Source organism: Myotis yumanensis, unplaced genomic scaffold, assembly GCF_028538775.1.
Source record: "Myotis yumanensis isolate MYYU_CA2020_CCGP unplaced genomic scaffold, mMyoYum1.0.hap1 SCAF_3, whole genome shotgun sequence".
Lineage (NCBI taxonomy): Eukaryota > Metazoa > Chordata > Mammalia > Chiroptera > Vespertilionidae > Myotis > Myotis yumanensis.
The window spans coordinates 174,799,836-174,944,014 of NW_027223754.1; the positions used below are offsets into that span (position 1 = coordinate 174,799,836).

General features: G+C 41.7%; 1 protein-coding gene across 1 annotated transcript; it reads left to right on the top strand.

Annotated features, from left to right (window-relative positions):
• The first annotated feature begins 28,312 nt into the window (after window positions 1-28,312).
• On the top strand, window positions 28,313-111,604 carry PKP2 (plakophilin 2). Its single transcript, XM_070410453.1, has 13 exons — window positions 28,313-28,552; window positions 44,010-44,122; window positions 44,483-45,180; window positions 54,930-55,065; window positions 67,632-67,839; window positions 75,368-75,545; window positions 91,183-91,300; window positions 92,373-92,537; window positions 93,576-93,749; window positions 99,297-99,450; window positions 103,736-103,925; window positions 109,912-109,999; window positions 110,150-111,604. The coding sequence occupies exons 1-13, from the start codon at window positions 28,330-28,332 to the stop codon at window positions 110,216-110,218; spliced, it is 2,514 nt and encodes an 837-aa protein (XP_070266554.1). The 5' UTR covers window positions 28,313-28,329; the 3' UTR covers window positions 110,219-111,604.
• The last annotated feature ends 32,575 nt before the right edge of the window (window positions 111,605-144,179 follow it).

Sequence of the window (144,179 nt, forward strand, 5' to 3'; positions counted from 1 at the left end):
TACTTTCTATGTTACCTCAGATGACAATGTTGTTAAACTTTCTGCCACTACTCAAGGATCCCTGCATCCAGTTTTCAAAAGCATTTTCCTCAAATTTTCTTTAAGTTCTCACTGGCAACCTTCTGAAAGGCCAGCAGGCTTCTACTAACAGTCTCCTCAGGACACCTTAGGCTTTCACTTACACTCTCCTCAAAATCCTGCCAGTTTCTGCCCCCTGCCAGGTCCCAAAGCCACTCCCACATTTTTAAGTTTTGTTATGACAGCACTCTAGACTTAGATATCAAAATATGTAATAGTTGTCTACTGCTGCGTAAAAAATTATTCCAGGACTTAGCAACTTAAAATAACAACCAACAATTATTATCTCCTACAGTTTCCACAGGTCAGGAAACTGGAAATGCTTGCTAGATGGTCCTGGCTCACCTTGTATGCTTTTCTCCAGTTAATTTCTCAGTTTACTTTTCAGACCCAAGCAGGGACCTAAGAGGTCAAGGAAAACTTTTTCCTCTCCTACTAGAGCCACATAGAATTAGAACTCCAGAGATCTGTAGGACTCCCTTAAGTCTTGGTCTGAGTTCTAATCAGCATTTGCTTATAAGGAAACTCCTGAGCTCCAGGGGAAAAACCAACAACCAGAAATGAGCAGAGGGAACAGTCTTCACAGCTCACACTAGGCTGGAAAATTTTCCTCTTCCCACTCAACAGAGTGCTCAAAAGGCCTCAGTATAGGGCCAAACGAGCCCTAGACTGCTCTGGTCCTGCAACAAAAGCTAAAAACAAGGCTCAAAATTAAAATGTTCCAAATAACTGTATCCCAGGATAATGCTCAGGAATATTAATAGAAAATGCAAAATACCCAGCACTGAACAGGTAAAATCCACAATATCTAGCATCCAATAAAAATTAGCAGACATGCAAAGAAGCAGGAAAATGGCTCCAATAATAAGATAGAAAGGCTCAGAAAGATACAGGTGTTAGAATTAGTTGACAAGGGCATTAAAACATATATATATGCTATATATTATTACTCCTTATATTCAGGGATGTAGAGAAAGACTGAGCACATTAGGTAGAGCAATACAGTGTCTTAAGTAAAAAAAATATATTGGTTAGGATGAAGAGCAGATTAGACCCTGCCAAAAACAACATTAGTAAACTTGAGGCATAACAATAGAAACTATCCAAAAAGCCATAAAAATAGAAAAGACTGAAAAACATTGGAACAGCACATCAATGAGCTGCAGGACAACTTCAAAGGGGCCTAATATACATATAATTGAAGTTTTCAAAGTAAGGGGATGTCCAGAAAAATTCTTTAAGTAATGGCTAAGATTTTTCCAAATCTGCTGAAATCTTTAAGCCTATACATCCAAGAAACTCAACAAATCCCAAGAATAAAGAAACATGAAGGAGAAACCAAGATGGCGGCATAGGTAAACACCAGAGTTTGCTGCCTCGAACAACCACTTCAAAAATACAACTAAAAGACGGAACGGACATCACCCAGAACCACAGGAAGGCTGGCTGAGGAGAGACTCTTCAACTAGAAGGAAAAACAACAGCATTACGAGGCTTAGAGGAGGCGCAGTGTGGAAAATTTAAAGGTACGGTGGTGCGGCGGTGCGCGGGCAAAGCGGGCTGGTGGCTGAGGGCGCGGTTGTCGTTTTCAATCAGGAGTGAGTCTCAGACTCTGGGCTACAGATCCGGGCGAGTCTCTAGGGACCCAGACTCAAACGGGAGAAGCGGGACTGTCTGGCTACGGTCCCTCCGAGGTTTGCAGCGGTTGTGGGGACAGAGAGGCAGAGCCCCTGGAGACGGACTGAGAGCAGCCATAGCTGCTCCCTCCCCCCGCCCTGTTGAGCCCGCCCCGCCCAAGCCCTGCGCAGAGCCATTTGCCGATCGCCTCAGGCAAAGGCTGGACTAGCGCCTCCCCAGAGGACTGAAGTTTTCCACACAGCTGATTCCTACAGCCAGTCGGCCTGGTGGTCAAATCCCTCTAGTGTTAACTACAACAATTAAGGCTTGGCTAGAACAAGACTGCACACAAAGACCATAAGGGGGTGCACCAAGAAAGCATAAAAGATGCGGAGACAAAAAAACATGACAGAAATGGAGGATATGGAGCTAAAAATCGCAATTTTGAGGGCTTGCTATAAACTTGAGCAGAGCCTCACGAAAACTAATGAGACCCTCGATGCTACGATAAAGAAATTAGAAAGTAAGCATACACGGACTGAAATAAAGAATATTATACCCAATAGCAGACCAGAGGAGCACAAGAATCAAACCAAAGATTCGACAAAAAACACCCAACTGGAAAAGCAAAATGAAAAAAGAATCCGAAAGTGTGAAGATAGTGTAAGGAGCCTCTGGGACAGTTTCAAGCGGAATAATATCAGAATTATTGGGGTGCCAGAAAATGAGAGACAGCAAGATATTGAAAACCTATTTCAAGAAATAATGGCAGAAAACTTCCCCACCTGGTGAAAGAAATGGACTTACAGGTCCAAGAAGCGCAGAGAACCCCAAACAAAAGGAATCCAAAGAGGACCACACCAAGACACATCATAGTTAAAATGCCAAGAGCAAAAGACAAAGAGAGAATCTTAAAAGCAGCAAGAGAAAGAGACTCAATTACCTACAAGGGAATACCCATACGACTGTCAGCTGATTTCTCAACAGAAACTTTGCAGGCCAGAAGGGAATGGCAAGAAATATTCAAAGTGCTGAATACCAAGAACCTACAACCAAGATTACTTTATCCAGCAAAGCTATCATTCAGAATTGAAGGTCAGATAAAGAGCTTCACAGATAAGGAAAAGCTAAAGGAGTTCATCACCACTAAACCAGTATTATACGAAATACTGAAAGGTATCCTTTAAGAACAGGAAGAAGAAAAAGGTAAAGATACAAATTGTGAACAACAAACATGCATCTATCAACAAGTGAATCTAAGAATCAAGTGAATAAATAATCTGATGTACAGAATGAACTGGTGATTATAATGAATCAGGGACATAGAAAGGGAATGGACTGACTATTCTTGGGGGGGAAAGGGGAATGGGAGATTCGGGAAGAGACTGGACAAAAATCGTGCACCTATGGATGAGGACAGTGGGTGGGGAGTGAGGGCGGAGGGTGGGGCGGGAACTGGAAGGAGGGGAGTTATGGGGGGGGGGAGAGGAACAAATGTAATCTGAACAATAAAAATTTAATAAAAAAAAAAAAAAGAAAAAAAAAAGAAACATGAAGAAAATTATACCAAAGCACCACATAATGCTTGAAATTAAAAAAGCAACTCTGGAGCCCTAGTCTGTTTGGCTCAATGGATAGAGTATTGGGCTGTGGACCAAAGGGTCCCAGATTTGATTCTGGTCAAGGGCACATGCCCGGGTTGCCAACTCCATCCCCAGTAGGGGGTGTGCAGGTGGCAGCCGATCCATGATTCTCTCTCAACACTGATGTTTCTATCTCTCTCTCCCTCTCTCTCTCTCTCCCTCTCTCTCTTCTTCTCTCTCTGAAATCAATAAAAACACTTCTTTAAAAAATGTTAACAATTGATGCATTCAATTTTTTTAAAGGTATCCCTGGAACTCCCTATCTCTTACCCTGCTGTATTTTCTTCTTAAAATCAAATTTTAGTTATTTTTATAGTTATTGGATTACTATTTCTTTCACACCCTTAAAAGATGAACTTTATAACAGCAAGAAATTTCTCTTATTTGTATGTATATATTTCAATATAGCCAACAAAATCATGCCTAACACACAGTAAACACTTAATAAATATATGTTTAATATTGATTCAGAAGTGAGTTTAATTATTGTTGACCCAATTATTTATCATACTTAAGGAAACAGAGTTTAGACTGCTTCATCTGCTATATTCACTTATTCTGTTCCATGCGACATGATACTGGCCACTGGGCTAGTTTTATAAGTGATTTTTACCAATTCTCTCAAAAAGTTTAAGCATTAACAGTAGGCATTTTTTTAAAAAAGGATAAGAGACAACTCAATAAACAAACAAAAAACATTAAAAATGGGCAAAGGACTTGAATAGACATTTCTCCAAAGTAGATACATAAATGATCAACAAAGCACATGAAAAGGTCCTCAACATCACTAATCATTAGGGAAAATGAAAAATCAAGACTATGATGAGATTCCACTTCACACCCACTGGGAAGACTACTGTAAAAAAATAAAATAGGAGTTCGGCGAGTGCAGCAGTGAGGGGAAGGCAGGAGGAGGGAGCGCGGATGCAGGGGGCGGGGAAACAAAAATTAATTAATTAATTAATTAATTAATTAGAAAATAACAGGATGTAGAGAAACTGGAACCCTGTCAAGGATGTGAAGGAATTGGAACCCTGGTGTACTGTTGGTGAAAACAGAAAATGTTACAGCCTCTATAGAAAACAGTACAGCAGTTCTTTAAAAAATTAAAAATAGAATAATTATATTATTGAGCAATTCTATTTCTGGATATAAATACAGAAGAATTGAAAGCAGAGTCTTGAAGAGATATTTGAATATCCATATTCATAGGAGCATTATTCACAAAAGCCAAAAGGTGAAAGCAATCCAAGTGTCCATCAGTAGGTAAACGAATAAACAAAATGTGGTGTGTATTTATTATCCAGCCATTAAAAAAAAAAATCTGCCCTGACCGGTTTGGCTCAGTGGATAGAGCGTCGGCCTGTGGACTGAAAGGTCCCAGGTTCGATCCTGGTCAAGGGCATGTACATGGGTTGCAGGCACTTCCCCAGTGGGGGGTGTGCAGGAGGCAGCTGATCAATGTTTCTCTCTCATTGATGTTTCTGACTATCCCTCTCCGTTCCTCTCTGTAAAAAAAATCAGTAATATATATATATATATATATATATAAAAATCTGCCCTAGCGGGTTTGGCTCAGTGAATAAAGCACCGCCTGCAGACCAAAGGGTCCAGGGTTCGATTCTGGTCAAGGGCAACAACCTCGGTTGCAGGCTCCTCCCCGGCCCAGGCCCTGGTCAGGACGCGTGCAGGAGGCAACCGATCTATGTGTTTCTCTCACATCAATATTTCTGTCTTTCCCTCTTTCTTCCACTCTCTAAAAATCAATGGAAAAATATTCTCAGATGAGGATAAAAAAGAAAAAAAGAAGAAAATTCTGACACAGTGATACAACATGGATGAACCTTGAGGACATTATGCTAAATGAAATAAACCAGTCACAAAAAAGACAAATATTATGTGATTTCACTTATATGAAGTACCTAGAGTAGTCAAAGACAGAAAGTAGTCAAAGGCAGGTGATTCCTCAGGGTTGGGGTTAGTGGGAAGTTGTTGTTTAATGGGTATAGAGTTTTAGTTTTATAAGATAAAAAGAGTTCTGGAGATTGGTTATACAATGTACTTAATGCCACTAAACTGTACACTTAAAAAAGGTTAAGATGGTAAGTTTAATGTCTTTTGTATTTTATCACAATTAAAAAATAAAAAACTAAATTAAAACAAATAACCTAAACATTTTTTTAAGAAAAAAAAAATTTTTTTAACAAAAAAAGAAGTTATTTTGAGTGAATGTACAAAAGGAAAAGAGAGAAATGGCACCCTATCACCCATCCCCCATTGTCACCAAACCTGATTCCATGTCTTGCTCCTCTTGTTACTTTGGCTGACCCTCCCCCTACATCCATAAATCCAACCCTGTCTTTCCAAATCTAGCTCAAATGTCACCACTCTTACTTTACTGATTCATCCAAATAAATATTTTTCCACCTTTGAATTTCTGCAGTACTTTATTGATCTTCTAGAATTCATTATACGTATATGCATGTCTTATCTCCCCTAAAAGATTAGGGATTCTTTGAGTGTCTAACACTATAAATGGTTATTTTAATATCCTCTCCCTTCCCCAAACTTCACATCACAGTTCACATAAACCTAATCCGCAGCTATTTTTCCTGCCCTATTTCCTTTTTTTCCTTTTTTTTCCTTTTTTTATTTAAATCTATTGGTGTAACTTTGGTTAATAATATTATATACATTTTAGGTGTACAACTTTATAATACAACATCTGTATATTCCATTCTATGCTCACCACCCAAAGTCTAGTCTCCTTCTGTCACCATATATTTGACTCCCTTTATCCTATTCATCCTTCCTCCAGCCCCTTCCTCTCTGCTAATCACCATACTGTTGTCTGTGTCTGTGAGTTTCTTTTTTTGTTGCTGTTTTATATCCCACATATGAGTAAAATCATATGGTTCTTTTCCTTTTCCATCTGACTTATTTCACTTAGCATAATATTCTTAAGATCTATCCATGCTGTCACAAATGGCAGTATTTCATCCTTTTTATGGCTGAGTAGCATTCCATTGTATATATGTATCACATCTTCTTTATTCAATCATCCGTCAAAGGACACTTCAGTTGTTTCCAGACCCGCCTCTGTGCCCACCACAATCTCTCAGCCCACAATTCCTTTCAAGGTGCACAAATTCATGCACAGGGCCCCTATCTACACTAATAAAAGAGAAACATGGTAATTAGCCGTACATCCGCTACCCTTCCCATTGGCTAATCAGCATATCCTTATGCAAATTAACTGTCAGCCAAGATGGCGGCTGGCAGCCATGCACTGAAGCAAACAGGGAGGCTTGCTTGCTCCAGTGACGGCGGACTCCAATGTTCCCCACCTGAGTTGCCGGCCTCTCAGCTGCAACTCTAAGCAACTATGTACTATGTTGCAAATAAGAAACTAAACAAAACCCCAGAAACCAGCTTTCAGTCAGCCAGGTTCAGCCAGCTGGACCGCAACATTGTATCAAATACAGAAAGAAAAACAAAGGCCAGAAACCGGCTTTCAGCAGCCGAGGCCTCAGAGCTAAAGCTGGCCCAGAATAAAAAAAAAGAAAAGAAAAAAAGGAGCAGTTGGGAGCTTTAGTCACCCGCCAGCCGGAAAACGGCCCTCAGCCCCTCAGCCAGGCTGGCCAGGCACCCCAGTGGGGACCCCCACCCTGATCCAGGACACCCTTCAGGGCAAACCAGCCAGCCCCCACCCGTGCACCAGGCCTCTATTCTATATAGTAAAAGGGTAATATGCCTCCTGGCACTGGGATCAGCGTGACAGGGGGCAGCGCCCAAAACCCTGATCGTCCTGCGGCTCTGTGTGTGACAGGGGGGAGCTCCCCAAACCCCTGATCGGCCCTGCTCTGTGGGTGATAGAGGGTGGCACCCCAACCCCCCTCCACAGGCCTTGCTCTGTGTGTGACAGGGTAGAGCCATAACCTCCCCATTGGCCCTGCCCTGAGTGTGACAGGGTGCAGCGCCCCAACCCCCTGATCTGCCCTGCTCTGTGTGTGACAGGGGGCAGTGCCCCAACTCCCCTATCGGCCCTGCTCTGTGCATGACAGGGGGGAGCTCCTCAACCCCCTGATGGGCCCTGCTCTGTGAGTGACAGGGTACGGAGCCCCAATCCCCCTGATGGGCCCTGCTCTGTGCATGACAGGGGGTGGCGCCCCAACTCCCCAATCAGCCCTGCTCTGAGCCCCACCAGGGGCTGCACTTAGGGATTGGGCCTGCCCTCTGCCACCCGGGAGCAGGCCTAAGCCAGCAGGTCGTTATGTCCCGAGGGGTCCCAGACTGCGAGAGGGCACAGGCTGGGCTGGGGGACCCCCCTCCCCTCCCGAGTGCACAAATTTTTGTGCACCGGGTCTCTAGTTTATGAATAATGCTGCAGTGAACATAGAGGCACATGTATCTCTATTTTAGGGATGGGGGGAGAGAGAGATTGAGAGAGAAACATCAATTTTTGTTGTTCCGCTTATTTATGCATTCATTAGTTGATTCTTGTATCAGTCCTGACTGGGGATCGAATCCACAACCTTGGCATATCGGGAGGACACTAGTCTAACCAACTGAGCTACCCAGTCAGGGAGGGCTACATATATCTTTACAAATAAGTGTTTTCAAATATTTTAGGTAAATACCCATAAGGGGGGTTACTGGATATATAGTAGCTTTATTCTTAATTGTTTTAGGAACTTCCATATTGTTTTCCATAGTGTCTGCAGCAATTTACATTCCCACCAGCAGCGTGCAAGGATTCCCTTTCCTCTACTTCCTCTCCAACAGTTACTACTTGTGTTATTGATAATAGCCATTCTAACAGGTATAAGGTGGTATCTCATTTTGTTTTTGATTTGCATATTCATTACAGCTAGTGAAGTTGACCATCTTTTCATATGTCAGCCATCTGTATGTCTTCTTGGGAAATGTGTCTGTTTGGGTCCTTTGCCAATTTAAATTAGATTACTTGGGGTTTGGTGGTTTTTGTTTGGTTTTTGTCATTGAATTGTATTATTTCTTTATATATATATTTTATATCAGCCCCTTATTCTCCCATTCCTGACCTAGTTCTTGCTTGACAAGAATAGAAAAGTAAATGCTTTTGGAAGTTACGTAGTCTAAAACCCATCTCTTCTCCTCCTGCTCATCTACCCAAGACATGGAACCTTATTCTAGTCCTATGATACTCAGAGACCCTTCCTCTGGATAAAAGAGATACTGGAAGATATTCTGAGTTTTCCTCTAAAAACACAAACAAACAAACAAACAAACTGTAGCTGATCTTGGTATATCCCATGCTGTCAATAATGTTCTTTATTCCCCAGGGTCAGTTTTGCTTATCAGAATTCAGCCCATTAGGCTTTCACATTCCCTAAATTGAAGTGATGAGGAAAGCTTATTAGCTCAGAACATTCTTTATGGAAACCAATAATAAGGAAAAAAGAATACAAGACAAAAGCCTAGGACCAAAAGAAATGTAGAGTATTAGATAGTGCTCCTCAATACTGGGAAAATCCCTCAAATTCTTGGGTCTTAGTTTTTCCACTTGGAAAAAAAAAAGGGAGAGTTAAAAGATCTCTGTAGGACTTTTTTTTTTTTTAGCCCAAATGGTTTATAATTTTATGAAACTTCTTTCTCAAAATAATCACCAAAGACCGTTTTAATTCTTACACACAGTGTTTGTTAGTCTTTTCTCATTTTCCTTTGCCTCTGCAGCATTTTTCACTCTTGACTACATTTTCTTCTTTCACTTGATTTAAATAAAAAGTTGTGATTTCCTTAGGAGCAGGTAACACGTAAGACGCGTATGGTTATGTAGGATGGGCATTGCCAACACACCACATCCAAAGGGCAGTATTTCCATCAAATACATCATACCTATCTATTTCCTCAACAATGACCAGCATGTATTCAAACAAAGTTATTTTTTAGCATTTACTCTTTTTTAATGAGAGAAAAAGAGAAGTTCACATAAACTGACCCATTAATTCTATGCTCCTTTCCATTTTCCAGCCACAGTATCTGCCAGTCTCCCTACCTTTGGTCTCATCCTCCACCAATATGTCTTACACAACACTACCAGTTATGTCTTCCCAAGACACAGGCATGGTCATCTCTTTTGTTTTCTTGACAACATCCATTTATTGCTGAAGAAAATATGAGTCATCCATGTTCTGGCCCCAGTCTACTCTTCTGGCTTATCTCCCGATTACTAAGTATTACACACTCATGGGTGGGGGAGGTGTAATAGAATGAGTTGGCAAAAGCGCAATTATTATTGGCTATAATATAAGTGCTTATACTATGTCTGTGTCCAAGTAGACACAGTTGTTTTCAATCTGTTTTAACATCTGATTGGGTAAAATATAAGTGAAAATTCTATCCTCTTATTTGGGGCCTTGAGATAATTTCATAGGGACTTATAAAGTTCCCAGTATTTCAATCCAGGGACACTTTCCATTTAAGATAAAGCAAAGCATTCTTCTCATCTTGGAATGATTCATTACTCAGAAGCTAAAGAAAAGTACTCATTAATCCCTCTCTATTATTCACATATGAATGTGACATGCAGAGGGGTGTCTCATCACTTAGTCATTCACAAGTTTTAGGACATTTAGCTCAAAAATAGATGATAACTCATAAAAGTTCTCTCCCCGTTTATTGTTTCTGGTCATTCCATTGTCTACGGCAGGAAGTCCATGACATACCATTATCAGCTGACTGCTGTTTTTAGTTTTTATATAAATGTTCCTCCTGTGAAGTTTCTAAATGGATAAGCCTTCTACCTGAGATGTAAAATGAGAAAGCATCAAAGAGCTAAACTGAGGGCCTATTCTTTCCCCCACTTAGAAGGTGGCTAAATCTAGAATTTTAAAATGAAACATATTTCCTTTTAGTTTCAGATTTTAGGAACATAAGATAGACATATTGAAAAAAAAATAAGAAAATGAGATTTGAGAAACACAGGTGCAAAAGTAAAGAGGACTTTCTGTGAATTGGTGACTTGGCTCTACAGTTCTTGCACTAGCATAGGCAGCTTGGGACTAGTGGCTTATCTAGTTGCACTTGCGGGATCTTGCACAAATCTTTGGTTCCATATACAAAATGATGGTCCCTGCGATCAAGAGTAATCCCACTTCCTTTTTTGTTTTTCTTTTTTTTTTTTTTTTTAATAATTCAGGGTTCTTCTTCTGCCAGTGTTTTGAAGTGCCACAGTCCAGAGTAACTAAACGTCTACATGCCAATTAATTGCCCAACTTCCTCTCTTTCTTTTATTTGTAATTTGGGTGTGTCTTACCCTGATCAGCAATTGTATTTCTTTAAACTGTGTATATCAAATATTTATAAACTTAGTCATATTATAAATATACTGTGAGATCACCGTTTAAAGGAAATCTTTGATGAATGTTATTATAGGTAAAAATAGAGAACCACCTCTTAATTTCTCTCCTATAAAATCAGGGATTTTTTTATGATTTCTTTAGCATTGTTATATTTTGGGTACCTGAATTTTAGCTCACTAGGCATGGTTACAAAAGGAGCTTTGACCTTTGTCATAAACTCATTGAATTTTCTTGGCATCAGCCCGAAGTATTCTCATTTTAGTCAAGTTCATAGTGCTCTCTCCTTGATGAGTCATATTGTTTTAAAACCACTGACAGTTTCATCAACATTATCATGGTTTTTGCATGTACAGTTTAGCTTAGGCTTTCTTTCACTTCACTGAAACCACCTGGTTCTAGAAACAACTAACAAAGGTGTTTATATTGGAGAGCACTCAAAGGATCCCATGTCAGGGTCAAATTTTTGTTGTTGTTTTTCTATTCTTTTAGCATTTTTTGGTGAGTAAAGTGTGCATAAACTAAAGAATACATCCTGAAACTGATGGGGGAGGGGAGAACAATACCCTATTTAAGTTAATTCATTTAAATATCAAAGTCCCAAATAAAAAGGAAAATACCCTATAACAACCACTTGATGTCACTGCTGTAGCTCCTCTCCAGCTTTAGAGAAGCAGGGAAGTTGGCTACTTCTTAAGGCACCAGCAAAGAGAAGACAAATATAGTTTTAATATTTTCTCATGGACATTTTTTTAAAAGTAATTATTGCTTCTGTTTTAAACTGGGTTATTCCACCATGTGTCTTTTACTTGCTCTGCAAAGAGAAGGGAATTGCGTGAAGGAACTGAGCAGATACTACTAGACAAACGCAAATATTTCATTCCCATGTTTGCAGTTCTCAAATGTAGCCATGTATCAAAATTTATCTGGAGATGTTTTTAAAAACACAGATCACTGGGCTCTACCCTAGAACTACAGAATCAGAATCTCTGGGGTGGGGCATGGACATTTATGTTTTACAAGTTTTTCAGAGTGATTCTGAATATCAGTAAGGTTTGAAAATCCCTGTTTCACTTTGTCCTACACCTCTCCTAATTTATAATGATAGAGAATGTAAGCTGACTTGATATCCTATCTAATAAAGAGGGAATATGCTAATTGACCCTCACACCATCACAAAGATGGCAGCACCCACAGCCAATAAGGAGGGGATATGCTAATTGACTGTCCCACCTTCAAAGATGGTGGCACCCACAGCCACAAGATGGCAGCGCCCAGTCGCCTCAGCCCCGCTGCGTGACTGCCTCTGGAGTCCCCCAGACCCTTCAGTCCCCCAGCCGCCCAGGACTGGCCCAAGGCTCAGGCAAGCCTTGGATGTTGGCTGCCCAGCCGCCTAGGGCCGCCCGAGGCTTGCGCTGCTGGCAGTGGCAGCAGCAGAGGTGTGATGGGGCATTGCCTTCCCCTGATTGCCAGGTCACCTCCCACCCCTGAGGGCTCCCAGACTGTGAGAGGCAGCAGGCTGGGCTGAGGGAGCCCCCTCCAGTGCATGAATTTTCATACACCAGGCCTTTAGTTCTATATAACTGAATAATTATACATTTTTATATCTTCATATGCCACTCAAAATGAACTTTTATCCCTCATTCAGCCCTTCTTTCTTTCATCTCCTTTCCTTCATGGAACTTCTTTATTTTTCTCTTCTTTAAATATTACACAGTATACATATCTTTAATAGTAATAACTACATATTTTGCTTGACTTATATATCTATTTTTTCAATTGTAGGAAAGCTGAGCTAATTCCACCTCTCTTTGCTGCTTAGTCTTTTCTTTTATGACAAGCACAATTTTAGTTTCAGCATTTTCCTAATAATAAAAACAAACTCCCTTATTAAATTTATACAATGTTATAGGTAAAATACATATGTGTTTTAAAATAATTCCCTTTACCGGCCAATTACATGCCTGATCCTATTTCGTATAAGTGCCTACATTCTCTCACAAAATCCTACGGGAAGTATACCATTAATGTATCTTTACAAATGAAACTGAAGCCAGAATATTGCCTCCTTCACCCCCACACTCTAATCTTAAAGTCAGAAATTCTAACACAAATACCTTTGCAGGTTTCAGATGCTGCTTTGTCCTTGTCGGAAATATGATCACCTTGCTACAGACCAATTTATTAAGTGTCCACTGTGCAGACTGCAAGTTAGATATGAAGAGCCTTACATAAAGTCATAGCAGGCAATCTTCTTGATGTGTTATATTGTTTCTGGTTACCAGGGAAAAGAAGCTAATGGCAAACCCCAGATCAGTGAGCCCCCTGCTCTATCAGAATCCAGCACACTTGGAACACTTGCCAAACTTTTGCTAAGTAAGGGACAGAAGAATCTATGCCTTGGAAAAAGAATCTAACGAGTAGCCCCACCTTTGGCTGATAAATTGAAGGTTATAATGTCTTCTTGGTTTTTGTTTTGTTTTTCAACAACACTCAGTGCATTTCAGCTCTTTTGTAGAAAATATCAACAATCTCAAGTTTCTTGCTTGCTTTTAGACTTGCTTTTAAAGGGGATTTATGACCAGAAACACATTCACCCAACCAATCATTTATGTAAGAAAGACTGATTCAATTTTAGCATACTGCCTAATTCTGCCTTCTTCCTAACACAACAACTGGGAAGAATATCAAAGCAAAAATTGCATACTGAAGTCTGATAATAGCCAAAATAATGATTATGCGAGCACCAGATACTTGAAAAACTGCCAACAGAAAAAAAAAAAAAATACCATTCATTTTGTCTGAGTAAAATTGAAAAAGAAATTCAGGTATTTTTTAAAAAAAATAAATGAAGTAAGCACATTACTCAAGTCTGAATAAAAATATTTTGTCAGTCTCTACAAGCAAAAAATATCTCAGGACAAAAGGGGACTAGTTTCACTCACATCTCAAACAGTTGCACAAATGCTTTTCCTCAAAACAATCTTCACACTTCTGTAGCAGCAGAAGTTCTTTACAAGTGTTCCCAAATTTGTCATTTGGGATTTCTAAAAGACACACACTCAAAGATCAAAGTTTAATAAAATGAATGATTGTTACCGCTCCATCAAGGATCCTCCTGAGTGAAAGCAGATCGTCTTCTTTAGCAAGTGTGTGCCAGTGAAGCCTACAATGACTCCTCGTGCAGTGCAGGGACACTGTCCGGCCAGCAGTTTTACCCACCACTGTTTTCCACCCGACTCGACTTTCAGCTGCTATCCACAGACCCCGGTAAACATTAGACTCAAAGAAGAAACGTTAAAAATCATACAGATTCTTGGGCTCCATTGCTCCATAAATCAGAATCTCAGAGGTAGTGTTGGGAATCTGTGCAAATGTCAACATGGTGGAAAAGAAAGATAAAGTTTTACTAGTATTATTATGAAAACAGTTTTACTATGGAGAACTCTATGAAAGGATCTCAGGGAACTCTAAGGGTATGAACACTATGCTTTAAAAACTATTGCTTTAAACTTAGAAGCCAACCAGAGAAGTTATACAGGAATTTTTTTTTAAGGCAGGACTAGAAATTTGAGATTCCCAAGCAAATCAGTAGAAAATGTGTCCCAAGAGTTGCTTGTGTTGAGAGCCAGAGGAGACAGAGGAAAGAAAAGAAGCAGTCTTAACCTCCTAAACAACCAAACTTCTTCATGGTCTTTTGAATAGTGCTGAACATCCTTTCCACATCAACAATGTTTCTGCTACTATTCCTTCCTCTGGCTGAGAAAAATACATACTCTAGAGCCCTATTTCCCCTTACGACCCCGATAACCGCTGCATTACCTCTATGGCAGTAGTTTTCAACCTTCCTAATGCCGTGACCCTTTAATACAGTTCCTCATGTTGTGGTGACCCCCAACCATAAAATTATTTTCGTTGCTACTTCATAACTGTAATTTTGCTACTGTTATGAATCATAATGTAAATATCTGATATGCAGGATGTATTTTCATTGTTACAAATTGAACATAATTAAAGCATAGTGATTAATCACAAAAACAATATGTAATTATATATGTGTTTTCTGATGGTCTTAGGCGACCCCTGTGAAAGGGTCGTTCGACCCCCAAAGGGGTCGCAACCCACAGGTTGAGAACTGCTGCTCTATGGGATCTCCTAAATGGAGATCAACTCGTCTCTACTTTCTTTTCTCTTCCAGGCCATTCTAGAGACTATAAGTAAGTAGATGAGTATCTTAGATCCATACCTCAAAGCACTGTCACTCCTCCAAAACTTTCTATGACTCTCCATTGACTAATTGCAGGTTTTTCGTAGAGTTGCCAGAGACATTTTCCCTATTAAAAAGTATCCATACATTACTAAAGTTTGAGAAGTACTTTTGTATACAGTACAAAACCTACTCTTAACATTCAAGACCTTGGAGTTTGGACCTCAGCTAAATTTCTTGCATTATAGCCCACTAATCCTTTTTTACCTGTGGATCCCAAACCTGCCTGTTCATCAGAATCACATTGAAAGTGTTTTCAAGCTACAGATTCCCAACACTACCTCTGAGATTCTGATTTATGGAGCAATGGAGCCCAAGAATCTGTATGATTTTAATGTTTCTTCTTTGAATCTAATGTTCACCTGGGTCTGGGAATAACAGTCAGAAGTACTCTAGTCAGACTAGGTTCTTATCAACTTTCCAACTATCACACGTTTCTTCTACCTCCGCACTTCTGCTGCCCACTTTCTTATACCCTCTACCCACTTGCCACTTAACCAATTCCCACTCTAAAGATGTATCTCAATTAATACCCAACCACAGTCCCTACAAATATCCTCTGTGATTGCACCAAGAGGAAAGCTATCTCTTATTCCTGGGACTTTAGGGATACTGTTTATCTTTTCAGTTTATTCAGCACATCACCCCAGAACACTCCCTTCACTGTTGAATGATTTTTGATATGCTATTGTTATTTAACCTTTACATGTTTTGTTTTATCTCCCTATCTACAATCCACAATGGAAAGGCCTCCGGGACAACAATGTGCCTTACCCTTTTGGATACCAAGCTCCTAACTACTGTCTTGCACATTGCTGGCTTTTCAAACAATCTGTTACTTTGATGACACATATCTAAAAATTCTAAAATATGCAAGGTAACATTTAACATTCACATAGCACTTTATGACTTATGAAAAATGTTTCTACCTATTATTTTACTTGTGATGTTATTTCTATTAAATGTGGTAGTATTTACTGCCCCCATTATTAAGGCAGAACTAAGGCTTAGGGAAGTCTAACAACCTGACCAAGGTTAAATAACTATTAAGCAGCAGAGTAGGGAAAATAATTCAGGTTCATCTAATTCCATATTATATTTCTTTATATACCATACCTTATTATTCATTTTTTAGCCCCTAATTTTTCATTTTAAGTATCTTATAAACAAGCAAACATAAAATGAGCCTCTTTATTCAGGACTCTAGGCTAAGCTCCTAAAAAATGTCATCTCATTTAATTCTCAGGAACAAAACCAAATGATACTAAGGAGTCTGTGGGTGGGGCAAAGAGAAAAAATGAGGACAGACGATGTCGGCCTTGCTAAGGAGAGGAAGCATGAACTGGACCTTAAGAGATGGGTAGAAATAAACCAGGCAGCCACTGAAAGGAAGAGGAAATGAGCACCAGTAATTTAGGAGATGACAAGAATTTTAGCCTGGCCACTTCAGAATCTTTGTGCTAGAGAGTTTCATATTGTAAAATAAAGTAATCTTGCTAGGTGAGGCTGATGGGCAAGATCTTACAATGCCAGGATAACTAATACTGTCTTGATCCCTTAGGCAACTGACTGTTACCAAGGTCATTTCCTCACTTAAATACTTTCCAGATAATATCTTTGAAATTTTATTTATTGAGTCAATATACTAATATCGATATTTCTGCTGAAATCTAGAACATTGAAATATGAGCAGGGTCAATCAAAATACCCAGCACATCATTCTGAATCTTTTCTTTAGAAGCTGTTGCCACAGTCACAACTTCAGAGGGACTTCTTTCTTACCTTTTCTTTTTTTTGTCACAGAGAAACCACTAGGATTCCTATTTGACTTCGGTTCTATGGTCAGAATTTTTTCTTCAAAAGATTTCCTGCTTTCTGAGATACACAATTTTAAGCTTTAAAAGAGCAGACCTGAACAGGCTCTAATCGGAACTTGTTTGGTTCACTGCAATAGTGATATTGAAGAATTTCAGAAAACTTGGGCTGTAAAGATAATACAAGAAGGCTCAGGAATGCAGAGTTATGTGTCCTGTTTAGACCTATCCCTGAAACCATGAAAATCGGAGCTTCTCAAAAGGTCTTTGCCCTTTAGAAGATTTGGGTCACAACTCTGGGAGATTTGCCAGAAGTCAGCAGTAAGCTGGGTTTCAGGTTCTAGGATCTACTACAAATTGTGAAAACAGGCAATTGCTCAACCTTACTTTCATTTAACACATTGTTACTCAGAGCATTAAGTTTCAAAATAAAAAATAATGAAATAAAATAAGTAAACAAATGTCAGAATCCCATCTCTAATTATAAACCATATATATAAAAAAAAAAAACACTAAAAGATTTATCCCCAAATTGACACTCTATTTAAAAAGAGAGGACTAAAATTAAGGTGTTTTTCTATTATGCGTTCATTTAACAAGTCCTGTGAGCTTACTAAATGTATAGATTCTAAGAACTACAGATGACTTGGTGAGCAAGAAAAAGTTTCTGCTTGCATGGGTCTTACATTCTAGTTGGGAAATAATACATACGAACATATATACCTCTGTACATAAGAAAACTATCAGGCCATGGTAAGTGCTTTGTGGAGAGTGACAGGATAGCTACTTAAGACTAGTTGATCAGGGAAATTCTTTCTGAGGAGGAGATACTTAAATAAATCTGAATGTCAGAAAAAAAGCCAATCCCTTGAAAATGCAGGAAAGCATCTTCCAGGAAGAGGAAAGAATAATGCACAGGTGTATTTTATAAAGAAATAAAAAAGAATACTATGCCCCCCTCACACACCCAACCTCACCTGGACAATTTTTAAATTGGGGTTTATGCTGCAGACCTAATAAAAGAGAATAAAACATAGTTGCTATGGTCTGAATGCTTGTGTCCCAAAAATTCATATATTGAAACCTAATGCCCACTGTGATGGTTAGAGAGGTGGGGCCTTTGGGAGGTACTTAAGTCAGGGATGGGGTTGGGGGATGTGGAGGAGAAGATAGAGCCCTCATGAATGGGAGTAGTGCTTTATAAACGAGACCCCAGAAAGTATGGACACAGCAAAAATGTGCCTTCTGTGATCCAGGAAGGGTCCTCACCAAATCTGCTAGTGTCTGGATCTTGGACTTCCCAGCCTCCAGAACTTAAGAAATAAATATTTATTGTTATTAAGACAGCCAGTTTATGGTATTTTATATAGCAGCCTGAACAAACTAAGACAATAATGGAATGACAATGTAAAATAATGGGGTTGGACTGACAATTGGTCTATCTTCTCTCATTCTCATCACTCTTTACAATTGTTATTCTTTTGAACTATAGCAACTATATTCTAAGTGAATAGTATACTTTCCTTCTTACTATTATAAAGGTATCATGTATTTTTCCCTTATCATTATAAATAGGGATGCCACAATAAAATTGTATGACATTGATCACTTTTGAGGTTCAATTTTTTTCATTTTTATTCATTTTTTAAATTTATTAATGAGTATACGCTGAATAAAATTCAAGATTATGATTGTTCAAGCACCAGTGACCTCACTGAGATGGTGAACAAACTGGAACTCCATTCACTTTTAAACCAGTAGAGGACAGACAGTGAATCCTTCGCATCCAGTGAAACACATCTGGATTAACTGCACTTGATTTGTAAAGATACCCAAGGTTCCTCTGAATAGAGTTTGCACTTCACTGATAGGACAGGCAGAGAGCTATTTGTATCCACTAATCTTGGGTAAATCCAGATTGCTTTTCTTTGGCTTTGTTCCTCCATCCATCAAAAGGTAATAGCAATTCTGCCAAATTCTGAGAGATATGCCAATTCTAAATAATAATAATGATGATGATGATAATAATAATAGCAACTACCATATATAGAGCAGTAAGGGTGTTATATGGCTTGTAAAGATGGTCACAATATCTCCTCCCATCCCTGCATGCACATCCCTTGGAATAAAACTTTGTGGTCTCTCCTTTAAGAAGTGGCATCTTTTTCTCTACCCCTTGAATCTGTGCTAGTCTTGTGACTTGCTTTAGCCAGAAGGATATATGGTGTCCCCCCAAAATGTATACACACACTTTAAATAATTATAAAGGCAGTGTTTATTAAAATACATTTCATTTTCCATGGGCACAGACAATGGTGTGGTGAGGGCCTGGGGAGGGGGCAGGGGCACGCTAGAAGGGGTCAATGAGGAAAAAAGGGGACATCTGTAATTCTTTCAACAATAAAGATAAATTTAAAAAATAATAATAAAATACATTTTATTTTCAAGATTGAGCTATCAACTGTTAAAGTGTAGATGCATTTTTGGGGGACACCCTGTATATGGTCAAAATGACATTAAGCAAGTGCCAGAGCCTGGGCCTAAAAAGACCTATTGCTTCTGCTCTTGCTCTTAGAATGCTACTGAAGCCGTCCCTGTAAAGAAGCCCCAACTAGCCTCCTGGAGGATGGAAGGCCACATGGACAGAAAGGCTCAACCATCCCAGCTGTTCCAGCCATCCCAGTTGAGGCACGGGACTCGTGAGAATGGCTGTCTCAGACCATCCAGCCCAGCCCAGTCACCAGCTAACCTCAGCCACATGAGTGAGCCCAGGCCAGACCCATAGAAGTATTGTGGAGTCAACCACAAAACCATGAGAAGGAAATCTTTCTTGTTTTAAGCTCTTAAATATTGGGGTGAGTTTTTTGCAATTATAGATTATTGATATGCTAAATATTGACTAGAACTAAGGACTTTATATTTAGTATCTATATGAATCTTCTTAATCCTGTAAGGTCAATACTATTAATGACACCATATTACAAATGAAGAACTTAAAGCTCCGTGAATTTAAGTAATTTGTCCAAGTCACACAGTAAAGAAACAAATCAAACACAGCTCTGGCTTCAAGCACACATTTATATCAACCTACTATTCTATATGATGTTTGAGGGAGGGGGAGGGGTTGGTGAGGCTTTTAAAATCTGACTCAGATTATTAGTATTATTTTTCTATATGGAATATAATGATTCTGTTTGGGGAATTTTAAGAAAATAGTAATGTGGTGTCCCAGAAAATAGTAATGTGGACCCAGCAGGTCCAGGGTTTCCCCAAGGTGTGGACAGAGTCCGAGAAGAAGGAATGACAGGGAGGCAGCGTTCAGGTGATCATCATAGCCAGGTTCCTCTTTTTATTGTCCTCTTACATCTGTATTTATACTATTTGATCTTAATCCCATCCATTCTATTCCAAAGGTTAGGGCGCTTCTTATCTCTATTCCAAGGTTACTCTATTGTTCTATTAAGCTACAAGGAAGTAACTGAAGGAGGTTATTCTAAGTAAAGATTATGTAGCTTAAGCGTGATTGTTCATAGTTAACTAAGCATAGCCTGGCACTTAGTTAAGGGGTTTTACTGATAAAAATCCTCACCTGGGGAAACAACCTTTCTCAGAGAGGTGGTCCTGTTTAAAACACATAGTGTTAAGAGGGGGAGCAAACATATTAAGAACAGTATGCCATATATGCCAGGTCCCTTGAAACATAAGCTGTGCAGATGTTTCTTCCCTGCAGCGACTGCATCAAGCAGCAAGGGTGGATCGGCTTCCAGCAATATATCAATTGATAACATATATATCAATCAATATCTTATGTTCAAGTAACTTCCAAGTAAATAAAAAAAAATATAGTGCAATAATTTTAATAATTTAAACAACATATGACACTGACATCTTAGATCCTCTGTAAAGTTATATATAAACTAGAGGCCCGGTGCACAAAAATTTGTGCACTTGGGGGTGGGGGGAGAGGGGGTCCCTCAGCCCATCCTGTGCCCTCTCGCAGTCTGGGACCCCTCAGGAGATAATGACCTGCTGGCTTAGGCCTGCTCCTGGTGGCAGAGGGCAGGCCCAATCCCTAGGTGCAGCTCCTGGTCGGGATCAGAGCAGGGCTAATTGGGGAGTTTGGGCGCTGCCCCCTATCATGCACAGAGCAGGGCGGATTGGGAGGTTGTGATGCCACCCCTAGTCACGCTCAGGGTAGGGCCGATTGGAGGGTTGGGGCACCGCCCCCTGTCACACTCAAGGCAGGGTCGATAGGGAAGTTGAGGCGCCACCCCATCACCCACAGAGCAGGGCTGATCAGGGGGTTGGGGTGTTGCCCTCCGTCATGCACAGAGCAGGGCCCATCAGGGGGGTTGGGGCTCCGTACCTTGTCACACACAGAGCAGGGCCGATCAGGGGGTTGAGGAGCTCCCCCCTGTCATGCACAGAGCAGGGCCCATCAGGGGTTTGAGGAGCTCCCTCCTGTCACTCACAGAGTAGGGCCAATAGGGGAGTTGGAGCACCGCCCCCTGTCACTCACAGAGTAGGGCCGATAGGGGAGTTGGGGCACTGCCCCCTGTCACGCACAGAGCAGGGCGGATCAGGGGCTAGGGGAACCGCCTTCTATCACCCACAGAGCAGGGCCGATCAGGGGGTTGGGGCGCCGCCACTGTCACACACAGAGCAGGGCCCGTGGGGGGGGGAGTGGGAATTGGGGCGCCGCACCCTGTCACACACAGAGCAGGGCCGATCAGGGGGTTGGGGCGCTGCCACTGTCACACTTAGGGCAGGGCTGATGGGGAGGTTATGGCTCTACCCCGTCACACACAGAGCAGGGCCCGTGGTGGGGGGGGGAGTTGGGGCGCCACATCCTGTCACACACAGAGCAGGGCCGATCAGGGGGTTGGGGTGCCGCCACTGTCACACTCAGGGCAGGGCCCATCAGGGGGTTGGGGCACCTTCCCCTGTCACGAACAGAGCAGGGCGGATAGGGAGGTTGTGGCCTCGCCCCCTGTCACACACAGAGCCGCAGGGTGATCAGGGGGTTTGGGCGCTGCCCCCTGTCATGCTGATCCCGGTGCCGGGAGGCCTCGTGGCTCCGCTGATCCCGGTGCCGGGAGGCATATTACCCTTTTACTATATGGAATAGAGGCCTGGTACACGGGTGGGGTCTGGCTGGTTTGCCCTGAAGGGTGTCCTGGATCAGGATGGGGGTCCCCACTGGGGTGCCTGGCCAGTCTGGCTGAGGGGCTGAGGGCCGTTTTCAGGCTGGCGGGTGACTGAAGCTCCCAACTGCTCCTTTTTTTCTTTTTTTTTTTTATTCTAGGCCAGCTTTAGCTCTGAGGCCTCGGCTGCTGAAAGCAGGTTTCTGGCCTTCGTTTACCTTCTGTATTTGATACAATGTTGCGGTCCGGCTGGCTGAAGCCCGGCTGACTAAAGCCAGTTTCTGGGGTTTTGTTTAGCTTCTATATTTGCAACATAGTTGCTTAGAGTTGCAGCTGAGAGGCTGGCAAGTCAGGGGGGAAGCTTGGCTTCCTCCGTCACTGGAGCAAGCCAACCTCCCTGTTCGCTTCAGTGCATGGCTGCCAGCCGCCATCTTGGCTGGCAGTTAATTTGCATATCGCCCTGATTAGCCAATGGGAAGGGTAGCGGATGTACGGCTAATTACCATGTTTGTCTTTTATTAGATAGGATAATCAATTCTACTGAATTTCTCTGCTACTTTCATAAGGTTAAAAATCACTAAACGGTGTTCTCCTCTGGGTACTCAAGTCACTTTGATGTTTTGTTTCAGGCCAAGTCACCTCTTCAGAATCCTTTCGTTAAGCTGCATCAAAATGCCTATAGGTGAGAGGTTACACTCATTATTTATTAAGCACCCGATAGTTTCTCATTGCAAGATTCAGGGTGGAGACCAAGAGGTGAGGATCATGGTCTCTAATGTGGACAAGAATATGTGATAGAAATCAACCAAATTGTCCCCTCCCTTCAGCCTCTCTGGCCTTCAGATGAGAGATCTGACAACCATTAATGTAGTCACCCACCCAGAAGGTAATCATTTTAACTCATCTACCAAGCTCATATGTGCCATGAGTCATGATTAAAGGAGCTGTCTTGAAAGCTTCAGTAACAAGGAACAAATTGTGCATTGCCAGCCCTAGTGGTTGCCCACCTGGTTTCCACCTCCCCCACCACTTAGGGGTCTTTTAAAAAGAATAATTTTCAGACCTACACACTCACAATATAGCCAAAATAGCAGACAACATGAACATCTGCATTAAAGACAAACACCTTAACCCTCACTGCTATTGAGAGTCCCCATTGGAGATGTGTTCCGTGCCTCCTTGTTCAGAGCGTCCTTTTCCAGTCCTGATCCACTTTCGTTATATGTGGCTAATGTAAAACTGCGACCCATTGCCTTGGCAACACGTCCATGGGCTAAAAAAGGAAATGAAACCTGAGGTTTATTTTAAATTTTCTACCTGCCAGAAATACTAATTTAAGAAATACTTTTTAAAAGCAATAGAAAATAATAGCCTATTAATAGTAACAGGAAAATAGTTCATGAGAGAAGACATTCATGAAAATGTATTAAGAGTTTATCTCTTAAATATGAATCAAAGAGTTTTGATGCTGTTCATGTTATTTAAAGTTCTCCATTAAAATAATATTTCCACTCTATAATTTATACTATATTTAGTCTTTTAGGAACTTCCTGAATGTTTTGCATATTGAAATTTCCCATAATGGAATTTATATATGGCTAAAGCAGTGGTTCTCAACCTTCCTAATGCCGCAACCCTTTAATACAGTTCCTCATGTTGTGGTGACCCCCAACCATAAAATTATTTTCGTTACTACTTCATAACTGTAATTTTGCTACTGTTATGAATCGCAATGTAAATATCTGATATGCAGGATGTATTTTCATTGTTACAAATTGAACATAATTAAAGCATAGTGATTAACCACAAAAACAATATGTAATTATATATGTGTTTTCCGATGGTCTTAGGCGACCCCTGTGAAAGGGTTGTTTGACACCCAAAGGGGTCTTGACCCACAGGTTGAGAACTGCTGGGCTAAAGGAAGTAAAATTACTCTGAGGAAGTCCTAACTGTAGATTTGAAAACAGTAAAACATTACTGCTTTAAAGATGGAGTGTGTAAATCAAAGAAAAATGCAAGTGTAAAGTTCAAGAATTTCTGAATCATTATTTTAAGTTCCCAGCAGAAGGAACTGTAGCCTCATAATTAAGTTATCTGTTATTTATGTTCCACTTCTACATTCCTGTGGTTCAAACTTTTTATTTTGTTTTTATCAAATTTGGTTGGTAAATGAAAAATCCTATCTAATAAGGAGGGGATATGCTAATTGACCCTCACACCGTCACAAAGATGGCAGCACCCACAGACACAAGATGTCCGGCAGGGGAGGGCAGTTGGGGGGGACCAGGCCTTCAGGGGAGGGTAGTTAGGGGCGACCAGGCCAGCAGGGGAGGGCAGTTGGGGGGGACTAGGCCAGCAGGGGAGGGCAATTGGGGGCAATCGGGCCGGAAGGGGAGCAGATAGGCATCAATCAGGCTGGCAGGGGAGTGGTTAGGGGGTGATCAGGCTGGCAGGCAGAAGCGGTTAGGGGCAATCAGGCAGGCAGGCGGGCAGGTGAGCAGTTGGGAGCCAGCAGTCTTGGATTGTGGAATCGGGCCTAAACAGGCAGTCGGACATCCCCCGAGGGGTCTCAGATTGGAGAGGGTGCAGGCTGGACTGAGGGACACCCTCCACCCTGCACGAATTTTGTGCACTGGGCCTATAGTAAAAGAAATAAAAGAGTTTTCAAAACTGGGCCTAAAGCCGAAACCGGTTTGGCTCAGTGGATAGAGCGTCGGCCTGCGGACTCAAGGGTCCCGGGTTCGATTCCGGTCAAGGGCATGTACCTGGGTTGCGGGCACATCCCCAGTAGGAGATGTGCAGGAGGCAGCTGATCGATGTTTCTCTCATCGATGTTTCTAACTCTCTATCTCTCTCCCTTCCTCTCTGTAAAAAATCAATAAAATATAAAAAAAAAACAAAACTGGGCCTAAATATTAAAAAGTAGCAGATTGTAGAGCAGCCAAACACCACAAAGGTCCTCAGAGCATTTTATTTCCACACTTCAACCTGTTGGCTGGAAGCTACTGTCTGCTGTCATCTCAGGGCTTGCTCACAATTTAGGAAGCTGGCTAGGCAGTTTTCCCAGGAAACAGGGCAGGGCCTGCATTTTGTTGGAATAGAAGCATAGCTAGACTACGTTTTGGGGCACAATGCCAGTCTGCATACTTCCTCACCTGGTAATTAACAGTTGCTATTACAACAGGATTCTTATCTCCAAAGGGAGCCATTTAATGAGTTTATATTATTTTCAAAAGGATTATTTTCTTGAATTATTGAATTCTGAAACTATTTAAAATTTATGTCAGTATAATTTTTTATTTATAGGGATTATTACATAACTATTAATTGAATACCTAGAGTACATAGGATATCTATCTGACTTTTAAAAAAATAAGTTACAGGCCCTGACTGGGTAGCTCAGTTGGTTAGAGTGTCATCCCATACGTCAAGGTCTTGGGTTCCATCCCCAGTCAGGGCGCATACAAGAATCAACCAATGAATGCATAAATAAGTGGAACAACAAGTTTATGTTTCTCTCTCATATGCATTTTCTCCAAAATCAATAAATTACCAAAAAAATAAATTAACAAGAGAGTATGGAAGCCTAAATAAGTACTATGAACAGTTGTTGTAGCAATTATTATGTACCATGTAACAAACTAAGTGCCTTTATGCATCATTCATTCACTCAACATATACCTATTATCTACTATGTGCACTGTTCCAGGACCTGGAGATCAGCAGTGAACAAAACAAAATCCTTGCTTTCATGGAGCTTATTCTACAGTAAGGAAACAATAATTAAATGACCAAAGTGTAAAGCACGTGTAATGAAAATAAGAGCTATGGAAAATGTGTATTTGAATAAGCGTCTCATTCAAATGATAAGTTGACATGAGCAGAGACCAAAGGAAGTAAAAAAATCCAAAACTGGATCTCAGGAGGATGTCTGTTAAAGATCATTGAACAATTATTTATTAAGGATTTCTTGTAACCACTTACCATTCAATCCTTACAGCAGCACTTCATGGTAGGTGTCTTATTGCTCCCATTTTGCAGGTCAGAGAACTGAGGCTTAAAAATGTGAGGAAACTTTCTTAAAGCCACACTATTTACAAAGGACAAGCTAAGATTTAACCCATATCTGCCTCAGTCACAAGCTGTGCTTTTGACCATCTTCCTTCTGTCAAATCACCCAACTACCCAAAAATCAAGATTTTTACATGCTCAATATTGGTGCTTATTTAATAGGATTAGTCAATGACAATATCACACTTAAAGAGAAAAATAAATAAATTTTGGGGGAAGGGAGTAAATGAGGTTTGGCTCAAATAAATAAATAAATAAATAAATGCTCTCCACTCCCCTCTTGAGGGATCTAGACCAGGGGTGGGCAAACTTTTTGACTCGAGGGCCACAATGGGTTCTTAAACTGGACCGGAGGGCCGGAACAAAAGCATGGATGGAGTGTTTGTGTGAACTAATATAAATTCAAAGTAAACATCATTACATAAAAGGGTACAGTCTTTTTTTTTTTTTTAGTTTTATTCATTTCAAACGGGCCGAATCCGGCCCGCGGGCCGTAGTTTGCCCACAGCTGATCTAGATGGAGGCAGAGCAGACCTTGTTAACTTATGGCTCTCCAGGCACACACACAAGGACTCCCTCGCTGGCCCTGTAGAGGCATGTCCTGAAATCGTCTTCCAAAGCAGCACTCTCAGAGCTGCCCAAAGAGGCCATGAGTAAGGAGAGGGAGAGAGAAAGAAGAGGCTAGGAAGGAGTTTGTTGTGGGAAATCTCTATCACCACTTCCCCTTCTGTTCACCCCTCTCTTTTCAACTGAATCTCAGCATCAGGGTTGGATATTTTCATTTGGCTACCTCACTGAGCTCTTCATAAGGTACAATCTACCTCAAGACTAGTCCTGCTGGGATGGAAGGAATTGCTTCCAAGACCTACCATCCCACATGACTTCCTTAAACACTAGTTCCACAAGGACTTAGCCATGTGGTTGGCTGAGAAAGGGTGGCAGAACTATCACCATTTCCTTATTCAGGATTGGAGCCCCTTGATTTCCCCTGACTCCCTGACAGCTCGTGTGGCTTTGCATTAAGGGTTTATGTAAAGATAAAGGGGCATGCATAGGAAAATGGAGAAGGGGAAAGCAGTGTTCTCTAGCCACTCCAGATCTGAATGAGTGGAGCTTTACAGTAATTGAGTGGCTTGAGGAAAAGCGAACACAGGAACCCAAGCAATCAAAGGAAGACTATCTTACTTAATACCTGGGATAGATGTTTTTCTTTCTGCCTCTCAAGTCCAAAGAGGAAAATCAGGATGAGTGGCTTAGGTTGTAAACTTTAAGGTCAAGGACCCTCTGTTGAGCTTAGCTTTCAAGTTCTCAGTAGTCAAGTATGTGTGAAACATATTTAATAGCGCGATAAATACAAGTTGTGGAAGATGAGATTAAAAGTCAGAGGTCCCTTCCATGGGTCCCCTACAGAGCCTGTCGTAAAGAGGACACAATCAACATTAGCAGGGCTGTTAAAAAGTATCACCTATTAAAAGTGTGCTCTTCCCTAGGGCCTCTAACTGGAGTTTCTCTGTGTGGGTGTGTTCCTAAGAGAGGAGTCGTGTGCAGAGAGTGTACTGGGTACAATGTGTATTTATTTGTAAGAGGAAACAGAAGATCTCAATGAGGAAGAACATATGTTTCTGAGACTGCATCTGTGCAAAAAGTACATAGTCCCTGAAGTTGTACTAAAGGAAAAAAACAACTACCGTATCATAAAAAAAACAAAATCTTTTATTTCACGCAAGTCCTCTTGGCACAATTCCCTCCTCCTGCTTTTTCTGCCTGACCAAATAATTCTTTCTCACCCTCAGGTCCAGGAAAACCACGAAATGTTTCGCACAGTTTGGCATAGCCTGACTAGCCAGGTTAGTAATCACGTGGGGATCCCAGAGGCAAACCTTAGCCCTAGAAGAGACGTGACTCTTCAGGGATCACCTGCCCGGGGCGCTACGCAATGGAGCTGAAATCATCCTTTGAGGGCTGGGCAGAGGCCCAGCAAGGAAACTAAAGTTGGGCGCGGCCCTGGCAGGTAGCAGCCTAGGTGATCTGGGGCGTGCGCGACCACCAGGTGTCCAACTCGCCAGGTGTCCGGGCTGGCCGCCGGCTCCGCCCCCGCCCCCGGGCTCAGTGCGCCTGTCTGGCGGGAGCCGCGCCACCTCGCCCTGGGAGGTTGGGCTCCAGGGCTCCCTTGGCCTTGGTCCCCTCCGGCCTCCCACCGGCGCTGGGGGCGGGGCCGAGCCGGCGGGGCGGGGGCGGGGGCGGGGCCGGGGCGGCGGGGCGGGGCTCGCACCAATGCCCCCGGCTCGTCGGCAGCTGCTTCACCCGCAGATCTCGCAGCAGGCGAGCGGCTCGGTCCCCTCCCGCGGTCCCATGGCAGACCCCGGCTCCGCCGCGGAATGCGGCTACATCCGGACGGTCCTGGGCCAGCAGATCCTGGGGCAGCTGGACAGCTCCAGCCTGGCTCTGCCCTCCGAGGCCAAGCTGAAGCTGGCGGGGAGCAGCGGCCGCGGCGGCCAGGCGGCCAAGAGCCTGCGGATCCAGGAGCAGGTGCAGCAGACCCTGGCCCGGAAGGGCCGCAGCTTCGTGGGCAACGGTGAGTGGAGCCCGCCACCCCCCTGCATCGCCCGACCCTCCTCCTTCTCCCCCTTCCCCCCCTCACCCCGTTTGCTTCGACTCCCTGCTTCCTGGGGGTGCGGGACCTGGTATCCTGCCCACCTGTTGCTCGCGGTCCCTTTGTACGAGCCGCCGCGCCTCGCGACTCAGACCGGCTTGCTTGGGGAAAACAGTCTTTTCTAAAATAACCTCCCACTCAGCTTTGTCCTGTATATATCAACGTATATTAAATGCACGTCTATATCTATGTGAAAGAATTCAGTCTAAGATTTTTACTCCTTCCTTAACCGGCTCCCCTCGCCGTCCTCCTCCCGCCCCGCCCCCCCTCGCCCCCCCCCCCCCCCCCAGGGGTCTTAATGGGGAGGCTCCGGGAGTCTGTAAACACTTTGAAATGCTGTGCTATGCAGAAAGTCGATAGGATCATTTTCCTAGGGGGAAGCGCCCCTCGGTTTTATTCGTTTTTTTAAAGAGTCTAAGGCCCCAATGAATATTTTGAAAAAGAAAACCTGAAAGTACTGGCGCTCCTACAAACTGTAAATTGGGATGGCGGTGCCTCGCCCAGGTACTTCGGGGCGCTCCACCCAGTGTACCGCGCCAGTGGTTGATCTAGGAAGTGAAAAAATTGGGAAGGAGGCTTTGGGCCAGGAACAGTCAGTGCCCCGCGGGGGGAGATGGGGGAGAGGAAGGGGACTTTGGCCGGGCCAGCCGCAGCACCCACACCCACACCCCCTCGGCCTCTCAGAGGCGAAAGGGGTTTTTATAAAGTAAAACATGTGTATCAGTAATTGATAGTCGGGGGAGAGGGAAGGTGAAGAAGATGGCAAACTAGTTCTACAAATTAGAAAACATGAAATATTTTCTCCCCTGCTAAAATCAGGTGATCGAAGCTACACAGTCCCATTTTTATTAGTTTTTTTTTTTCATTATAAAAGTATTGAAGGGTTATAGAAAAGAGAACAGGAAAGAAATCGAACAATGAATTAAGTTGGGATATCAGTTTGTTTCCTGCAATGTTGCACTGTTTCTCTAGGAAATAATTCGGCAATGGCAAATGGAGAACACATTAGGAAAAAGAAAAACGCTTGCAGGTCGGACTAGAAATTTAAAATAGCAGACCCTGGGAGGCCATATAGTTTTCAATTCGTGTAAAAGAATCCTAAAGGATCAGGCAGTCAATATTTACATATTTGAAAGGTAAACAGATGTTTGATGATTATAGTTAATGTAACTGAGTGTCTACTATGTGTCAAGAATTGGACTACATGGTTTATGTTCATTGTGTTATTTATGCCCCCCACTCCCCCAAAAAAGAAAATCTGTTAGGTAAACCCTTTAATCCCCATTGTACAGATGAAGACACTAAGCAGTTAGGTAAGACTCAGGTTCCCACAGATAGTAAGTAGCAGAACTGATATTTAACTTTCCAAGCCTGAATTTTTTAACTACTCATCAGTTATATTAAGCTTTTTGGTTATTAATACTAAGTAGGATCTTTATCAGACACTAAGTTCCCTCCCATTTTTTCCTTAAATAAAATTGAGGTGGTTCTGAGAGAGTGGGAGGTGTAGATAACACAGAATTGCCACAGTGCATGGAAAAAAACCTAAATTTATGTCTAGGAGGCTGACTAATGGTTTCAGGATAGCTGAAGTCAATTGTTGACCAATGGAGTCACTGCACCCCTTTAGTCTGTGCAGGTCCAGTGCTACACTAGAACCGAACTAGCTTCTGCTTGGAGACACAGGGATGCGCATTAGATCATCTTCCGTACCCTCTGAGGGTGGCTAGCCAGAAATAACAGGACGCCAGCTACGCAATAAATCTGAGGAATAGAGAAGGAAAAGGGAGCATTGCTGAGCATCGAGTATGTGCCTAACCCTATTTAAAAATATGTTTGCATTTTATTATATCCTTAAAACAATTATATGAGATAGACATGAGGAGTCATTTCACGTATGTAGAATGTGTTGGTCTCTCCACATTTATTGGACGCTTAGTCTCAAACCCACACATGATCTGTCTGTCCTCTCTACAGCATGATAAATTCATGTTGTTTCGTGAATTCAAGAACTATCAAATGAGTCTGTTCTTCATGAACGGCATTGAATTAAACATAGACTCTGCTTGCTTTAAAGCAAAGAGTTTAAGGTCTGAAGAAGGAAACCTACCTCTAAAAAAATGTATAAAATAAAACATGGTAAGTGACAGTAAAAAAGAACAGCTAATACATTATGGAGTTTAGAAGGATGAATTAGACCACTGACTGAAGGGACTTTGAGGAGCTGCTTGGAGGAATTGGGATTTCAGATTCCCCCAAGATTCAGTGGGATTGGACATAGAGAGGTTGCTGGAGAGAACACTTTAGGCGGGAATAGCAGGAATGTGTCATAGTTCACAGAATTGATATGATAGAGCAAAGTGCACTGTCATGATACTTCTGCTCTAATGCTAAGGGCAACTGGCTGAGTGGCTCTTCAAACTAAGGAACAAAGTGTTTGAAATACTTTGTTTGCAATGGGAGCTTCCCAAGCTGAAATGCACTCAGCAGCCTACACAGAAATGCAAGTCAGGCAGAGAGATAAGGCAGCAAACACCTACTTACTTTAAAGCCTCAGCTTTCTGAGACTCAAAAAAGTAATCCACTTGAAAGGAATTTAACATGAACGTGCCATGAACAATTACCAGAGGTGGTTCAAGTATGTTGTTTAATCCAAGTTCTTTGAAAAGGTCTGGGGGCTCTTGATGGTTGTATTGCATTTATTATTTCCGTATTACTGTCATGTCTCTAAAGTTGAAACAGACAAGCAATTGTTGAAACAGTGCTGGTCTGGAAAGAATCCTGTAGCAACACAAGAAATTCTGGGAAGAAATGACCCTGGTGTTGACTGTTTTTAGTTCCATGGGCCCTAGAGAATTCTGAATTGTTGACATACCTGTAAGATTGAGTCAGCAGATAAGCTGCTGAAAAACATGAGCTATATGGGGCTGATCTGCAAGGATCTTTAACCCGGTCAGTTTCTCTCTAGTGCCTTAATATTGGTGGGTGGTTTTCACTGTAAATCACTCTAACTCGTGTTGTTATTGTAAACTGTGCTGAACACTTTTAAAGTTACCTGTAACTCATGGGGGTGGAGGCAGAGGGGCAGAGGTGTACAGCAGCATTGTGAAATGAGTCTGTATTGTAGGGAGTTTTTAAAATTCTTTTGTAAAAGTCACAGAGAAGACATTTAAGGATTGCAAGTATTAGCAAAGGGAAAAATTTTAAATATCCATATCCTAGTTATTACACTTTGGGAATACTACCACTTTACATATTACACTGTCCCCCCCTGGGTGCCCATGTAGGAAGAAAGTCATGTTTTAAAGTGTTGTCTATAATACTTATAAAACACAATGAACAACAGTATCTTAATAAAATTTGCAACTTCTTTCAAATTTTACCTTAAAAACTTGAGGCATGCCATTTACTGAAATGGTTTCCTTGGCCAATATCTTTTGAATATCTGGCATCAGGGGGAATTCTGGAGAAAGGACTGAGAACTGGCTAAGGCAGCAAAAAGGCAATTGATAGGTATTACTGGGGAGAGGGAGTTAGACACTGTTCAAATCCTGTATGAATTCTTTTATTGCCAAAAAGGAATTCCAGGAATGAAGCAATTCTGGAAGCGAAGTGACTAGTCATTCTGAAGGTAGGAGAGATTAGGAGAGGGGAGGAAAAAAAAGAGTTCAATGATGAGGTGGTAAGGTCATGGCCATGCTGCACTGAATGAAAAGTGTTGGTAGTGCCACCTGATTTAATATTCCATGTCTGCCTAATATTGCCCAGGGTGACCTTTTGTCCAGTGTCTAGCAAATTGCTTGCAGAGAATTTTTAAAAAAAGTCTTTTGGTTTTTTTTTCAGAAATTCTTCTGATTATAATTAGTAGAAGGAAATAGAATGTTAAGACAATGCTGATTACAAAAAAATGAGCTCTTCACCCCTAGAAATGGTGAGAACACATCTTTTGTGGGTAAGGCAGGGTCTGGTAGAGAGGTTTCAGAATCAATGGAACAGTGTGTGATTGTAAATGTTCCTTGCCTATGTGTCACAGATAAGATACAGGAAATTACCTTAAGGAGAAGAAGACTGTTCACTCTGGCCTTTTAAAAGGCTCCATTAATGTTATCTATGCCCTGTGCTACTGGTTCCAATCATAGGAACACAGGGTAGCACACTTGAATTAGATATTCTAGGTATTTGTTGTTCACATTAGCTCATTCTCCTAAAGTGTTTTGGATATCAACTGTAAATGGCTTTCCCATATAATAAATTAAGGCTACACATATTTATATTATTTTCTCTTCAAATAGTTAACATTGATTTTACACTCAAATTGAATTTCTGGTCTGATCAATAAAAATTATTTTCTGAGAGGACACATATTATTGGCAACTTATCAATGATAATAATGAAATGTAATAACAAAATGTTGCTAAGACCTCTGGTATTTAAAAATCAGACTTGATTAATGTGACTTATAATAATACGAGAAGCCCGTTGCAGGAAGATAGCTCCTGTCTCTGCCCCTCCTACCCCTCCCTTCTCTGCCGCTTCTCTCCCGCCTGTCTCCACTACCTCGGCTCTGTTGCTTGGCTTCCTTCTACAGTGTCTTCAGTCTTTGCTCCCAGCTGGTATATGCAAATTAGCTGCCATATTTGTTGGCAGTTAATTTGCATATTGCTCTGATTAGCCAATGGTGGGTGTAGCGGAGGTATGGTCAATTTGCATCTTTGTCTATTATTAGATAGGATAATTTAGTTCTATCTCAGGTGACATTCAGGAATTTTAAGTTATACAATTCTGAGATTAATGTTTTCCAGCTATTTTGCATGTACACAAATATGTGAAGACAGAAGCACCATACTTCTCCTGGGGAAATAAACAGTAAAAGGCAGTACAAGTGGGATATACAAAATTAGAAAAAAACTTAATCTTTGTATTAGAATGAGCCATCTCACTCCCCTGCCTTATTAGGGTAAGAATAATAATAGAATTTCAGGTCCTCTTCCAATGGAAATATTAAGAAATCTATTGTGTATCTCTGTGTAATGCAGTTAATGATGATTGGATGATTGAATATGGGACATAAAAACAGTTGTTATGTTCTTAATAACTTAAAGATGAGCTAGGGAACCCAATATGTAGCCTTAGAGAAAAATGCATATTTACAAAAAAGAAAACACAATCACCACTACCATTAAAATAATTCACATATTTATATTCTTGGAATAATCAGCTTTAGGCTTTAACAATATTAATTGGCCAAAGCATGATAACCAGATTTCAGCCATTCCTTTATTTTCAGAAGAAAATATTGCTCATTAGAAGTTTAGTAAATTGTTCCCACTAAATCTTAAATCTCAGTAATACAACCATGGGATGGGGTTGAGAAGGATCACATCAGAATTATTGTATCTTGATTACCTTTTTTTCTTTGAAGGAAACAAACAGGAACTTTTCTTGACAGATAATCGGAAGTTATTATAGACCACCAAAATATTACAGATAAATAAACAAGCCACACAGAGAAGAGAATGAGAGTAAATATATATTAACCAAATGTCTAACTAATCTTGCCAAAATGAGCATAGTCAGCTTTCTTAGTCACTCAGGAAGAAAGTCTGCCTACATTTGGGAGAAATTTTTCTTCCCTATATGTTTCCAGAATGACAGAGAAACAGTAGAAAATATTTGAGTATCTTACATGTACTCCAAGGCAAAAACACACAAGCAACCACTTTCCTCACATTTTGGCTCCATGGTGGCAAGCCACAGGATACATGTCGACCTGAAGCATTAAGTGTCAACTGAATTGTGTGACTAGCAGATTTTGAATGGACAAGGAAATATGACTCATCAACAATTAACGTGTCAACTGCTAATGCAGGACTGTACTAGACATGGAAGTAAAGGATGTGAGTCTTCATGTTGAGGAGGTAAAAATTTACTGGAAAGATAAGGTAACCTCTTCCTGTTTCAGTCTGGCCTCACTCCAATCCATTCTCCCTATAGCTACTAGAGTAAATTTTCTGAAGTCTCATCAAACCATCTTCTGATTTATTATCCTTCTGATTCATTTTCTTGCTGTTATCTGCAAGAGTAAAATCCTCATTCAACATGGCATTCCAAAGTCTTCATGATCTAATGCCTGCAACTCCTCAACTGTCATCCTATCACCACTACTCCCACGGCCCACCAAACAAACATGTGCATTTATCTTACATGGTGTTCTTACGCCTACCCCTACCCCACTCCTCCCTCCCTTTTCTGGGCCTGGTTAACTCTTGCAAGCCCCTCAAAACGCAGTTCAGTTGTGTCCTCCATGGGCAGCCTTCCCTCACCCCTCCTCCACCTCACAGTATAGAAGGAGATCTTAATACAAGTTAAAGATTCGGTCATTATGAGTCACAGAAGATGTTTCAGCAGAGGAGAAACATGGAAAATGCAAAGGTTTTCTGAAACCACACTTGGCAGATTTGGTGGATTTAAAAGAGAAGGGATAGAAGTTGTGAAAATCAGTTGGAAGGAAAAAGGTTAGCCCTGGCAATTGAGAAGCTATAGAAATATGATGACTTAAGACTATTACAAAACCTGTAGTGAGTTTTATAAAGGAAAAAAAAATAAATTTGTGAGTTCTAAAAATTCATCTTTTTGACTGTTGCATCACTGTGAGAGTATAATGTGATACTTGTCATTACAATTCTAAAGTAATCATTATGGGGATATCTCAGCAAGTGAATTGGTAGGAACGCCAAAGGAGACAAATTATACGAATTAAGAGATTTAGCCATTTCCAGGCTGTAGCAATGTAGTGCTTAGCCAGTGCTAAGTTACCAGTTTATAATGACAAATTCTATAATCACATATTCTGGCTCCTCAAACAAAATACATTTATAGCCACCAGCACTATGAGAGGGACTTTTTAATCTGTATTTTTTTTGTAGTTATCTATTGCAGTAATTTGAAATTGGCCCCAAAATGCCATAAACTGATACATCAATTTGATAACCTCAAATTGCTTAGGGGGCTCCTGAAAAGTAAGGATTTTTGGTGGCTGGTTGGTATATCCATTGACTAGTCACAGAGTGGCACATGGAGCATGTGGCCCATTCTCCCAAGAGAGCTGGTCTGTCCCTGGCATAGTCAACTTTGTTGGGAGGCAGCTATGCTCACTACTATGCCACCAATGCCAACGGCTGGTATATTCAACTTAGTAAGAAATCATAGGCAGTACTATCCCGGCGTACCCCTGCTACACTGAATTGTTTCTTAGGGTTGATTATGTGAGCTGTGTTAACTGTAATAAGAATTACACAATAATCACTACTGCACACATTTTGTTAATTTCTCAATAATGTGAAACATCATTAGACTTTGATGTGCTTTAAAACATCTTTTCACCATTGTTTTTGAAACCAACAACTTCTACTCGTTTGCCAGCCTGAGCAAGTACCTACCTGGCTGGGTTCTATGCAATGTGTGAAATTGTTGCATATCTGGTCATTTTTCTTATAAAGCAATAAAAGAAGATAAAGGAAGTTTGCTTTTTTAATGTAAGTCTGGGGAAAAGAATCCTGTATTATATGCCTCACAGACAAACAAAAATGTGTCACCAACTCGGAGAGTCCTGATAATATGGTTCTTGATGGGTCCTAACATATTTCATATTCTCTTTTAAGTTACTGGTAAATAACTCTAAGGAGCCACAGAAATATGAATTGCTATACAGATTTCTTCTAGTAAGTTTCAAGATGCCATGTCTTACTTGTAATGGCATGCCCCCAATTTTTCTCTAATGGAAGAAGTGAAATATTTGTAAGGTATGCAGAGAAAGAGTGCTATTATTACCTAAAGGTTCCTGTAGAAAGACCAAGTACCAGAGATGATAGTGTTTAGACCTCCAAGTTCTCTTTCCACCAAAAAGACCATTGTGAATCCACACTGTGAAGGCAACTGCATTTGAGCACAGTTAAATGTAGCATTTATTATTTTATTTTACATTTTTATTGATTTCAGAGAAAAAGAAAGTGGGAGAGAGAGATGGAAACATCAATGATGAAAGAGAATCATTGATCAGCTGCCTCCTATAGGCACCACATTGGGGATCAAGCCCACAACCAGGGCATGTGCCCTGACCGGGAATCAAACCATGACCTCCTGGTTCATAGGTAGATGCTTAACCACTGAGCCATGCCAGCCATTAATTTAAGTGTAGCATTTAAATTAATACCAGCAGTGAATGCTGACTGATTTCTATGCATACATATTTCCCCCCAAATCAATACATGGCCTTTATTGCATCTTTAAAAATCAAGGTAAGGCTGAGGAATCACCTGACATCTTGTTGTTTCTATAGCTGGACAATGTAGATCTCATTTATCAGCCTGCTGACCTGTTCCTTTTTCAGAAACAGAGATACCATCCAAATATTTTCTGATATCCTTCTTTTTAAAGTTGTGGCTTGTTGAATCAAAGCAGCTGAATTTTATACAAGTTCAATGTCAGCTCCTTAAAAAATGTATTCATCTTTCTGGGCTTGAGATACTGAACAAGCAATGCCTGACCTCACCCGAACCCTGCAGATGTATTTTTCACCCAAGAAATTGTGGGTTTCAACCAAAGAACCATTCTCCTAAATAACAATGTTGGTGGGGAGTTGAGCGTACACAGACCTCATATTGTAACGGAAACCTGGTGTAACACCCTTGTTCTGTACAGGACAGCAGATAGTGCAAATGGTAGCTCATTTGTCAACCCAGAACCTATTTTTTTTTCCCAAGGAAACTAAGTTCTACATTTATGTGATTGAAGTCCCTCCACGGGGTGCCTTTGGGTTCCTTCACAATAACTGTGGGTCCCTTCCAAGTGATGTTGACTTTTTCTGGAATGTCGACAGTCTGATTGCAGAGAATGGTCTTCATCTACTCAATAGAGGTGGCAAAATCTGTGGCATACACTTAACAATACCTGTTTCCTAAGAATTCCTTGTCCCTCCATCTCTGTACATTCTCCTTTTAGAGCTCAGTGTGAACCAAGCAAATTAGTTTTTAACCAGGCTCAGAGGGTGCTAGATGCTTGAAAGAAAAGATGCTGTGCTGACTATGAATGCTATTCTCTTCTCTAATAGAAGGTTATCTAAAGGTTTTGTTTCCTTGTTTGTTTAGCAATTCCCTGTCATCTACTTACTTTAAGGCAGTGGTTCTCAACCTTCCTAATGCCGAGACCCTTTAATACAGTTCCTCATGTTGTAGTGACCCACAGCCATAAAATTATTTTCATTGCTACTTCATAACTGTAATTTTGCTACTGTTATGAATCGTAGTGTAAATATCTGATATGCAGGATGTATTTTTGTTGTTACAAATTGAACATAATTAAAGCATAGTGATTAATCACAAAAACAATATGTGTTTTCCAATGGTCTTAGGTGACCCCTGTGAAAGGGTCGTTCGACCCCCAAAGGGGTCGCGACCCACAGGTTGGCAACCCACAGGTTGAGAACTACTGCCTTAAGGGAAGCTGTAGTTGATTTTTTAAATGTGCCCAATATAAGTAATGGTGTCAAAATAGAGGCTTCTCATTGTGGTTTCATAAATGTATTTGATTTATCCAATTAGGAAATAAAACTGCTCACAAAACCTACAAAGAAAAAACTGATTATGGAAATCAACTTATTTTTTTAACTCTAAAATAATCCATTATTTTGGATAATGCATAGGTGAACAGAAATCAAGATATTTTCCTACAAGCTGTTTGGGTATAGTATATCCCTCAGATTAATATTCAGACTAGGAAAGAAAGAGAATTACATTGTCCTGTAAGGTCTACTACACCTCTGCCATCTTCTGAGCAATTTGTAATACTTCCTTCCATCAAAACCAGTCCCCTTTAGCCTACTCCTCCAGCCCCAGCCCCACCCCTACAATTGCTTTGACCAGAATTGCTTCCTATTTGGGGAGGGTGGAGTTTAAAGTTGTTCTGTAACTGCTTCTTTTATTTCCTTTAAAGTGGGTTCCATAAAATGTCCATGGTGTTCTCAGAAGAAAAGGTTTGGATAATTTTTCCTGAGTTAATATTAATTTGAAATATTCCCTATAGGTCATTACCTCCTTTTTGGAAACACCAAAAATACATAATGCATGATGCAAGTGAAATGAATGGCAAAAAAACCCCACTATAATGTTATTCTGATCCTCAGTGGCCCGGTCAATCAAAAATATCCTATTTGACTTTGTGTGGTGGACACACAATGCAATATACAAATCATGTATCATAGAGATATACAATTGAAACCTATGATCCTATTAATCAGTATAACCCAATAAATTTAATAAGAAAAAATAAAAAAAAATACCAGAAAAAAAATCAAATTCAATATCACTGGTAAAGTTACGAGAATAAAAGCTCTGAGGCACAACACAATGTAAAGCTTGCATACTAGCTTATTTCTCCTTCTAGAATAGATTAATTCAAGAAAAAGTGTGAAATATAAATTTTTTGTGATCCAAATTCTGTTGTAAAAACCATACCTCATTTTTGCATGTTGCTTTACATTTTAAAGCATTTGAATGAGTGCTTTCTCAGATAAACCTCTTTCTCAGCAACTCTGTTAGTAGCTGGAATTGAGGGAAACTGAGGCAGCTCAGTGATTTGACCAGACACATAGAATGCAGTAGAGTGGAGGCTCCAGACCAAGTCCACAGATTTCTTTGGTTTAGGGAAGATGCCCACCTCCTTTTGTGAAGCAAATGAATCCTTTGAAATATAGCCACACGCTCGTTTTCCATGTTAGAAAATGTGAGTTTCCATGTTGGATATATTTAAAGCAGGGTGCGCTTGTATGTATAGTATGTTTTTGTTTGCTCTCATTTCTATTTTTGGAGAATAATTCATGGCTGAATTATTTCATCTGTCCCATAGTCATTATTATGGTATATAATATTTTATCCTCTGACCGAACAGAAAATAATGACTTGCCTTAAAGAGATTAGTTTCCATCCTGATTAATACTTACCTTTTAAGAAAAAATTCCACCTTGTTCAAAATTTCTTTAAAATCTTAGAACACGGTTGCTAATTCACCTTTAATCCGCTATACTGATCTCAAACGCATGACTGTCTAGGCAAATTAATCTGCATTATTTGTCATTTGAGATTGGCCTTTTAACCAGAGAAACCATCCTTTGTACCAGCCTGCAGGTTGAATATCAGGAATCACAACTTCTCTGGAAAAGGAAGAGAGTTTGTGGTTTAAAGATCCAATCTTATTTTATTCCTGTTACCAACCCCGTTGTAGATACTTTGGGAACCAGTAAACCGGTTTCAATTCATACATCTGAAAATGCAAGGAGAAGCTTCCTTATAAGGACTTGTGTCAGCAAGTAGAGAACTAATATTTGCAGAGTATTTTGAGTTGCTCAGGCAAAGGTTCTAGAGCAGGATTGGGGAATGTCTGGCCCAAGGGCCTTATAAGGTCTGACCCTGCCAAGGAATTAGGGGGGGAGTTAATTAAATGTTTGACCAAATATAGCAGGCTAATTTTTAAGTTGATAATTTTGTATGGCCCGTGAATGATGTTATCAATATCCAAATGGCCCTTAGCAGAAAAAAGGTTCCCCACCCCTGTTCTAGAGGAAGGAGAATGATCGTTTTTTGGTCTTTATATCAAAAACTATGATGATAATCTCTTCAAGGTTTCATATTTGACAATTCCAGAAAAGTCGCCATGCACTTAAACAACAGAGACCAGTGGAAAGGAGGAACCCAGAGTTCAAACCTGATATTAAATCTCTTTGCAATTTAAAGCAGGTAATTTGTTTCCCTATTTATCAAGGGAAATGATAATAGCTGGCTCTGCATCACAGAATATTGAAAAGAAATACGTAAAATAATTTGAGCTCCTGAAAGAAAAGTAATATTGGAATGTAAGGAGTTCATATAAATTGCTTTAAAAAGCCTTACAGCCCCCAGCAACAACGTGAGTTAAACTTCTTACTTCAACAGGCCCGCTTATAAAGTTCAATGATTAGCTATTTTGATAGACTACACTGTTTCCCTGGGTCCTGATCAAAGATTCTTACACATTTTTAAAAATATATTTTATTGATTTTTTACAGAGAGGAAGGGAGAGGGATAGAGAGTTAGAAACATCGATGAGCGAGAAACATCGATCAGCTGCCTCCTGCACACCCCCTACTGGGGATGTGCCCGAAACCAAGGTACATGCCCTTGACCGGAATCGAACCTGGGACCCTTTGGTCTGCAGGCCAACGCTCTATCCACTGAGCCAAACTGGTCAGGGCGATTCTTACACATTTTAAAAATCCTTGCAGGAATCTTAGTTTGAAGATGCAAATAGCCCTCTAAACCCACCCCCACCCCCACACCCCCAAGCCCCCCACCCCCAATAACTGTTTATGAATATCTACTTGTTCCTGGACACTGCAGGGACGCCAGGCTAGAGGGACCCATTGAAGAAATGTTGAATTCCTAAATTCCTTTCATCATCTGCCATTTTAGTATAGAGTAACAGGAATTAATCGTTCTGGCAGCCATCCATATATGCCATTAGGATTTTCCCATTCTGGATTGTCCCTGCCTTTCATATATTTAGTTTTCATATAGTCTAAAATTCTGAACATGGATAACCTTGAACTACTTTTTTTTTCTTTATTGATTAAGGTATTACATATGTGTCCTTATCGCCCCATTGCCCCACCCCCACCTCCCCCACTCATGCCCTCACCACCCTGGTGTCTGTGTCCATTGATTAGACTTATATGCATCCATACAAGTCCTTTGGTTGATCTCTCCCCCTTACCCCCACCCTCCACTACCTTCCCTCTGAGGTTTGACAGTCTGATTGATGCTTCTCTGTCTCTGAATCTGTTTTTGTTCATCAGTTTGTGTTGTTCATTATGTTCCATAAGTGAGTGAGATCATGTGGTATTTATCTTTCTCTGACTGGCTTATTTCGCTTAGCATAATGCTCTCCAGTTCCATCCATGCTGTTGCAAATGGTAAGAATTCCTTCTTTTTTACAGCAGTGTAGTATTCCATTGTGTAGATGTGCCAGTTTTTTAATCCACTCATCTACTGATGGGCACTTAGGCTGTTTCCAAATCTTAGCTATGAACTAATGAGCTAATGTGCCACTATGAACATAGGGGTGCATATATCCTTTCTGATTGGTGTTTCTGGTTTCTTGGGATATATTCCTAGAAGTGGGACGACTGGGTCAAATGGGAGTTCCATTTTTAGTTTTTTGAGGAAACTCCATACTGTTCTCCACAGTGGCTGCACCAGTCAGCATTCCCACCCAGTAAACTAAACTACTTTTTATTAAAGTAATAAATTTAGTTTCTTATATATCAACTGACCAATAATTTTCTTCCTCACCATAACCTCTGTAGAATAGGCTTCTGTTTTATTGGAGGGGGGCAGAGTTTAAGCACTCCCCTGCCACTGCTAACCCCCTCACCACACCCCACTGCTGAGGACTCCCTGGTTCCCAGGCCTTTCAGAATTAGAGCCAGCATATTCCCTGGACCTGCTCAGTTAGCCTCCTTTCCCATACCAGCAGGACCTTTGCAGCCCTGCCACCCTGAAAGTCTGGGATGGATTTGGGGTGGGAGTGGAGGACAGAGGGAATGGTGAGTGGGGGCAGAGTTAGGGACTTCGGGCAGCCTGAGCAGGAGCTGGAGGTAGGCATTGAGAGCTCAGCCCTAAGGCCACTCACAACCTTTGCTCTGGGGTCTTAGAGAAGATTCCTTTCCCCCATTCATTGTCCCAGTTTTAGGCATTTTCTGTCATTGAGGTTAAAAGTTAAGGGGCTACTTGACCTTTTACCATCCCTTGTGGAGAAATCAGCCCCCTAGAAATCAGGCCTGGCTTACCTCAACTTCTCTAGTCTTTAGAGTGACATTTACAAACCTGCACTGCCTCCCCCAGGACCCCTCCAGGCCTAAAACTTGTTTACCAGCCAGATTGTTTAGCTCCAGGAAATAAGACACATGTACAGGCACATTTTGGGATGGATTCATTCTTCTTAGTGCTCTCACACAACAGCAATCTCCATTCCCTCCTCTCTCAAAATAACTTGTGAATCTATCTTTGAAACATTGACTTTATAACAATGTATTGAGAAAATATGTTGGTGTGTTCCAATTGTATTGGAAAGAAAAATCTAGACTAAAATTAGGGAATCAGAAATTTCCTAGGTTTTAGAGATCTTTGATTATTTTGACCAGCTTGTGTGTGTGTGTGTGTGTGTGAGAGAGAGAGAGAGAGAGAGAGAGAGAGAGAGAGAGAGAGAGAGAGAGAAAGAAGGCAGTGGGAGATTATAAAGGAACAAATAACAAGATGGGAGAAGGATCAAGTTGTAAAAGATGGTGACAACACTGTCTTCCACCACCTGCTCCTCAGAGGAGTGCTTTAAGAGACACACACATCAGCTGAGAGTCCCTGTGGGCCCCCAGGACTGAGCAGGAAAGGCTGTGTTCACAGCAGAGTGGGCTGGCTGTTAGATCACCAAACTAAGAATGAGCCAACCCAGCTCATTCCAAAAATGTACTCATTTGTAGGGCAGAGGCCTCGCTCTCAGACTGCCAAATACCTCCCTGCCCCTCCCCCCCACCCCCGGCCCCAGGCTTGGTCTTTGGAAGCTAAGTGGTCCTTGTTTACTTTGACCACACTGAGCCACCTTGTTGTTTATACAAGCTATCTTATCTAGTATTGTTGAGTCACCCTTGTATTTATTGCCTACACCTACTGCCTTCTCTGGTAGCTTCTGGGATCCTGCCCTGGGAATAGAGTTCTCTGACTTAAGAAGCTGAACTTTTTTTATTTTTTGAAGTCTATTTTTATTGATTTCAGAGAGGAAGGGAGAGGGAGAGAAACATCAATGATGAGAATCATTGATCAGCTGCCTCCTGCACACCCCCTACTGGGGATCAAGTACACAACTCGGGCATGTGCCCTGACTGGGAATGGAACTGTGACCTCCTGACTCATAGGCCCAGGCTCAACCACTGAGCCACACCAGCCAGGCCAAGAAGCTGAATTTTTATAGTATAGACCCACCTAAGCTAATCAGTGATTCCCAGATTTCTCAGCATATTTTATATTTGTAAAAATTTCCTCTCCCCTTTCTTCGCTTTCCTTTAAAATATTTAATTATATATTTTACTTTTAATTCAACTTTTATTTCGAAAAGCTTGTAGATAATGCTGTGATAACAACCTTTCATCCTTTGCTACATCCAAGGATAATGTTACACCAGCACGTAAAAACACCAATATAAATCTAATACTTGCTTTTGGCCTTAATACTTACACTTAAAATATGCTACTGATATACAGTGTTTACTACATTATTTTAATGTACGTGCTTGATTGCAGGAAATCTTCACCGAGCCAGCAGTGTTCCTGAGTATGTCTACAACCTGCACTTGGTGGAAAATGACTTTGTTGGCGGGCATTCCCCGGCTCCTAAAACCTATGACAGGCGAAAGGTAGGATGCCAAAGAACGCGACACTAGTTATCAGAAACATTTTCCATCTCCCACAGATTGGTTTTTAATGCTGCCTCTCCGAAATACTGCTACTTCCTAAATGAATTATGGGAAGATTGATTTTGTGTGGACACTGTAGAAAACTGGACATTGAAACAGCCTCAAATCCTGGTGCCAATAACGCGTCAAACCAGGTTAACCACGTCTTGTGTAGAAACAGATTTTCCCCAGAAAGGGCCCAGCTTCTCCAGGTGATTCAGAGAAAGGGACCCCTTGTGTAAGAGTCCCGGGATAGTGAGTCTTCAACAGAGATGGAGACTGACTGAGGCCTCATTTCACCTTTCTCTCTCCCTCGTGCAGTCAGGCATAACCACGGCGTACGAAGGTCGCTGGGGGAGAGGCACCGCGCAGTACAGCTCCCAGAAGTCCGTGGAAGACAGGTCCCTGAGGCAGCCTCTGCGGAGACTGGAGATCTCCCCCGACAGCAGCCCCGAGCGGGTCCGTTACTCGCACAGCGAGTACCAGTACAGCCAGCGGAGCCAGGCGGCGCACACGCTGCGGCACCGCGACAGCCTGCGGTCCACCCTCCTGCTGCCGCCCAGGTACGCCCGCTCCGAAATCCTGGGCTTCACGTCGGGGGCCGCGAGCCGCCAGCGCTACTACGACACTTACCACAGGCAGGTCCAGTACGGCTCCGTGAACGACTCCGTGTTCGACGGCGCCCCGCCCAACCCCGTGGCGCGGGCGTACCCCCGGCCCGGGACCAGCCACAGCATGAGCAACCTCCTGGAGAAAGAGAACTACCTGACGGCGGGCACGGCGCTCGGGCAGGTCAGGCCGCTGCTGCCCCTGCAGCCCGCCGCGCACAGCAGGGCCGCCCGGGCCTCCTGGCATCAGAGCTCCTTCCACAGCACGCGCACGGCGAGGGAGAGGGACGCGGGGCCCAGTGTCGCCGTGGATGCAGGCGGGAGGAGGACGCACCTGACCGCGGGCCAGGTGGCTGCAGGAAGCGGGGCCGTGCTGGCGGAGAGAGCCGTTTTCACCGACGCCCAGCTCAGGTGAGGCCCCTTCTCAGTCTGCAGTTCCCACGGCTCCCCCCAGGCCGAGCTGGCACTTCTGAGGCTGCAGAGAAAGGTGTTCAGAGATAAGTGTTCCAGGAACGCCTTTGCGGGCAGCTGCGAAATTGACAGGTTAGCCTATTTACCTCGGGGACAGAGGCCAGGCCGCCTGCTCAGAAGGCAGCCTTGGAGGGAAATGTGACAATCAGTCCATCTGTTACACTTCCAAATTCGATGCTGGCTGAAGGGTTGTGGCTCCCTCTCGGCTCAATGAGCGCTAACTCCAGTAGACCAGGAAATGGATCATTGCATGCATATTCTTGAAATAAAGGAAGGAAAAAGGCAAAACGGCGGTTCCAGGTGCTGAGTGAACCTCAGATGCTATTTTGATAACTACTACCACAGAAAGACTGATGGCTAAGCAAGGCAGCTAATTTTTAGATGTCTCCTTCCTTCTATAACCGATACATTTTTGTTTTAAAGAATGTTTTAATTTAAAAAAAATTGATTGATTGATTTTAGTGAGAGAGAAAGGGAAACATTGATTTGCTGTTCCACTTATTGATGCATTCATTGATTGGTTCTTGTATGTGCCCTGACCAGGGAAAGAACCCACAACCTTGGCATTAGGTGCTCTAACCAACTGAGCTACCCAGCAAGGGATACTTCTTTATTCAGTGATTTGGAGGGTATTTTTTGGCAATACCAATTAATTTTAAAAATTGAATTTTCAAAGTTATTCCTTTGCCTGTCTTACTTTGGCTTGACTAATCTTACTTTGGAACTAAATCCTATTCAAATTTAATGCTGGGGCACAAATTTTATAAACTGAGGAAAAAGTTACATAGAGAAAGGTTTAAGAAATGGATGCATGATTAAGTTACTAGGTCCTGAAATAATGATGTATCATTATGGTAAAATATTAAATATATGATTTTTGTTTGATTTTTAATGTTGCTTAGTGGCAGTTGTCACCTTTAATTATCACTTTAAGTGACATTGTACAGTAAAATCATTGACTCTGCAGGTACTGCTGATAGTAGATGATAGGGCTAGTCTAAACTCAAAGCAGGAAATATTTTTTATAACCTTTTCATAATCCCACCAAGTTTTCCTACCTTTCAGCATGGCACATAAGGCCCATGTTTTCCCCTGCTTATCACTCCAGTCTCATCTTTCTTATCTTCATCCTTTGTCACCACCCTCCCCACACCACCCCCACATAACACTCAAACCACTTGGAACCTCTTTTATTTCCCTTAATGGAAGATATTCAAGCATATATTTCCTTTCTTCTTCCATCTAGCTACCTAGCTACCTAGCTACTTACCTACCTGTCATCCCTTTCCCCCCAGTAGCTCTGATTTTGCCTGGCTTAGCTCAGATACACCTTTTCCCTGACCACTCCCCTCTCAGTCTAGTCTAGGTGCCCCAGTTAGCTGCACTGTGTGACTGTCTCTACCAGAATAATATATTATGGTTATCCATTTACTTAGCTGCTCTCCCTCTAGACTTTGAGCTTCTCGTGAGTGTGTCTTATCTTTATATTCTCAGCACCCTAAAACAGAGGTAGGTCCATAATAGTCACTATGTAAATGAATGGTGAGAGAATGAAGGAATTAAAGAAGGGAGAAATTAAATATAAACTCTTTCCATCTTTTATTACCCACATTCTGGAAGAAGTATTAACCACACTATTTCAGGTCATTGTTTTAACAAATAGGGTACATTTTATTAGAATAACTAGAGGCCCGGTGCACAAAAATTTGTGCACTCGGGGGGAAAGGGGGTTCCTCAGCCCATCCTGTGCCCTCTCCCAGTCTGGGACCCCTCGGGAGATAATGACCTGCTGGCTTAGGCCTGCTCCCGGGTGGCAGAGGGCAGGCCCAATCCCTGGATGCAGCCCCTGGTCGGGAGTTGGGGCGCCGCCCCCTGACACGCACAGAGCAGGGCCCATCAGGGGGGTTGGGGCTACATACCCTGTCACACACACAGCAGGGCCCAACAGGGGGTTGAGGAGCTCCCCTTCTCACTCACAGAGTAGGGCCAATAGGGGAGTTGGGACACCGCCCCCTGTCACACACAGAGCAGGGTGGATCAGAGGGTTGGGGCGCTGCCCCCTGTCATGCACAGAGCAGGGCCCATCAGGGGGGGTTGGGGCTCCATACCCTATCACCCACAGAGCAGGGCCCATCAGGGGGGTTGGGGCTACATACCCTGTCACACACACAGCAGGGCCCAACAGGGGGTTGAGGAGCTCCCCTTCTCACTCACAGAGTAGGGCCAATAGGGGAGTTGGGACACCGCCCCCTGTCACACACAGAGCAGGGTGGATCAGAGGGTTGGGGCGCTGCCCCCTGTCATGCACAGAGCAGGGCCCATCAGGGGGGTTGGGGCTCCATACCCTATCACCCACAGAGCAGGGCCCATCAGGGGGGTTGGGGCTCCGTACCCTATCACCCACAGAGCAGGGACCATCAGGGGGTTGAGGAGCTCCCCTCTGTCACTCACAGAGTAAGGCCGATAGGGGAGTTGGGGCACCGCCCCCTGTCACACACACAGCAGGGCGGATCAGGGGGTTGGGATGCCGCCCTCTATCACCCACAGAGCAGGGCCGATCAGGGGGTTGGGGCGCCGCCACTGTCACACTCAGGGCAGGGCCGATGGGGAGGTTATGGCTCTACCCTGTCACACACAGAGCAGGGCCCGTGGGGGAGGAGGTTGGAGCGCCGCACCCTGTCACACACAGAGCCGCAGGGTGATCAGGGGGTTGGGGAGCTTCCCCCTATCAGGCACAGAGCAGGGCTGAACAGGGGGGGTTGGGGCGCCTTCCCCTGTCAGGAACAGAGCAGGGCGGATAGGGAGGTTGTGGCCCCTCCCCCTGTCACACACAGAGCTGCAGGGCGATCAGGGGGTTTGGGAGCTGCCCCCTGTCACGCTGATCCCAGTGCTGGGAGGCATATTACCCTTTTACTATATAGGATAGAGGCCTGGGGGGCCGGCTGGTTTGCCCTGAAGGGTGTCCTGGATCAGGGTGGGGGTCCCCACTGGGGTGCCTGGCCAGCCTGGATGAGGGGATGATGGCTGTTTGCAGCTGGTCACACCCCCTTCAGGGTGGGGGTTCCCACTGGGGTGCCTGGCCAGTCTGGGTGAGGGGCTGAGGGCTGCTTTCAGGCTGATGGTTGTTGATTGAAGCTCCCAACGGCTCCTTTTTTTTATTTTATTCTGGGCCAGCTTTAGCTCTGGCTCTAGCTCTGAGAGCAGGTATCTGATTTGTTTCGGTTCTATAATCGAAACAATGTATAACTTCAGCTCTGAGATCCCGGGCCTATATTTGTTAGAATGTTTCAAACTGCCAGCTCAGAGCCCAGCAAGGCAGGCAGGGAACGTTGGAATCTGCAGTCCCTGGAGCAAGCAAGCCTCATGTTCGCTTCCAGCTGCCTGGCTGCCGGCTGCCATCTTGGCTGACAGTTAATTTGCATAAGGATATGCTGATTAGCCAATGGGAAGGGTAGCGGTCGTACGCCAATTACCATGTTTCTCTTTTATTAGTGTAGATTATATTTCAAAGAAGAGAAGGAACACTTGGGATTAAGAAATCTACACTAATAAAAGAGAAAAATGGTAATTGGCGTACGACCGCTACCCTTCCCATTGGCTAATTAGCGAGATATGCAAATTAATCACCAGCCAAGATGGCGGTTAACTGTCAACAAAGATGGCGGTTAATTTGCATATGTAGGCACAATGCAGGAAGGCAAAAGGAAAAGCACAGAAGAAGCCCCCTGGCACTGACAGTGATCGGAAACCCAGGGGGGAGCTAAGAGCCGGGGGACAGGGCAAAGGCGGCCCTGCCCCCCAGCCATGATTGGAGAATCCTGGCCTTTGCTGCACTGGCCAGTGATAGTGGGAAGTAGGGGTGGAGCCAGTGATGGGAGCTGGGCAGGGGCGGAGCCGCGATCCTGGGGTGGCTGCAGCTGTCTCCGCTGCCCGGAGCACACTATCAGGGAGCGGTTGAGCTGGGTTGGGGGGGGCGGCTGCAGCTGGGGGTCCCCGCTGCCTGGGCCTAATGCCTCGGCCAGAGGCGAAAGGCCCAGGCAGGGGCGGAGCGCACGATCGGGGGGCAGCTGCAGCCTGGCAGGGCGGAGCCCACGATTGGGGCGGCTGCAGCTGGGGGTCCCCACTGCCCCGGCCCAATGCCTCGGCCAGAGGCGTAAGGCCCTAAGGCCCGGGCAGGGGCGGAGCCCACGATCGGGGGGCGGCTGCAGCGAGGGTCCCCTGCCCAGGCCTAACGCCTTGGCCAGAGGAGGCGTTAGGCCAGGGCAGGGGCGGCTGCAGCTGGGGGTCCCCGCTGCCAGGGCGGAGCCCACGAAAGGGGGGGCGGCTGCAGCTTGGGCTCCCCGCTGCCCTTGCCTAACGCCTCAGCCAAAGGTGTTAGGCCCGGGAAGGGGCGGAGCTCACAATCGGGGGTGGCTGCAACTGGGGGGGTCCCCTGCCTGGGCCTAACGCCTGGGCCAGAGGCATTGGGCCCAGGCAGGGGCGGAGCCCACGATCGGGGGGCGGCTGCAGCGAGGGTCCCCTGCCCGGGCCTAACGCCTCGGCCAGAGGAGTTGTTAGGCCGGGGCAGTGGCAGCTGCAGCTGGGGGTCCCCACTGCCCGGGCCCAACGCCTCGGCCAGAGGCGTAAGGCCCGGGCAGGGGCGGAGCCCACAAAAGTGGGGGCAGCTGCAGCTTGGGCTCCCCACTGCCCTTGCCTAACGCCTCAGCCAAAGGCGTTAGGCCCGGGCAGGGGCGGAGCTCACAATCGGGGGTGGCTGCAGCTCGGGGGGTCCCCAGCCCGGGCCTAACGCCTCGGCCAGAGGCCTTAGGCCCGGGCAGGGGCGGAGCCCACGATTGGGGGAGGCTACAGCTGCGGGCTGAGGCTGCATGGGCGGCGTGGGCGATCGTAGGGAGCTGGGGGTCCCCTGCCCACCCTGATCTGGGACACCCTTCAGGGCAAGCCAGCTGGCTCCCACCCGTGCACCAGGCTTCTATCCTATATAATAAAAGGGTAATATGCACATGCAATTTTTTTCCCCAAATATATTTTATTGATTTTTTACAGAGAGGAAGGGAGAGGGATAGAGAGTTAGAAACATCAATGAGAGCGAAACTTTGATCAGCTGCCTCCTGCACACCCCCTACTGGGGATGTGTACGCAACCAGAGTACATGCCCTTGACGAGAATCGAACCTGGGACCCTTCAGTCCGCAGGCCGATGCTCTATCCACTGAGCCAAACCCGTTAGGGCGGTAATGTGCAAATTGACCCTAACAGCAGAACGACTGGGAATGACTGGTCACTATGAAACGCACTGACCGCCAGGGGGCAGATGCTCAATGCAGGACCTGCCCCCTGGTAGTCAGTGCACTCCCACAGGGGGAGCTCTGCTCAGCCACAAGCCAGGCTGAAGGCATCACATTGGCGATGGTGGGAGCCTCTCCTGCCTCCTCAGCAGCTCTGTGGATGTTCAACTGCAGCTTCGGCCCGCTAGCAAGTGGACATCCCCCAAGGGATGTATCACTGCCAGCTTAGGCACAATCCCCCGGGGAGCAGGCCTAAGCCAGCAGGTGGACATCCCCTGAGGGGTCCCAGACTGCGAGAGGGCACAGGTTGGGCTGAGGGACCCCTGAGTGCACAAATTTTTGTGCACCGGGCCTCTAGTATAAAATAAAGGGAAAGATATCTATTGACTAGAGCAGCAGTTCTCAACCTGTGGGTCACAACCCCTTTGGAGGTCGAACGACCCTTTCACAGGGGTCGCCTAAGACCATTGGAAAACATATATATAATTACATATTGTTTTTGTGAGTAATCACTATGCTTTAATTATGTTCAATTTATAACAATGAAAATACATCCTGCATTTCAGATATTTACATTACGATTCATAACAGTAGCAAAATTACAGTTACGAAGTAGCAACGAAAATAATTTTATGGTTGTGGGTCACCACAACATGAGGAACTGTGTTAAAGGATCGCGGCATTAGGAAGGTTGAGAACCACTGGACTAGAGGCTTAGCGCACGAAATTCTGGCACGGGTATGGTCCCTAGGCCTGGCCTGTGATCAGGGCCACCTTCCCCGGCTGCCCACAGCCGGCCCCGCCCCCTGCCGCCACCCACTCCTGGTTCCCTGTTCATCATTGGGCAATCAGAGCCTGCCGGCTAGAGGGAGGGACCAAGAAGTCAGCTGTTCCTGCCCGCTCACCAGCCCCGCCCCCACCGCAGTTCACCCTCTGTGTGTGGGCTGACCGGTGGGGTGGAGGCCTTGGCCTGGTGCTGCCCATGTCCCCTGCCACCCACCCCTGGTTCCCTGTTCGTCATCGGGTGATGGGAGCCTGCCAGCTGGGGGGAGGGACCTGAGAGGTGGTCAGTGCACCTCGTAGTGACTGGTTGACCAGTCATTCTGGTTGTTCCACCATTAGGGTCAATTTGCATATTACCCTTTTATTACATAGGATGATTCCTAAAGTTGCCATCCTAGAGATCAGAAACCATAGAAAGGAACTCTCTTTGAAAATGTTGCTTTCTACGGAAAAGCAGAGATATTGCCTATAATGAGGCAAATAGGTGATCAAGGTGCTGTGTATGCCTGACTCTCTTCCCTGCTTTGGTGTGCCCCTGGCTCATGTCAGTGTCTCAGGCTGTCCCCTGTGAGTCCTGCTGCTGGGGATGCTCTTCTTTGTGTTGTCTCGAATTTCAAACCTACCCAGCCCCTATTAACTTATCTTTATTGTTGAAAGTATTGCAGATGTCCCCCTTTCTCCCCCATTGACCGCCTCCACCCTACACCCCTCTTTGGAGGTGTAGCCCTATCCTAGTACCTGGGAACCAGCGTGCAGCAGGGCTGTGCTGTTAGCCAGTGGGGACACTGGTTGCTGAAGGATTGCACACATAAAAAAGTATTGTTTGTTATTTACTACTAAATAGTTCATATTCTGACCAGGGATATTTTACACTGCCTCCTCTTAGCGTTTTCATTTACATTGACATCGTTTTAATGTATTCACTAATAATATATTGAAAAGACTCAGTTCTAGAGAGTATGTTCAGGGGATAATGGGTCCTGATCCCCTCTTCCATTCCCAGCCCCATTCCCAAGCCCCAATTCTGCAGATTTTAGGAAGTGCTTGATGAGTGAGAGTGAGGAGGGAGGGAAGAAAGAAGGGAGGGAGGGAGGAGAGAGGAAGAAGGGGATGGAAGGGAGGAGTGCTGTAGGAGAATAGAGGAGGAAAGGAATAGCTCTAGCTGGGAATAGGTACACAAGAAAGATTTCACAGAAGTGAGGATATTTGGGTTGAATCTTGAAGAATAGCTAAGAATTAGGCAGAAGGGTGGGCTTTCTAGAGAAATCAGGGAGTGGTTTGTGAAGAGGCATGTAGTGTTAAGAAAAGGATTAAAAGTCACATGTGATTGGAGGATGGGGTGGTTGATCAAAGGATGGTGAAGAGGGGATTGAGGATGGTAGGATTTGGAGCCAGACTGGGGTCAAAACATAAGCTATGGCCCTGGCCGGTTTGGCTCAGTGGATAGAGCGTTGGTCTGCGGACTGAGGGGTCCCGGGTTCGATTCTGGTCAGGGGCATGTACCTTGGTTGTGGGCACATCCCCGGTGGGGGGTGTGCGGGAGACAGCTGATTGATGTTTCTCTCTCATCAATGTTTCTAACTCTCTATCCCTTTCCCTTCTTCTCTGTAAAAAATCAATAAAATATATAAAAACAAAACAAAACAAAAAAACACCCATAAGCTATGTTTTAGAGTTGGGCATCACAGACAGTAGCAAAACAGAAAATTGATACCCTAACAGCTGTAGCAAACCTTCTATTGAGGAAGTTTCATTTAGTTTGGGAACTATTTTTGATGATAAAGAAAAATGGCACTAGATTGGCTAGGAGTACATGCAGAGCCTCTTTGTGAATCACGTTCAGGAAAATAAAAGATTCAAATAATGGAATTATTTTTGGAAATTCAAACTCTCCTGAGTCATTTATGATTTATGAAGTGGATTAATGGTTGAATCTTGGGGGGGGGAAAAGCTATTCCAATGCTATGAGTGATCTTTTATCAATTAAAACACCTGCAGTGGCAGATGCTAAAGACTTAAAATTGCCATTAAAATGAGACTGGTAGACTTTTGGTGTCTCTGTAAAGGCATTGGAGTCTATGCATGAAAAATATTTCCATCTCTTTTAAAAGGGTATATATATATACTCAAATTCTGGTTTTAATGGTAATAGCCTGTTTTGGGGGTTTTTTGTGGGTTTTTTTTTTTACCAGTTAAATTAATTCCTCAGGCACAACATTTTAAAATATGAGATCATTATATAATTCTCAATATAGATGCCAGAATTGTTTTCTGCCTAATTTTTAATGCTCTTACACTCATGAGGTAACATTTCTGTGTTTGAACATGTGTTTCAGAGCAGTAGGTATTAGTTTTTAGTTATGAGGCTCACTTATCCCCTCACCTATGCCACATCCACCCTACACAAATACAACAGTCACAACACAACACATACTCACATCTGAATACGTGTGCATATATTGTGCATTAGTCTGATACAGGAGAGAATTTACTTACTGTGCTTGCTAGAAGATACTGGAAAACACCCTCCCACAGAGTTTACAACCTGGAATGAATCAGGCATAACCCTCTTTGAAGCCAAAGCAGGGTCATAGGTTACCTTTAAGACATGTTTTTAGCTACAATTCTAAGATTAACAGTTAGTGTCCTGTTGGTGTCACAGAGTCAATGCTTAAGGAAGCACATTGATAATAGACTGTCTAATCAGGTGTCCTTCGAGGCAAAAATAAAAGGGGAGAATGCAATGTCATTCTATGAGGCATTTGCGAGTTATTGTTTATTTTTTTACAAGTAGCATTTTAATTGTCCTCAGTAAATTATCCTCTCAATGTCAAACTGCCTCAGATTTTATCACCACTATAAATACCTACAATTAGTAAAGAACAAAAGTATGCTACTAGCTAGACATAATCTCAGTATCATTACAATAGCAAAGGAAATGAAAACATGATGTGTATAATATTTTTTAGGAAAATGCATATTTGTAATTGCATTAAATCATTACCTTTCCTGATAGATTTTTTCAAACCAGCATGACTTATTTTAACAGAACAGACTCAGTTTTCCTGGCTTTTACTGTTTATATACTATTATACTCATTGAATAAGAACACTTTTTGAATGCTTTTTTAGAAGCTCATTTTTAGCTGAAATAATAGATTCTGTGCAGCATTGAGAAAAATGTAATGATTTTTTAGGAAAGGTGTTTTCTTTACAGGTGAAACATTACCGAGGTAGCAATAATTTTTTATTCCTGTGACCAGATTTCTTTTAAATTTTACCTAAAGTGTTATTGTGCCTTTAAAGTCACTTTTAAGATGAAATGCTCACATTGTCCATATTTATCTTAAACAGAGTTCAGTTTCTTTCTTTGGTCTATGTTATGATTCTGCTCAATTCACTGATGTCTTCTGAGACTAGTCTGACCAGAGCTGGAGTATTTTTGCTTCTAGCTTCCTGTACCTTCTGATCTCAGATTCCGATTTTTTTCTTGGCTGAAGAAGAGCCAAGACTCAGATGTTTTAGGTATTTCCTGATATTAACCAAGTCATCTCTGGAAGATCAGGTTGGTAGGCAGGAGGGAGCAGGTGGGAATTTTGCTGAACCTGTGACTGTTTGTCTAGGAATGCAGACCTGGAGATGACCCTGGAGCGGGCCGTGAGTATGCTCGATGCAGACCACACACCACCCGCCAGGATTTCCGTGGCAGCCACCTTCATACAGCACGAGTGCTTCCAGAAATCTGAAGCACGGAAAAGGGTGAGTAGCATCTCAAGACTATTGCAAAACTACATTTCTAGTGGGGGGATTATAGTTCAAAAAGGTGTGCAGTGAAAACTGAGTTTCTCTCCTACTCCACACCCCAGCTTACCCCCCATTTCCCTCTTTTCCTCTTTCTCCCATTCTCTCTACTTCTCCCTCTCTCCTTCATTTTCTCTCTCTCCCTCTCTCTCTCTTTGTCTCTCTTATTAGTTTCTGGGTATCTTTCCAGAGATACTTTATGCATGTAAAAACAATTATTGGATGGGTTGATTTTGTTTGAAACAAAATTACAAGTGGTAGCAGATTATTTACAATACTCTGTACTTTGTTTTCATTTAATATCTTGGAAATCTTTCATAAATATTAGCTCTACTTTATTTTTTAAACTGCTGCATAGATTTCTGTTGTATAAATACACCAGTTTAGTTTGTTCATTTTTAAAATACCTTTATTAAGGTATAGTGTGACAAAGTTCTGACATGTTTTTGGCACTGTGAAAAATCATCACAATCAAGATAGTGAGTATGTCCATTACCTCCAAAGTTTCCTTGTGCCCCTTTGTAATCCATACATCCCACCCCTCCCCAATCCACTTCCAGGCCCTAGGCAGCCAGTGATCTGCTTTCTGTTACTATATGTACATTATAGCATTTTCTTTATCCATTCATCTATCAATGGACACTTAGGTTGTTTCCAAAATTTCGTTAAGAAGTTATACAGCTATATTTATAAAGGTTATTAATCTCTGATTTTCTTTTCTTGTAATGTCTTTGTCCAGTTTTGGATTGAAGGTGATACTAGCCTAACAGGATAAATTGCAAAGTGTTCTCTGCTCTTCATTTTCTGAAAGAGTTTCATTGTAGTTATTTCAGACAAGAAATCTCCTGTCATTCTTATTCTGCCTCTGTACATAATGTGTCTCTGCCCCTCCCCGACCCCATCAAGCCAAGTTGCTTGTAATAGTTTCTGTTTATCACTAGTGTTGAGCAATTTGGTCACAACATATCTTGGTGTAGTTTTCTTGTGCTTAGGAGTTCGTTGAGCTTACATTTGTGGATTTCTACTTTTCATCACATTTGGAATTTGGATTGGAAATATTTCACCATTATTTTCTCAAATATTTTTTGGCCCTCCTTTGGGAACTCGATTTACATACGTATCAGGCTGCTTGAAGTTGTCCCACAGCTCACCCATACTCATTTTTCTTTCTTTTTCCCCCCTGTGTTTCCTTTTGGATAACTTCAATTGCTCTACTTTAAATTCAGTAATCTTCTTCAATACTTAATATGCCATTAATCTTAGTCAGTGTATTTTTATATTTCATAAATTTTAGTTTTCATCTCCAGAAGTTAAATTTGAGTCTTTTTTATATCTTCTATGTCCCTACCTAACTTGTTCCATCTTTCCCCAAGATTTCTGAACATATGGAAGACTGTTTAAATTGCTGCTTAAATTACCTTGTCTGCTAATTCTAATATCTGTGTCCATTCTTGGTGGGTTTCAGTTGATTTATTTTTCTCCTCATTATGGGTCATATATCTCTCCTTCTTTGCATGCCTGGAAATTTCTTATTGAATGCCAGGTATTATGAATTTTATCTTGCTGGATGCAGGATATTTTCATTTTTCTGTAAAGACTCTCGAGCTTTGTTCTAGACGGCAATTAAGTTACTTGAAAACAGTTTGATCTTTTCAAACCCTGCTTTGGAAATTTGTTTGGTGGGACCAGAGCAGCATTTACTCTAGAACTAACTATCTTTTTATGGCAAGATACTTCTGAGAACTCTACCTAATGCACCATGAATTAGGAAGTTTTCTGGCTAAGTGAGAATAGGAGGGTTTGTGGTCCATGTGAGCAAGAGGAGCTGTTCCCTTAATCCTTTTAGGTGATTATCTCCCTGACCTCAGACACATACATTTATTAATACTCTGTTGAATACTAGAGTGTCTTTCTCTGCAGCTCTTCTCTCTGGTACTTTTCCCTGCAAACTACTGGCCTCTTTGTTTTTCTTAGACTCTGCACTGTCTCCTCAACTCTGCTTGTGGAATTCCACTTATTTCCCTCGATGCACTTCTATCGCCTGGAACTCTCTCAAGGCAATGATCCAAGACAGCAGTGAGGCTCACCTTGCTTGTTTTCCACATATTGAGTCATTTTCCATCTTTGCTCCCCACCCCCCCATGTCCAGTTATTGAAACCATTGTATGCTTTGTCTGTTTTTTTGTTTGTTTGTTTCAGGCCATAGGTAAATTCAGTCCTTTTTACTATTGAGTCATTTTTTATTTTGATAAATAACTCCTTAATAACTCCTCGCCCAAATTATACACATTTACACTCCCACCAATATTGTGAACTATTACTACCACAGGATATTATTTTTTTGTTTGCTTTTTTGTTCATCTGACAAGCCAAAAAAAGCATCTCTTTGTAGTAGAAATTTTACTATTTTTTTGAAATCAAGACTAATAGTTGATTAGTTAATCAAACAGAGTTACCGAGAAAATGTTTTTTAAAATTATACACATATACACTTACAGAGTTTGTTATCATCTTTCTTACATAAATGATGCTCTTTATGTATTATTTGCCATTTTTAGTTTCTTTAAAGTGAAATAAGAACTTAATGGCACTAATTCCTATGAGTTCAAATCCTTCTAGAATTGTATATGTTATCTACTCTTTTAAGTTAATGTTGTCTACAAATAATTACAGAGATTTTTAGAGTTCTTCACCTTTATGTAACCTTTCCAAAGCACTCAGATTAGTTTTCAGAGAGACAGGACTCTTTTCATACTTATATTTCATTCATTTTCAGAATCCTATATAATAAAAGGGAAGCATGTAAATTGACCATCCCTCCACTATGCTCACCAGCCAATCAGCAGTGAGCATGCAAATTAACTCAGCAAAGATGGTGGGTTAATTTGCATATACAGGCGCTGGGTGGAGAGCAGAGTGGGAGAGCCAGAGGCTTGTGGGGAGAGCAGAACGGGAGAGGTGGCAGAGAGTGGAGCAGCTTGGGGAACTTGGCTCCCCAAGGCACCAGACAGAGAGCAGAGAGGGAGAGCTGGTGGCTTGGAGGACTTGGCAGAGTGGGAGGCCGTGGGACAGAGACAGAGCAGGAAAGGAAAACCAAGAGCATGGGGAGCACCAGGAATTCTGGGAATAGTAATTCTGGTGGCAGCCCCCGCACCTGAAGCAGAAGCCCAGAGTGCGAGGAGCACCAGGAATGCTGGGAATCGTAGTTCTGGTGACGGACGGATCTCCTAGACACTAGAGCAGTGATGGCGAACCTATGACACGCGTGTCAGGTGACACGCGAACTCATTTTTTTGGTTGATTTTTCTTTGTTAAATGGCATTTAAATATATAAAATAAATATCAAAAATATAAATCTTTGTTTCATTATGGTTGCAAATATCAAAAAATTTCTATATGTGACACGGCACCAGAGTTAAGTTAGGGTTTTTCAAAATGCTGACACGCCGAGCTCAAAAGGTTCGCCATCACTTCACTAGAGCAAAGTGAGCCTGGAGCAAGTTACTGTTGCATTGGGGGATGGAGGGAAAGCAAAGGTGAGAGACATAAGTAAAATCAGAGTGTCTAGGAAAAATTAAAGGGAAGATATCCTAAAACTTCCAGGAAATCTCCACCAATGAAGCAAAGAAATAAAATGCCTCTATTATTCTGTGAGCAACAAACCAAATTAGGTTGGGGGTCTCAGACAATTCGCTCATATGATTGCAAAGTCAGGCAGAAACTCCCGGATTGGAGAGGGCTCCCCTGAGGGCTCCCAGAATGGAGAGGGTGCTGGTCGGGCCGAGGGACACACCCCCAATGCACGAATCTTCATGCACCGGGCCCCTAGTAGGTAAATAAATTGCCTTATTATAATAACCACTACAGTTGACATAAATACATTGGGAAACAAACCTAAATTATTCTTGTTAAACACATAACTCAACCAGTAGAAATAGGAGTGCAAAGCCCAACAAAGAATTAACCTACCAGCTTTGATAGTACTCAGGGAATCAGTAGATTTCACAGAGGAAAAAGAAAATGTGGTTAGTCCTGCAAATCAGGTGAGTCAAGTCAGACAAAAGCACTTCTAGCTCCAGTTCACTCATGAGATTACAGTCTGAATTTGGCCTAGAGCTGCTGGTGTCTAAAGGCTTGAATGGGGCTGGAGGATCTGCTTCCCAAATAGCTTCTTACATGGCCAGAAAGTTGGTGGTTGTAATTTGCAGTGGAATTAGGCTAAAAATTAGTCCTTTTATGGCTAATTCAGATAAATGGTCATAGGTTGACACTCAACCACTAAGCCACACCAGCCGAGCTAAATGTTTAAATCTTTTTTATTCCTAATCTTTCAAAACGGGACATTATATATGTACTTTTTATAATACGGAATTTTATAATATGGAATTACTTGAATTTTTTTTTGTTACCCAAGTTGGGGACAGATTTCTCCTATCTCTTTTTTATTTTTATTATTTTTTATTTTATTTTATTGATTTTTAGAGAGAGAGAGAGAAACATCTATGTGAGAGCAGAACATCTATCAGCTGCCTCTTGCACTCCACATACCCTGGATAGAGCCTGCAACCCAGGCATGTACTCTGACCAGGAATTGAATCCAGCAACCCTTTGGGGCACTGGATGACCCCCACCAGCTAAGCCACACCAGCCAGGGCAATTTCCCCTATTCCTTAAATTACTAATTTGATTTTTTTTCTTTGCTTAAATACAGAATAAAAGCTGTGTTTACCTTCTTAACTCTTATTCCCTGATAAAACTAGAACAAAGACTAGTTTTGAGAATAATGAAAACTATATTAAAAACTAAAAACATATGCTTTGTAGAAAATCTAAGAATGGAGATGTTGGAACCTACAAACATTAACAAAGTCCTGCTAATATTAAGCATGATGCTATAATTTTTAAATTTATGTATAAAAGACAATTATGAATTGGACATAAAGATCAAAATTTTAAGTCATAACTTTTAAAACCAGTAGCAACTTTTCAGTTCTTAATTTATATGATAGCACTCTCAGCATTTAACACTGTCCATCACTCTTTACTTTTTGAAACTTTCTTTTTTTGATCCAGAATCTCTGGATTCTTTTTCCATCTCTCTGGCTCCTTTAGGTTTCTTCTGTGAAAAATTATGCTTGATCTGTCCCTTAAATATTCGTTAGATGTCTTCCTGGGAGTTTTATTATTCAGCACCATCTTTTGACCTGCCTCATCCACGCTCATGGCTTCCATTACTGTGTGATCTAAATGCTGATGACTCAGAGCATCTCCAGCCCATATCTCTCCCCTGGGTTCCAAACACATGTCCATCTACTTCCTAGCCTTCCCACTAAACACATCAACCTATCAAAAAATGAACACATGATCTTTTGCTTTCCTTATCCATTATCCAAACCTCCCTCTATACTTGTTCTCCCTGCTGCGTTGAGGTAGGACACTTGGTGGTTTGAGCATTGGTGCTCACGAGCCATTCAGGGATGGGTTTGTATCCCAGCACCCTAATTACCAGGGTGACCTTGAGCAAGATATTTTGCCTCTCTAACCCTCAGCTTTGCTGCCTATAAAGTAGAAATAATAGTCCTACCTGCGAAGAGTTGTTGTGAGAATGCAATCAGATAACAGTGCAGTGCCTGCCCAGAATAAAAACTCAGAGAAGATTTTTTCCTCTGTGAGTGAGTGGTAGTTCACCCAGGTAGTGGTACACATCATCCCTGTCACCATCGTCCCTGCTAACCCAGCTGCCTCCTAATGAATCTCCCTTCCTCCACTCTTACCCACACCTAATCCATTCTCCTCGCACCACCCAGGAGACCTTCCAATAGCTGCCCTGATTGTCTCTGCAGGATAAGAACAAATTCCTTAATTTAGTCTGCAAGACCTTCTTAAACTGGCTTTATTTTATGCTCGTTTTAGATCTCATCACAGAGGCAGTGACTGCCATAACTGTTTTATAAGATCTACACTAATAAAAGAGAAACATGGTAATTGGCGTACGACCGCTACCCTTCTGATTGGCTAATCAGCGTATCCTTATGCAAATTAACTCTCAGCCAAGATGGCGGCCGGCAGCCATGCACTGAAGCAAGCGGGGAGGCTTCCTTGCTCCAGTGACTGCAGACTGCAACGTTCCCGCCTCACTTGCAGGCCTCTGAGCTGGCAGTTTGAAACATTCTAACAAATATAGCCGGCTGGGATCTCAGAGCTGAAGTTATACATTGTTTCGATTATAGAACGGCAAACAAACCAGCAGTGGAAGCCTCAGAGCTAGAGCCAGAGCTAAAGCTGGCCCAGAAGAAAAAAAAAAAAGAAAAAAAGGAGTGGTTGGGAGCTTCCCGCCAGCCTGTAAGCAGCCCTCAGCCCCTCACCCAGACTGGCCAGGCACCCCAGTGGGGACCCCCACCCTGAAGGGGGTGTGACCAGCTGCAAACAGCCATCATCCCCTCATCCAGGCTGGCCAGGCACCCCAGTGGGGACCCCCACCCTGATCCAGGACACCCTTCAGGGCAAACCAGCCGGCCCCCAGGCCTCTATCCTATATAGTAAAAGGGTAATATGCCTCCCAGCACTGGGATCAGCGGAGCCGCGAGGCCTCCTGGCACCAGATCAGCATGACAGGGTGCAGCGCCCAAACCCCCTGATCGCCCTGCGGCTCTGTGTGTGACAGGGGGTGGAGCCCCAACCCCCTGATCGGCCCTGCTCTGTGTGTGACAGGGTGCGGCGCCCAAACCCGCCCCCCCTCCCTCCACGGGCCCTGCTCTGTGTGTGACAGGGGGTGGAGCCCCAACCTCCTGATTGGCCCTGCTCTGTGTGTGACAGGGGGTGGCGCCCCAACCCCCCCCCCCCCCCCACGGGCCCTGCTCTGTGTGTGACAGGGTAGAGCCATAACCTCCCCATCGGCCCTGCCCTGAGTGTGACAGTGGTGGCGCCCAAACCCCCTGATCCGCCCTGCTCTGTGTGTGATAGAGGGCGGTGCCCCAACCCCCTGATCCGCCCTGCTCTGTGCGTGACAGGGGGCGGTGCCCCAACTCCCCTATTGGCCCTACTCTGTGCGTGACAGGGAGGAGCTCCCCAACCCCCTGATGGGCCCTGCTCTGTGCGTGACGGGGGGGGGGGGGGGGGCGAGGGGGGGGCAGTGCCCCAACCCCCTGATTGGCCCTGCTCTGTGAGTGACAGGGGGCAGCGCCCCAACCTCCTGATTGGCCCTGCTCTGTGCGTGACAGGGGGTGGCACCACAACCTCCCCATCGACCCTGCCTTGAGTGTGACAGGGGGCGGTGCCCCAACCCCCCAATCAGCCCTACCCTGAGCGTGACTGAGGGTGGCATCGCAACCTCCCAATCCGCCCTGCTCTGTGCATGACAGGGGGCGGCGCCCCAACTCCCCAATCAGCCCTGCTCTGAGCCCGACCAGGGGCTGCACCTAGGGATTGGGCCTGCCCTCTGCCACCCGGGAGCAGGCCTAAGCCAGCAGGTCGTTATCTCCCGAGGGGTCCCAGACTTCGAGAGGGCACAGGATGGGCTGAGGGACCCCCCCTTCCCCCCCGAGTGCACAAATTTTTGTGCACCGGGCCTCTAGTCTTATTATAAAACTAATACAAGTTCATTATAAGAAAGGGAAAAAAAGAAAAATATATACCCATGGTTCCACTATTATCATCATTTTGGTTTTGTTCACTGATTTTTTTAAGGCATATATAGGCTGAGGCAATCTTACAGTTGTTCGCATGGAAAATAATGCAAGAATCTATATATAAAAAAGGCTAATATGCTAAGTGTCCAGCCGTCCGACCAATCGCTATGATGCACACTGACCACCAGCAGGAAGACACTCAGTGCAGAAGCTGCTGAGCTGCAGTGACTTGGCAGCAGCAGTTCTCGAGTGATGTACCTCGAAACCAGAGAGGAGGGAGCCCAATTCCTCACGGGCTGCACAATTCCACCTTCGGCCATGGGTTATGTTGTTGCTGGGGCACTGTCGGCCCCGAATCTGGTTTACTGCACACTTGCGTTTTTATTCCACACCCTGTACGACAGCAACTTTGCAGAGTGCCCTCTCACACTCCGGGATCCCTTGGGGGATGTCAGGGAGCTGGTTTCAGCCTGATCCCCGCAGGCCAGGCCGAGGGACCCCACCTGCCGGAGGGACCCCACCTGCCGGAGGGACCCCGCTCACTCCACAGACACAGGGGAGGGACCATGGGAGGTTGGCTCCAGGGCCTGTCCGGCCCATTTCGCCCAGTCCCACCCCTCCGGCCACCTTCTAATTAATTTCTTTTCAATATGCACGAATCCGTGCACCAGGTCACTAGTTGATAAATAATAAGACAAGAATAAACTGGGTTTCATATACCCACAACTGTATACCTACTCTTACCCCACCCTGTATGTACATAGCTATAATCAAATTAAATATGTGCCCTTGTCTGTAGGGGTTTTTTCTTTTGCTTTTTAAAAGTATGCACAAATATATGTTTGCTGTTTAAAAATATACAAAGTAACAGGCCCCATTCATAATTTAAAACCCCATCATTTCTCCCAAACCCCCTCATCTCATTCCCTTCTTTATGTCTGTTTTTATGAGTAGAAATGCAAGTATTTTATTCAGCTTTTTTTCGGTAACATTATATCATAAGCATTTTCTCATAACATTAATAGTTTGTAGGCATTTTAATGGTGGCATATTAATGGTGATAGTAGCAGCTACCACACGTTAAGTAACTACTGCATGCCTCACACACAATCTTACACAGCCCTCTTTTGACGGATGAGGTAGCTGTGTCATTGTTCTGCCTTTCCCATGTATACCTCACCATGTGGATATGTGACAATTAATCATTAACCAGTCTTCCCCCATTGTTGGACAATTATGGTTTCTTATTTTTCACTATTATAAATAATGTAGTGACTATCATAGTGTCTGCATTTCAAATTGTTTCTGCATTTCAAATTGTTTCCTAACTAGAAATCTTTTTGACATAAATTGTCAGTTGCCTTCCTGAAAGGTTTTAGTACCAATTTATAGGGAGTGATTAATTCTAAGGGGACAGAAAGGAGAGAACGGGAGTGACATTTCACAGATGAGGTGACATTTGAGCTGGCTCCTGCAGGATAAGTAGGGCTTTGCCAGAAGAGAGGCAGAGGGGGCCGAGCATCCCCAACAGGAAAGAAAGAGAGCAAAGGCACCAAGGCACGAGGGGAGCCCACACCCCAAGAGAGGCGGTCTGTTCCCTTTGCGGATTTGCCACCAGAAATCCTAATCAGTTAATTATTTTAGAGTTGGCAGGGAAGAAAATCAGAATAGAGTCAAAAGAGAAACTTAAAACTCTAATATGTGATTTTGCCCCTGTATATATTTACAAACCATCTCAAAGGAAAGCTCCTTTGAAGTCCTAAGACATTCGTGTTAGTCTGTTTCTTTTTTCCTTCCCCCAAAGGGAGAACAAATCCCCTGAGGATTTAGTATAACTGGGAAACAGATGTAACCTCTCTGGCTCCAGCTGCTGCCCTGAATTTAAAGGAGCAGGAACAACACCTGTGACATTAGACCTGATGTGTGTAGGGTTCATGACCAGTGTCCTTCCAGTTCTATGCAATAAGGAGAATATCATCAGCTTCGTGCATTTGATAAGATTTATATCCATTTGCTTGATAAAAGGGGTAAAAGTAACTTTTCTATTTTTAAATATAGGGTAGATGCCAGACACTAGTGAGTCAAATTCTGCAGTGAAGTAGAGCTGTAGTCGGATTTCAGCATTTATCTGAGCATGGTGTGTCTACAGGTGCTGAAAGCCGAGGGATAGAAGTGGTCGGCTAAGAGAACAGGTCAGAGAACAGGTCAGAAGGCTGTGAAACAGAAGCCTGCAGCCCCGTTAGAGGTTTCCATGGGCCACTTCTCACTAACGCTGTCCTCCCGTCTGGAAATGCACGGTGGTCAGTAAGCCACCGCACATCATATTTAGAAGAAGGCAGCTTATAAATTATGAATTAAGTAATAAAATATTTCTAAATCTGCCAACATACCTTCAGGACAAATAGGATTTTCTTTTTGCATCTGATGTTTATGCTGCTCCTGTGAAGATTTCATCTAGCTGGCATTTGTGATGTTTATGGAGTGAACTGCCTCAAAACCTAACTATGAAATAGAATTTGAAGGAATTAGGGAAACGTGAGTTACAGGCTGTTTTTAAATAAAGTCTACCTTTCTGCTTTTAAGGAAATATAATGGAATAGATGAAGTGATCCAATAGATGATCAGGTTTCATTGATAGCTAGGAAATGAAATCTTTATCATTGGCATTGTCATACACATATATTACAATGGCTCTAGACATCATCCGTCAAAATTGGTGTGGTCCATATTCTGGTTGTCTCCTGTTCTGCAAATGTCTCCTCTGAAGGGAGCCAGTAAGTGGAAATATGACTCCTCATTACCACCAATGGAGCCTTAGGGACCAAAAGAGTACTTTCCTTTTAAGGTTCTAGCGAGCTATTGATTAGATAATACTTATAACACCCTGAACACTGTGCTAGCACTTCCTAATGATGGAAGTGGGAGGAGGAGTTGTTATTTTGTTTTATTACTATTGTGGTGATTATTTAGGTTATTTTATCATTTTGACGTTCATTCCAGCCTTTCTAGTCTTCTCCCCAATTCTAACAAAGGAAGATGTAAAATTGGAAGACTGGATCTTAATAATATTTATCTGTCTGTGGAAGGCAGGCTGGCATTTAATGAGACACAGGAAATATGAAAACGTGCCCCCTGGCCCTGACTGGTTTGGTTCAATGGATAGAGCGTCGGCCTGCAGACTCAGGGGTCCCAGGTTCAATTACGGTCAAGGGCATGTACCTTGGTTGCGGGCACATCCCCAGTAGGAGGTGTGCAGGAGGCAGCTGATCGATGTTTCTCTCTCATCGATGTTTCTAACTCTCTATCCCTCTCCCTTCTTCTCTGTAAAAAATCAATAAAATATATATATTTTTTTAAAAAAAAGAAAACGTGCCCCCTGGGCCAGGTGTGCAGCTCTCACCCAAACATGAACTGCTGTGTAATTAGGGCATCATAGGCAATGAACTTCATCTGAAAGGGAAACTCCTGCCCTTTCACAATTTATGTCCTAAAAATGTCTGCTTTAAGATGTTGGAAATGACTGGGATTTTTATCAAAAGTTCTTAACCAACTTTTTAAATCACATGCTAATGGAAGCCTATGGGAAAGAAAACTCTTAGTCTACAACTTAACATTTCTCTGCAGCAACCCTGTGTCCACCTCTTGATTTCTTTAAATAATATGTGCTGCCTAAAACACAAAATCTCCTTGCTCAGGCTGCCATTACTTGGCCTGTTCTCAAACAGCCATAGGTTTTGGAATCTAAACCATCTATTTTTCTTCTTACTCCTAGCTCTGGCCCTTTTTCTAATAGACAGCATGTCCTCTCTTGTGTATTTGTAAAGAAAAAATCTTTTTAAAATAGCACATTAAAAAGTGTAAAGTTATGTTATTTACTTGAATTAAAATGTTTGAATAATGTATATAAATCTTTTTAAATACTCAAAGCAATCTATATATATAAAAGCCAAGCGACCAGAACGCCAGAATGACCGGTCGCTATGATGTGCACTGCAGCTGACCAACTGGCCTGATGGGGGGGCGACCCCTCCCTCTGACTGGCTCTGGCCAGATTGGGGGCCCAGCTGGCTGGCCAACCTCCTATGGACCCTCCCCTCAGCCGGCCCCTCCTCCCAACCGGCCCCACCTCTGACCCCCCCCCCCCCATCTCAATCTGGGGTGGGGCCAGCCAGCCAACCTCCCCTGTCCCCTCCCTCCTGCTGTCCGGGCCTAATCAGCCCCCATTGAGGGGGGCCAGCCAGACCCCACCTGTGGATGAATTCATGCACCGGGCCTCTAGTTGATCATAAAAATAGTTTACATTAAGGGTTAGTTGGCATTGCTCCTGTGGTTGCCATGGTAAATGAATTTTTATTGCTATCATTGATGAAGGTAATTTCTGTTCAGTTTCTATTGATTATAAAGTTCTGTCCTAGAAAAAAACACTCATGTAATGTGGTGTTCTTCCATAAAACTTTCCTTACTCCTCAAACTCCTAGTTCTCTTCATCTTTCTTATGCTCAAGGCTTTTATCACTTAACACTTTCTATCCACTTAGCTATCCTTTTTCACCCTTTATCACTTAATTTTCTCTTTCATTTTTTCATAGGTTTTTGTGTTAACTTCTCTAATTTATTGTAAGCTCCTTGATGAGAGATGCCTGACAACAGGACTATATTGTACACCAAACATGTCAAACTCATGGCCCTCGAGCCGCATGCCTCGTTTATTTGGCCTGTGTTAGCCTTTGAGTTTGACATGTTTGTTTACACTATATGTATGCCACACATAGTTGTTGATTGACGGGAGTTAAAATCAACTTCATCTGTTCATTCAAATTTCACTGGATGTCTTTAATACCATGTCAAAATTAATACTTATGTACAGTATCTGAAATCTGCATCCATTTCTCCCCCAGGTCTATCAGCTTCAAGGCATCCCTAAGCTTCTGCACCTCCTAAAAGTTCAGAATGAAGATATTCAGAGAGCCGTGTGTGGGGCCTTGAGAAACTTGGTGTTTGAAGACAATGACAACAAGTTGGAGGTAGCTGAACTCAACGGGGTACCTCGGCTGCTGCAGGTGCTGAAGCAAACCAGAGACTTGGAGACTAAAAAACAAATAACAGGTAGTGTTTACTGAATATTTAAGTGTATAGACAGTGCACCCAGCCAAATGTGTTACGTCATCTCTTTTTCTTAAGTTTCCTGGGACAAATGATTGATGGGCTCATTGTTATTTGACAGATGACTTTTAAGGAACATTGTCACCTGCTGGCTAAGACCCCAGGTTCAAGTCAAGTTTGAATTCCTTTTCTTCTGAGGAAGAAATTACAGTGAACTTTGTAACAGGGTTTCAATGTTGTCCATGGTGTCCAAAACATTCTGAAGAAACCCAACAAGAACCACACTCAATTCATTTTATTATTCACTCAATACTCGGTTTGCTAAATCTATACAAAGAAAGTAAATTAGTCAAATAGTGTCCTAACATAGAGGATCAGTATAATCAACCTAACCAAAATACCAGTAACTGTACTTCCCAATCCTTCTGTCACCTGAGCCCCTCAAAATACCAGCTTCCTAGCCCACCTAGCCCTCCACCCCAAAAAAAGAGAAAAAGAAAAGAGAGGCTGGATATGTTTTTCAGTTCTGTACTTCCTGTATCTGTTCAAATACTGATTTGAGCAAAAAGAATATCTCCTTTCTACCCAATGTATTTTACACGAGGAAACTAAAACCCAAAGAAGTTAACCCTTTTAATATATAAATGTTTTTCAGTGGTAATAGTTGACTATTTTTACTTTAAAATGAGGTACTTCATAAATGTGGTTTTAAGTTGAATATATTGTGCTTATGTCATCCACACTTTATTATACAACAGCTTTCTTTTTTCTATAAAACTATTATATCCTCTCATTTATATCTTAAAATCTCACATTTTTTCTATCTTGATGTATTTTAATTTTATAAAACTATATGAAGGTTTGTGCCATGCTACCCTTCTGCCTGCCTGCTATCATGCCTCATGGCGTAGTTCCTTTCATATTTATGAGTCATATTAAAATGCCTACAAAAATTGAGTGATCTAGATACTCATTCATTTATTCAGCCAACATTTACAAGGCAGCCTACCATGGCTAGGCAGTGAAAATCACAGTCCAGAGAGGTGTTGTGGCTTTTATTTTCCAGCCATTAAAACATGAACAATTATGTAATGGTTGGCCAAAAAAAAACAACAAAAAAACAACAACTCACATTTAGAAACTAAGATTTTCTTCATTAAAATATAGAAATGAACCACAAGAGAGAATCTTGTTTTACAGTTAAAAAAATAAAAGACTTCATGAAGGAGGTATGTTTCATTGTAGACCTTAAAAAAGGGATAGCCTTGGGGCTGATGTTTTAAAGGAGAAGGAAAGTTACTCCCAGCAAAGGGAACATCACTACTAGCAAAGCAAAGCAACAGAAAGAAGCTGCTGGTCATTTAGAGGAAGCTTGGATAAGAGTGATGGAGGTTAGGGTACCGGGGTTGCTAGAAAGCTTGGGAGGATGTGTGGGTGTGTATCAAGGAAGTAATTCATTGACTCAGACTTCCTCTTCTTTTGTATAGGAAAATAGGAAACTTAGGTCAGAGAACATTCTGTGGTATTGCTGCCATGGCAACCATTCAGTCATCTTTAGATCATCTACAGAGCTGATCCATGGAGTTTGCTTGTGCTAGTCCCAGGACTTCTAATATAAGCCAACATTCCTACCAGAGGGTGTTCATTATATGTTCATTGAATTGAGCCAATACTTGAATGTTTGATACAAATCCTTCTTAATAACTTCCTTTAGTTCTATTAGTAGACAAGTTAAATAAGTGCTTTTTTGGCCTCAGAAATAAATTGTTGACTTGAATAGACATGTTTATATCTTTTGTTGGAAACACAAAGTGATTAGCCATATATGTGAATCTCTTCTTGTCTAGTTCATAAACATCTTTTTATTGAGTCCCTATCATGTGCTAGTCACTCAACTTGGGCTTTTCCTTTTTCATCTCTGTTCCTCCTGACAGCTCTAAAAGGCATTATTGAGGATTTACATATGATCATGTGAGGTTCAGGGGGATTAAATAAATGACCCAAGGTTACACTGTAAAGAACAAAGTCCAGATTTGAGCCCAGTTTTATCTGGGTGTTTTTGCTTTATCAGAGTGGCTCCCACTGACAATGTGGGGACACGGGGTGATTAATCTTTACTCATCTTTGAAAAGGGGCTTGTCTTTGAGAATCTCGGAGGAAAGAGCTCTCCCTCACTTCTCTTTGACCCTCCCTCTCTCCTCTTGTCACTGTCTGTTCTGCTCTTGTGTAGCCTTGGATCTGGCCTCTGTGATTCGGTATCGCACATTCCCCATCTATCCACCACTCTGCTAGTGCTTTCTTTCTAAAATGAAAATATTGTCTCATTATGCCCCCCATTGCCTCTAAGGTAAAGTCTGTACTCTGTAGCATGCCACACACAGATTTTATTATCTGAGCCTGATGACCTTGCAGCAGTGTCTCCTCTCCTACCCCTCCAGCCCGAGCTCTGCAATGCTAAAGGATCCGCCGGTGTTCCATGTTTCCCTTCTGTCTCCATATCTTTGCCACTGTTGCCTTGGACTGGCATCCTGTTCTACACTTAGAAACCTTCGATAGCTGTCACTTCTCTGAAGTATTTTCAAAAGCCATCCCTCTATTTACTTTCAGCCCCTCTCCCTTGGTTTGGAAGGGAGGGGCTTCTCTGATCTACCTTTGCATTCTTCAATGTTAGATTGCCACTCATTTCATGCCTGTCTGTTTATTGCCATAACACTGTGGTACTCATGTAAGATTCTCAACAACTCTGGATGTCTGACCAAATATTTTACAAAACCAGACTGGGAATATTTGGATTATACATAAATAAGAGAATCAGGTGTGTTTGCAGATAAGACTTTGATTTTTATAACCAAGTTATTAATAGAACCGTCAATTTATATGTTCTCTCTCTCTATCAGAGCTTTGTTCCCTATAGAGAATGTCAACTCACTGACCTTTCTGGCATTTTCTGTACCAGCCTCGGAGAGAAGCTCTTCCCTCTTCCAATGAAAAGACTTCAGGATCAAAGATCTCTCCCCTATGAGATTGTTCCCCCTTCCTTACCAGGGAGTGTGGTAGTGTACTTTGATTGAAATGAGAACAGTACAAACTAGTCTCAGAGATTCATTTTCAAGGTCACTGAGGAATGAGCACTAGCTGTAGTGTGTAGGGCTCTGCCTTGGATTAAAACAGACAGGTGTTAAGAGTTAGGGGATTCTTATCCCACTTCTGCATATTGCAAGGAAGAGTCAGGGGAAGACTGTCAATGAAATTTGTTGAAAATTTATTTTAACCTCTGTGTATTTTATAGAAATACTTTTTTGGATTGCTGTATTTTCATAAGATATCAAAACCATTTTTCTATAAAATATTCATTGTGCACCTTCTTTAAATAATTATATGTTATTTTTTTCTGCATTTGTAATGTGCAACAACATACCTTGGGTTTATTTTTAACTTGGAATAAATGGCCTTTGTGGTAATGTAATATCCCAGGTAAAATTTATAAAATTTAAGTGAAAGGAAGGGTATATTCTTGCAAAGGAGATTGTTTTTTTAAAAATCCTCATGCTCTGTGATCACTTTGAAAAACAAAGTTAAGCCCTACTAGGTTTGGCTCAGTGGACAGAGTGTTGGCCTATGGACTGAAGGGTCCCAAGTTCAATTCCAGTCTAGGGCACCTGGGTTGCAGGCTTGATCCCCAGCCCTGGTCCAGGCGCCTGAGGGAGGCAACCAATCGATGTGTCACTCTCTGATCGATGTTTCTCTCTGTCACTCCCTCTCCCTTCCACTCTCTCTAAAATCAATGGGAAAATATTCTCAAGTGAGGATTAACAAAAAAAAAAAAAAAAAAAACAGAAAACAAAGTTAAAAACCCCAGTCAGTTCTTTTCCTGCTCCTGCTCCCTTTCTCCTGCACTGAAGAGAAGGATTCATTTAATCATAAAATTCGCACATTTTGCTACCTCATTATCATGCAGGCTTAGTGAAATAACTATACTTCCAGTCCAGTGAAATAACTATACTTCCAGTTATATCTGTAAGATATTAAAATATAGGTAATATCTGTAAGATCCCTTTACAGATCACTAGTTAGCTATGTTTTGCAAATATCACAGTTGACAATAAATTTCTAGGTAATGCAGTTATCATTATTGCTAACTATTCAAAGTGTATCTCTTACTAGAATCCAGTTCCCTTTCTTTTTGGCTAAAATGAGAGCTTAGTGATAGAAACAATAGGCAGACCAGCTACAACAAAGAACTATAATAATTGAAATTTAGGCACTATGAATAAATTACCCAGAAGTTAAAGGTGAGACAAATGAAGACCTAAACTCTAAATATTATATCAGGGAGTCTAGAATCAGATCATTGAATAGATATTCAGTTTTATCTAGTCCACTAATTTCCCAATACCAGAAATGGGAATCATTTTGAAAATATGAATTCCTGGAATTCATCCTGAGATTCTGGCTCAGTCAGTTTGGTGTGTAACCCAGGAATACATGGTTCTGATTTGCCACTGGGCTCATTTGGAAACTGCTAGTTGAGTCTAAAACACTGGTTTCAGAATAAAGCCCTCTCATCAATATTTTGGTAAAAGATGAGCTCATTTTTATCAGCTCCAATGATGGAGATGGATCTTACAAGCAGATCTTTATGTTTTCTTCAGTGCTGTCTTAGAAGCTTATGCTTTCAGGGAGCCAGAAATCTCCTTCCCAATCATTTCCACTCATTGGTTCTGGTTTCATCTGCTGTAAATGATTTTTCACTGTTGAATTTGCATTTCTTCGGTTACTGGAGAACATGCATTCCTATGTATATTAGACTCTAGTATCTGTTAACTTGGGGTTAATTTTTCTACTAGGCATTGAATTTTAATAATTTATAGGAACTATGTATATTAAGAGTATTCACTCTTTGTCTCATATTGTCATACATGTTTTCCCAATTTGTAAGGGATCATTTGTTGGATTTGTGTGTATATGTGTGAGGGTGTGTTATAAGTGTGTATAATCTTGCATCTCTGTTGAGCATTTAAGCTCTTCCTAGCTTCGTGCCTTACAGAAATTTGGCAGGCATGACATTTCTGTACAATACCCTGCATTAAAAATTCAAAAATTATGTGTACTAAAACATCCCAAACCATAGAAATAGCATAGAAATAATAATTGCATGTCAAGCTATAAAGGACATTGGAAGGAAATTCCACTCCCTTTGTTCAAATTAATCTTCCCTGGGTTTTATTGTAGGTGTACTTTTCCTTTGCGTGCCCTGTGTGGTCCTTAATAAAAAAGAAAGTATTATGCTTCACACGTTTAAGCCTCTAGCAGGAAGAAACTCTTATTTATTTATTTATTGGGGTGATATTGGTTAATAAAGTTAAATGGGTTTCAGTGTACAGTTCTATAATACAATCTGTATATTGTCTTGTGTGTTCACCACTGCAAGTCAAGTCTCCTTCCATCACCACAAGCAGAGACTCTTAACTTGCTTGCTTATCTAGAACAGGAAGCTTTTTTCCCTTTTCTCTTTTTAACTTTCTTTGGTATCTTAGTAACCAAAACTCTACCTCAGACCTGCCTTTAATTGTTTTCAACCACCTGGGGTTTTATTCTGTCTCTTGCCCTTCCAGGGCCTCTTAAGGTGAAGTGGGAGGAATGAAGTCATTGTGTTGCAAAACCTGTGGCTGAGGGACACTGAGGATGACTAACTCCAATGCCAGTTTGATCAGGAAGAGACCTCTTCATTAGCCAGAATTCTAGTCCTTACAAGACTCGAGACCCAGTGTCGCCGTATCTAATGGAAGCTAAGTGTAGGTTGCAGTGGAAATTTGGTTATTGTTTTAGAAATTAGTCACTTGTACACAGCCAAAGTAAATTGTTTAAACACTAAGCCTAGCATGTTCTAATTGATGAGCCAACTACAAGTGTGGTTGAATAATTACCAAGCTATAACTGCACAGACTCTTATTTCAGTCATTACTGTTAGAGGAGATGATATCACCACATAATTCAGTCAAGACCGCCATCTTTGCTTTTTTTCATAAAGTAAACTGTCCTGTATTCCTATGCTTCCTCTTTCCTTTCATTCAGACAAAGCAGTAACTTTAACCCAGTGGTTCTCAACCTTCTGGCCCTTTAAATACAGTTCCTCCTGTTGTGACCCAACCATAAAATTATTTTCGTTGCTACTTCATAACTGTAATGTTGCTACTGTTATGAATCGTCATGTAAATATCTAATATGCAGGATGGTCTTAAGTGACCCCTGTGAAAGGGTTGTTCGACCGCCAAAGGGGTCGCGACCCACAGGTTGAGAACCGCTGCTTTAACCCATAGGCATTATTGACTAGGCAGTAGGAGAGTGAATGGGAAAGAAAATGAAGATCCCTTTTCTTTCTGTTCCCCCTCTTTCTCCTTTCCTGGATGCTAGTGAGTTAAAGAAGTTTACTGAGGGGTATGAAAGATGGCCAGGAAACTTTATACTTTCTGAGAGTCACTGGAATAGTAAGCAATAGGTATGTAGTCTTTCCACTGAATCAGAAGTATTTGAGCAAAAAATATATAAGAAAAACAAACCCTAAATGTATACACCATTTTGTATTCTTTCTCACTACCCAGCTTCAGACTGTCTCACAAATGTCTGGAAAGTACAGTATCTTATTGTCTTAATTTTTCCTGAGTTGGCTTATATGGCCTTTCTCTCTTTAATAGGGGTGTGGTATGGGATGGGGAGAGTTCAGAAAGAAAGGGAAAGTTAAACGAGCAAATGTGGTACCCGTCTTAGACCAATTCTCAGGCCATACAAGTTGGCAGATAAATAAAATACTCTTGTTTCTCCTTCATTCCCAAACTATAAATATAAGAAATAGGTGAGGTAGCCAGCATAAATTCCAGGAGGACATAAAATCTATCATGGGGTCGGAGTCAATAAATAGTAATTGGTAATGCTGATCAGCCTACTGTTGACAGGCATACGCATAGTTGGAGGCTTTCCTCAGGCCCTTCCTGTGAGTATTGTGAGGCAAATGTGAGGTGGAAGTTGCAGTAGTGAGGAGCAGGAAGCACAGTGGCGTATTCTCTCCATGCATCTAAAGGAGAAAGATAGGACCCTTTGAAAACTTTGAAGTCAGTTATAATAGGGTCTTTCAAGCCTCCCTCTTGGTAGCTCAGAATTTATTATTTCAGTGAGCTCAGCTTATGGTAGGGGCTTAAGAGAAGTGGCAATAAATGTTTAAGGATTTCTGGCTTTCATTCACATTCCTGATTAAATTTGCATAGTTTTATATTATAAGCTCTCTTCCTCTCCCCCTTCTCATCTATCTATCTATCTATCTATCTACCTACCTACCTATCTATTTTTCAGTTCTTATGGATCAGCTTCTATTGAATTCTAATTACCTCTAAATAAGTTTTTTCAATTGGAAAAGGGGCTGTCTCCCTACCCCCTACCCTTTTGGTTTATAACTAGTCATAGCCCTAGAAATGATGGCCTTAACTGATCTTTTCAACAGTTCTTTTGACCCAATCCTGCACTGTTTTGATTCTAGGTTTGCTGTGGAATTTGTCCTCTAGTGACAAACTCAAGAATCTCATGATAACAGAAGCCTTGATTATCCTGACTGAGAATATCATCATCCCCTATTCGGGGTGGCCAGAAGGAGACTACCCCAAAGCGAATGGTTTGCTCGATTTTGATATATTCTACAATGTCACAGGATGCCTAAGGTAATGCCACTCTGCAATCCCTCTCCACCACCCCCACCCCCCATACACACACACACACTTTTTTCTCTATGCACCTTAAATACTGTATTCATGTCTGTCTAAAACTCTACCCTACGACTGGTAAGGGGAAGCTGTAAGAATATAGATCTTTCTAACTACTAGAACCACTATGTAGAGACAGTGAGAACGGTTCAAATATCAATAGAGTATTGTTTCCAAACCCATTTGATTTCAGAAGCTACCCACCATAGCTCATAAGAGAGAGGGCATCATTTTCAATAGAGAACCCAGGTATCTGATCTGAACACCTAGAGGTCCATGCAGAATGGCCTTCACCATCTCACAGATTTTAAAGCAGTTTTCATGCTATTTTTAATTCGCAAAAATCTGCTTTAATGACATGGCTAAAAGACATAATTTTGAACCTGGTGTTTTATTTGTGTTATTTTTTATTGAGGGAGGTATAGTTGACCTACATCATATTATTTTCAGGTATATAACATAATGATTTGTTATTATATGTATTATGAAACGATCACCACAATAAGTCCAGCTAGCATCCATCACCATATATAGTTGCAGAATATTTTTTTTGTGTGATGAGAACTTTTAAGATTTACTCTCTAATATGCAATACAATTATAATTATAGTCACCATGCTGTACATTACATCCCTAGGACTTATTTCTTTTATATTTTTTCTTATTTATTGTTTAGAGCAGGGGTCCTCAAACTACGGCCCGCAGGCCACATGCAAATACAAATATTGTATTTGTTCCCGTTTTGTTTTTTTACTTCAAAATAAGATATGTGCAGTGTGCATAGGAATTTGTTCATAGTTTTTTTTTAAACTATAGTCCGGCCCTCCAACGGTCTGAGGGACAGTGAACTGGCCCCCTGCTTAAAAAGTTTGAGGACCCCTGGTTTAGAGAGAGAAAAAAGAAAAAAAAACTGATATGTTGTTCGACTTATTTATGTATCCATTGGTTGATTCTTGTATGTGCCCTGAGTGGGGATCAAACCTGCAACCTCGGCATATTGGGAGGGTGCTCTAACCAACTGTGCTACCCAGCCACGGCCTGTATTTTCACTTTTTGGCACCTTTCAAAAATTTTGCTAACACCCTCCATTCCCCAACTCCTCTCCCACCTTCAACAGTCTGTTCTCTATATCTGTGATTTTGGTTTTGTAGATTCCATATATAAGAGAGATCAGAGATTCCTCTGCTTGACTTTTTTCAGTTAGCGTAGTGCCCTCAAGGTCTATCCATGTCATCACAAAAGGCCAAATGTCTTTTTTTAAAATATATTTTATTGATGTTTTACAGAGAGGAAGGGAGAGGGATAGAGAGTTAAAAACATCAATGAGAGAGAAACATTGATCAGCTGCACACCCCCTACTGGGGATGCACCCGCAACCAAGGTACATGCCCTTGACTGGAATCAAACCCGGGACCCTTCAGTCCGCAGGCCAATGCTCTATCCACTGAACCAAACCAGTTAGGGCAAAATGTCTTTCTTTTTTATGGCTGAACAATATTACTGTGTGTGTGTGTGTGTGTGTGTGTGTGTATGTGTGCGTGCGCGCGCGTGTGTGTGTCTGTGCATGCCACATTTTCTTTATCCATTCATCCATCTATGGACACTTAGGTTGTTTCTAAATCTTGGCTGTTATGAATAATGCTGCAGTGAATATGGGGTTTCATATATCTTTTTGACTAAGTGTTTTAGTTTTCTTCAGATAAATATCCAAAAGTAGAATTACTGGATCATATGCTAGTTCTCATTTTGATTTTCTGAGGAACCTCCATACTGTCTTCTGTAGTGACTGCACCAACTTAACATTTCTACTAACAGTGCACAAGGGTTCCCTTTTCTCCTCATCCTCCCAACACTTACCTGTTCACATTTTGATAGTCATTCTAACAGGTGTGAGGTGATAGCTCATTGTGATTTTGATTTGTATTTCCCTGATGATCAGGGATGTTGAGCATCTTTTGTTGTTGTTGACTTTTCTTTTGGTGTCTAATCCCAAAAATCATTGCCAAGACCAATGTGAGAGAGGTAGCCTGTATTTTCTTCTAGGAGTTTTATGGTTTCAAGTCTTTAATTCACTTTGAATTAATTTTTGTGTCTGGTCCAGTTTTGTTCCTTTGCATGTGGCTGTCTAATTTTCCTAGCACTATCGATTGAAGAGACTTTGCTTTCCCCATTGTATATTCTTGACTCTTTATTGTAAATTAATTGTAAATTATATGGGTGGGTTTATTTCTGAGCTCTCTATTCTGTTCCATTGATCTGTTTGTCTGTTTTTATGTCAATTCACATTCTGTTTTTTAAAAATACTATACTGTTTTAATTAATTTAGCTTTATCATCTAGTTTGAAATCAGGAAGTGTGTTACCTCCAACTTTGTTATTCTTTCTCAAGACTGCTTTGGCTAATTGGGGTCTTCTGTGACTCCATACATATTATAGAATATGTTTTTAAATTTCTGTGAAAAATGCCATTGGAATATTTTAATCCTCACCTAAGGATATGATTTCTTTTTCATTGATTCTAGAGAGAGAGAAAGGCAGAGTGGAGATAAAGAAACATTGATGTTAGAGTGAAACATCGATCATGCCTCCTGCACACTCCCCACCAGGGACCAAGCCCACAACCCAGGCATATGCCCCAACCAGGAATTGAACTCACACCCCGTTGGTGCACAGGATGATGCCCAACCAACTGAGCCACACTGAATTTTGACATGGATTGTATTGAGCCTGTAGGTTGCTTTAGGTAGTGTGGACTTAACAATATCAGCTATTCCAATCCACAAGAGTGTGGTATATCTTTCCACCTATGTATATCTTATTCAATGTCTTACAGATTTCACCTTCTTATTTAAATTTATTTCCTGGGTGTTTTTAAATAGCTATAAGGCAACATTGCCTAAAAGGACAGAATGTCTTGCCATAAGAACCTACAAAAAAGCTAGTTTGATCAGCATTTCCTAACATTGGGATGAAAAATGCTTGAAATGTTATTTTCCCTTGGGTTGTCAGATGACAACTAAATCAAGAAGAAATAGAGCCCTCATCAGTTTGATTCAGTAGTTAGAGCGTCAGCCCAAAGACTAAAGGGTCTCTGGTTCAATTTCAGTCAAGGGCACATACCTTGATTGCAGGCTCGACCCCTGGACCGGTCCAGTTGCATGCGAGAGGCAACCAACCGATGTTTCTCTTTCACATAGATGTTTCTCTCTCTGTCTCTCCCCTTCCCTTCCACTCTCTCTAAAAATCAATAGAAAAATTTTCCTTGGGTGAGGCTTAACCAAAAAAAAAAAAAAGAAGAAGAAGAAGAAAAATAGAAGCACATTCAAGAGGAAGAAAAAATGCTAGTCTTAACTTCTCATATCAAGCTTTCTCATATTTGAACATATTCCTTGTTCAAGGATTAAAAGAAATCAGATAGAGGATGTAATAAAAATTAGGCAGCCCCAAAGAAGTCAAGATGTATTCTGCTTTTCAATCTTTTCTCTGGTTACAGAGTTCATTTTGTTGTAGTTTTTAGGGAATGTGGTTGTTAACTGAGGGAATTTATTATGGTAAAATGTTTCTCTTACCTCCACAGTTAGTAATGCATATGAGATACCACTTTTGTGTAATACAGTATGTTAGCTTTTGAGCGTTTTACAAAGAAAAATTAGAAAGTCCTTCAGGAGCTTTTAATCTAGCAGGGGATTCTGATGAGCAAACGGTGTAGAACACTGCCACATGAAATGTGTTAGAGGAGTGGTTCTCTAAGTGGGGCCCCCAGTAGCATCTGGAACTTGTTGGAATTCTTGGAATCAGACGCTCTCAGGGTGGGGCCCAGCAATCCACTTTTAACAAGCCCTCCAGGGGTTTCTGGTGCACTGTGGTGTCGTCAGAGGTCCAGGTACAGTGCCGCAGGAATGCAGAACAAAGGGCCATTCATGCCAGCTGAGTGAGATCAGAAAGACACTAAAGAAGAGGCAGAGGCGCCAGGTGAGCTGGGCCTTGCTGGACTATTTCAATAGTCAGGAATTCTCTAAGGACAAAATTCTTCAACAGTATAAGAGGTGCTTAAATGGTCTCCCTTGAATCCATCTCCTATATACAGTCCCTGGAACTGCTTTTTAAATGCATTTTTGAGTCTTTAAAACTTTGGATCCATTTTAAAACATTTTGTATTTTAAGATTTCTCTGTAGTTCCCTTTGCCTTACCATGTACAGCAGAGTTCTTAATGTGGCAAGTGGGTCAGTCAGGATTTTTTTCTGTTGAAAATGGCTGGTGCCAAGTTGGGATTCCTGGGCTCAGGTGGCTGAATATTGACAGTCATTATGGAATTGAAGGAATTACACCAGGAACCGTGGCCTCAAGGGCTGGGACAGACATTCAGCATGCCTGCTACTCACTCTTTTTTTTTTTGAATCTCATCTGTTTCCTTTCCTTTTGCATGTTGGGCTCATTCTTGACAAATGCAGGCAAGCATACACATTTTTAAAATCATTAATCACTAACACCTAGCAAGTTTCTGGCATATAGTAAGCAAATGTAAAGTATATGAATGAAAAGAATAAATGAATGAGTGAGCAATTAAAGATACATGGTGAATAATCGAATCTGTCAAGAATGCCAAATTTTGTTGTTGTTGTTAATCCTTACCTGAGGATATTTTTTTCCATTGATTTTTAGAGAGAATGGAAGGGTTGGAAGAGGGGTGAGGCGGAGGTAGAGAGAGAGAGAGAGAGAGAGAGAGAGAGAGAGACATCGATTTGTTGCTTCCTGTATGCACCCTGACCAGAGCTCAAGGATGGAACCTGTAACCCAGGTACATGCCCTTGACTTGGAATCAAACCTGAGACCCTTTGGTCCCCAGGCTGGTGCTCGAACCACTGAGCCAAACCAGCCAGGGCAAAAGTATCAAATTTGTGATAGGAAGTAATCAAACAGAAGTTGGAAACATAGGCTAAGGCCAGACTCTGGAGGCCCTGAAGGCCATGTTAAGGAGTTCAGTATGACCCTAGCAGGTTTTGTTCAGGATAGAGCGTTAGCCTGCATACTGAAAGGTCCCAGGTTTGATTCCAGTCAAGGACACATGCTCAGGTTGTGGGCTTGATCCCCAGTATGGGGCATGCAAGAGGCAGCCAATCAATGATTCTCTCTCATCTTTGATGTTTCTCTCTCTCTCTCTCTCTCTCTCTCTCTCTCTCTCTCTCTCCCCCTTCCTCTCTGAAATCAATAAAAATATATTAATAATTTTAAAAAAGGAGCTGAGCATCTTCTTCTGTAACCAATATTATCTAGTGTGGGGAGGATAGGAATATGATAAATTCTAGGTAAAGAAGAATAATTATATCAACAGGAAAAATATATTGAGATGGTAAAAATCTAAAGAGAAAGATGTTGCTTAAAAATCTCTTCCAGTATCACCCCAATAAATTCAAGAAAAAGGAAAAAATATCTTCCTATAGTCTTCCCTGTGAATGAGGAATAAAATACCTTTGTGGTTTGGGAAGATGTAATAGCTGAATACACTCCCATTTACACAGTCAATCCAAACTACCGACTTGAACTACTTTTAGAGGAGAATATAAAAAAAAAATCTGGGAAATTAAGCACCATAGCATATGCTTACTAAAATATCTGTTCTTATTTCATCTGTATATCTTCTTTATTATAATAATGGCTAATATTTATTTATTATGTTCTAGAAATTGTTCTAAATGCTTTATGAGGATTTTCTCAGTTTATCCTCACAGCAGCCGTTGTAAAGTATATTTTCCCCATTTATAGATGAGGAAACGGGCTCAGAGAGATTGAGATATTTTCCCATCATCATACAGCTAGTAAGAAACAAAGCTGAAATTTAATACAGGAAGCATGTCTCCAAAGCCAAAGCTCTTAATTAGCATATGGGATACATTAATGTCAGTCACATGTCTACAGACTGTGCTGATGAGGATAAAACCTCTTCCCTTCACAGCCTGGCAACCTCACAAGGTCAGGTAGGCCAGTTACAGACATGTTCACATCTCATTATGAACATTGTACCTGCGTTTTAAAAGTTCTATGCCAGTGGACCTCTGTACTGCATTTCATATAAAGAAAAGGTACAAAGGATGAAGCGTATGAAATAGGAGATCTTCCCAAGAGAGGAGATGGCATTGGAGACAACTACAGAGTAGAGGTTGTCAGAATGCATGTAAAAGCCACCAGGAGATAGGAATCAGAATGTAAGAAAGACCTGCAGGGAACCTGTAATCAAATACTCTCAGTTTCTGACGATAAGAGATGTCTGCTGAGGAGTTATTTATGACCCCAGCTTACTCTAAAAAGATTTTGAGACAGGTGCTGTATGATTCTAAGAAGAGTGAACCTTAGCTGCATAAAAAGGTCATAAATATCAGCAAATATCTTAATTGCTACAAGTTCACTCAGGTATCCTCTCCCCCAATGGGTAGAGAGCCAACAATGAATTAGCAACATGTGTAGTATTTCTGGCATTGTGGTTGACTTAGGTTAGTGCCACTAAATTCTTTCAATCGACTTTGGAGAAAAACTTCTGCATGCTTCAGTTCCCCTGGTCTGTATATAGCAGTGGTGCAGAGTGAATCTGCCCTGTAGTTGAAATGTTTGCTTTGTTAATGAACTTGAGGCAACGACTCTGGTTCTGCCCACTTGGAGCTGATACAGCAAAATTGTGTTTACATAGGAGAACATGCGCAATTTATCCTTCAAAAAGACTAACACTGTCAGATATACCGTCTTTGTCAAGGGTCAGATCATTTATTTATAGGATTAGCATCTGCCCACAGCAGCATGTACAATGGGCCTTGGTGCTTTCTTTAGGTCCTTTTGGAATTATATACTTTTCATGGCTGAACTTACTCGCTGAAAGGGGATACAGATTTTGCAATAGGGAAAACAATTTGTTCATGCAAATATAAACTTTTTTCTTAAATATTATACTGGCCTAATGAGTAGTAAAATCCAGGTTAGGCGAGGGCCCAGATTAAACAGTTGTACTTCACAGAAAAGATATGACATTTCCGTTTGTCAAAAAAATGTTACCTATCGGTCCATAAATAGTGACTGTCTAGTGTAGGCCCCAAAGTGTGTAAATTATTAAAGAAAATAGAGAAAATATGGAGGAAGAAGAATCAACAAAGAAAACAGAAGAATAATTTTTATTACATCAAGAAGACTGTATTTGCTTGTCTTTCTTCATCAGTTTATGAGTTGAGTCTTGAACAGAAAAAGAAATTACCAAAAATGTCTTTGTCAGAGATATTTAAAAGCTTCTTCATGTTAAAAAAAAAAAAAGAAATCTGCGAATACCTTACAATTTAAAGTAGTGTTTTACTAACTATATCTTTTGGCACTGAGAGTCTTTAAAAAAACAAACAAACCCTGAAAACTATCATCATAATCAGAACTACTATTAAAATTTTTAAAGTAATCATTATGAAAGAAAGAGTGAGTTGACATGTTTGGATAAAGCCACTGATGTCTTTCTTGTGCTTAGAATCTGCCCCTGTCTTGGAGGTGCAAGATATTGAAGCCGAATATGTTCTACTCTAGGTCTTGAGCATCTTCAGCAATTCTAGTCTGGCACCCCTAGACCTTCCCTTTAGGTATCAAGAATGTCTACTCAAGTTCCAGTGGCTTCTGGGCATGCTTTAGAAATTCATTTGCTGTTTATAATTGATTTTAAGTGGAACTTGGCACTTTATCTTGAACAGCCTGCTACACCAAGAGGAAATGACTGTTGCCTACCAACCAGATGATTACTGGGTGCGTCGGCTATTCAGAATACTTTTGGAAGACCCAAAAATGCAGGAAAGCAGAACTAAAGGATAGATTTTCTCCTCCGCATTCTGGTTTCTTGATGTGTAATAGATGCTGCCATATCCTTGTTCAGTTAATGTTCCTTGTCCTGGAAGAACAAAACGTGTAGGTTGTAGAGCTTTGTTCTATCTCCCAATGTTGCTTCTGTTTGCAGATATAACAGTTGACTTTGGCTGATGTTGCGGATACGTCAGGATCTGATGTTGACTTCAGAATAACAGGCAAGCCCTTCTTTGGGCGGAGACTTCTATTGCTCTGCCAGTTCAACTGAGGCTCCCCTTTTGTTCTGTGCCACCACAGGCTGCCTCTGCAGCTTTCTCTGGGTTAATCACAGACAAGGCCCAACTGTTTGATATGTATCAGCTGAGAGTTCAACAAAAGCCCAGACCTAAATCTCAAGTAACAAGAGGAAGAAGGATGCCTCCTTATCAACCAGTGTCTTATCAAGTGCCTATTGGGTCTTAGAATGGACTCTGAGGAAGTACTTAATTGACTGGTACTACTGGGGGCCTTACCCGCACAATTTACAACACATGGTGTTAGGAAGCCTATAATGGTTGGTGAACAGGAAGATGCACCCACAGTTTTTTAAAAACCGTTGAGGAGATCACTGTGTCAATGTGCTGGTTAGGACTTTAACACTGGTCCCATAGGCAGCAGGTCTTGCATACAAGGTGCATGTAAATTGTGCATTAGTATGAAACTGCACCTATTATCAGTAGAAGTGGCCCATTAAAAATATATATGCCTCTTAGAATTACTTATTTTGTTGAAAAAGTGTCTTGAAAAGATTTACTCCAACACTTTATTGTCTGCCATTTTCATGTCGTGGAAATAATTATACCCTTTTACTCCAAACATTTCATATCAGCACATCTTTTGCCCAGGCCAGTTGACCATTCCCTGAGCTTGAACTTTCAGTGCTGGCAAACTGACAACACACCTGCCTGTAGCCACACACACACAGCCCTTCTATGGAAGGCCCAGTAACAATCCTGTTAGAAGCAGGCAATACTGTTTTAAACAAGAGTCACAGGTCAGGATTCTGAATGAGAGTTTTACAAACCTTAATTTCAGGAATTTTGTGAAAGTTATAGGTCATGCCCTGACCAGTTTGGCTCAGTGGATAGAGTGTCGGCCTGCGGACTCAAGGGTCCCAGGTTCAATTCCGGTCAAGGGCATGTACCTTGGTTGCGGGCACATCCCCAGTAGGGGGTGTGCAGGAGGCAGCTGATCAATATTTCTCTCTCATCAATGTTTTTAACTCTCTATCCCTCCTCTCCCTTCCTCTCTGTAAAAAATCAATAAAATATATTTTTTTAAAAAAGAAAAAAGAAAGTTACAGGTCATGATATTTGTAAAGTACCTAGGATAATGTCTAGCACACACACTAAATGGCAGCTGCTTTTCTCATCTGGCGTTGTCCATTCTTTGGTGTGCCATATGGATTTAAGGTTCAGTCACACTGTCATTCATCTTAACAAAGACATACCATTCTTCCTTTTAATCCCAGTAAGATGCAGAGTGTTTGTTTGTTTTTCTCTCTTTTTCATTGTGACATTCAGGAACATGTGAGATAAGTGGTCCAGGGATGAGTCATGAATCACTGATTTGCTTTCAGATAAAACACCTGAATCCTCCTAACTATGTGAAGTTTTATTCAGAGACCTACAGAGTTCAGATCCTATTCTTCTCACCCCTTACAAGTCATATTACCAGAAAAAATTCTTAATTTCAAACACAGATTACAGTTCCTGCTGCATCCTCTCATTCAGGCCCGGTGGAGGTGCAGACCTCCAAAATAACCCTGCCTTTATGTGAAGAGTTGTTTTATCTTCTCCACTTCCCCCTTCTGAGGGGGTGGGCAGCCTGCTACCCCCAGTCTAGGACCTGGTTTTTAAATTTTAACTTTAGTATACAGTAGTATACAGTTTTAGTTTCCTACAAGGTACTCATATATTTACCCAGACTTCTGTTGGATTATACCTGCCGAAAATAAACTCATTGTTTAATCAAATTTAACAATAGACACTAAATTAAACATATCCAGTATATTCATTGGTAAATCTAATAATCAATTTTTAGTGAGTAACTACTCTGTATGTTCATTCTCTTTTACTTTTCAACAAGATAATTGTTTTGATATATTTTATTTATAGTTTTGAGATATTTTTCCATATTAAACCTCTATTTGGCTATACATAGGAAAAAGTTATAGGTAAATATTTCTCAGGATTCAGGAGATACACTGTAAAAAGATCAATTCTGCCTAAGATTAGCCATGTTAATTCTCTGATTCCCACAAACTGAAGTATTAGCTGTTGAAAATAATACTTTACAATGGATATATTAATTTCTAATAATTATTGGGTGGTACAATAGCAAATTCCTTTCTAACTAGTGACTTCTATTCATGGATGTAGTGCTATAAAGTAATACACCCTTATCATTCATATTTCTGGGTGGTTGAGTAAGGTAGGAACTATTTTTGATATGCAGGACCAAATACTGAAGCAGTGGGTTCCATGTGCTTTCTGTCAGCAAAAGTATCAACTGCCAGGAATCCCTGATAAGTCCTGTTTCAAGCCAGGAGAGTCTGGATAATACCAAACTACAAGACAACAGTTAGTGCATGTGAACTGTCAGTGCTGCCAAACTGAATTACCGTTCCCACCCAAAATAAACACCCTGAAGTTGAACAAAGCTAAGCCATCCTTCTGTAAGGTATGTAGTGGATTTAGCTAGTGAGAAAGACAGATCTTTGATTTGTCAAAGCATTCTTAAAATACTGCCATTTTTCTAAGCCAGAAGTTGAAAAGGTCAAAGGGGAGCTTTAAAACGTGATAACATTGTCTTGGAATTGGGGATGTACGGTATTTGCTAAGCAAATGCCAGACTGAATGAATGTCAGATGAGCTTTGCTCCACTCTGGAGCAACCCAGAGCACAGAATAAAGACCAGCTCTCCGATCCTGACTTGACCACTATTGCTGTTACCTAGAAAAGTAACCTACACTTTGTGGACCTCAGTTTTTCCATGTGTAAAATAAGGAGACAGGCTCAGAGAATAGATAGAGGATCTTAGTTCAAATGATCATTTCTTGAAAAAAAAAAAAATACAGTAAAATGGTTTTATTAACAGGTTATGAACCCAGTCATTATCTTTTTTTTATTAAATCTTTATTATTCAGATTATTACAGTTGTTCCTCTCCCCCCCCCCATAGCTCCCCTCCACCCGGTTCCCACCCCACCCTCTGCCCTTACCACCCCCCCGCCACTGTCTTCATCCATAGGTGCACCATTTTTGTCCAGTCTCTTCCAGCACCCCCCGCACCCCTTTCCCCCCAAGAATTGTCAGTCCAATCTTTTTCTATGCCCCTGATTCTATTATATTCACCAGTTTATTCTGTTCATCAGATTATTTATTCACTTGATTTTTAGATTCAGTTGATAGGTATGTATTTGTTGTTCATAATTTTTATCTTTACTTTTTTCTTCTTCTTCCTCTTCTTAAAGAATACCTTTCAGCATTTCATATAATACTGGTTTGGTAGTGATGAACTCCTTTAGCTTTTTCTTATCTGTGAAGCTCTTTATCTGACCTTCAATTCTGAATGATAGCTTTGTGGGTAAAGTAATCTTGGTTGTAGGTTCTTGCTATTCATCACTTTGAATATTTCTTGTCACTCCCTTCTGGCCTGCATAGTTTTTATTGAGAAATCAGCTGACAATCGTATGGGTACTCCCTTGTAGGTAACTGACTTTCTTTCTCTTGCTGCTTTTAAGAGTCTCTCTTTGTCTTTTGCTCTTGGCATTTTAATTATGATGTGTCTTGGTGTGGTCCTCTTTGGATTCCTTTTGTTTGGGGTTCTCTGCGCTTCCTGGACTTGTAAGTCTATTTCTTTCACCAGGTGGGGGAAGTTTTCTGTCATTATTTCTTCAAATAGGTTTTCAATATCTTGTTCTCTTCTGGCACCTCCATAAGTCGGATGTTGGTATGCTTGAAGTTGTCCCAGAGGCTCCTTACACTATCTTCGTATTTTTGGATTCTTTTTGCTTTTCCTGTTGGGTGTTTTTTGCTTCTTCGTATTTCAAATCTTTGACTTGATTCTTGCGATCCTCTAGTCTGCTGTTGGATCTCTGTATATTATTCTTTATTTCAGTCAGTGTATGCTTAATTTCTAGATGGTCCTTTTTCTTTTCTTTTTTTTTTAAATATATTTTATTGATTTCTTACAGAGAGAAAGGGAGAGGGATAGAGAATTAGAAACATCGATGAGAGAGAAACATTTATCAGCTGCCTCCTGCACACCCTCCACCAGGGATGTGCCCGCAACCAAGGTACATGCCCTTGACTGGACTCGAACCTGGGACTCTTCAGTCCGCAGGCCGACGCTCTATCCACTGAGCCAAACCAGTTAGGGCTAGTTGGTCCTTTTTCATATCCTAGAGGGTCTCTCTAGATTTATCGAGGATTTTACTAAATTTATCGGCAGTTTTAGAAAATTTTTGAAAAACCTTATAAGTGTGGTTTTGAACTCTATATCGAATAGTTTGCTTTCCTCCTTTTCTGTCATTTGTGACCTGTTTCTTTGTCTCTGCATTTTGGCTGCTTCCCTGTGTTGATAGAGTGGCTTTCTGTGCTAGGTGTCCTATAGGGCCCAGTGGCTCAGCCTCCCCAATTACCTGAGGTGGACACTCTTGGTGCACCTCTTTGTGGGCTTTGTGCACAGTCTTGTTGTAGTTAAGCCTCGATTGTTGTTGGTATCACTGGGAGGAATTGACCTCCAGGCCAATTGGCTGTGAGAATCAGCTGTGTCTACAGTGAGAGAACTTCAGTGCTGGAGACACCCTTATGGGGCAAAACTTGCTTCAGTGGGGCTTTGGTGCTCACCAAGTCTGCCCCCTGAGTGTGTCCCTTATGGATCTGAGGAGTTGTAATCTGGATGGTCCCACTCTGACCACTGGGTACACTGGCTCTTGGATCTCTAAGGAGGTGCTAATTTAGCCTCTGCCTGAGGCTACCCAGCAGGAGCTACAGAGAGATCTGCAGATTCCTCTTCTTTGTTTGAGGTTTGGAGGTGCCCAGATGAGGTCCAGCTGTGAAGCAATGCAAGCTGCTGTGGGGCCTTGGGCCTTCTTTTGCATGTTCTGGGTCTCTCTGACCCAGCTGCAGTTTGTTAGGTAATTTTAGATTGCAAAGGGCCAGGCCATTCATATGCAAAAGACTCTGCCCACAGTTTGGGTAGGATGCGGGTCTCAGGGAATCAACAGGGCGGAGCACACAACTATGGCTGATCCTTAGCCCTGCCCTAAGAGGCCCCAGGTCTTAGTGTCCCGCAGTAATCGCTGCAAGCACCTCTGAGAGAAAGCCGCCCTCGAGTTCCAGCCGATGCCAGACTGTCCAGTTTCTCCCCAGAGACTCGCCCAGAACTGGAGTTCAGAGCAGTCAGGAGCTTGAGACTCCCTCCCGATTGAAAAAGACAACCGTGTCCTCAGTTGCCAGCCCTTGCCGCATGCGCCTCCGTACCTCTGCACTTCCGCAGCTCCTCTGAGTCTCAGTGTGCTTTTCTCTTTCCTTCTAGTTGTAGAATTTCCACTCAGCCAGCCTTCCTGTGGTTCTGGATGATGTCGGTTTTGTCTTTTAGTTGTAGTTTTGAAGTGGTTGTGGGAGGCCACAATTTCAGGTGTTTACCTATGCCGCCATCTTGGTTTCTCCTCGTTATCTTTTTTAATGTACCAAATATCAAAGTTTTGCCTGACTGGAGTGAACATTGTCCAGTGCACCGAAAAGTGGCTGGTTTGATTCCTGGTCAGGGCACATACCTGAATTGTGGGTTTGATCCCCAGTTTCTTTCCTCTCCCCGCAAACCTCTCCCTCCCTTCCTCTCTCTTCAGATGAGGATTTTTTTAAGTGTCAGAGGTTTTCAGGTACAGTGAAAATTAAGTAAGGAAGTGAATCTTTAATTAGAAATTTCAAAAGAGAACTGAGGTCACAGAAGGGATTTTGTTAAAATAAAAAATTGGTTGTATCAATTCAGCAACCATTAAATTGCTAGTATCCTTAGTTTTAGGTGTATTAGTCTTATCTCCTCAACTATTAAGTTGAATCATGAAATTGCATTTTTGTTGGTTAAAAACAGTCAGGCATCATCAGTTTCACCCTATAGATGTCATCTCCATGGGGCAGAGAACACATAGTGCTGTGTGTTATTTCCTTTAGTTCTTGCCATAATGCCAGACACATTTGTTCTTTGACATTATGAATTGAAAGTAGTATTTGGGAGCAGAAAGTCTTTTTGAAATTACTTAGAGCAATATATTATTTTTTAAAATGAGAAAATAAGACCCCCAAAAGTTCTTAGAATTATGGTTCTTTTGATGTTCAGAATGACATTGAGACATTATAAATAAGTCTTCAATGTGCTTTGAATATTCTACCTACCAGTAAAAGGAACTAGTCTGATAAAGTTTATAGTAATAGTTCTTAGCAACTGAAGTTGGCAAAAGGCATTAATCTTTTGCCATTTTTGTTGACAAGGAGGTTAACATTTGGGGTGGTGGTATTTTTTAATGGTTAATGCTAACAAGAAAAACTTAATCCAAAGGAACATGGTAATAATAATACCTGAATATAAACATGACCTGAATCTGAAACATGATCCCCAAATGCATTACTTTCCTATATTTGATAAATTTTATTTCTCTATTAGGAAACAATCTCTGCTTGTGGATTTAGTTACTATTTATAGAAAGGTGTCATAGCTTAGCAAAATTAGAAAGAGACTAAGTGCAAAGATATTGATAGGTCATGTTTTTTATTTAGGTCAAACACACTGTGAAACCCTGCATTTTTCATGACTTTCTGCCATTTTAGTTATAGAGTAATCACATTTTAGTGCATTTGGTTTAATATTTGTCAATAACAGTTTATACTGAAACCTACAAAAAAAACCCAAATAATAAGAGTCCAACACCCTATTTTTATAAATGAGGAAACTGAGGCCTAATAAATTTAAGTAACTCTTTGTACCTGGAGTTAAGTCACAGAGCAAGTTGGAACTTGGCTATCCTACTACACAATGTCTATTTTGTCATTTGTCCTTTTAATTGCAAAATCTTTGCCTCATATTAGTACCCTCTCAAAAATGGGTGAAGATTAAGTAAATATGCTATGATCTTGGTGCTTGGAATGAAGCAGAGACTTTTATTGATGGTGACATGTTATCTATACTAATAAAAGGGTAATATGCTAATTAGTCCAGACCTCCTTCCGGACAAAGCCACGGTGGCGGGAGCCAAGGCAGAGGCGGTTAGGGGCGGCAGGGGAGAGCATTTAGGGGCAATCAGGCCGACAGGGGAGAGCAGTTAGGAGTGATCAAGCTGGCAGGGGAGAGCAGTTAGGGGCGATCAGGCAGGCAGGCAGGTGAGCAGTTAGGAGCCAGCAGTCTCAGATTGCGAGAGGGATATCGGACATCCCCCAAGGAGTCCCGGATTGGAGAGGGTGCAGGCCAGGCTGAGGGACCCTCCCCCACCCCCGATCCTGTGCATGAATTTTGTACACTGGGCCTCTAGTATGAATATATTTAGAAGCTGTGTCCAGATTTAATGACCACTGAACAACTGATGGAGACCACAGGGCAAGACTGACACTCTTTGACAAATTTGCTAGTTTTCCAAACCCTTGGAAGAAGCATCATGTAAAGCTTTGAAACAGAGGCCTATTGGATACATGTCCTATGCCTGATGGCTTTTTGTTTGTTTGTTTTTCCTGATAGAAACATGAGTTCAGCTGGCCCTGATGGGAGGAAAGTGATGAGACGGTGTGATGGACTGATTGATTCGCTGGTCCATTATGTCAGAGGAACCATTGCAGATTACCAGCCAGACGACAAGGTGATGCAAGAGTTAAATATCTTACATGTTGAATTATTTTGTCTTACTAAGACTCTTCAGAGTATTCTTGAAGTAGTAGTTTGGGTTTAGTTTTATTCCTTAACTCATTTACTGAGCTGAGGATTTCCCATACACACTTAAAAATATTAAAATATATCAAGCCCGATTTTTTTCTATTTTCCAGACTTAAATTTCAACTATCCCTTTAACAACTCTGCATAGATATTTGAAAGGAGCCCAAATGCTCCATGTTCAGCAATGAACTTAAATTCATCTCTTCCCTCCTCCCAAACTTGCTCCTTCTCTGTGTAATCTTTCTTCATAATCACCACCATACACCAAATAAAAACAGAAATATGGGTAATGTCTCACTGCCTCTCCTCACATCCCACAGCAATAAGTCATGTCCATTCTTCCTGTGAAATGCCTTTTGGTTCATCATTCCTCTCTAATGCTGCCTACCTCTGCGGTCCTAGTTTGTGCAACTTTCATATTGATTATTGCAATTGGCTCCTGATTGGCCTCTACAAACAACATCTCCTCCTGTTTTCCAATTCCACATGGCTACTAAGTTATATACATAAAATGCCAAGTCATTCTGAACCTACTCTAAAAAGTAAACCAGAAGGGCTCGCCAATGTTTTAAGAAATTCAGCCTCAGCGCCTTAGCACTATGTTTGTGATCATTGATGGTCTAGCCCAGGGGTCCTCAAACTTTTTAAACAGGGGGCCAGTTCACTGTCCCTCAGACCGTTGGAGGGCCAGACTATAGTTTTTAAAAAAAAAACTATGAACAAATTCCTATGCACACTGCACATATCTTATTTTGAAGTAAAAAAACAAAACGGGAAAAAATACAATATTTGTATTTGCATGTGGCCCACGGGCCGTAGTTTGAGGACCCCTGGTCTAGCCTTAGCCTTTCCGGCCATACTCATTCTATTCCCCCAGGTTCCCTATAGTCCAAGCATCCAGTCAACCTTGTAAGATCTAAAGCCTAATAAGTCCTGTGATATCACACTTGCAAAGGGATGTCTATATGTATCTGATTAATATTTGTGTGTTTTCTCAGGCCACAGAGAACTGTGTGTGCATTCTTCATAACCTCTCCTACCAGCTGGAGGCAGAGCTCCCAGAGAAATATTCCCAAAGTAACTATATTCAAAACCGGAATATCCAGATGGACAACAACAAAAGTATTGGGTGTTTTGGCAATCGAAGCAGGAAAGTAAAAGAGGTATGTTGGGAGGGCTTTGAAAGAAAAAGTGGTTATGAATGTACATTTCCATGTACTTAGTATACTAGGGTTGGTAAAAGTAGGTTTCCAGTTGTGAGTACACAAAGCATAGGGTTTATTCTTGTATTATTACTTATTAATTATTGAATTAATTTTCATATGAACAATTGTAGACCTACTTTTGCTCGTCCCTTATGTCAGGCATTATTTTGAGTATTTTTCATCCTTACATCAACCCTACAATGTGTGTATGATTAATACCCTATATATTGAAGAGGAAACAGAGGTACAAAAAGGTTAATCAGTTTTCCCAGAATTATTCAGCAAATTGATAGAGGGGATGAGATTCAGTTCCAGGCAATCCGGCTCTAGATTTGCATTGTTAGCCATTAAAACCGTACTGCTTTATGTCCTATTGCTTAGGAAATAGGCTTAATGCACCATGGCCAACGGTATATAAATAGTTTCAACATTTAAAAACAGCCCAGATATTCAGATTTGGACATTCTAAAAACAAACTCCGGACATCCTAAACGCAAATCTGTAGGAAGGAATACTGTTCACACTGAAAGAATGTGACCTCTCCTACTCCTCGGGGTGTCGTGGTGTTTGTGAACTTGGAGAACAACTGGTAAATTTAGAATCCTGATGTGATCCCGGACACTTCACTGGACTCGGAGGGAAGAGGCCTGTGTTTCTTATCTTCAGAGCGTTTGTGCCTAATTTAGCTTTCGTTTACCAGCAGCCTGGAAACTGTTCTAGGGCAGCCTATGCTTTATGCTCTGAGTTCTTTCTCACAGTGAAATGGAAAGTTGAGGGTATGGGATGTTGCTAGGCAGAAATGGTCATCATGGGCTAAAAGTGAAGTGATTGGGAATCATACATATTTGCATTTGCATTTCCATTTCAGGGGCTTCTTACTATACAAATTATGAGTCTCTCTAGACCAGTCAGTGTTCCTAGTCTCTTGGTTTGGGTGTGGAATTGTAGAAATCCCTGGAAGGCATTAATTCTAGATATTACCGTGTGTGTGGTTAGCAATACCAGGACATGCCGATGCTCGAAGAAAAGAGCAACCCCAAAGGTGTGGAGTGGCTGTGGCACTCCATCGTGACCCGGATGTATTTGTCCTTGATCGCCAAAAGTGGCCGAAGCTACACCCAGGAAGCATCTTTGGGAGCTCTCCAGAATCTCACGGCAGGAAGTGGCCCAGTGAGTATCATGCCTGTTTTCCTACTTTGTAAAGTAATGCCATTATAGACATACCTACATTAGATTTAAAGATGAGACGGTGAGGTAAGAACAAAAACATTCTCCCTTCAGTTAAGACAGTTCTCTGTCCTGTTGATTCTGGATGAATACCAGTTCAAGGCCTCTCAGGAATTGCCAGAGAGTCGCAGGGTTCCAGACGTTCAGCTTCTGCCAAGCCAGGTCACTGCGAGTGAAGGACTCATAAATACTGATACTTGTCTTAGCTCTTTCAGTTACAAGTCTCAGAATCCCGCCTAAACTGACTTAAGTTTTAAAAAACAATTTTTAAAAATTAATTTCTTGGCTTACGTAACTGAAAAATCCAGGTGGGTCTTCCTTCTGTCATGGTGGAATGTAGGTGCCCCAGAAACTGGAGTTATGACTATATCTAGGCTTCATTTCCCTCTGTTGGTTTCATTTTTTTTTTAAGATTTTTAATTGCTTTTTAGAGAGAGAAGAAGGGAGAGGGAGAGAAAGAGAGAAACATCAGTCAGCTGCCTCCTGCACACCCTCTACCAGGGATAGAGCCTACAACCCAGGTATGTGCCCTGACCTGGAATCAATCCAGCAACCAACTGAGCCACACTAGCCACAGCTGTTGGTTTAATTCTTAACAGCTCTCTCATGTTGTAGCACAGATAGCACTAATGATTTCAGGCTTACATTTTATTCAGCCCTATGTCCCCATAAGAAAAGAAATTACTTTTGCCCAGTAGCTCTATTAACAAATTGCAGACCAGTAGTTTTATTGCTAGCTTACACAGTGGCCAGATAAGTTTCTATTGAACAAGTACAAAAAATGTTTTACATAAATGTTAAAGGCACACTTTAAAATTAAATACCCATTACATGTTCTTACAAGCTAATATCTTTTTAAAGAATTCTCGTGATTGGCCACAAGCCTTAGAACAGAAAATATGAGAATCCTCATGGTCTGTCTGCAATGTGTTAAGAACTCAGACCAGCGTGGCTCAGTGGTTGAGCATCGACCTATGAACTAGGACAGTGGTTCTCAACGTTGGCTGCACATTAGAATCACTTGGGAATCTTTTTAAAATCCTGATTTCTGGGCCTCATCCTCCAGAAATTCAGTTTTTGTTATGGGGTGAGGCCACAACATTAGTAACAAAGAAACAGAATTTCCGGAGGATGAGTCCCAGAAATTAGGATTTTAAAAAGATTCCCGGGTGATTCTAATGTGCAGCCAAGGCTGAGAACCACTGAACTAGGAGGTCACTTCGGTTCCCAGTCAGGGCATATACCTGGGTTGCAGGCTCAATCCTCGGTGTGGGGGCATGCAGGAGGCAGCCAATCAATGATTCTCTCTCATCATTGATGTTCCTATCTCTCTCTCACTTCCTTCCTCTCTGAAATTAATGAAATCTATACTAATAAAAGGGTAATATGCTAATTAGACCGGACATCTTCCAGACATCTTCTAGGCGTCCTTCCGGACAAAACCACGGTGGCAGGGGCCTAGGCAGAGGTGATTTGGGGTGGTCAGGCCGGCAGGGGGGGCAGTTAGGGGATGATTAGGCCAGCAGGGGAAGGCAGTTGGGGGGATCCGGCCAGCAGGGGAGCAGTTAGGGAGAGATCAAGATGGCAGGCAGAGGTGGTTAGGGGAGATCAAGTTGGCAGGGGAGCAGTTAGGAGCATCAAGCCAGCAGGCAGAGGTGGTTAGGGGCAATCAGGCAGGCAGGCAGGTGAGCAGTTAGGAGCCAGCAATCCCAGATTGTGAGAGGGGTTCTGGATTGGAGAGGGTGCAGGCCAGGCTGAGGGACCACACACCACCCGCCCCGCCACACACACACACACACACACACACACAAATTTTGTGCGCTCAGCCTCTAGTGTGTGTGTGTGTGTGTGTGTATTTTTTTTTTTAAAGAACTCAGAGAATTAGTCTTCCTTACCCATTTCTGAATCAGTACCAGGGCCAGGAGCCTATGAGATGTTTTGATTGGCCAGGTCTGGGTCACGTGCCCACATGTGAATTTCAGAGGCATGGATTTGAGCAGGGGAGGGTCACTGACACTTCTACCACTGAAATAGACTGAAATGGTAAAGGAGTAGTAGCACCTCAATGGAAAATCAGAGTGTTGTTACCAAAAGGGATAGTGAATGCTGGGCCGACAAACACAACAGATGTCCACTGCAGTATCAAGTTGGAAAGGACATCTGCGTTCTGGTGTCCAAGAACTTTAACTACACAATAAGAACTGCTTCTCACTTACTTTATATGAGCAAAGTAAAAATATATAAAACAGTAAAAGTTTATTCCCACCTCCATATATTTTGCACCTTGCTACACAGTCAGGGATTCTATAAATATGTAACAATTTGAACTAAAATTATTTGCCTTGATCATAAAATGATTAGAATAAACCCCCTCAGAATAATTCATGGTATGGCCAGGTGCCAAGTATCCATCCTTATAGGGAAAAGCATCTTAGAGATAACAAAAATATTATTTATTCTTTATTTGAGAAATCATATTCATTCTTTAATGAGTTTACACAGAAGCTTGCTCTGCTCTGAATCAAATTGTTCAGTACTAAAACCAACATTTATCTTAGCACTGTGGTTAAGAATATGTATGAATAAACTTTCGATCTTATTTATTTTCTGTAAAATGTACTTGTGTGCAAATAGAAATGGGAAACTATCAGAGACCTGAATGACACAGGAATATTAATTTATTATCTTACCTTCTCGTTTTTCCATGCTGAGTTTCCCAAAACTACTATCCTTTCCCAAACCACAGAAGCCTTCTTATTAACCACCAGCCAACTTACAAGAAAATGTCAATGGAGAGTATTATGCTAAGCAAAATAAGCCAGTCAGAGAAAGATAAGTATCACATGATCTCACTCATTTGTGAAATCTAATAAATAAAATAAACTGATGAACAAAATAGATCCAGAGACATAGAAGCATGGACAGACTGTGGAACCTCAGAGGGAAGGCAGAGGAGGGTGGGTAGGTGGGAAGAGATTAACCAAAGAACTTGTATGCATATATGCATAACCCATGGTCACTGACAACCGGGTGGTAAAGGCCTGGGGCTGGGGGTGGGCTAGAAGAGCTCAATGGAAGGGGCGGAGGGTAGAGGGACATATATAATACTTTCAACAAAGATTTTTTTTTTAAGAAAATGTCAGAAATTAAATTGCACTGTGTGTGTGTGTGTGTGTGTGTGTGTGTGTTTAAGTTTGTTATGCTCTAAGGATGACTAACTGAGCAAACCCTTTAAGCTTGGATTTTAGCCTCTTGCAATCCAAGATCTCTCATGGAATCCAAGCAACAGAGATATCTTCATAACTGCCCTTATTGGTGTAATCCCTGACCAGTCCGGTCCCCTGGAAGGAGGCCTACAGTGAACTGGTATTAATCCAGAATCAAGGTTATGAGAATCGAACTTGCCTGGAGATTTATAGGAGAAATTATTAGCAACATGGGACAGTGTTATAAGGACTCTGTTTTTGCAAGTTAGGAGATGCTTTTTATTAACACTTTTACTTTTATGAATATCTTTTCTTTTTTAAAAAAAAAAATATAACCCTAGCTGGTTTGGCTCAGTGGATAGAGTATTGGACTGTGGATTGAAGGGTCCTAGGTTCGATTCCGGTCAAGGGCACATGGCAGGGCTGTGGGTTCAATCCCCAGTGGGAGGTGTGCAGGGGGCGGCCGATCAATGATTCTCTCTCATCATTGATGTTTCTAACTTTCTCTCCCTCTCCTATCCTCTCTGAAATCAATAAAAATATATTTTTTTATTGATTTTTTACCAAGAGGAAGGGAGAGGGATAGAGAGTTAGAAACATCCATGAGAGAGAAACATTGATGAGCTGCCCTTGACCGGAATCGAACCTGGGACCCTTGAGTCCGCAAGCTGACGCTCTATCCACTGAGCCAAACAGGTTAGGGCATGAATATCTTTTCTGATTATTTTCCTAACTTTGTTATGCTTAGATGGTGTAATTAAAAAAATACTTGGTTTTGTAATTTCTAAAAAGAATCACTGAATAGAAAAACATGAGAAGCAAGCCATTATACATAATTCCAAAAAAAAAATCCACTCCATAAACCTTGAGTTCCTAACTGACCTTTAGAAAGCCTAGGAACTGTGAGGTAGGCTCTAAAGCCCCCAGTGGATGTTGGGAAAGGACCGATAGGTCTTGAGATGACAAAGCAAATGCTGTGTGGGTGACAGAGCTGGATGGCAGCGACTCAGGAGAGCAGAGTTTTGCATATGAGGGGAGACAAATATCTAGACGAGCCATTGGGAAGAGAGAGGAATCCTAAGCCCACCTCCATGCCCAAAACATGGAGGTTGTACAGAATAAATTGCCTCCTGTCTTGACAGCTACAGGGGAGGATTCTTCTCAGAGGAGAGCAAATAGTCTAATGGAAAGTTTTGTGACTTAATGAAAGATAAAATGTTTACAATAAAACAAACATTCTAAAATAGTGGTTATTGAACTTTTTTGAGTCAAGGAGACTGAGTATCTAATAAAAGTTATGGACCCTTTCCCTGAGAAAGATAAACACAAGAGTAGTCTTAAGGGCCACCTGTCCCCTCCTGAAATCTATATTGGGCCCTATATTAAGAGCCCCTGTTCTAAAAGATACCATGGAGAATGTAAGGACAGCAATCTGTAGCGGGGCGGGGAGGGGAGCAAGCTGTGTTTGAATAAGATAAACAGAGAAGATACACCCTGAAGAATGGTCATGAATTGCAGAAATTTCTGGCATGGTGACCTCAAATTAGTTTCAAATAGAACTCTATAAAGTTGCCGACACACAAGCTAAGGCCTTGGTATTGTTGGAGGTTTGCTGGTGCTAGGAAGAGCCTATGGGAACTCAGATGCCCTGTGAAAGTAGGCGACCAGCTAATTCTAGAGATTTGCCTCTAGAGGACCTGGACCTACAACTAGCACATGAGCCTCTGACACAGAGCATAGACTTACAAATAGTCTAACTAGCAATGCATTTCTTTTTTTAAAAGCCCAGTGTCTCTTTCATAATAAACTGGTTTGTTTGTTTTTGGAAACGAATAACTTTATTAAAATATGTAAAATGCCAAAATTTGAACAAGACAAAACAGAAAAGATGACTAAGCCAACAACCAATAAATGTAACTTTGATTCTACAACTGTGATACCAAAACATTGTCTTTATCATGTTCATTTCACAGTGATGAACTGAAACTGTGAATAAAGAGTGGACTGATCAACAGAAAGGAAAGGCAAAGACAGGCCCATTTTATTTATAAACAGAAGCAAAAATTAGAGTAGCTAACCAAACCCAGTGCTATATTAAAAAACACTGCATAAACTGTTTTTACCCAGTAATTCGATTGAAACCCTAGTAAGGACGTATGTTTAGGCTGATTTAGTCCCAGTTTTAGTTTTGAAAACGTCTTGCTCATTCTCTAGCCATCGACAGAAACAGCATTATTGTGAAGTCAAATGCAATAGTATTTATAGGATGTGTCCCACGAAACAGATGCCGATGTCAGTAGCGCAGACCGTGGTCCAGAAGGAAAACGGCCTGCAGCACACCCGGAAGATGCTGCACATTGGTGACCCAAGTGTGAAAAAGACCGCAGTCTCCCTGCTGAGGAATCTGTCTCGGAACCTTTCCCTGTGCAATGAAATTGGTGAGTCAGTAAGAATGGCTGCATGTAGTGTGACCGTGTTGGAAATACAAATGCAATAAAACATTGTCCTTATCGCATTCTTTTTACAACGATGGGCTGAAAATGTGAATAAAGAGCAAAATGTGATAACTAGACCTGACTTTTGTGCACCAAGGCATCAAGGGTAGGCTTTCTAACTGGGTCTCCACAAGGATTTTTCTTCATATCCAGCATCTCTGTTTGTTCATTTTAATTACTGCAGAAGATTCAGCATGGATGGTGTTAGAATAAATACAATGAAACATATTTGCTCCTTTTTATGAATGTCTGTATTGACAAGGATGATAACTATGTTACACTATCACATAACAATCTTTTATTTACTTGCTTAATACTTAGAAAAGTCTGATAACTGTGAATCAAGTAAAAAAACTATAAAATGACATAATGGGAAGATAATGTCAAAATTAAGTATGCTTCCTAATGCTCTATAAAGTAGTCATTTCACTAAAATTATAAACAAATTTTTGTGGGTTAATTTAATGGAGTGGATTATTCTAAAATTACACACATACACACACACACACACACACACACAGCATGAGAGATACTGAAGTCTGTGGTTATGTTTTAATAATGTCATTTCCAAAGGCAGGAGGCAGCCCAACACTGGACAGGTGGTTTCATGCCCATTATAAATATAACGAGCCTGGAAATTTTTCGGTGGATCTAAAAGAAACTTTGCCATCGGCACTTTCAGCATTATGGGAGTGTTCCCATTGTCTCCTGTGGGCTTTTGTGCTCCGCTTCAATTGGGTGTATAATCCTTTGACTTTTTTTCTTTTCCCAAATAAAACGTTGACTCCATCTTTAAAACTTGGCTGATGAAATAACTGCACTCTACACATTATGCATGTGCCTTCCAGGCAGAAGTGCTGCAGGTCTCGGCGCACGTCCTCTAACTGTGGGCAGATGAAGCGGTAGCTCCACAGTTTATGGAAGATGATTCCACTAATAAACCGCCCCGCATGTTAAGGGCAATAGTGAGATGAGGCTTCAGCAAGATAAATACAGTTTTTAAATTTTAAATTGGCTTTATGTCAAATGTATAATTTGAGTCAAAGGACCTGTCTTGGTTCAGAGTATTAATAGCCAGGAATAAATGAAATCACTTTGAAATGCATGTTTTGTGTTTCTCATGAGAGACTTCAAGGCCAGGTAAGACTTTCCATGTGTTGGCCCAGAATGCAATCATCACGTTATTTAGATTTAAAGAAATAAATGTAATAGACAACTTCGTGCGGTGACGGAGTAATAGGCCTCCTGCAGAGGACATGGACCTGCATCCTGCAGTGCCACCAAGGTCACCGTGACTGGTCATTTAACTGCTCCAAACAGGGAGAGATTAGTAATCGCTACCTAACAGTGTTTTCCCAGGATCAGGTAACAGTGTACAATATGTGCAAGCAACAGGAAGTATTTGGACACTTCTCTAGGATCTCAATTCACATTCATTCCTTGTTGCAGAATTTTCAAACATCCATGCCTTGGCTTGGGTTTTTAGCCATTACAGTAGGTCCTGGGTTACGTCGGAGATCCGTTCCTACAGTGCGACATAAGGTGATTTTCGCCGTTAAGTTGGAACCCACCTACATAAGCACCTATGTCACTCCCATGGAGCACATACACAGCAGTAATGAAGTGAAACTAAAAAAAATTTAAAAGAAAGATAACAACTCCTGACCTTTACTTGTGGCAAATAAATAATAAAAAACATAAAGCACATATGTACATACGTTGAAATGACAGAACTTTTTTTTTTTTCCATAAATAAATGAGAGATGGCGATGTAACCACGAAACGACGCACGTCGAGTCCGACGTAACCCAAGGACTGTCTGTACATAAAATCTCCCTCAACTATATGACATTAAGCTATAACCTTCCTATATCATGATAAGGCCTTTAATTTTAGATTTCACTATTAAAGATCCAATTTTAATTGTCCCAAAGTGAATGAATGAATGTATTTATGGAGGCCCACTGTGTGTGTGTGTGTGTGTGTGTGTGTGTGTGTGAGAGAGAGAGAGAGAGAGAGAACACAGGGTGGGGCAAAATAGGTTTACAGTTGTGAGTACACAAAAAAATTTATTCTTGTATTATAATAAGAGAGGAAGAGAAATACAGAGAGACCCTTTCTATATTGTAGTGTTACGCTTTGTCATGTAAACAGTTATATTTTCTAAGGAAAACAAACATGATACAAAGTGTTAAAGACTCTATCTTCTCTAATTCTCACTCCTTAGACATGACCCTACCTTTCCACCTTAAAATTGATCTACAGAAGTGGACTTGCTGGTGGTGGTGAGGGTGAAAGGTGGGGGTCACTCATCAGTGATTGTTCTCACTGTGGGCAGCCCCGGTCTCAGCAGCCACCACCGCACCTTACAGAGAGATTGAGCATTTTCTGTTGTGATTGTCACAGACTTACTTTTATGTTTTCAACCTAAATTCAGTGGAAGGAAATTTCATGTTCTCAAGGCCTTTAGTTCTGTGGTGTAACTTATTAAAAAGAGGAAACCTTCTCATAGTAACTCATCTGTGTTGAGAGCTTACTAGGCACAGGGTATTATGATGCAGTAACACATGTGAACTTATTTAGTCCCTCAAAACAACCCTGTGAAGTAAATACTATTATTACACACCCACTTTACAAATTAGGGAAAACCAAGCATAGAGAGGTTAAGTAGCTTACCCAGACCACACAGCCATTAAGTGGCAGAGACAGGATTGAAACTAAAGAGGTGTGGCCTCGGAGGATGAGATCTAAGCCCTTCACACTCTGCTGCGATGCTGAAACACAGTCAAAAAGGAAGTGTTCCGGCCTTTGAGTAGAAGGTATGCCTTTCCTGTCAGTGGGGCCCAGGTGTCATCAAAGGATGACATTGTTCAGTTCCTTTTATCGAAGGTCTCTGTTATAGGCATGGCAGTCGAAGATAGACATCCGCAAACGAATACTATGACTGCCGTCAAGGGACCCGGAGCCACATCTGGAATTCATGTAACTGATCACAATGTAGACTCATAGAGAGAGAAGTACAGTTCAAGGTGCCACATAAACTCAGATGAAAAATAATAAAATTAAGCAGAAGTATTTGTTTTAAACTACAATAAACACAACACTGTATTAAAGAGCTCTGAGGAGCTACAAAAGCAAGAGAAATATGTTCCATATCTTTTTTTTAAATAAATCTTTATTGTTGAAAGTATTACATATGACCTTTTTCCCCCCATTGCCTTCTCTCCCTTTGCCCCCCCAAGGCCTTCACCACCCTATTGTCTATGACTATGGGTTATGCATATATGCATATGCTTTTACTGGTTGATCTCTTCCTACCCTCCCCTTCCATATCTTTTAAGGAGAGTCCAATCTAGTTAGAGAAAAAGAGAAAGCATCTGTGAAAATAATTATTGCAAAAAATCAAGTACAAATTCATACTGTCCAAAATATATACCATAGGGCAAGTTATAATGAAATCATCAACCATTACTACTGCTCTTGTTTCTACAAAAGAAGCCAAACTAAAACCCTGCTACCAAGAACTTGCATAGTTAGTGAAAAATAAATTTAAAATAGTCTATCTTTTTAAAATGATAGTATTATTTGTGTATTAAAGAAACTTTGGGCAGATAATCTTTTTAAATATACTTAGGTCACCATCAATACTGTTATAGAAAAACAACTATTAATATTTTAATGTATTGCTTCTAAGATTTCTTATGTGTATTTTGTTTCCTAATGTTATAAAATTATGTATTCTTTATATAAATAAGTATAGATTTTTATATAGAATATTAATATAAGTATTTTCTTATTATTTGTGTGCTTCATAGATATATTTTACATAAAATTCTTTGCAGATGTATTATATTCTATTAGACTTATTATAATTTTTCATTTATACATAATGCTATAATAAAGATTTCTACATAAAGCTTTTTCTATTTTTAAAGTGATATCTTTAGTTTGAATTCCTAGAAGTGGAATTACTGAGTCAAACAAAGAATGTGAAAATTTTTAAATTTCTTGCTATTTCTATCAAATTCCTTTCTGAAAAGATTTCCAGTGTATTGAGCAAACAGCATCATCTTTTTAAAAATCCTTTCAAAACTCCAATATTAGAGAGGTTACATCTTTCCATATGCTGTATTTTCTCTTTAAAATGTTCTTTACCCAAAACTTACTGGGATCTTGAGATTAAAAAACAGTCTTTTTAAACAAGTGTTCTTTTTCTTTCATTTTGTAGCCAAAGAAACTCTACCTGATTTGGTTTCCATAATTCCTGACACAGTTCCAAGTACCGAGCTTCTCATTGAAACTACAGCCTCTGCCTGTTACACATTGAACAACTTAACCCAGAACAGTTACCAGAATGCCCGGGACCTTCTAAACACTGGGGGCCTGCAGAAAATTATGACTATCAGCGCAGGCGATACGTAAGTCTTTAGCATCTGCCCATCGGCTGTCTCCCCTTTCCCACCACCACTCCCGTGTGTAAATCTAGTTGTAAACATTGTCACTGTGGACCATGGGCAACATTCAGAGGTGGTCAAACTCCAGAGCTTCCAGCATTTTATTGACCTGATGAATTAATTTGTTTCCCAGAACGTCAGCTGTGATTTAAGAACAACAGAATGTAGGCAGAGTGGGAGGACTATGGGCAGGGAATGCCCTTCCTGAAATCTGTGGAGCCCATGTTGGCCCAGGTAGCTAAGAAGAAGTAGTGATAACACAAGTGGGAGGCAGCATAATACATTCTTCCTCTTCCAGTTTTCTTTGTCACATCTCTTCCACTTCTTGTTCCGTTTTGAGCAGAGAAGTCTAATGCATATACATCATCCCACATCCCCATTTCTATCTTTGAATTTTCCCCATTTAAAAATGAAGGAAGAGCCCTGGCCGGTGGCTCGGTTGGAACATACACCAAAAGGTTGTGAGTTCGATTCTCAGCCAAGGCACATACCTGGATTGTGGAGTCAATCCCCTGTTGGGGCAAGTATGGGAGGCCGCCAGTCAATGTTTCTCTCTCACAGCGATGTTTCTCTTTCCCTTTCTCTCTCTCTCTAAAAATTCAATAAAAACATATCCTCGGATAAGGATTTAAAATAACTATATATATAAAAGCCTAAGTGACCGTTACAACCGGACCACCGGTCAACCGGCTGGTCAATATGACGATGCAATGACCACCAGGGGGCAGACGCTCAGTGCAGGAGCTGCCCCCTGGTGGTCAGTGCGATCCCACAGCCAACTTCCTGCCACTGGCCAACCTCCCACAGTCCCTCCCCCTGGCTGGCTGGCTCCGATCGGCCCAATCAGGACTGGGCAAGACAGCCCCAATCGGCCCTGATTGCCAGCCAGGCCAAGGGACCTCACCTGTGCACAAATTCGTACACCGGGCCTCTAGTCCTATATAATAAAAGGCTAATATGCAAATCGACAGAACGGCAGAACAGCCGGTCGCTATGACGTGCACTGACTCAACGCAGGAGCTGCCCTCTGATGGTCAGTGCACTCCCACAGGGCTCACAGCAGGCGAGCGCAGCAGCGGTGGCAGGAGCCTCTCCCGCCTCTGTGGCAGCGCTAAGGATGTCTGACTGATGGCTTAGGCCCGCTCCCCATGGGCCTACAGTCAGGCATCCCCCAAGGACTCCTGGACTGTGAGAGGGCACAGGCTGGGCTGAGCAGATCCCCACCCCACCCCCCCTCCCCGCAAGTGCACGAATCTCGTGGACCAGGCCTCTAGTAATAAAATAAAAAGGAAGGAAGAGAATGAAAAACCTGGTATAATCAAATTATTACTATTACTTAATTTAGAGTGATAGGATCTAAAGGGGGCATGATGATTATTATCTTTTTCTCTTTATACAATTCTGAAATGTTTGACTTGTTAAAGACAACTTACTTTTGTAAATAACTAAAAAAGAGAGAAATGTTATAGCCCAGTTCTAATGAGTTGCAAAGCAAATGGACTTCCTCTGTAATGGACAAGCATGTGCTTGGCCACACAAGGGTGAGCAGAGGGGTCTGTGGCATCCTGGGTGATCGCCTGTGTCCTCTACCACAGCCCCACCCAGTATAAACCCCTTGTGCTTTGAGCCCCCCTCTGGCAAAGTTCATGGGAGGGCAGACCCCATTCAGAGTCAGAGCCACACGATTAAAAGGAGCACTGGTTAGAAGGTCAGTTCCTAAGAGCAGGGAATATTCACCTGTTCCCAGAGCCTGGCAAATAGCAGTTGGTCTGTCTTTGTGGGGGAAAAAGTGAATTATTGCTGCAAAACAGAAATGACTATTTGCAGTAGTCATCCAAACTTCTAAGCAAATTTCCAAAAGACTGCATGATTTTACTTATTTGAGTACTCAGACATAACAGGCACATTGGAGTACACACTCTTGTTGCTGGTGAAAGTGGGCTCTTTTGTAGTGTCTCAAGAAAGAAATTTCAAAGGGCTCATGCATGGAGAAGTTTAAATGTAGTGGTAAGATTTTTATTGGGGTGAAGGGAAATAATACACCCTCGGGGATGGAGGGGGTGGGCAGGCTCTAGCAGCAACTTCCTTGAAACTTCTGACAATCCTCCATGTTTTTTCCTGGTTCTCCATAACGGGCAAGGTGTCCCTCAAACCATCCAACCCACTTCCTGATTTCTCCTGGGCTCTCATTGGGCCCTGCCCTTAACCAATCCCTTTCCTGGACCTACCAGGGTTTCATGCCCCCTATCCAACCTGATTCTTTTCCCAGATTTTTCCAGGTTAGGTTCTGCCTCTTTATATCACCTTTTGACTTTTACTTCGCATGCTTCAAGTAGAAGCTCCTCCCCTGTACCATGTTGACGTCTAAGAATTCTGTTGCATCATCTGGTTTCTACTGTGCATGTGCTGAGCAGAGGAGTTTTCTCTCCTCCTCCGTCCCATAAACTGGTATCATCAGGCAGCACCCCCCTGGAAGATTTTCCTGGCTGCTTGGAGTGTTAAGTCTCCTCCACGATACCCTGGAGTGTGTACATGAATTTAATGCTATAGCCTCTAGTAAATCCAGCTTAATGGGATGCTGTAACTTCCTCGTGAAGCAGGCCCAATGTGTGATTCGTTTCCCAGTTTATTAAGCTTAATATTTGATTCAGCTCCCTCGTTTATTAAGCTCCATGTCTGAATCCCCTTTGGTCCCTCTCTTTATTAATAACTAGCTAACTACCTCTGCTTACCACCATCACTTTGGGGAACTTCTTGTAGCTTAGCAACATATGGAGGAGCTAATCTGTTATTTCTTTGTTGCCCCAAGTGTCCATTTGTGAGCCAGTCCTCACATGCCCTGTCTAAAAAAAGAAAAGAGAAAAAGTCAACAAGGAATTTCTACTGTCTGTGCCTGGTGCTCCTTGCTTGCTCAGGTGTTGTACAGCTGACCTGTAATTTATGGCATCAATTTAAATGAAGACATTAACTGAGGCAAGCTCAGGTTCCCAGAATTTGAGCTCATTCGGGAGTAGCAGAGAAATGACAGTGTGGTAACCCATGCTGCAGCAAGCTTCCGGGGAGTCTCAGCCTTCTTTAATCAGACATTTACAGGGAGTCAGTCTCTCAGTTCATAAGTTCTCTTCTTCTGAGGGGGCATGCATGACATTCTCTATTTCATATCCTCTGGTTTCATTCTAGGTTGAAATCCTTTCACATGGACTAGCCTGGGGACCAATTATCATTTATATCATTTTATCTTTGAATAAATGAGTTCCCAAGTGTCAACAGCCAACTTAAAAACAAATTTTATAAATATAACACCCTTGTGAAGGGGACGAAAAATACTTTTTTCTCTACCCTTCTAGTGCTATCGGGGGAATTGAGGTATTGGGGTTGGAGTCCTTATGATATCTCAAGGAAAAGAATTTTTTGAGACTCACATGAGAGGATGAGTGATTTTTATTTGCGTTGAATTACATCCCTTGGTTTCCAAAGTCCCATTTCCCTTAATCCAGTTCTTGAAGGAGTGCAGCTGGGGCTTCAGTAGAGCTAAAAGCAAAGTCAGTGTCCACAGTTTCCATTCCACATTGCAGCCGGGTCCAGTTCAGCAGCAGGTTAGTTATATAGTCCATTGGTCCATTGTGTGTAGGGGTGGTCATGTGGGTGAATGCAGGAAGCAGGAGTGTGAGAGCCCCAAAACTGGGACTTAATCAAGAGCACAGCACGCTAAGAGCATAAGAGGAACCAAGAAAAAACAAGAGAGCTAACTCTTTTGTTTAGGGGATTAATTGTTCCTGTGCTTGCAGTGGCCACGCCCATTCTGGCCAGTGACCTTTTCCCAGGTGTGACTGACAAACAAGTACCTTTCCAATGTCACCCAAACTTTACTGGTCATGTCTCTCTCGCCCCCTGTTCAGTGCCTTCCTCCAGCAATCTGTAGGGAATAGACTGGCGGCTCCCTGGGGAGTGTAAAGCTTTAACTTCCTGGTGAAACTGCCTAAATGACATGTCTATAATATTTGGCCTTCCCTTTGCTCCTTTCCTGTCACTAATAACTAGGTTAATTACAACAGTATCACTGGGTTCTTGGCTGAGACACCCCTGCAATAAAAAAGACAGATTAACAAAAGAAAAATAAAGGAAGTTTGATAACATGTAGACCTTCTGTATCCTTGGGAGAGACCCAGGAAAACTGAGTAACTCCTAGAAATGGCCCAAGCCTCTAACAAAAGATGCTGGGGAAGAGGGGAGGCCAGTTTAAGGGGATTCCCAGGAAAAGCACAGTAAACAAGGGTTGTTAGGCAGATTTAACTCCTTGCCTTCTCCATTGATCAAACTTTCTAAAGATTTAGTCATCCCTCACTTTCTGGTACAGAAACTCCTTACAAATGGAGATTTTCCTTATAAATGTCTCTTTCAAGGGTAACTTCCACTCAGTTTTCAGAGCTTTCCCTATGTCTGCTGTTTCTTAAACATAATCAGCTAAAATAATCCCATGCCAGAGAGGCATATTTTGGGGTGGTGTATTCTGTTCCCCTTCACTTGCTGTTGAACTTTTTCCAATTTTAAATATTAGGGACCCATAGCTTTCATGGATTAATTAGTATCTCAGTTATAAACAAGCTAGTCTGAGAAATCCATGAGGTAACTAAAAAATTATTTAGGGTGCCAATCTGCCTTACCCTCTCTGCTCGGTTGGTGTGGAAGAGAAAGGCTTTTAGCTGAAGAATGAGCCCAGCATGCACTTCTCCATACAGCTTTGCATTCTCTATTCTCAGTTGCATGTTTACAAACTCCTATGATAGGAAAGATAAAAGATATGTTTCTTTGTTAAAAGAAAGTTCAGGTGGTAGACGAGAAAAAGATCAAAAAAAGCATTTTCTCCTCAGCCAGAAACAGGAAATTTAGGACAAATTTAAAAGCAGAACATCAAAAACTAAATACAATGTCAAATTCAGTGGTAACTTGGATTTAAAACAGGAACACATTTGACATTTGCTCTGCACAAGAACAAAGACATTTTGAACCTATTTTAACAAATGTTCCAACAAGAATTTATTTTATTAACTTGAAAAAATTATTCCTACCTATAGAGTCAGTCTAAGAGAAGGATATATATTTTTCAGTCACACTTTCCTGATAAAAATACATGCACACACATTATAAGCAAACATATATATTTGTTCTATAAATGGCAGTATAAATATATAAATATAAATTGTATTCTATAAATAAATTTAAGGATTTGTAACATAGTCCTTATAAATATCAGAAATTTGCTCTATAAACTATTTGTTAGCACTGTTAGTGGTTTTATAAGATTTTTTTCGCCTGGCTGGAGTGGCACAGTGGTTGAGTGTTGATCTATGAACCAGGAGGTCACAGTTTGATTCCCAGTTTGGGCACAAGCCCAGGTTGTGGGCTCGATCCCCAGTAGGGGACGTGCAGGAGGCAGCCAATCAATGATGTTGCTCTCTCTCATCAATGTTTCTATCTCTATCTCTCTTTCCTCCTCTCCCTGAAAAAATCAATAAAAACATATTTAAAAGATTTTTTCAAAATAATTTATAGCCTGGCCAGCGTGACTCAGTGGTTAAGCATCGACCTTTGAACCAGGAGCTCACGGTTTGATTCCTGGTTAGGGTACATGCCCAGGTTGTGGGCAAGATCCTCAGTGGGGGATGTGCAGGATGCAGGCGATCAATGATTCTCTCTCATCATTGATGTTTCTATCTCTTTCTCCCTCTCTGAAATCAATAAAAATATATTTAAAAAATAATGAGACTCTAAAAAGTGGTCCCTGGCCTGAAGCTTACCATTTGATTCTCTTGTCATTGTGAGTAGCCTGACTTAATGGATGGCTACTGAGCAACAGCAGTTAAAGAAGATTTACAGACTGTCCAACGGCCACCTCCAGGAGCCTCAGACACATTCTCACTGATCTCGGAATGTCCTTTTCTTCTTTCAGCTCTGCCTCCAACAAGGCAAGCAAAGCTGCTTCTGTTCTCTTATATGCCCTGTGGACACACACGGAGCTCCACAATGCCTACAAGAAGGTAAGAGCGCTCCAAAGGCATGTGTCCTAGTTAGCAGAGCCAGATCCTAATGGCCCACTTGTCTGACCCTGGTGGGAAATCACTAAGAACTGCAGTTTTGTGTGTGCAAATGTTGTTATTGATCATATTTTTCATTTGCTTATTCCAAAGGCTCAGTTTAAGAAGACAGATTTTGTCAACAGCCGGACTACCAAAGCCTACCACTCCCTTAAAGACTGAGGAAAGTGAAAAAGTGCTCTCAGAAATACCAACCTTTCTCGGCCACAAAAAAAACCCCAAAGGAAAACACCTATTTTTCTACTTCCCAGTCCAAGAAACCTCAGAAATAAAGCATGCCTTGTTTTTATCCTTTTGTATTTCCATGGTCCCCCGAATCCAGAAGACAAATAATCAGAATATGATTTTATTAGTCTTCCAGAAGATTTTCACAAGTTTGCCACCAGAAGATACTGGCAGCAGGCTCTATTTACCCTCCACAGATAGTGGTCTTTGGGATTAGGGCTTATGGCTCATGCCCTCCTGGAACCGAAATGTGAATTCATGTGGAATGGACGCTGACAGAATAAATAAGGAAAGAATCTGTTGTAGTATTACTAGGATTTTAAAAGTTTTATCTACATTTCCATGTTTTGTCACTTATATGCACATTGCTTCACCAGAGAGCCATGCATATATTGTCTGCAGTGTTGAAACAGAATGGAAAGGACAAATATTTGCTAAGTTATCCAGGAGAAAATTTAATGGCAAAACTGTTTTCTGTTTTTTTTGTGTTTTTTTATGACTTTGTGTTTGTTCTTATCCTCTTGAATTTTTTCTCTTTTTAAATGAACTTAAGAAGTTTAAATCATGGAGCATGCATGTCTATAAGAAAAAAGAATTGAAAGGTAGTGATCAAGCAGATTTAAAATCTTTTCTACAGAAAAAGGAACTTTGGCTATGAAATTCAGTGTTTCCTCTAACCACTGAGTAAATGAGATTTTTGCTTAAGGAAATACTTTCCCTATAACAACAGCATTAAATGCAAATCTCTTCTGAACAGTAGCACTCAATGTAATCTATTTCTTGGACTTTCTCAGCCTCTGCAGTGGGCTGGTGGAAAAATGGACTCTATATTTAGCTACAAAAGGAACCAAGGTCCCTCAAACGGCAGGGCCAGCCCAGGGCTCTGAAAACACAGTTCATTTAAATGTTAGTTGTTATCAACCAGCCCAAGTTTGCCCAACATTTAAAAAGGAGCACAGAGCCACCAAGTCTCATAATCTTCCTCAAGCCATTATTTTAAGTAAAGGAAACTCTAGAGAAGAAAAATAAAGACATTATATTGAGGATAAAGGGGTCTGGGCCACCCAGAAGTGATATGAGAAGTACTCATTTGTAAAAGTTGACAACATCGTCTATTAGGGCGAATCTGTATTAAGTGTTATTTTAACTGGACTCTGGTTTATGCCATTCATAAAGAAGTAATCTTCTCGACTACAATTCTGTTTTGTTATGTTTTTTAAAAGAAATCTGACAATGTTTGTTATAAGAAATAAGAAGTAAAAAATTCATCTCCTTTTGTCCAGAAAAGCGTAATAGAAAATAAATCCCTATTTTCTATTTGAATGTGTACATAAGTCTTTATTATATTTAGAACTTGAAATTTTTTCCATTTTAACAGCTCAATGGAGAAGATTGAAGTTACCTAGTTTAACCTGAAATTATTTAGATACCCATTTTTAAAATACTGAAGATAGAAATTCTCTTTTTCCAGAGATTTGACAATAGGCATTTGGAGTATCTTTATTTCTCCAGGTAACTGATTTCTGTTCAAGAAGTTTCCGTATTTTTTAAGGCACTAATGGAGCCTTTAGTAAAGTTCACCACAAAGTTAGGCAAAAATAATGTTGCCTGCATTAGATTCTGGGCATCTAATTTATGTATCTTAATATATGTGATATGATTGATGTGACATTTGAGGATTTGACCTGATAAACTTTAATCTAATGACTAAGAGTTTAATACCTCGTAATTGCTTTGTAATCCTTCCCTAACTAAAGTCCTTAATCCTTTAACAAGTAACTCTTCCTATAAGAAAGATAAGACTAGCTAGTGACTAAAACATGTTAAAATGGAGAGACATACAAGTACGTTAGCTATTGTTAAATTTTAGTTAATGGAGTGAGTCTGTGACCACGAAAAATAGACTGTGTTTGATCCCTGTGTTTTGCTTTGTCACTCTATTTACAAAAACTTCATGCTTTGTATCTGTGAACATTTCTGAGGGAAGTCATTATTTGATTGATTATCAGTTTTGATCACTGGTTCACACACAAAGCTCTTTTATTTCCCACATACCCAGACTGTGCCTATGTCATCAAAGGAACTGACCAGCTGAGCGGGGCCTTTGCATTTATTCATGTTAAGAGTTCCAAAGGGCTGTGCCTTGTCAGGAATTCTGTGTGGTCTTCAGGAATATGGGATATTCCTGCCATTTCTATAACTGGAAACATTTGTTTATACCCATGGGAATAACTAAAGGATTATCTGACAAAATAGGAGATTAACATGTCAAGTGGGAAAATAAACAGCATGAGTAGATAAACCACTTTAAAATCAATATAATCACCCTCTGAAGAAGCAATTTCCTATAAGAAAAGGGAAATGGGAAATATTTGTATCTACACTAATAAAAGAGAAACATGGTAATTAGAGTACGACCGCTACCCTTCCCATTGGCTAATCAGCATATCCTTATGCAAATTAACTGTCAGCCAAGATGGCGGCCGGCAGCCAGGCAGCTGGAAGCAAACGTGAGGCTTGCTTGCTCCAGTGATTGCAGACTCCAACGTTCCCTGCCTGACTTGCCAGCCTCTGAGCTGGCAGTTTGAAACATTCTAACAAATATAGGCCGGGATCTCAGAGCTGGAGTTATACATTGTTTCAATTATAGAACCGAAACAAACCAGATACCTGTTCTCAGAGGTAGAGCCAGATCTAAAGCTGGCCCAGAATAAAATAAAAAAAAGGAGCGGTTGGGAGCTTCAATCAACAACCGCCAGCCTGAAAGCAGCCCTTAGCCCCTCACCCAGACTGGCCGGGCACCCCAGTGGGGACCCCCACCCTGATCCAGGACACCCTTCAGGGCAAACCAGCCGGCCCCCAGGCCTCTATCCTATATAGTAAAAGGGTAATATGCCTCCCAGCACCGGGATCAGCAGAGCCGCGAGGCCTCCTGGCACCGGATCAGCGTGACAGGGGGCAGCGCCCAAACCCCCTGATCACCCTGTTGCTCTGTGTGTGACAGGGTGCGGCGTCCCAACCCCCTGATCGGCCCTGCTCTGTGGGTGATAGAGGGCGGCGCCCCAATCCCCCCTCCCCCACGGGCCCTGCTCTGTGTGTGACGGGGTAGAGCCATAACCTCCCCATCGGCCCTGCCCTGAGTGTGACAGTGGCAGCGCCCCAACCCCCTGATCGGCCCTGCTCTGTGGGTGATAGAGGGCGGTGCCCTAACTCCCCTATCAGCCCTACTCTGTGCGTGACAGGGGGGAGCTCCCCAACCCCCTGATGGGCCCTGTTCTGTGTGTGACACAGGGGAGTTCCTCAACCCCCTGATTGGCCCTGCTCTGTGCATGACAGGGGGGAGCTCCCCAACCCCCTGATTGGCCCTGCTCTGTGCGTGACAGGGTACGGAGCCCCAACCCCCCTGATGGTCCCGCTCTGTGCGTGACAGGGGGCAGCACCCCAACCCCCTGATTGGCCCTGCTCTGTGCGTGACGGGGGGCAGCGCCCCAAACCCCTGATCGGCCCTGCTCTGTGCGTGACAGGGGGTGGCGCCGCAACCTCCCCATCGACCCTGCCTTGAGTGTGATAGGGGGCGGTGCCCCAACCCCCCAATCAGCCATACCCTGAGCGTGACTGAGGGTGGCATCGCAACCTCCCAATCCGCCCTGCTCTGTGCATGACGGGGCGGCGCCCCAACTCCCCAATCGGCCCTGCTCTGAGCCTGACCAGGGGCTGCACCTAGGGATTGGGCCTGCCCTCTGCCACCCAGGAGCAGGCCTAAGCCAGCAGGTCGTTATCTCCCGAGGGGTGCCAGACTGTGAGAGGGCACAGGCCGGGCTGAGGGTCCCCCCCTTCCCCCCCCCCCCCAGGGCACAAATTTTTGTGCACTGGGCCTCTAGTTTATATATATTATAGTTATAAATGTAATTTCCTTTAAAAAACATGTGTGATGAACTTACTGAATTGGAATGATGATGACTTCAGTATATGTGTACTTTAAGCAAAACTGAAGAAGCCTCAGTCACAGAATCTGAGGATTAAGAGGGAATTTAGAGGGCATCTGGTCATGTCCTCCTTAAAGTATCTTCTTGCATCAGAAAAGACTCAGTTCTTATTGAAGTGACAGAGAAGAAAAATATGCCAGCGCTCATTCAACTAATGCCCAACATGATCCTGTAACTAGCCCAACTTAAGACTCACTAGCTGTTGCATTAAAGTGTTTGTTGTGTGACTCAGTGGATGAGCATCGACCCATGAACCAGGAGGTCGTGGTTTGATTCCCAGTCAGGACACAAGCTCAGGTTGCAGGCTTGATCCCCAGTAGAAGGCATGCAGGAGGCAGCTGATCGATGATTCTCTTCATCATTGATGTTCCTCTCTCTCTCCCTTCCTCTCTGAAATCAATAAAAATATATTTTAAAAAGTTTGTTTCCTTTTTTATCTATACTTACTAGAGGCCCAGTGCATGAAAATTTGTGCACTTAAAGGGGGGAGGGGGCGGTCCCTTAGCCTGGCCTGACCCCTCTCGCAGACCAGGAGCCCTCGGGGGTTGTCAGACTGATGACTCCCCTTCAGGGAGCAGGCCTAAGCCACAGTCTGGCCTCCCTCTGCAGGAGGCGACCCACGGGCTGATCGGGGGATAGCGCTAGCCAGCGAGTGGCTGGCCCCACCCCCCATCACCCCACCACCACCACCATCCCACCCCCGATCGCCATCGCCTCCCTCTGCCTGCTGGCACCTGCCTTGGCTGGCCTGGTGCTGCCCGCTTGCCGGCCTCACCCTGGGGCCAACCAGTAGTTCTGCTGTTCGGTCTACTTGCATATTAGGCTTTTATTATATAGGATTCCTTCCCACAACAAACACTTTATTTTTTTTTAAATTGATTCCAGAGAGAGGGAGGGAGAGGAAGATAGAAACATCAGTGATGAGAGAGAATCATTGATTGGCTGCCTCCTGCGTGCCCGCTACTGGAGATCAAGCCTGCAACCCTGACATGTGCCCTGACCAGAATCGAACAGTGATTTCCTGGTTCATAGGTCGACACTCAACCACTGAGCCACACCAGATGGCCGGGAACAAACTTTTCAAAGTAAAATTCTTTTTACTAGTAGGTCTAACATTTTAGTATATACTGGTACTGACCATTTAATCTCTTATGCAATTAAATGTAACCTTTTAAGGACTATAAGAAAAAAAAAACTCTCTTTTTTGTGATTTATTCAAGAAAGAGCACTCAAAATGCCACACATTGGCATAAGAGCTGTTTAAAATAGCAGAAGGGAAAGCATTCTGAAGGCCATAGTTTGGGAAACACAGTTAAAGAATCTGCAATATTTAGCTGGAGAGTGGTGCTATGTTATTCTGACAGAGGAGAATTGTGAGACTAACTCAGCAATAGTATACATATTGAGTATGCCCTACAGCAGTGATGGTGAACCTTTAGAGCTTGGCGTGTCAACATTTTGAAAAACCCTAACTTAGGTCTGGTGCCGTGTCACATATAGAAATTTTTTGATATTTGCAACCATAGTAAAACAAAGACATATTTTTGATATTCACTTTATATATTTAAATGCCATTTAACAAAGAAAAATCAACCAAAAAAAATGAGTTCGCATGTCATAGGTTCGCCATCACTGCCCTACAGCATCCTCTGAAGTGTGTATATATTTTTTCTTTTTCTTTTATGTTTATATGTGAAAATAACCTGAAACAGAGAGAGGTTAAGTCACATTCCAAAGTCACATAGCTGGAAAGTGCAGAGGGGCTCTATGAACAGGGCTAGGGGTGACCAGGGCTCCTGTGGGAACCAATAATGACAGACTCATGTCTCCGTGCTGGGGAAATGTGGGGGCTCTGTCTTGTCTCTCTTTGGAGAGTTCAGAGGACAGAATGTTGATTTATTGGGGACTGATTCTAAAACCAGTTAACCTGAGCTCAACTTGTGAGTTCTCCACTGCCTTCTCCACTTACTCTCTCTGAGCCTCAGCTTTCCTTACCTATTACATGTGAATAAAAGTAATAGTTACCTCATGGGGTTGTTTTGAGGATTAAATGTTTTCATAATTATAAAGCACTTAAAACAGTACCTGATACTATGTCCTCAGTAAATGTTAACTAAATTTTGTGGTGTTTCTGGTTTGGGGGGTCTTTGCTTTTATTTTTTAGTCCATCTCTTTTGAATTTCTTTTTTCAGTTAGTTCAAAGTCCCAACCTTTCCATCATCTACCCATTTTACACACACACACACACACACACACACACACACACCTTAGAAGGCCAGGCAGAAATGAGGAAAGCAAATATGGCTCAGAAAAGTGATTCTGAATGTTGATTCCTCAGAACACAAATTCTTTAGGGGTATTTATGAATGTTAATGTGAAAAGAAATACCACATACTTCAGTAAGTTGAGAAGGGCCAAGTTACACAAAGATCAAAAGACCTAGATTAATCAGGTGAGTGGACTAGAAAACTGTGGCACATCTACACAATGGAATACTACGCTGCTGTGAAAAAGAAGGAATTCTTACCATTCTCAAAATCATGGATGGAACTGGAGAGCATTATGCTAAGTGAAATAAGCCAGTCAGAGAAAGTTAAGTATCACATGATCTCACTCATTTGTGGACTATAATGAACAACGTAAACTGATAATGAGAAACAGAACCAGAGTCATAGAAGCATCGAACAGACTGTCCAACCTATGAGGGAAGGTGGGGGGTGGGGGGGTGAGGGGATAAGTGATCAACCAAAGGACTTGTATGCATGCATATGGACACAGGCGGGGGTTGGGGGGTTGAGGGCTTGTGCTGGGGGTTGGGGCTGGCTGGGGAGAGGTCAATGGGGGAAAAAGGAGACTTATGTAATACATTAAACAATAAAGAACTTAATTTTTTAAAAAAGCTAGAGAGAGAGAGAGAGACCTGGATTATAAATCTTGATTATAAGACATCTCAGAATTCCTAACATGCCATGTGCACTGTGAAATCTCAAGGAAGAGATAGAGTGGTGTGCTGCATGTCACAAACCTTTTGTTTGAATCAATAGTCTTTTTTTCTTAGATGACTCTTGAAGAAGCTGTGCTTCTGTAGTAAACACTTTGACCCAACAGTGATCAGAACCATAAACAAGAGGACAGAATCTATGTATGTGGTTCACAGTACTCCAGTTCATCTGAAGATAGCCTGGAGTTAGTCATGCACAGTCTTTTAGGAAAATCAGTGATTTCAGTAGATTGAGGTCTATTTCCTGAATATGTTTTCATTCCCACCTGGAGTGCTCCTAATCTGCAGACAGGATGCTGCCTCCTAGTCATTAGCCCAGAGAAGCAGGTGGAAGCATAACAGACATCCCGACATCTGGCTGATCAGACCCCCTCATAAATCTCACATCAAGAAGCAGTTCAGTCCCTAAGAAAACAGATTTTCACCTGGACACCGCTAACACACCATACACCTGGCAATGAATGGAAAACAAGTCCAAAATGTTGCAGATTTTCTTTCAACACTAATAGGATGTTCTTCCCAAGAACAACTAATCCTTTGGGTGTTTGTTTTAGACAAAGAGTGTTTCCGTTTTTAATTCTTTCGGCATACCTGTGTTGGTAATTCATTGCTGGAGCAGAGGACCAGTGAGAGGCACGTTTCTGAGAAACTGCTCGAGGACCTCAGTGAAACTGGCTTTATGATGCACAGTGTCACGATGTACAGTCTGCTTTGCTTCACCTGGGAATGAAAAGTCACCAACTGTATGGAGAGGGTCAGGGAGCTCTGGGCACATAGGGATCTGCTGGAATGTGTCTCTCATAAAACAAGAAATGGTTAGAGTGAGAGGTGGAGAATCATTAAGAAGATATCTTCATTTTTAACCAGGAGTTGTCAGAATTGACAACTTGTAATAAGAGTGCATGAAAATTTTAATATTTAGAAAAGTGATTCAAAAATTTTTTTCTCAAGAATTTATTTCTTTTACACCTTCTCTAATTGGATATTTTCTCAGTTCCTAATTTAAAAAAAAAAAGACGTAATCGATTTTTGTGTATTGCCTAAGTATCTCTTTATAAGAATTATGCCTGGACATATTAGGTAGCACGTCATCTCATGTTCTCTTTTCCCTGCTTTAGTTTATCACTTAAGATGCTTTATTTGCATTTGAATATCAAAAAAGTTCAACTCAAAATGGCTTAAGCAGTAAATGTTTTCATTGTAACAAAGACATAAAGGTCCTTGTGTGAGAGGAAGACCAGATTTGGGCACAGGCTGGGTTATTTCAGCAGCTCATTAAAGTCATCGAGAACCCAGATTCCTTCCATCTTTCTGCTCTGCCATTGTCAACCTGTACCTTTTGTGTCCTTGTTGTTTTTTCATGTTGTCAGAATCGTGTAACAGCTCCAAACATCCCATTTCCACAGACTAGAAAGTAATACAGTCCTTTCTTGCATCTGTTTCTTAATAAGTAAAAAAAATTTTCCCAAAAGCCTTTATCTGGCATCTCTCATTTCATATTGGCTGGAATTACATCACACATCCTTCTGAAATCAATTTCTGATGAGAAAAATGAAACTAGTGTTCCTTTCTTAAACCAATCATATTTTACTCAAGGCTGGGCCTCATTGATGGTGAGTACTTAAAGTCAGGGTTTTACTGAGCAAGGGAAAAGGGCTGCAGAGCAGTCAACCAACATCGCCTGCCCTGTGTAGAGACACTCAAAGAAGAAAGAATTTAATATTTTTTAGCAAACTGACTTCTGGCCTATAAGATAACTGGGTTCTTTAAAAGGGTGCAGGTTTTCTGCTATGGCTGTTGTTGCATTGCATTTAGGACAAAGTCCATGAAAGTTTGTGGATAAAGAACAATGGGAAAGCAAAGAACTGCAGATAAACCTAATACTCATGATTTCAAGGAGAATAATGAAAGAAGATGGTACAGCTGGTATCTTCTGAGTGACAAGGATGGAATAAAATCATTTCAGAAGCTTCTGTGCCTCTTGTTCATCCTCTCCTTTTCTTGATATCCACCATTCCTTATTTTTAACTATGAATTATGGAATCCAACGACAAATTATGGAATCCCCCTCCCATCTGGCAACCATCATTTTGTTCATCTGTGAGTTTATTTCTGTTTTGTTTGTTAATTTATCCCGTTTTTTAGATTCCACATATAAGTGAAATTATATAGTCCTAGAGGCCCAGTGCATGAAATTTGTGCTCTCAGAGGGGGTGGTTCCTCAGCCTGACCTGCACCCTCTCGCAGTCCAGGAACCCCACAGGGAGCAGGCCTAAGCTGTCAGTCAGACATCCTTAGTGCTGCCACAGAAGCGGGAGAGGCTCCCGCCACCGCCGCTGCACTGGCCAGCCATGAGCCCGGCTTCTGGCTGAGCGGTGCTCCCCCTGTGGGAGCGCACTGACCACCAGGGGTCATTTTGCTATTCAGTCGATTTGCATATTAGCCTTTTATTATATAAGACTAGAGGCCCGGTGCACAAAAATTTGTGCACTGGGGCGGGGGGGTCCCCTCAGCCTGGCCTGTGCCCTCTTGCAGTCTGGGACCCCTCAGGGGATGTCCACCTGCTGGCTTAGGCCTGCTCCCCGGGGGATCGGGCCTAAGCTGGCAGTCAGACATCCCTCTGGCAGCCCAGGAGTCCTCGGGGGATGTCCACTTGCCAGCGGGGAGCAGGCCTAAGCTGCAGTCAGACATCCTTAGTGCTGCTGAGGAGGCGGGAGAGGCTCCCACCACCACCACTGTGCTGGCAGCTGGCAGCCTGGCTTGTGGCTGAGCACAGCTCCCCCTGTGGTAGTGCACTGACCACCAGGGAGCAGCTCCTGCATTGACCGTCTGCCCCCTGGTGGTCAGTGTGTGTCATAGTGACCAGTCATTCCCAGTCTTTGTGCTGTTAGGGTCAATTTGCATATTACTCTTTTATTATATAAGATTTGTCTTTGTCTGACTTATTTCATTTAGCATAATAACCCCTAGGTCCATCCATGTTGTCACAAATGGCAAGATTTCATTCTTTTTTATTGCTAATACTCCATTGTATATATGTATATCTTCTTTATCCATTCGTCTATTGATGGACACTTAGGTTGCTTCCATAGCTTGGCTATTGTAAATAATGCTACAGTGAACATAGGGTGTATGTCTCTTCAAATTGGTGTTTTGGATTTCTTTGGATAAATACCCAGACATAGGATTGCTGGATCATATGGTTCTATTTTTAATTTTTTGTGGAACCTCCATACCCTTTTCCATAGTGATTGCACCAATTCACAATCCCACCCACAGTGCACGAGGTTTCCCTTTTCTCCACATCCTCGCCAACACTTGTTTGTTGATGTATTGATGACAGCCATTCTGACAAGTGTGAGGTGATATCTCATTCTGAATTTGATTTGCATTTCCCTAAAGATTAGTGATGTTAGCATCTTTTCATATATCTGTTGGCCATCTATATGTCCACTTTAGAGAATCCTCTGCCCATTTTTTAATTGGATTGTTTGGGGATGAGTTTTTTATGTTAAATTGTATTATGAGTTTCTTATATATTATGAATATTACCCTCTTATCAGATGTATCACTAGCAAATATCTTCTCCTATGCAGTAGCTTTTTTCGTTTTGCTGATTGTTTCCTTTGCTGTACAAAAACTCTTTAGTTTGTACTAACCCGGAGGCAACGACTCTAAAGCAGCGCGACTGCAAGAGCCCAGAGGAGACCTGCATCCCTCCATGGAAAGGTTAGACTTACCCCAAAGCAGATTCAAGCAGCAACGGCCTCCTGATCACCACACGCTCTGCCTGGGGAACAGTTGCTGTGTGTGAAGCCTCCCTCCACCAGCCAGAAGAGCCACCACAGCTGTGAACAGCACCCACCAGAGGCTCTGCTATCAACAAAGGAGCCGCTGCTACCACAACCGCCCAAGGAGCAACCACAGCCCGAGGAGCCACTGCCACCCAGGGAGCAGCCACTGCCACCCAGGGAGCAGCCACTGCCACCCAGGGTCCAGCCACTGAACGACTAAACAACTAGTCATGTCAGTGAGATCAAACATGGGTAGACAAAGAAACCCCCAAAGGAAAGAAAAGGAGGACTCGCCAGAAAAGCAGCTAAGTGAGACAGAGATATGCAACATGACGGAAAAAGAATTCAGAATAAGGTTCCTACAGTACATGCACCAGATGTTCAAGAAGCAAGAAGAAACAGATGAAAAACTCAACTACTTATGCAAGAAGCTAGAAGAAACAGATGAAAAAATCAACAACTTAAGTAAGTCCCAAGAAGAAATGAAGAGCAACATAGCTGCAATAAAAAACACCATTGATGCCGAAACCAGTTTGGCTCAGTGGATAGAGCGTCGGCCTGCAGACTGAAAGGTCCCAGGTTCGATTCCAGTCAAGGGCATGTACCTGGGTTGCGGGCACATCCCCAGTGGGGAGTGTGCAGGAGGCAGCTGATCGATGTTTCTCTCTCATCGATGTTTCTAACTCTCTATCTCTCTCCCTTCCTCTCTGTAAAAAATCAATAAAATATATAAAAAAAAAAAAAAAAACACCATTGAAAGTATCAACAGTAGACTGGGAGAAGCGGAGGACCGAATTAGTGAGTTAGAAGACAAGGAAGCAAAACACACTCAAACTGTACTGCAAATGGAGAAAAAAATTAAAAGACAGGAGGAGAGCCTAAGGGAGCTTTGGGACAACATGAAACGAAACAACATACGAATAATAGGGGTGCCAGAACAACAGAAAGATGAACATGGATTAGAAAACCTATTCTAAGAAATAATATCAGAAAACTTCCCTGAGGTGGGGAAGAAAAAAGTCACACAGGCCCAGAGAGTCCCAAACAAGGTGAACCCGAAAAGACCCACACCAAGACACATCATAATTACCATGGCAAATGTTCAGGATAAAGAGAGAATCTTACAGGCTGCAAGAGAGAGACGGAAAGTAACATACAAGGGATCTCCCATTAGATTATCAAATGATTGCTCAACAGAAACACATCAGGCCAGAAAAGAATGGATGGAAATCTACAAAGTGATGCAAAGCAAAGGACTGAATCCAAGAATACTCTATCCAGCAAGGCTATCATTCAAAATTGAAGGGGAAATAAGAAGCTTCACAGACAAAAAAGGGCTAAGGGAGTTTATCACCACCAAGCCAGCCATGCAAGAAATGCTAAAGGGACTGGTGTAAAAAGAAGAAATATCAAGCTCAGAAAGAAAACAGCCACACACACACACAAAAAAAGGAATGGCTACAAACAAGTACCTTTCAATAATAACTTTAAATGTAAATGGACTAAATGCTCCAACCAAAAGACATCGAGTGGCTGAATGGATAAAAAAACATGACCCATACATCTGCTGTCTACAAGAGACCCACCTCATTAGAAGGGACTCACACAGACTGAAAGTGAAGGGATGGAAAAATATCTTTCACGCAAATGGAAAGGAAAAGAAAGCTGGGGTAGCAATACTTATATCTGACAAAATACATCTCAAAGTGAAGGCCATAACCAGAGATAAGGAAGGCCACTTCATAATACTAAAGGGATCAATACAACAAGAAGATATAACCCTGGTAAACATATATGCACCCAATGCAGGAGCACCCACATACATAAGAAAACTTCTGGAAGATATCAGGGGAGAGATCGACAACAATACAATCATAGTAGGGGACTTTAATACACCACTGACATCACTGGATAAATCCGCTAGACAAAAACTCAGCAAAGAAACAGCAATCCTAAATGACTCACTAGATCAGATGGACTTAATTGACATCTTCAGAACACTTCACCCCAAAGCTGCGGAATATACATTCCTCTCAGGTGCTCATGGGACATATTCAAAAATAGACCACATATTGGGTCACAAGCAAAGTCTCCACAAATTCAAGAAGATTGAAATCATAAAAAGCATCTTCTCAGACCACGATGGCATAATGTTAGAAATAAACTACAATAAAAACAACCCAAAATCCTCAAACACTTGGAAGCTGAATATCATGTTATTAAATATTGATTGGGTTACCGATGACATCAAAGAAGAAATTGAAAACATCCTGGACACTAATGACAATGAAAACACAACAATCCAAAACCTCTGGGACACAATGAAAGCAGTCCTGAGAGGGAAGTTTATAGCTCTACAGGCCTATCTCAAAAAACAAGAAAAAATGGTAGTTAATCATCTAACTCTACAACTCAAAGAATTAGAAAGAGAGCAACAAGAAAACCCCAGAGTGAGCAGAAGGAAGGAGATAATAAAGATTAGAGCAGAAATCAATGAAATAGAGACCAAAAAAAACAATACAGAAAATCAATGAAACCAAGAGCTGGTTCTTTGAAAGGATAAACAAGATTGACAAACCCCTAGCCAGGCTCACCAAGAAGCAAAGAGAGAGGTCCCAAATAAACCAAATCAGAAATGATAGAGGTGAAATAACAACAGACCCCACAGAAATACAAATGATTGTTAAACAATACTATGGGCAACTCTACTCCAACAAACTAGACAACCTGGAGGAAATGGACAAATTCCTAGAAAAATACAACATTCCAAAACTCAATCAGGAAGAATCTAAAAATCTCAATAGGCCAATAACTATGGAAGAAATTGAAGCAGTTATCAAAAAGCTTCCAGCAAACAAAAGCCCAGGACCAGACGGCTTCTCAGGGGAGTTTTACCAAACTTTCAAGGAAGAACTAAAACCTATCCTCCTCAGATTACTACAAAAAGTTCAAGAGGAAGGAACACTTCCAAACACATTCTATGAAGCTAGCATCACCCTAATTCCAAAACCAGGTAAAGACAACACAATGAAAGAGAATTACAGGCCAATATCCCTCATGAACATAGATGCCAAAATCCTCAACAAAATCTTAGCAAATCAGATCCAGCAGTACATCAGAAGGATCATACACCATGACCAAGTAGGATTTATCCCAGGGATGCAAGGATGGTACAACATCCGTAAATCAATAAACGTGATACATCACATAAACAAATTGAAAGAAAAAAACCACATGGTCATATCAATTGATGCAGAAAAAGCATTCGACAAAATCCAACACCCATTTTTGATAAAAACTCTCAGAAAGGTGGGAATAGAAGGATCATACCTCAACATAATAAAAGCCATATATGACAGGCCCACAGCCAACATCATACTCAATGGAAAAAAACTAACACCATTTCCCCTAAGAACAGGAACAAGACAGGATGCCCACTCTCACCACTCCTGTTCAACATAGTACTGGAAGTATTAGCCATTGCAATTAGGCAAGAAGAAGAAATAAAAGGCATCCAAATTGGAAAAGAGGAAGTAAAACTGTCCTTATTTGCAGAAGACATGATATTATACATACAAAACCCTAGAGACTCCATCAAAAAGCTACTAGACTTAATACATGAATTGGGCAATGTAGCAGGATACAAAATTAACCCCAAGAAATCTGAGGCATTTCTTTACACCAATAGTGAACTTTCAGAAAGAGAGATAAGAAAAACAATCCCATTTACCATCGCACCAAAAAAATTAAGATACCTAGGAATAAACTTAACTAAAAAGGTTAAAGACCTCTACTCAGAAAACTACAGGACATTGAAAAAAGAGATAGAGGAAGACATAAACAGATGGAAGAACATACCATGTTCTTGGATTGGTAGAATCAACATCATTAAAATGTCCATACTACCCAAAGCAATCTATAAATTCAACGCACTTCCCATTAAAATACCAATGGCCTTCTTCAAAGATCTAGAACGAACTCTCCAAAAATTCATCTGGAATAAAAAAAGACCCCGAATAGCTGCAGCGATCCTGAGAAAGAACAAAGTAGGTGGGATCTCAATGCCAGATATCAAGCTGTATTACAAAGCCACTGTTCTCAAAACTGCCTGGTACTGGCACAAGAACAGACATATAGATCAGTGGAATAGAATAGAGAGTCCAGAAATTAGCCCGAACCAATATGCTCAATTAATTTTTGACAAAGGAGGCATGAACATACAATGGAGCCAAGATAGTCTCTTCAATAAATGGTGTTGGGAAAATTGGACAGATATATGCAAGAAAATGAAACTAGACCACCAACTTACACCATACACAAGAATAAACTCAAAATGGATAAAGGACTTAAATGTACGACAGGAAACCATAAAAATTCTAGAAGAATACAAAGGCAACAAAATCTCAGATATATGCCAAAACAATTTCTTCACTGATACAGCTCCTAGGGCAGTTGAAACTAAAGAGAAACTGGCCAAAACCGGTTTGGCTCGGAGGATAGAGCGTCGGCCTGCGGACTGAAAGGTCCCAGGTTCGATTCCGGTCAAGGGCATGTACCTGGGTTGCGGGCACATCCCCAGTAGGAGATGTGCAGGAGGCAGCTGATCGATGTTTCTCTCTCATCGATGTTTCTAACTCTCTATCTCTCTCCCTTCCTCTCTGTAAAAAATCAATAAAATATATTTTAAAAAAAAAAAAAAAAAAAAAAAAAAAAAAAAGAAACTAAAGAGAAACTGAACAAATGGGACTACATCAAAATAAAAAGCTTCTGCACAGCAAAGGAAACCATCAACAAAACAACAAGAAAACCCACCTCGTGGGAAAACATATTTGCCAACGTCATATCGGATAAGGGCTTAATCTCCAAAATTTATAGGGAACTCATACAACTTAACAAAAAGAAGATAAACAATCCAATCAAAAAATGGGCAAAGGATCTAAATAGACACCTTTCAAAAGAGGACATTCAGAAAGCCAAGAGACATATGAAAACATGCTCAAAGTCACTAATCATCCGAGAGATGCAAATCAAAACAACAATGAGGTACCATCTCACACCTGTCAGAATGGCCATCATCAACAAATCAACAAACGACAAGTGCTGGAGAGGATGTGGAGAAAAAGGAACACTTGTGCACTACTGGTGGGAATGCAGACTGGTGCAGCCACTATGGAAGGCAGTATGGAGGTTCCTCAAAAAATTGGAAATGGAACTCCCATTTGACCCTGTGATCCCACTTCTAGGAATATATCCCAAGAAACCAGAAACACCAATCAGAAAGGATATATGCACCCCGATGTTCATAGCAGCACAATTCACCATAGCTAAGATCTGGAAACAGCCTAAGTGCCAATCAGTAGATGAATGGATTAGAAAACCGTGGTACATCTACACGATGGAATACTATGCTGCTGTTAAAAAGAAGGAACTCTTACCATTTGCAACAGCATGGATGGAACTGGAGAGCATTATGCTAAGTGAAACAAGCCAGTCAATGAAGGAAAAATACCACATGATCTCACTCTTTCATGGATAATTAAGACCATTACAAACTTTTGAACAATAATAGATACAGAGGCAGAGCTGCCTCAAACTGATTGTCGGACTGCAGTGGGAAGACCAGGGAGGGTTGGGGGACTGGAGGGAGGGGAGTAAGAGATCAACCAAAGGACTTGTATGCATCCATATAAGCATAACTAATGGACATAAGACACTGGGGGGTAAGGGAGGGCAGGGGCTTGTTAAGGGCAGGGGATAAAAAGGACACTTATGTAATACCCTTTGTAATACTTTTAGCGAAAAATTAAAATTATAAAATAAAAAATAAAAAAAACAAAAAAAAATAAAAAAAAACTCTTTAGTTTGATATAGTTCCATTTGTTTATTTTTACTTTTGTTTCCCTTGCCTGAGAAGACAGTTCTAAAAAATATTACTAAGCGATATCAAAGAGTTTACTGCCTATGTATTCTTCTAGGAGATTTATGGTTTCAGCTCTTACATTTCAGTCTTTAACCCACTGAAAGTTTATTCTTGTATATGGTGTAAGAAAGTAATCCAGTTTCATTCATTTGCATGTATCTGTCCAGTTTTCCTAACACCATTTATTGAAGAAACTGTCTTTATCCCATTGCCTCCTTTGCCATGTACTGGTATTAATTTACCATACAGGTGTGGGTTTATTTGGGGTTCTTTATTCTGTTCCATTGAGCTATATGTATGTTATGTCAGTACCATGCTGTTTTGATTACTATAGCCTTGTAGTATAGTTTCTATCAGGTGGCATGATACCTCCAACTTTGTTCTTCTTTCTCAAGATTGCTTTGGCTATTCAGGGTCACTTGTGGTTCCATATACAGTTTTGGATTGTTCTAGTCTGTGCAAAATATTGTTGGTATTTGATAGGGATTGCATTGAATCTATCAATTGCTTTGGGTAGTATGGACATTTTAACAAAGTTAATTCTTCCTATCTATCGTTGAGGATGGTATATCCTTCCATTTATTTGTATCTTTTTCAGTTTTTTTCTTCGGTGTCTTAATAGATTTCCAAGTGCAGGTATTTTACCTCCTTATTTAAATTTATTACCTATGTATTTTATTCTTTTCAATGCAATTGTGAATAGGATTATTTTCTTAATTTCTCTTTCTGGTAGCTCATTATTGGTTTATAAAAATACAATTGATTTCTGAATATATCCTGCTATTTCAATGAATTCATTTATTAGTTCTAATAGTTTCTTTGTAAATTCTTTAGGGTTCTATATATATATAGTATTTTGTTATCTGCAAATAATGACAGTTTTACTTTTTTTCTATTAGATGCCTTCTAATTTTTTTTCTCTGATTTTTGTGGCTAGGACTCTTAATACTGTGTTGAACAAAATGGTGAAAGTGGACTTCCTTGTCTGTTGCTGATCTTATATGTGGAATGTAATGAACAAAATAAACTAAGTGGAGGCAGACACATGGATACAGAAAACAGACTGATATGTCAGAGGGGAGGGGGTTGGAGGCTCTATGAGAAGGGTGAAAGGATTAAGCAAAGAAAAAAAGAAAGACCTTGGACACACAACAGAATAGTGATTGCCAGAGGGAAGGGGAGTAGGGGGAGGTAGAACAGGGTAAAGGGAGAATAAATGGTGATGGAAGGAGACTTGAATTGGAGCAGTAAACACACAATACAATATATACATGATGTATTATAGAATTGTATACCTGAAACCTATATAATTTTAACCAATGTCATCCCAAAAAATTCAATTAAAAATAAATTTTAAAATATATAAAGAACTTTTTCACCATTGAGTATGATGTTAGCTGTGGGTTTGTCATATATGGTCTTTATTATGTTGAGATAGGTTCCCTCTATCTCCACTTTGCTGAAAGTTTTTGTCAGGAATGAATACTGAAATTTGTCAAATGCTTTTACTAAATCTATTGTTATGATCTTATGATTTTTATCCTTCATTTTGTTTATGATTTGTATCATTTTAATTGATTTCTAGATATTGAACAAGATTTGCATCCTAAGAATAAATCCCAGTTGATCATGGTATATGATCATTTTCATGTATTGTTGAATTTGGTTTATTAGTATTTTGTTGAGAATTTTTGCATCTGTGTTCATCAGGAATATGTCCTATAATTTTTTTTATAATGTCTTTGTCTGGTTTTGGTCATGGTAATGCTAGCTTTGTAAAATGAGTTTGGGAGCTTTCTGCCTCTTCAACTTTTTTGAATAGTTTAAGAAAGATAGGTATTCAATTTTCTTTTTGAATATTTGGAGAAATTCACCTGTAAAACCATCTGGTCCAGGGCTTTTGTTTGCTAAGAGTTTTATTTTGTTATATTGTTGTTGTTATTTTACTGATTTAATTTCATTAGTAGTTATTGATTTGTTCAGATTTTCTGTTTCTTCCTGACTCAGCCTTGGAAGATTATATGTTTCTAGAAACATATCCATTTCTTCTAGGTTATCTAGTTAGTTGTCATATAGTTATTTGTAGTGTTTCCTGATAATCCTTTGTACTTCTGTGGTGTCAGTTGTCACTTCTCTTTCATAACTGATTTTATTTATTTGGGTACTCTCTCTTTTTTTCTGGCTAAAAGTTTATAAATTTTGTTTATCTTTTCCCTTTATGTCTATCAATATTTGCTTTATATAATTAGGTGTTCCTACATTGGGTGTGTAGATGTTTATGAGAGTTGTATCCTCTTGTTGGATTGATCCCTTAATCATTATGAAACTAGAGGCCCGGTGCACAAAATCCGTGCACAGGGGCGGAGGGGGGCTCCCTCAGCCTGGCCTGCACCCTCTCACAATTTAGGACACCTCAGGTGATGTCCAACTGCCAGTTTAGGCCCGATCCCGGGATCGGGCCTAAACTGGCAGTCGGACATCCCTCTCTCAATCGGAGACCGCTGGCTCCTAACTGCCTGCCTGCCTAAATAATTACCCCTAACTACTTGCCTGCCTGCCTGCCTGATCACCCCTAACCACTCTGCCTGCCTGCCTGTTTGCCCCTAACCACTTACCTGCCTTCCTGATCACCCCTAACCACTCTACCTGCCTGCCTGATTGCCCCTAACCACTCTGCATGCCTGCCTGATTGCCCCTAACCGCCTCTGCCTCAGTCCCCACTACAGCAGCTTTGTACGGAAGGACATCCAGAATGACGTCCGGAAGGTTGTTTGGCTGTCTGGTCTAATTAGCATATTATGCTTTTATTATTATAGATGTCCCTCTTTGTCTCTTGTTACAGCCTTATTTTAAATTCTATTTAGTCATATAAATATTGCTACCCAGATTTTTTTTCATTTCCATTTGCATGAAATACCTTTTTCTATCCCTTCACTTTCAGTCTGTGTGTGTCTTTCAATTTGACATTGGTCTCTTGTATGCAGCATATATACAGGGCTTGTTTTTTTTATCCACTCATCAACCCTGTGTCTTTTAATTGGAGCATTTAGCCCATTTACATTTAAAGTAGTTATTGATAGGTATGTAGTTATTGTCATTTTATTCATTGCTTTCTGATTGTTTTTGGAGTTACTCTCTTCTCTATGTTGGTGACTTTCTATAGTGTTGTGTTTAGATTTCTTTCTTTCTTTTTATATCTCTTATAAATTTTTGTTTTGTGGTTACCATGTCCTTCCTATATACCAAGCTATATTTATAGCAGTCTATTTTAAGTTGATGGTTGCTTAAGTTTAAACACACTCTAAAATAACTACAATTTTTACTCACCCTTCCATGTTTATGTTTTTGTCATTATTTTTTGCTTTTGTGTGTGTGTTTGGTTACATCCCTTAATTTTGCTGTAGTTACACGTGATCTTCCTAGTTGTGCCTTTTAACCTTTGTACTAGCGTTATAGTTGGTTGAACCACTACTTTTACTAAATGTTTGCCTTTGTCAGTGAGAATTTTTTTTCTTTCCTGTATTTTCTTAATCATATTTATTCTTAGTCTTTTCTACTTTAAGAAGTCCGTTTAAAATTACTTTCTATACTGACTTAGCAGTGATAAACTCCTTTAGCTTATTCTTATCTAGGAAACTCTTTATCTCTCCTTTGATTCTATGTGGTAGCCTTGCTGGTTAAAGTAATCTTGGTTGTAGGTCTTTCATCTTCATCACTTTGAAGATTTCATGCTATTCCCTTCTGGCCTGCAAAGTTTCTGTTGAAAATCAGATATCTTATGGGAACACAACTTGTACATTACTAACTGCTTTTTTCTTTCTACTTTTAAGATTCTTTCTTTATCTTCAACCTTTGGCATTTTAGTTTGACGTGTCTTGATACGGACCTCTTTGGGTTCATCTTGTTTGGTATTCTTTGCACTTCCTGGACTTGTATGTATGTCTATTTCTTTGCCTGCTTAGGGAAGCTTTCAGTCATTATTTCCTCAAATAAGTTTTAAATCTCTTGTTCTCTTCTCCTTCTGGTACCCCTATGATGCAAATGTGGTATGCCTGATGTTGTCCCAGAGGTCCCTTAAACTATCCTCAATTTTTTAAATTCTTTTTTCTTTTTGCTGTCTCTTTGGGTATTTTCCACTACCTTTTCTTCCAGATCACTGATTTGATCCTCTGCTTCATCTAATGTTCTGGTGGTTCCCTCGAATGTATTCTTTTAAAAAATATATATTTTATTGATTTTCTACAGAGAGGAAGGGAGAGGAATAGAGAGTTAGAAACATCAATGAGTGAGAAGCATCAATCAGCTGCCTCCTGCACACCCCCTACTGGGGATGTGCCCGCAACCAAGGTATATGCCCGTGACCGGAATTGAACCTGGGACCCTTCAGTCTGTAGGCCGACGCTCTATCCACAGAGCCAAACCGGTTAGGGCTCAAATGTATTCTTCATTGCAGTTATTGTATTCTTCAGTTTTGACTGATTCTATTTTATGGTTTCTATATCTTTGTTGCAGTTCTCACTGAGTTCATATGTTCTTCCCCTAAGTTCATTGAGCATCTTTATAACCAGTGTTTTGAATTCTGTATCAGCTTGTTTCCATTTCATTTACTTCTTTTTTGGGGGGAATTTTGTTCTGTCCTTTCATTTGGGACTTGTTTTTTGTTTTGTTTTTTGTCTTCTCATTTTGTTTGATTCCTGTATTTGTTTGTATGTATTGGGCAGATAATTCTATATTTTCTGTGGCAGAGTGGCTTTATGTAGTAGGTGTCCTGTGAGGCCCATTGGCACCATCTGCCTGTTCATCTGAGCCAGGTGTTCCAGGTGTGCCCTTGTGTGAGTTGTGTGTGCCCTCCTGTTGTATTGAGCCTTGAGTAGGATTGACCCTCAGGCTGACAGGCTTTGAGGACTGGTCATGACTACAGTGGATATGCTTTTATATAGGGGCTTACCCCACAGAGCAGGGCGCTGGTGCCATCCGCCTCTGCCCTTTGGGTGGTTCGTTTGTGGAGCTGGTTGGGTGATGCTCTGGTGTGGTCTGAAGTTGGCCACTGGGTGTGTTGGTTCTATAGCCTCTTGGGAGGGGCTGTGATGCAGGCCACAGTCAGCTGCCATTTGCGCCTGGCTTGGGGCTTCCTGGTAGGAGCTACAAAGTAATCGGCATTTGGCAACTACCTGTGCCGGGCTTGGAGGCACCTGGGAGAAGCTAAGCTGCAAGCAAGACTGGCTGCTGCTGGTACCAGGCTGGGACTCTAAGAGCATGGGCACTATAGTGCAAGCCGAGGCCAGCTACCACTTGTGCAAGGTTCGTGGTTGTTTAATTAAAGCTACATTCCAAACCAACACTAGCCGCAGCATATGACAGGTTTGGAGTGACCTGATGGGAGTTACAATGCAGGTTGAGATCAGTTGCCACTTGCGTTGAGCTTGGGGCCACTTAGCATGAGGTACAGGGCATGCCGAGGCCAGCTGCTGGGGTTTGTGGGTCTTTTAGAAATTTTAGGAAAGTCCACAACTCGAGCCGAGGCAAGCTGCTTGAAGTGGCCCAGGTGTTTGAGTTGGGTGTGCTGCCCTAGGGAATCACCAATGATGTTAGCCAGGTTAATGGAGAGCTCAGATTTGGTGCCTGCCATCTGGGTTGGGGGAGAGCTCAACAAAGGAGCGATGGTGCCTGCCAGTACCTCCATCCCTGGAGAGAGCTACCCTAACCCCTACCCTTCCAGCCCCCACCCTGAAGCTACTCAATTCAGTTCCTCCCTGTATGTCCCTGGCACTTTTGGACTGAACTGCCTCCCCTGTGCTGGCGCTTGGGCGAGTGAGTTTGTGAGCTGGCGAGTCCATGAGTGGGCCCCTCAGGAGGAACACCTAGGACTCCAGCAGCCCTCCTTCTCACTCAGATGCAATCCCTGCTGGGTTTTACAGCCAGAAGGTATGGGACTTCTCTTCCTGACCCTGGTGCCCATGGCTGGGGAGCCCAGTGTGGGCTGGGACCCCTTGCTCCTCAGAGGGGACCTCTGCAGCTAAGATATCCCTCCAAGTTCTTAATCACTACACGTGGGTGTGGGACTAGCCCATTTCTCGTCTCCGTCCTTCCTACCAGTCTCAACATGACTTCTTTATGTCATTAGTTAAAGGACTTTTGTTCAGCTGTCTTCAGGTGGTTCTCAATGATGTTTCTCTAATTTAGTTGTGATTTTGCTGTGGTCACGAAGAGGTGAGCACAGCCTTTACTTATTTTATCTTTTTTTTTTCTTTTTTGTTGGTTTTTTTTGGGGGGGTGTTGTTTTGTTTTGTTTTGTTTTTGAGAGAGAGCGCGCGCACAAGGGAGACAAAGAGGTATCAATTTGTTGTTCCACTCATTTATGCATTCATTGGTTAATTCTTGTATGTGCCCTGACCAGGGATTGGCCCGCAACCTTGACATTGGAACAGCACTCTAACCAACTGAGCTATCCGGCCAGGGCATTGCTGCACCATCTTGACTGGAAGTTTTCCTGAATTCTGACTTTACCTCTCACTAGCTCTATGACTCTGGAGCGTTATTTTAAATTTCTGAGTGTTTTACCTCATTGGTTAAATCATAGGATTTTTTAGGGAATAAAATAAGATGTTTTCAAAATGCCTGGCACCTCAGTACTCAAGAGAAGGTAGCAATTGCTTCCTCCCTCTTAGATCTGGCTGCCACCCAGGGGTCTCCAGTTGTTTCCCCTGCTTTTCACTGTGTCCCAAGGATCACCTTAGAGCAGAAAGCAAACTCCAGGAGAGAATGGTGAGAAGAGATGAGGAAAAACTTACCCGCAGAACCTCCTCGCTCCCTCCAGCCCCTCCCCGTGCCTCCAGGTTTCCCTCACTCTTCTTCTGCTGACCTGTAACCCACAAGCCCACAGTCCCTTGTCCTGCCCATGTTAACACCAAACCCCATCCTCCCGAAGAACCCGAATCAGGAGAACCTCCCAAGGGCAAAACGTGAACGGACTCCCCTGCTGGCTGGGAGGGTTGCAGCAGGAGACCCTGTGTTTTGTTAACTCAGGTGGAAATACCTTTTCTATTTAAAAAGTAAGGGTAAATAATGTGTCAGGTCAGCTGTGCAGTAAAAAAGATTAGGTTTTTTGGAAGAATATTCTGAACCAGTAAATGTTTTATGTTTGTATGAAAGTTGGGTGTGGCATGGTCTACACATCACCCCAACTACACCCTTTCTCACCTCTTTCCAATACAATAGAATTTTTAACAGGACAGGTGTCCAGAATAAAGACTACATTTCCCTGCCTTACTTGCCGCTGAGTGAAGGCATATGATTAAATGCTGACCAGTGGGATGTGAGTGAAGTATAATCCTGTAGCTTCTCAAAACCTTCCTTAAGAGACAGTGGGCAAGTGGCCTTTGCCCTCTTCTGTCCTCTGAATCCATTCTGACTAGAATGCTGATGCTACATACCTGGACCACAAAAGGGAAGGCCACACTCCGGCGTGGCAGGACAATGACCTGAGAGGGACCTCGCCACACAAGCTCTGGACCACTTACCTTCAAATACTGCACACGTGAGAGAGAAATAAAACCTTGGGAGGTGTAAGCTATTATTATTTTGGTTTTCATAACTCACAATCAAACTTAATTCTGTTACTTCTTGACACCATTGTCTAGAGCAGGGGTTCTCAACCTGTGGGTCGCAAACTCTTTCACGGGGGTTGCCTAAGACCATCAGAAAACACATATATAATTACATATGGTTTTGTGATTAATCACTATGCTTTAATTATGTTCAATTTGTAACAATGAAATTGGGGGTCACCACAACATGGGGAACTGTATTAAAGGGTCGCGGCATTAGGAAGGTTGAGAACCACTGGTCTAGAGCAAAATCAAATTAAAAGAAGAAATTTTCAAACCTCCATTCTAGATCAAAGTGTCAACTATAAGATTAAATTGCTAGTAAGAATACAGAGAATGAGAAGGTAATTTGGTCAGTTAACTTAGGACTTCAGATCCCTTTATCCTGTTGATAAAGCTCTTTACAAAGCAGTGTGCTGCCATGTTGTGAAATTAGTTCTACTCAATGGAAAAATAAACACCATTCCAACAGGGAACTGGAAGGTGCAGGCTTGACCATATGGTATCAGGTTTCCTCTAAGAAGCATGCTCTGGGCATATTGCTTGGGGAGGAGGTGAGTAATACCTGAAACACAGTTCATAAAACTATGTGACCAGCAAAGCCTGTTTTCTGCCATGAATTGGCTGGCAGATGTCAAGAGGAAAGTTTCTATACAATGAAAACAGTCATTAAGTAGACAGCTAACTTAGGTCACATTTTTAAAAGATCTACTGGAAAACCATCTACAGGTGCCTGACTCAATGTATCCACAGGGGCTCTGTTTGACAAACGGCATCTAATTTCTGACTGTGTTTAAGAAACCTTACCAAGTCATAATAAATAGCCCTGTAAGGATTGGTGGAATTTGCATCATGGATCTTGTCTTTGGGCACTCAGTGTCTAGTCTCACCTCTTCTGAATTCCCTCCTGTTGTATCCTAAGGGCTAGAAGGCAAAACACTACATTTTTCAGATGCTTTCAGTTAGGGTTTTGGATGCAGCTTATGGTCTGCCAGTATCATGCAGTTGGGGAGGAAGATGGGGGCCAATTTCCAGCTGCTGTTGTGCTGGGAAAGCAAATCCCCAAAGATGTAAGTGTACCAGTGTCCAGTCAGCCTGTGAGTGTTGGCAGCCGTGACAGTGGCAGATGTGAAGGCAGTAACAGCAGCAGCTGCCCCTGACTTCTGATCCACCAACTCTTCCACAGTGTGTGAGCACCAAATTCCTGTAGCAAGCCCTTTCTACTCAGATATCTAAAGTGAATTCTGTTTTCTGCACTGAACTCTCAGACAGTATTCCAAACACTTTTATTTTCTAGTAATTGGGGAAATTAACTTCACAGAAGAGCCTAATTTTGTTCACTGAGATTTTTTTAAATATATTTTTATTGATTTCAGAGAAGAAGGGAGAGGGAGAGAGATAGAAACATTCAATGATGAGAGAGAATCATTGATCAGCTGCCTCTTGCACACCCCTTCCTGGGAACTGAGCCTGCAGCCCAGGCATATGCCTTGACCGAAATCAAACCTGGGACTCCAGTCCGCATGCAGGCCAACGTTCTATCCACTGAGCCAAACCAGCTAGGGCTGTTCACTGAGATTTCTTTTTCACTGAGATTTTTAATGTTAAAAGGAATCTTTGGTATTTGATAATGACTTGTATGTATTTCTCAAACATTAAGCTCAACTGAAATATCTGGCCATTTTCAATAAATCTAGTTGTTTTTCTATAAAACTTTTACTGGACCTGTGATTAAAATTCCAAGAGCTAATAAATTTGACTAATTTACCCCAAATAATTAGCACCTTAATTAATTATATTCAGTTAAGCTGTAATCACATAATTTCAGTATATCTCAATGCTTACATGCATCTAACAGGGTAGACCCAGATATTTAGAAAACTAAACTTTCCTAAGCGGTTAAATGGTGCTGAGAAACCTGAACGGAGCGTTTTTAAAAATACCTGATTCCTTTAAACATTCAAATATTATTTATAAACCAAATAAATCAAATAGCTTTCTCACAAAAATCACAAGACTAGTAGTAAACATTTGATATTAAATCACAAGTACAAAATGTCAACTTCTCTTAAATGTATTAAAGAGCAAATATAGGCAGATTGTAATCATTTTAAAACTTGCCTCTAGGTGTACACAGAAGTATGGAGATTATTGTTTTGATTTATGTCATCATTTCTACGGTAATTTCTCCGTCTCTGCGGGGTTATAAAGTCACCGATGGAACTAAGGGAAGCAGAGTTACCATCTCAGGATAGCTGTGACTATTTGACAGGTAATCCAGGCCCAAACTCAGACTGGTTTCAGTCAGATTCCAGACCTGGACCAGGGTTCTGAGTTCCATTTGATCCTACCTAAGCCACTGGAACCACAGAGGACCTCCCTCTGTCCTTTCTCACTGATTACCCTTCTTAGAGGAATAGGACTTTCGAAGTACATGGTTGTTTTTTTTGCTACCTTGTCCCCTTATCCAACCTCAGGCAACATTTCATTATCTTACTTAGGTGAGGTGAATTCCTTACTCATACACATACACATACAATCACACACTACAAGCAAATTGCAATTAATCTCTTTGCTGCCTGAATACAGTTAATTGAATTCTGCAAACCCACATACACATAGTAATTAATGTTTTTATGCTTTGCTTTGTTACCTATCTCATCAGTCATCACTTTTAACAAAAACATTATATGGACATTGCTGACTTTGGGCCCTGATACAAAAAGTCTAAAATAATTAAAAATTGGAGAGCAGTATTCCTTTGAAAGAAAAACTTTTTGCTTTTAATCTCTTGGGGGTACAACCATTGTTCCTGAGAGCTTAATAGATTTAATTCATGGGAAATGAAAGGCACTTCCAGGTCTTCAATTTATATCCTACTTCAAAGAAATTTTCCTGGATCAAGAATACTTCACAGTTTTAAAATCATTTTTGAACAAGTGCCTACTGGGGCTTTTGCTTTCCACAGTTTTAGTTTAAATTTTGGTGAGCAGATAGTTAAAACCATTGATTTGTTCTGTGTTAAGCCACTGGAAATCATACTGAAAGCCAAGGTTTCTTGTAGGAATTTCTTCCGCATCAGGAAAACCATTAGAGAAAGGCCATTTCCCCCAATGCTATGCGTGGCAAATTAATCTTTTTGCAAGACTACTCACAACATTAATACAATATAAAAACCCAAGCAAGTAGCCAAATTCCTCATTCTTGGAGTTGTGGGCTGAAGTTCAACATTTCTTGACTCACTGCCCAAGATTCATTATTTTGAAAAAGTGTGTTCTGGGCTTCAACACTGTGTTTGGTAATCACAACAGTAAAGCTCAAACATGATAGTCAGGGTTATTCATGAGGTGCCCATACACATAATTTGTTTCTATATACCAGTTATTTTTTTATTCTTGCTTATCCTTTTGACCTCATTTTTTAAAAGACGGTATTCCCTTATTTAGTCTTTCAACTGTAGAGTCATAGTTTACCAATTATAAAATGTTAATTTTTAAAACACTAATTATGATCTGACAAAAACCAACAGTCCTTTGTGGGTCAGTGGAGTCTGATTATGTGATATAAGAAAAAACATTTGTATTTAAAAAGTTCGTACTTGACGAAGATATTTGCTTGTCACAGTGCCTGGCATTCCACAATTAGAGATTGAGGCTCTGGTTAAATATAAAATCTCTTTTAAATGCCAACTCTCATAGACAAGTTAACACCAAAAGTCCAACCAACTACAAAAGACCATATAAAACAAAACAGTAGCATTTCATAATAAATCATCACACGATGGAATAATAGTAAAGAAAACAAATGAGCTACATGTACCAATGAAAGTAAACTTCAATTAGATATTGGTTAAGCAGAAAAAAGTCTCTAAAGACAATATAAAGTGGGATGATCCCATTTAAATGAAGTTCAAAAACTAAACTAAACTGAAAATCATATTGATTGGGAATAGATGTTTGTGGCTTTGACAAGCTATAAAAATGCATGTAGATGAGTGTTTAAGAACACATGTACAAAAGATGTTTGTGAGAGTATTGTTGGCCATGAGAACAGGGCCAAGTCAGTGAATGGATGTCACAGACATTCTGTAATGAATGTAGAGGAGTGCATGTAGAGAGGAATACTCGTAATAAAGGTGTTTGTAAGAGGAAAGAAATCTTATAGGCTGAATTGTGTCCCCTAACCCAAGCCAACTGGTGCCCTTATTTAAAAAAAGAAAAGCTATAAAGCATAGTCAGTAAATGAAGAACCCCAAAACAGGTCAGCAGTTACCTCTGAACAGAAGAATACAATTAGGGAGATTCATGTGGGAGCTTCCAAGGTTTTGGAAGTGGTATATTTATTATACATACAGGTTGTCCCCCAAAAATGTATACACACTTTAACAGCTAGTAGCTCAATTTTGATAATGAGATATATTTTAATAAACACTACCTTGATAATTATTCAAAGTATGTGTGTACATTTTTGGGGACACTCTATATTATTATGAGTTCTCTAGTATATGTCATGATTTAAAAGTTTGAAACTAATTTCAAAATTAAAGGTGTACTGCTATGCTTAAAAACTGAAGAAGCCCGAATTCTGGGCAGAGTCCCACACACTTGTGCCATCCCCGTCTCTAGTAGAGGCCATGGTGCACACCCAGATCCCCTGCTCAGGTCTGAAGCACACACCCCAGCTCCTGGGAGTGTTGGCAACCATCATCTCAGCTGAGTTCCTCTCTGACACTTTGGATAAACCCAAGGTCATGCCCCCTTCCCAGGGAAAGCCCCTATCCACAGACTAAATCGAGATTATAAAAGTTAGTCCCTTTGCCTCTTACAGGATTTAAATATGATGACATAAACATGCTGTAAGTAATTATGCAAAATATTAGAAAAATATGAGGTTATTGAAAGAAAGTTCCAGGTAAATATCACTGAAAACAGATGTTGCTCTTAAAATGACATGTTAATCAAAACTGCATCCTATCCAGAATCTCTTCCCCTTGTGGAGGTGTTTTTCATCAGAGACCTCGTACAGTAACACAAGTGCTATAACATGGACTGTCCCGTTCTCTTTGTTTTTGTGGATGTGAGGCATTCTTTCTTAAATGTAATAACAGAATATAAAAGCCTAAATGTTGCCATCTAAAGAAACATTTCCAATGCAAATGATTGCCCCTCAGTTATAACCGGGCTACTGTCCAAGGGCTGTGGCGAGGAATTTAAAAGTCAAAGAGACTAAAACATGATACCAGCATGTGCCTTTCTGTCTTGTCTGATAATCAGTTGGTAACATCCAAGCTCTGCCTTAAATAGAAAACAGCACTTTGTTCAGTTCTGCTGAACAACAAGACAAGCCCTGAGGGGGCCTCCGAAATTATGCAACAAATGGGGACTTTGGAAAGAGGCAAAAGGAATCTATTTTGGCTGAAAATGGAGAAGAGGAGAGAAATGATCTGAAGGCTCCTGGGTTTTATGTTAGAGGAGGAATGTAGAACCACCCTATCATTTTCATTCCTTCCCTCAGTCTTGTTGTGTAACAATGTCCATTTGTGAACTCTACAAACTACCCATCTGGAATTTCTCAGAACTTCATCTGCTTAGGGATTCTACCAAGGAATATCTAATGGGATAGTGTGACAGTTGTTACCTCAATGTCAACATAATGAAGTCAGTGTCTCCCCCAAATATTTACCACCTTTCCCTTGGGTTATGTGAAGGCCCTGCCATCTTTGAGCTTATCTAACCCCTTTCAATACCATTCATTCCTTCCTTCATTCAGCAGATGCGTCCTTGCTGCCTGCAATGTGTCAGACACAGTGCTTAGCAGTAAGGATATAATGAACAAGGTAAAGATGATCCTGCCCTTGGGGAACTTACCTAGGGTCTGCGGCTTCATTGCGAAACGGCAGTGTCTGTATAACATTGATTGACAAAAAGCTTCACGTGGTTATGATTCACCAATTATAAGAAGTAGAATTTTCTTTTCTTTGGTCTAAAATGATTTCAATGTAAAACTCTCTTAAACCTTTAAAATGGGCCCAGCACTGATCCTTGTTTCTACCTGAAGAACCTGGCACCAGAGCTGGAGAAGCAGAATGCACACATATGGGCCAGTCCGAGAAAGCTGCAAAGCTACTCATTTTCTCTTGGACCTAGAATGCTACAAAATTAAAAAATGCTAATCCTGCCCTAACTGGTTTGGCTCAGTGGATAGAGCGTCGGCCTGCAGACTGAAGGGTCCCGGGTTCAATTCCAGTCAAGGGCATGTACCTTGGTTGTGGGCACATCCCCAGTGAGGAGTGTGCAGGAGGCAGCTGATCGATGTTTCTCTCTCATCGATGTTTCTAGCTCTCTATCCCTCTCCCCTCCTCTCTGTGAAAAATCAATAAAATATATATATTTTTTTAAATGGTAATCCTACTTTCCCCAGGACTCTGCAAGAAGGGTTTGGACTGGAAGGGCTGGTTCCAAGTGACTTGAACATCTTCCACAAAAGTGAAGTATGAACAAATACCTGTAGAGGTCTTAGGTCAACCAACAGCATTAACCAACACTGAAACCTAATTTTCTACAGAGGTATTTATCCCAAGTCCATTTACAGTCCCTCACCTGTCCATAGACACAGCCCCACCAAATACAACACAGATGGTTCATGGTGAGCCTAGCTTATGCCCAAGGGTTTACTCTATAGAGTTATTTTGAAGAAGGCGCAACTTTAGTTATATGTTCAAAGTAATCCCCCTGAGATCACAGCAGTGATAACTGTCATGTTGGGAGTTCACACTGGGTGCCTCCTTAATTTCACCATCCCTAAAATTGATATTAAAATTATAACTGTGTCATAGAGTTGTTGTACTTGCCAATTTCTAGCATCATGGCCTTGGGTCATCATCCTTGGAATAAAGTATTTAGACCAGAAGATCAGCAAGTTTCTCCCAATTCTAAAATATCCTGTGATTTTGTTGCCTCCCATGTTCCTTTATTTCTTCTCTTAGTTCCTTTCTTATTGACGAGAGAGAGAGAGAGAGAGAAAGAGAGAGAGAGAGAGAGAGAGAGAGAGAGAAGTGAGAGGGAGAGAGAAACATCAATCTGCTGCCTCCTGCACGCCCCCTACTGGGGATTGAGCCTGCAACTGGAGATAGTGCCTGCAAGTGCCCTGACTGGGAATCAAACCGGCGACCTTTTGGTGAACAGCAGGACACCCAACCAACTGCCACACTGGCCAGGGCTCCCCTCTCTAAACTCCAATCCCCACAGACACATACTCAAGAATTGGTTAGAGCCCTTGAGCAACTCTCAAAACCGCTACTGCGTTCTTTTGGGTAGGAGTATTCCTAGATCAAAGATTACATTGAAGATTGTTTTCAGTATATTAGAAATGTTGATTGCTAGCCTTCCAGGTAATAAAGGACCAGGCAAAATAACTGCAGGTCTACTCGACAATGTTTTCAATCTTGCTGCAAAGCTGTGCTCACTTCTAGGTTATCCTACTTAAAAATATGGAGCCTTTAAGGAAACTTCAAAGTGGAATCAGATAACTGAAAAACAGAATATCTAAAAGCTTTCTAAAAGTTAGAATCACTTAGCTTGGTAAGAAGTGGCAAGAGGCAAACTTAATAATGGCCTCCAGACTTGAAAGGTTTTTGCAAAAGAACTGTAACAAATAATTGTGAATCTCTCTTCAGAACAAGAAAACCCCCCTTTTGAGTGCTTGGTGTTTGCAAATGCACCTATTTTCCTTACACCTATTGCACAAAGTAATCTGATTTTCTCGTCTCGAGTTTTCAAGGTCTGTATATTAACTAACGTTTATTGGCTTTCTCAACGTAAGGAAATTCATGGTGAAAGATTAATTTCTAATCTGCTTCCCTCTTACACTATTATGAAATACAAAGATAATTGTAAGGAATGTGGGTGTGTGAGCTCTATGCTGAAAGCCTGTGTTTTCCCACCCATTAAAGGCCATTTCTAGCACTAAAAAGAGCCCGGGGCTTGGAACTTCCAGAGGAGACCTCCCTCTTGCCTCAACAGGGGGCTTAACAACACTTGGGTCTTTTTTACTCAGGATCATGAAGAGGAAGAGTCCACATACCTATCATGTTGGAAGAGAAGAAAAGCAGAAAAAGGAATGCTCCCCCTTTATCTCTTTAAGGGCAAATAGTCATCAAGACTGCCCCAGCCCTCACTGATTGGAGGGAAAAGCAGGCTCTGGTCAAAGGTGGCGGCGGGGTGGATACAGTGTCAGTGTTTGCCAGAAACGTTATGCACGTTATTGCTTCCAATCTTATCAATAAAACCTCATGAAGTGGACACTACTGTCTCCATATTACAGATGACAAAGCTGAAACCCAAAATGGCTAAGTAACTTGCCAAAGTCACAGCCAGAAAGAAATGGAGCTGAGACTCAAGACCATGTTTGTCTTACTCCAAATCCTGGATCTTAACTGCACTAGATGGCTCCCCGAATTTGAAGGGACTTTACTCCAAACTCTAGCAGGCAGTAAAGCTGCTAAAGTAGGGCGCAGGCTACAGGGGTTTATATGGACCAGCTCTCAAAGAGGGAAGCGCGTAGTTACCATGACTTCTAACAGCAAAGCAGAGATTTAAAGCCAAGAGTGGAGCTACCTCTCACCTGAGGTCCCTGCAAAATTCAAACTCTGGGTAAGCAAATCAGAGAGAAGAGTTCAAGACTGCTAATAAGAGATCTGCATGGTGTCATTTACTATTGTGGAATTCAACAGCCAGGCTGATTCACAGCTTAAACCAACTGTGTGTTGGGGGGGGGGGGGGGGGGGGGTGGGGGGGGGGCGGTGGAGCCAAAAATAGAACTAAGTTTAGACCCATTTGGATTGGGATCAATATCACACAGTCTTTAAAAATAGAGTGCACCCACAGAGCTGTGACATTGAGCAGGTCTGCCTCATTATCTCGGAACCAGGCCTTTCTGTCCTCTGCTCTTTTTGTAAGTTGCCATTAGATGTGGGTGAATATGGCCAAGCCAGCGTGTTTACCTCTCAGAGCCAGGCAAGGTTCTGTGTGCGTCCTTTAGTCCAGAAGGCTTGGGCCTCTGCACACCGTCATGGTTCTCACAGAGCTTACGTAACCTAGAGATGACATTTATAGCAATCTACACTCTTTGGTGTAAAGGTATAAATAATGCAAATTAACATATAGCTATGCAAACCCAAATGCTGAAGCATCAACCCCCTTGCCCAGTAGTTGCATCCTCTGTCTACTCTTTATTCTTTATGCTTTGAATTCAGACCTCTGGGCATCTTGATGCCATCTTTCCTGCCAATAGGATTTCATTTACTGCCTAAATGCTTTCAACTGGAGATAATGCTGAACAATGTCCTCTGCTTAGTAGGTTGACTTTAATTGAGGGGTTAATGAGAATATCTTTTGATCCAAAGAAGCGCACCTGGAAGAACAAAGCAGGCTTTGCCTCTCATCTAAACAAACAGGCCCTGTGAAGATGGCTTATTCTTAATTTGGGGTTTATATACAGAGCATTACCCTTAAAGATTACCCTTACAGAGCATTTTCTTAAAGCAAAAGTTTTTTTAAGGCAAAGCCATTACAGCTAGTCTGATGCAAGTT

Coding starts and splice junctions, on each gene's coding strand:
- PKP2 (XM_070410453.1), top strand. CDS start 28,330: ATGGCAGACCCCGGCTCCGCCGCGGAATGCGGCTACATCCGGACGGTC. Junction 55,066..67,631: donor AATCTGAAGCACGGAAAAGG/GTGAGTAGCATC, acceptor TTTCTCCCCCAG/GTCTATCAGCTTCAAGGCAT. Junction 103,926..109,911: donor ACTATCAGCGCAGGCGATAC/GTAAGTCTTTAG, acceptor TTCTTCTTTCAG/CTCTGCCTCCAACAAGGCAA.